The 141348-nt window shown below is 46.0% G+C and overlaps 7 protein-coding genes across 8 annotated transcripts in view; 2 read left to right on the top strand and 5 right to left on the bottom strand.

Moving 5' to 3' along the window:
• Nucleotides 1-13711, top strand: part of RHBDL1 (rhomboid like 1) — an 18636-nt gene extending 4925 nt beyond the window's left edge. The window contains exons 2-8 of one of the 2 annotated variants that reach the window (XM_063314739.1): nucleotides 3115-3273; nucleotides 4999-5223; nucleotides 6137-6285; nucleotides 8352-8464; nucleotides 11737-11837; nucleotides 12285-12345; nucleotides 13288-13711. In XM_063314739.1, coding sequence (XP_063170809.1) covers nucleotides 3115-3273; nucleotides 4999-5223; nucleotides 6137-6285; nucleotides 8352-8464; nucleotides 11737-11837; nucleotides 12285-12345; nucleotides 13288-13559 — 1080 coding nt within the window. In that variant the 3' untranslated portion in view covers nucleotides 13560-13711. Of the gene's footprint in view, nucleotides 1-3114; nucleotides 3283-4998; nucleotides 5224-6136; nucleotides 6286-8351; nucleotides 8465-11736; nucleotides 11838-12284; nucleotides 12346-13287 lie in introns of both variants that reach the window. The other variant, XM_063314738.1, reaches the window with a different exon arrangement.
• Nucleotides 13712-24749: 11038 nt separating this feature from the next.
• Nucleotides 24750-33400, bottom strand: LOC134505510 (uncharacterized). The gene is made up of 6 exons (XM_063315249.1): nucleotides 33379-33400; nucleotides 31794-31934; nucleotides 30923-31016; nucleotides 29338-29497; nucleotides 28355-28507; nucleotides 24750-25330 (listed from the first exon to the last, which is right to left on the bottom strand). Exons 2-6 carry the CDS (start codon nucleotides 31919-31921, stop codon nucleotides 24990-24992), a joined length of 876 nt encoding a protein of 291 aa, XP_063171319.1. The 5' UTR covers nucleotides 31922-31934; nucleotides 33379-33400; the 3' UTR covers nucleotides 24750-24989.
• Nucleotides 33401-35951: 2551 nt separating this feature from the next.
• Nucleotides 35952-51793, top strand: STUB1 (STIP1 homology and U-box containing protein 1). The gene is made up of 7 exons (XM_063315248.1): nucleotides 35952-36235; nucleotides 41582-41780; nucleotides 44624-44789; nucleotides 45809-45899; nucleotides 47509-47565; nucleotides 48744-48860; nucleotides 50873-51793. Exons 1-7 carry the CDS (start codon nucleotides 36053-36055, stop codon nucleotides 50996-50998), a joined length of 939 nt encoding a protein of 312 aa, XP_063171318.1. The 5' UTR covers nucleotides 35952-36052; the 3' UTR covers nucleotides 50999-51793.
• A 2596-nt stretch (nucleotides 51794-54389) lies between these two features.
• On the bottom strand, nucleotides 54390-66647 carry JMJD8 (jumonji domain containing 8). Its single transcript, XM_063314932.1, has 9 exons — nucleotides 66422-66647; nucleotides 65537-65629; nucleotides 63775-63823; nucleotides 62853-62949; nucleotides 62569-62637; nucleotides 61116-61235; nucleotides 59824-59891; nucleotides 58621-58759; nucleotides 54390-54557 (listed from the first exon to the last, which is right to left on the bottom strand). The coding sequence occupies exons 1-9, from the start codon at nucleotides 66514-66516 to the stop codon at nucleotides 54541-54543; spliced, it is 747 nt and encodes a 248-aa protein (XP_063171002.1). The 5' UTR covers nucleotides 66517-66647; the 3' UTR covers nucleotides 54390-54540.
• Nucleotides 66648-69025: 2378 nt separating this feature from the next.
• Nucleotides 69026-79959, bottom strand: KLHL10 (kelch like family member 10). Its single transcript, XM_063315243.1, has 4 exons — nucleotides 79214-79959; nucleotides 75320-75937; nucleotides 71919-72068; nucleotides 69026-69444 (listed from the first exon to the last, which is right to left on the bottom strand). The coding sequence occupies exons 1-4, from the start codon at nucleotides 79631-79633 to the stop codon at nucleotides 69070-69072; spliced, it is 1563 nt and encodes a 520-aa protein (XP_063171313.1). The 5' UTR covers nucleotides 79634-79959; the 3' UTR covers nucleotides 69026-69069.
• A 4080-nt stretch (nucleotides 79960-84039) lies between these two features.
• Nucleotides 84040-94794, bottom strand: WDR24 (WD repeat domain 24). Its single transcript, XM_063314651.1, has 9 exons — nucleotides 94241-94794; nucleotides 92487-92664; nucleotides 90241-90922; nucleotides 88404-88519; nucleotides 87458-87579; nucleotides 86943-87047; nucleotides 86500-86837; nucleotides 85773-85957; nucleotides 84040-84543 (listed from the first exon to the last, which is right to left on the bottom strand). The coding sequence occupies exons 1-9, from the start codon at nucleotides 94719-94721 to the stop codon at nucleotides 84375-84377; spliced, it is 2376 nt and encodes a 791-aa protein (XP_063170721.1). The 5' UTR covers nucleotides 94722-94794; the 3' UTR covers nucleotides 84040-84374.
• A 14396-nt stretch (nucleotides 94795-109190) lies between these two features.
• On the bottom strand, nucleotides 109191-116344 carry FBXL16 (F-box and leucine rich repeat protein 16). Its single transcript, XM_063314955.1, has 5 exons — nucleotides 115646-116344; nucleotides 112095-112603; nucleotides 110801-110885; nucleotides 110574-110637; nucleotides 109191-109339 (listed from the first exon to the last, which is right to left on the bottom strand). The coding sequence occupies exons 1-5, from the start codon at nucleotides 116342-116344 to the stop codon at nucleotides 109191-109193; spliced, it is 1506 nt and encodes a 501-aa protein (XP_063171025.1).
• Nucleotides 116345-141348: the final 25004 nt, after the last annotated feature.

Here is a 141348-nt window from a genome sequence, read left to right as displayed (position 1 = left end):
TTCTGTTGCTTTGTTCTTGTCCTGATTGAGGGATTAATGCTAGACTAGATAAGCTTTTAGCCTGGTCCACCTCTTATGTTCTTAAATACTAGAGTAATACGATTGAAGAAGAACTGCTGCCAATAAGATAATAAGAAAACATTAAAAAAAAAAAAAAGGGTTTCCAGTGATGTCTGTGGTCAGGGTCAGCTTGGCAATGAACTCCCCTTAAGCAACCACTTCTGAGAAGTAGACAATGCATCTTCCTGATTCATACAATTTGCTGATAATGGGAAAATGGTTCCCAACTTGCAGAAAGCGTTGCTGAAGGATTTCACATCCCCCAGCCCTCCACATCTGCAGATACACCCCCTGGAAAATGGTGATCCTTTGAATGAATGGGTTGCCGTAGCCATATGGGCACATTGCTGAATTCTTCAAACACGCAGTGGCTATTTGAGCATCAAGATTTGCACAGGATTGAACTCCAGGACCTGGTGGGTGAGAGGAAGCAAAGAGTTGCCTGCAGCTGGAGATTTCTTTCGGTGTGTGTGTTTCTCTTTCTCCCCAGCCCCGCAAAGCCTTCTCTGTCCTCCCTGTTCTAAACATTGTGATGTTTTCTTCCCTGGGGGTAATAAAAAAAAATGTACTAGTTCTGCCACACTGAGAAATCTTTGGTTATTGGGTGCCACCAACCCGGCGCTGGAACCCTTTTAGGGCATTGCAGCCTTTGCGACACACACACACACACACAGCATGTTTATGAAGGCAAAAGAGCTTTTGGATCTCAGGCAGATTCATTAAAGACCCTTGTCTCCTATTTCACAACCTCTCCGTGGTCCAGCCATTCCCTGTCTTAACCAAGAATGGTCTGAAAAAACATAAAAACTGATTTCTACAACCTTCAAAGTCACTTTATATCTCTGTTTAGCAGATACGTTTTGGGGGCTACAGTGCCCCATAGATTTTGGAGAGCCAAAGGGTTGAAACTTTTCAGTGAAAACTGAGATTCCTGTAAGATACCAAGAGGAGAGAATATCTGTGGCTCAAGGTTTGAGCTGTGGAGTCCTTGGGGCAATCTAAGCTTGGCTGTTGGCTTGCAGATGCTTCATGACCCAACTAGATAACATCATCACTGCGAGGGAGGGTGGGGTTTGCTCCCTGTTTATATACAGTAGCTGCAAACAAACCCCACTCCCTTCTAGCACTGAAGATGTTGCCTAGTCGGGCAATGAAACGTCTGCAAGCCAACAACCAAGCTCAGAGAGCACCCAGGACTCCCCAATTCCTGTAAGATGTTAAGGAAAACATCTGCTTTGGTTCCTGCAAAGGAAAAAGGAAGCATTACTGAGAACAAATATAACAACTTGAGTTGTACTTGATTCACAGTAACTTCATGAACTCATCCATGCTGCTCCCTTAGTACCAATCGAAGCTTCGACCTTTTGAGGACACGAAGACCCCCAAAACACATTACTGAAATGTGTTAATTCAGTGATAAAAGATGTAGATGAACCCAAATTATCAGAAGCTGCGGCAGAAGCAGCTGGAATAAATAGCCATTCTAAAAAAGCAATAAAAGAGCTGCTGCAAGATGTCATGAAGGCCATCGTTTAGCAGGCTTGAAAAAGTTTCAACAAGAAAGTCTCGGTCTGCCTCGCTTGGAAATGATGGAGTATGATGAATGATTATGGAGTTCTGGGTTCGGTTAGGTTTTAATTAGGGCTTCTGAGTGCAGAGAGCATTGATTGAAGTCTGTCTGAGAATGCCCACTCTTTCTGCTTACACTACGAAGAGGACGGGTAACGGCGGATTGCAGCGAAATGCAATCAAGTGCCATGAAGACAACGGAGTGAATGGATGACAAACTGGGGACATTTGCCAGCTGGTAACAATGCAACTGTGAAGGGGGTTGCAGCTGGGTGGTGCAGCTCACACTCTGAATGCAGACAATTCTTGGGTCAGTCCTCACATCTTGATGGGAAAAATGCCACTCGGGAAAGGAAAGATGCTTTTGCCCCTGAGGTCCAAAGGTTGGAAGAGGCCACAGATATTTGGGATCCGTCTGTTAAAAAGGGCGTTCAGGAATGCAACTGTCTGCCAACATGTAGGGTGTGCTCACAAGATTTGTTTTGCTGAGTCAGGGAGAAACACAGCCTTTGCGTTTGTACGGCCTGCTAAGCCTGGTTTGTATCTAGGTTGAGTTTTTGGTAGCTTGCCTGTGGTCTGAACCCAGCGCAAGTGATTTGGCTGTGAATCGGCGTGTTGTGAAAATGAGTGAATTCGGTATCCTGGTTAAAGAGTAAATGCAGCCTTAGGAGCCAAGTGGGAAGAAGGGCAGATTTTGTCCTTGGGGTTCTGTAGTTTTCAGTGGCTGGTTTGAAGGACCAAACAACATTCCCGTATTTTGCAAAGCCGTCGTATCATTTGTTTTTGCTTTATGTGGGTGTGTGAACTTGGCCATCATAGCTTATTCAGCAGGCTGCGGTTAAAGTAAACCATGTGTGATCTGAGGGTATTATGTGGTTTGTCTGACTAAGTCTGATGTGCAAACCCAGACACTGTGGTTTATGAAACCATGAGATGTCTTAATATAATCTGAATCCAGCTTGTTCAACAAACCATGGTTTAGCATGAATTTATGGGAGTAGAAGAACCTATGTTTCATGATGCTCTCCCAGATTCTTCTCTTTCAAGGTTCAGATTGTGCATTTCAATTAAGGTGGCTATACTTGTCCTGAATAATTGCTATATTAGAGTGCCTGAGTTCATTAATGACCCCTGGGTTGTGCTTTTGAAGTTCTCCAGAGAAGAAGTGAATTTTTGAAATGCATTGGGTCAATCAAAAAGTTACTATTTCTCCATGTTGGTGTTTTCCATCTTTGGTCCCCCCCCCCCCACAAATGGAAATGGGTGGAAATGAGATAGTTGAAAGTGCATCTTTCGCCTGATTTACAGAAATCCTGCTCTGTCCTCAACTTTGCTCAAGATCCTGACTTCTCTGTTTGATACGAACATCACATTTGTGCAGAATTAGGGGTGCGCTTCAGAGATGGGTCATAACTCATGATTCAGATGAATTGTTTGTAACAAATGGCATTAGGGCCCAGAGCTGATTTCCCACTTCTTTGACAGCTTGATCCCAAAAACACCGGTTTTGTTGGTGTGGAGACCTTCGCCAGCCTGGTACACAGCCATGAACTGCCTCTGGATCCTGCAAAACTGGAAATGCTGGTGGCCTTGGCACAGAGCAATGATGAGGGTCAGATCTGCTATCAGGAGCTGGTAGATCTGGTCAGTGGCGTGAGTACCAGCCGCTGTGCGGTGGCTGTATCAGCATATGGGCATGGATCCCCTGTGTTTTCCACTTCTGCACGCTTTAGACCAGCCTTTCTCCACCTTCTGACCCTGGAGGAACCCTTGAAATATTTTTCAAGCCTCAGGGAACCCCTGCACATCCAGGCACCAATATAGGACAGAATTTACAGTACAAAATTATTATATTTGTTTCATGTGTAGGCCTGTATATATGCATTCACAGGGTTCTTAAAACTAAAAATAAAGAATGAAACTCACCTCTTTAATGTGAAGTTGCCCGAGTTTGAAATAATTTTTTTAAATAAATTGTGATCTCCCAGGGAACCCTGAGGGACCTCTCGTGGAACCCTGGTTGAGAAAACTGATGATCTCCCATCCAAATCCTAACCAGGGCCACTTCTGCTTATCTAGCTTCCAACATTGGTCAAAGCTGGCTAAGAGCTGCTACTTGTGATGACATTCTGGAGAAGCAGCACCCACTTTTCTGCAACTCGTCAAGAACAGACATTGCGGAATGCAGGAGAGCTCCCACAAACCTTGGGACCTGCTCTCCGCTCATATGCTCTGGAGAACATGTCACCATGAAAGAAAACTGGGACAGGTTGAAATCTGAAGAAGCAGAGTTTTCCATGAAAGAAAACTGGGACAGGTTGAAATCTGAAGAAGCAGAGTTTTCCATGAAAGAAAACTGGGACAGGTTGAAATCTGAAGAAGCAGAGTTTTCCTTTCTTCTCTTCCTGATGATTCAGGCAAAGATGGGCCTTATTTATGGAGAGATGTAGAGGCAGTTTGCGTAGGGGTTAAGGTATTAGCTTAGGATTGTGGAGATCCAGGTTTAGGTCCACCCTCAACCCTAGAAGTTCACTGGGTAAGGTTGGCCCATTGCTCTCTCAGCCCAATCCACTTCACAGGGTTGTTGTTGTGAAAGGAGACCCCCATGCAAGGCACATGAGTGAGAGAAGGTGGGATATAAATCTAACAAATAAGTTGAAATTCTTTTGACGTAGCCCATTTGGCAAGAGAAATGGTAGTCCAGACTGTGGAGTGTGACTGTGCAAACTCCATCCTTTGCTCGTGGGACTGAGTTCCATCTGAGTTCCTTCCAGATGTCACTGGACTTCATTCCTCTTGTGTCCAGCCAGCCCAACAGCTCTGATGCAGGAAACTTAGGCCTATGATCTGCTTTGGTCAATACTGGTGGCTTTTCTACAGCTAAAAAAACACACTTGGTTTCCTACTAGTTTCATGGCCGGGGAGTAAGCAAGGCATTGCTGATAGGACCTCACACGAGTTGAGGCTGGACTGGGTTTTTCCCCTCCCCCTCCCCCTCCTTTCGCACTTTTGAGGGAGTTTTGGGGTGGGGTGGCCATTTCAGCTGCCCTAAGACTATTGGAGAAAGCTCCATGTGTCCTTTTTTTTGCCCATTTAGAACTTCCTGTTGAGGGAGCCTCCATGCAGCCCATGAGTTTACCAACCCTGACTTAGGGAAACCCTGAGCAGTGGGTGGACTGATTCAGTCCTTCTGCTTTAGGTGGTCCTCTCCTCCAGATTCTTGGACTTGGGGATCTCACTTGAGAAGATACCCTGCCAGGGAGATATTCTTGGCTCAAAGGCAGGGGTGGGGGTCTCTAGGAGGCAGTTCATGACTGAGGATCCAGTGGTGAGTTTCCTGCTGTTGGAGGCCCCCTTTTCTCTTTGCAGATCAGCAGCAAGCGTTCCAGCAGCTTCAAGCGGGCCATCGCCAATGGACAAAGAGCCTTGCCTCAGGACGGCCTCCTGGATGAGACTGGGCTGGGCTTCTACAAACGCTTTGTGCGCTACGTGGCATATGAGATCCTACCATGCGAGATGCACCGGCGGTGGTACTTCTACCAGCACCGCACCTGTCCCCCACCGGTCTTCATGGCTGTGGTCACACTGGCCCAGGTGCGCAGAGAAGTGGCTTGCCAAGGGCTGGGGCAGGGGGGAGAGCACCCTCAGGGAAAAGAGAGCCACTTTGGTCTAGCGGTTAAGCCAATGGGCTGGAAACCAGGAGGCTGTGAATTCTAGTCTCACCTTAGGCATGACAGTTGGCTGGGTGACCTTGGGCCAGTCCCGCTTTCTCAGCCCAAGAGCCAATCAGGCGTGGTATGAGAGTTCTAGTCCCGCCTTAGGCATGAAAGCTGGCTGGGTGACCTTGGGCCGGTCACTCTCTCTCAGCCCAACCCACCTCACAGGGCTGTTGTTGTGGGGAAAATAAGAGGAGGAAGGAGTACTAGGTATGTTCGCTGCGTTGAGTTATTTATAGAAATAATAAAGGTGGGATAAAAACAAATTAAAAAATAAAAATAAAAAGGGGGTTGCCTTCAAAGCAGATCTGCGAGCGCTCCAATGCTTCGACTCATTCTTCCTGATTCCTAGGTCAGAGGCAATATAGATGTGAACAATGATCTAACCTGTTGATTACATTTCCAGCGATTTCTAGAGAAACAGTTGCCCATCCTAGCAATCAAAACTGGAGCAATACACCAGTGAAAGGACATCTTATATCAATACCTAATATTGATGAAAGCAGTGTTGCCCTTCCTGCGCATGCACTGCCCTTCATACCTCGATGCAGTGTTAGGATGGGCAAACATAAGAAGTACTGTAGAAAGCCACTTTTTAAAAAACGGGAAATGGAATTCTGGAATGCACTATCCGGTCTCCTGCAGAACTGCATCCTAGCCAGGACCCAGAGATTCTGCAGCAAGCAAAGTTCCTAGTCTTCAGCACTGCTAACAGGGCCTTTGGTCCAACCTGCTTGAAGGACATCAACGTACAGAAGACCATCACGGCAACTTTTTCTCCTTTCTACTAGATCATAGTTTTCCTTTGCTACGGAGCGCGGCTGAACAAGTGGGTGTTACAGACATACCATCCGGAGTACATGAAAAGTCCACTGGTTTACCATCCTGGACATCGCGCCCGGGCCTGGAGGTTTCTCACATACATGTTCATGCATGTAGGGTAAGTGTCTTGAGTGTCTTCTCCTGCCATTTCCCTGTTCGTAGTACAGCAGGAATGGAGGAAGCCGGTCTGCAGGCCACGCTAGTCCATCCCACTGGTCTACCTGGGCCTCACGAGACATCCTCTGTTGATGCACCACCATAACTTCATCTGGAACTGACGAATCAGCTTCTGGCTGGAACCGGATAGAATGCCCGGCAAGCTAAACTGTTACCTGCTTTCCTTCTTTTGAAGCCCAATGTCTGCAAGTACAGACCTTGCTATCTATTGGCCATGCCTCATCATCAGAGTGCAAAGCAAGTGTGTTTGGGATGGGTGTGTGCCTACAAGCTCTCGGATCGTCTGCCCACCAGTGTTGTGGCTCAGTGTCCTGAAAACTCAGCCTTTGCTGGTGGTTGTGTGGGGAGCAGAAGGAGATGAGTCTTCCGCAAGGCTTGGTGGGGCAGATCAGGCCCTCTTGGTAAAGGTCTGGCTGGCATTTAGGATAGGATTGGCAGGAGAAACTTTTCCTGTTATTTTTCACAGCTCTATTTTCTCTTGGCCCCAAGTGGGGAATTAGTTATAATCTTTTTGTATATAATACTGTTGGAGAAATGGATGCATGTAGAGTTTTATGACTTGCTGCTGAGTGACATCTGGCCATGTTGCTAACCAGCTGTTAGTGTGTTTCTTTCGTATCTGTTCTACTGTGCAATGTTTGTTTCCCCTCTTTCTTCATTGTACAAACCTCTTTATGTTCATTTTCCCCCCCAAAAAATAAAACAGGTCTGTTGCTGGAGGTGCTGAAAGTAGCTCACTGGAGCTGAATTGAATCCCCAGGTTTTACTGCCTATCCATGAAAAACAGGAGAAATTTCTGAGCGTACTAGACAGAAACCCAAAGCTGGAAGGCAAATATTTATGGTGGAGGGGAATCCATTTAGAATAATCCTTTCCATGTTTTTAGGCAAAGCTACCTTTTCCAGAGAAAATCAGTTCTGCGACTCTGGAACAAAAGATTAACTTTATTGGCTGTGAATTGCATCTATTTTCCTTTGGTTAAAAAAAATCCTGCAGCAGTTTTAAGCATCGTTCTTCTAAAGGAGGCTAGTAGGAAATGTTGAAAAGAACAGATGTAAAGTTTACAAATTAGGTGGGTGGCAGACCAGAAATACAGTGGGAAGAGGAAGCTTGGCAGACAAGAAGTCTAACTGCCAGGCAAATGGCCAAACTTGCCTCACATAATTAGGAAAAGAGTTGTGCCTCCCCCCACCTTTTTTTTTTCCTGTAACTATTCCCCCCTCCTCCCCAACATGCTGTTGTGTATGAGTATGTGGGGGAAAAGGATTGATAGGCACCAAGAACAGCAGCAAGGATTTTGATCAGAAGGGGCAAAGGGATGCAACGGCAGATTTTGGCAAGTTCTTTTGCGGTGATGAGGACTAGGAACTTGGTTTTTTAAATGTTAAAATGACTCTCAAGGTGGCAGATTCGGAATCTGCTTTTTATTCCTACAGATTGAATGGAAGCAGGATGGGGGGAAGACAGGCACCAAACTGTTACCAAATGATTGCAAATGTGAGATTTTCTTTTCCTGAAAGCAGCAGAGAACCTGGCCATGGGGGCAATTATTTCATGGGGGGGACAGCATTTAAAGTCGAGTTCAGTATTTCAAGTGACTGGATGGAAGGATTCCAGGCAGTCAAACCAGAGGGGTAAAGTATGACCCAGGGATGATGTACAAAGATGTTAATATTTTGAGTTTCGCCCTGCATTTCCATTTAAGGGGTTGTTGACTTCAGTAGACAAAGATTGATGGAGAAGGGAGAAGGGATGGAGGGAGAAGACACTAAGGACTATATGGCCACTAAGCTAAAAACAAATCCTTGCTAAAATGGCTCGTTGTTTTGAGCAGATGCACCAACAGGTTCACGGTGTGCAGGAAAACCAAGATGAAGCTTGTGGCTCTGAGAATGTCAGATGCATCTCAAGCTTCTAGCCCTCATGACAGATAGCCTTTTCTCTAAAGCGCAGATGAAGTAGACCTTATGGAGGGTTTTGCCTGTCTCCTCCCTGGCCTCTTTCCAGGTTAGAACAGCTGGGGTTCAACGCTCTCCTGCAGCTGATGATCGGGGTGCCCCTGGAGATGGTCCATGGTGTCCTTCGCATCAGCTTTCTCTACCTCGCAGGAGTCCTGGCAGGTGAGTCAAGAACCCCAGTTTTTTCTCTTCCTCTTCCAGCTCAGCCGTAGAACTGGATTCCTCCGTTGCAAGAGGAGATCGGCAACACAGGGCCTGGGGGCTCCAGGATGCCCCCAGAACCCTCTTTTACAGCTGTCAGACTCTCTGCCGCACCAGACTTAAATCCAAATGCAACTGGATTCTCTTCATTACAAGAAAAAAAAAAGACTCCATGGGAAGCTGGCATGGTGCATGCTACAAAAACCAATAAAAGTGCATCCTAAAAATCATCATCATCATCATCATCATCATCATCAATCACCAGTTTGGGTTGCTCTAACCCAGTGTTTCTCAACCTTGGCCACTTTAAGGTGTGTGGACTTCAACTCCCAGAATTCCCCAGCCAGCATTGGTGGCTGGGGAATTCTGGGAGTTTTAATCCACACACCTTAAAGTGGCCAAGATTGAGAAACACTGCTCTAACCACTACACTCCATTACACTCTTTATGCCATAGGATGCATTTGAAGAGTTCTGATGTGGATTATGGGCATCATTTCAGCTGCCCCTTTCTACCCTCTTTACGGTGAGTTTCTCAGGATTTCCATATCAATTTTCTGCCACCTGGAACCCGAAGGTGCTTCTGTGCCTCTGACCGCCTGAAAAAGAGAATTTCCTTTCGTTGTCCTGGAGATATTTTCCCAGGTTACGCTCTTCTGCTAAGTCACTGTATGGCCTGACAAGCCTGTAATGAGGCTGTTCAAGCAACAGGCACTTTTGCATCCTGCGTTATTATAATGCAGAGTATTTCCCTCCACCTTCCCCTTTCAGACCCAGCCAGCTGTAACCTTGCATTCCAAGACTGTCATTTTTCCTTTTACTCTCTCTGCCTTCTGGGCCCTTCTCCTTTCAACCCTCAAGTCACCTTTACGAGGTCAATTCTCAAAACCTAGAAAGAGCAGAACACCAAGATTGGGCTTTAGGGACAGGCACCCCTCAGAAGTGTGCAGGAAACCCGCATCCCATCCCAGCAGGATTGCAAGAAAATGCCGAATGACCACCTCGGTGGGGCCTGGGCCTCACCCGCTGTGCCTTTCTCCCTGTCTTCCTCCTTGTTACTCAGCAGAGTAGGAAGTGACCTTTTCCAGTTGCGCCTTTGGTGGCATCTAATGAATCCTCCTTGGCTCGGGAACGTTCCTTTTTCTCTCTGGGGCAAGCTTTGGACCGGCCCCTTGAAATGATGGCCCGTTCTTTAACCATCTGCTGCTTCTCTGCCTCCTGCTGAAGAAACGTGGCTAAGGTCATTTCCTGCTTGCATCCCCGTTGGAGTTCAGGGTCCCATGCACACCCCACCCAGCTTTGCAGAGAAGGAGGCAGCCTCACCACAATAAAGCTTTGGGGAGCGGCTTGCCACAAAGCTCCTTTGGCACTTAGGGCAGTGGTGGGAATGAGTCCCTGTCTCTGTCTTTGGAGAGGCAGAGAGAATAGTAGAGAGAAAGGCTCCTATGCCAGCAAACTGACCCACTGTCAGCCCTCCAAGGTAGACCAGGCTAGGAAACCAAAGTTATGAATGCTGATACTACTTTTATTATAAGGTTATAGCAACAGAATCTTGCAAGGCTGAATGTGCTTCCCCCCTCCCTCACTTTATCTTCATGTGAACTAGGGAGAATCCTGTATGAAACGCTTTTTCAAATTACATTTCTGCCCCAGATTCAGATTTCTTTTATTTTTCCATTGTTTAGCTTGCAGCTCTTCTTCCTGTTCCTCAAGGTTATTCTTTCTTCCCATGACATCCACCCAGCACTGATGCCCCTGAGGAAAAGCATTTGCTGATTTCCTAAAACCAATCTTATGACCTGCTACTAAGCCCAACTTGTGCTTGATAGCTCAACTTGGCTTATTCGAAGCATCATGCTAATATGTTTTGCTTGAGTTTGCTTCTTGGGCTTGGCGTCAAAGTGGTTGGTGAGTCATAGTTTAGGGATTTAGGTCTTCTGCCAGTCCCATCACTGGTGCTTCATTATATAAGCCATAAACAAATCATGGCTTGGTGTGATTTGGGAACCCAGTGTACAGATACCCTCCCATTTTCCCCTTCCTTCCTTTAAAAAATATTTCAAGAGGGGTTGCATTTGGTCAAATAATAATGTAACTGATCAGTTACTTGATTTCCAAAAAAGGTCTTGGATTAATGAACAGGATGCCCCTCTTATGAATTACAGTTTTAGACTTTCCCATTACAAGCATGAATTATTTTATAACAGTGTTTCTCAACCATGGCAACTTTAAGCTGTGTGGACTTGCTGGCTGGGGAATTCTGGGAGTTGAAGTCCACACAGCTTAAAGTTGCCAAGGTTGAGAAACACTGCTTTATAACACCAACATTTCCAGATGTATTGTTGGCCAGTATCTTCTTATCAAAATGATTTTGTCCCTTCTGTTTGTCCCAAAGGAATATTCTGAATTATTCCCTTTCAGAAACGTATTTTGTTCCAGTGCAAATGGGTGTAAATATTAACTGATGAGAATTCCTTGACTAGAAGTGCATGGCTTCTGCGACAGGCCTGTTTCCAGGAGTTACATACATTCTGGCATTTGGGGCTAAACCATGCATGCTGGGTACTTTTTGCAAAAAGCGGACCCTTTTTTAAAAATACATAGTGCTTAGGAATCACTCTCCATCTGATCCTTTAAAAAAAAAAAGCTCTGAAGAACTACTAATGCAGCTTTCCTGAACCTGATGCTTCCAGAGGTGGTGGGATTACAGGACCCATAAGCCACAAGCAGTCGGATCATTGAGAATTGGAATTGCATCATCACCAGACTCGGAGAGGGTGCACTGTGGGGGGTATTTTCCATCCCCAAATTTCCTTTCTCCAAGAGGCCCAAGGAGACTGGATGAAAAATCTGCTTTTTAGCGCTGTTAATTCAACAAAAAAGAAACCACCATCATTTTCAAATACCGGGTGATGCCCAAATAGGAGAAGGCTGCACTTCAAGAAATAAAAGAAGGGTTGTAGCTCAGCAACAGAGAGAATTATTTTTATGCCGAAAGCTACAGTTTAATCCTTGGCGATGATTGACCACAAGGCCGTTTCCTCTGTTTCTAAGAAAAGAAAGGCTTCAAAGAGCCCAGGCAGATAAGGATGCATGCAGAAGATCTGCCAATGGGGAGCAAAGTGGGCTCTGGTTTGTTTGTGAGCATTCTGCATTCCGCCAAGTGAAGTTGCTGAAAATCAGAAGGCGGTTTTCGTCCCTCCCCTTCTCATCTCTCCCCCAATTTTCTTGTAGGTTCACTGACTGTCTCCATCACAGACATGAGAGCACCGCTGGTTGGAGGCTCGGGGGGTGTCTACGCCCTTTGCTCAGCTCACCTGGCCAACGTCGTCATGGTAAGAATTTGGGGAATCACAGCTGTGTTTTTGGAAATCGATACCATGGATGGAGGTTTGAGCTCTTAACTTGCAGAACCTCGCCAATATTTTGATGGAAAGTCAGGGTAGCAGAGATAAAAATGGTCCAAACAGAAGCGCCGTCCAGGGGCCAGAACGAAAGTGGAGAAGCCAAGGTGTCTTCAAAGCCAACTCAGTTACTTTGGCACAAGTGTCCCAGGGCAGAAGCCAAGTTGATTCTGTTGCAGAGACAAGTATATAAAACTCCAAAGCTGTGGCACTTGAGAATGTTGCAGACTTATCTTCACAATTCATGGGGCTTGGGTTGGGGCTCCGGGGGTGTGGCTCCCGGAATAGGCCAACTGACGGGTGCAGAGTCAAGGGCGCAGGGGGAAACCGAGTCACCCCTAGGAGTTAACCACTTTTTTCGTGTCTCGCCCTCCACAGAACTGGGCTGGAATGCGTTGCCCGTATAAATTGCTCCGCATGGTGCTGGCGCTAGTGTGCAGTAAGTCTGTTTGCCTCATTCTTTTTTTTTTAGATTTTTTTATCCTGCTTTATTATTTTTATAAATAATTCAAGGCGGGGAACATCCCTAATACTCCTTCCTCCTCCTATTTTCCCCACAACAACAGCCCTGTGAGGTGGGTTGGGCTGAGAGAGCGACTGGCCCAAGGTCACCCAGCCGGCTTTCATGCCCAAGGCAGGGCTAGAACTCTCAGCCTCCTGGTTTCTAGCCCATTGTCTTAACCACTAGACCAAACTGGCTCTCTAATAGCTTGATTAGTTTCATGCAGCATGATAAACCATGGGTTAACCATAGTTTATTAAAGAAGCTACAATTGGCTGGGATTCCACAGGCTGCCACATCATACATCATGGTTTGCAAACCATGGGGTGGGCTTACAATAAGCATTCATTCGGGGACCAGGGGTCCTCCAGGCACTGTTAAATGACCTCTCTTGGCATCAAGGCCATTCGTAAGGGTTCTGAGAAGTATGGTTTAGCTTCACTGAGGCAATGGCGGTTTACCCATCCTTGTGTAAACTCAGCAACAACAATGACAGTAAGAACAACAAAAAACAGCAACATAGTTTAGCAAAATGGGGGAACCACAAGTACACTTTTCCCCTTAGCTTGACATCAACACTTATCTGTTTGCTGTTGCAGGACATGCAGCTGAATGACCCAGGCCCCGCCCCCTCGCTACATGCATCACATCCACCATCTTGACTGTTTTGACCACCCGCACCCCCATGGATGCCCCTGCCACCCGTTTTCCTCCTGTTTGTTTGTTTTTTTCTGGCTTTCCTCCTTGGCTCACTTATGCAATATTAAAGGGGACCAAGGGCAGAGGTTTTGTGGACAGAGACGCCCTGAGGACTAGAAACTCAACTTTCAAGCCATGTCTCTCTTTCTCTCTGTCTCTCTGTGTTTCCTCCCCCTGCAGTGAGTTCCGAAGTGGGCCGGGCAGTCTGGCTGCGTTTCTCCCCGCCGTTGCCCTCCGCAGGCCCCCAGCCCAGCTTCATGGCCCACTTGGCTGGGGCGATTGTGGGCATCAGCATGGGCCTCACCATCCTCCGCAGCTACGAGGAGAACCTGCAGGATCAGTGCGGGTGGTGGGTGGTCCTCCTCTCCTATGCCACCTTCTTGGTTTTTGCGGTCTTCTGGAACATCTTCGCCTACGACCTGCTGGGGACGCAAATTCCTCCCCCTCCTTAGCCCTCTGCCCAGCCCCGGTTCTCTTGGCATCTGCTGGACCTGGAAACGCCCAAACTGGCAGGGTTCAACATGGGGTGGGGGGAAAGGGGCTGGGCTGGCACCCTCACGCAGGGCAATCCGGAGCGTGCGTCGCCTGTCACGGCAGAGCGGTGATCCCGCCGGATGCCGGAAAGCTGGGCCAGGCTAGAGGCCTGCGGAGACGGGAGAGCGGCGAGAATAGTCGGTGAGCCCGGGGAAAGAGGCCCTTGACCAGACGTTCTCCATGCGCCTGACCGCGCCTGCAGAACGGGGGCTCGCCTCCCTTAGAACACAGAAACAGAAACCCTTAGGAGTGTGCACTCAGTTGCTCTTTTGCATGCCTGAGGACCCAGAGGGCTTGGAGGGGGAGGATGGAGGCTAATCCCCCTTCGTCCTGGCCAGGCCGCTGAAGGACACTTTCCCACCCCAGCCCAGGATCAGCCCAGCTCTGTTGGGGATTTCCTTCTCTCCTTCTCTCTCTCTCTCCCTTCCTCCTTCTCCTTCTCCTTCTCCCCATTGTTTCTTGCTTCCCAGCTTCAGATTGGTCTTTGGGGGCCACTCAGGGGCAAAGGGCAGCTCAGACATGTCATTCTGTACATTTTGATGTGGAAAGCAAGAGGGGCGGGTCTCAAGGGGAATCCCATCTTTTGACTCAGAGGTTCTTTCCTCTGACCCTGGATGCATGTTGAGTTTTCTCTAGGGGAAAGGGAAGAGATAGGTCCTCCCTTGATTCAGAGATACGATGTTCCAAACTCAGTGGCAGAGTAGATGCCTTCAGCTAATTCCCTGTGTTGTTATACAGACTGAATTCTTCTCCTCCTCCTCCTCCTCCTTCTTCTTGATCCTTCTTCTTCTTGATCTTCCTCCTAGATCTTCTAGATCCTTATTCTTCTAGATCCTCCTCTGCCTCCTCCTTCTAGCTCTTCTAGACCCTTCTAGACCCTTCTTCTTACCTTCATCTTTGTTTCTTGCTCCCCAGCATCAGATTTCTCTCTTCCTCCTTTTCCTCTTCTTCCCCTTCTGACAAAGGTCTCAGCTTGGGCCCTCCACATCTCTAGGGAGGGCTGAGGGGACCCCATCTGCAACCCCAGAAGTCATGGCTCATCGCTTGCTGTCCAGTATTTCCAAGCTGGATCCATAGCCTGATTTAGCATGAGGATGCTTCCTGTATTAGCTCATGGTCTCCACAAGTTCTAACTCTAAAGTAGGTTCTCCCATGGAAGTCTCCTAAGTCAAAAGGACTCTGGTTCTGGCGTTTGTCCCTGACGTCATTCTGTCCCTGTCCCCTCCTGCAGATCTCCTCGCTGAACCCACCCAAAGCTACTGTTTGATCCTGACGGAATGGTGACTGAGCAATTGGTCCTGTGCAAGCTAAGGGTTTGGCTGGCATAGGCTGGGTTCACAATCAGGGTTTAGTCTCATCAGGGACAGCCAGTGTCTGGATTTTCCTAGAGGGTGTATACGTGGGGTGGGTGATGTTCTCCAAGTAGTTGGAAAGGAGCGTGTCTAAAGTGTTATTTTTTTTCCCATATGAATTCTCTCCTTATTGACAATCTGGCTTTGAAATAGCACAAGCACTTTGTTGGTGGTGGAAGGAGAGGGAGAAACCACAGCTGAGGAGTTTGGCTGAAACCTAAAGCGCAGCCTCACTCAAGCCCTCCCAATAATTTTAATCTCCTCCTGAACTTTGGGACATAACAGGGTTAGGGCCACTCTCTCTCCCAGTGGCCAATTTCTCCTTGACCTAGATGACCTTCAGATCTCTAGGGAAGGCTTGTAGCAATGCTGCACGCAGGATCAACCCAGCATAAATGACTTCGGCACTTCTAACTTTCTCCCTGGATGGAAACGGAACTTCAACCGTGATAAGTAGGTTTTGTTAATGGGGGCACGATGCCAGCAGCTGCTAGAAACAAAGGAAGCATCTCCATGCCAGCTAGTTAACTCCGTGGCCCTGCTGAGATTTGGAACGATTCCGTGGGCTTTTCGTTTGCAGTCTGGATTCAAAACCAGTTTGGGCACCTCTGCCCCGGAGTCGTTGGGGAAGTGCAAAGCAAGGGGTAAGAGGTTGGTTGCTGAGACTTATTTTAGCAGATGCTCTCTACTGGCTACAGGCAGTCCTCGCTTAACGACCACAATTGAGACCAGAATTTCAGTTGCTAAGCAATGTGGTCATTAAGCAAATCTGACCTGATTTTATGACCTTTTTTGCGACAGTTGTAGAGCGAATCACAGCAGGCATTAAGCTGACTACATGGTCGTTAAGTGAATCATGTGGCTCCCCATTGATTTTGCTTGCCAGAAGCCAGCCAGGAAGGTCAAAAATGGCAGTCACGTGACCATGGGATGCTGCAATGGTCATAAATGCGAACCAGTTGCCAAGCTCCCAAATTGTGATCATGTGACTGCAGGGATGCTGCGTTGGTCATAAGTGTGATAACTGGTTGTCATTTTTTCAACACCGTTGTAAGTCCGAACCATCACTAAATGAATAGTTAAGTGAGGACTACCTGTACCTCCTTGCTCTTCCCACCTCTGGCTCTTGAAACACCCATCTGTCCTTGGAGAGGTGAGTCTTCTGGAGAAGCAGGCAGGGCTGAAGAAATGGGAGAGGTTGGGAAGGGAAGGGCCTGGGGGAAATGGAGACGTTGTTAAAGCAATGCACTAATCCAGATTAGAAATGTGACTGGGGGTGGAAAGATGTATGTATGAATAAATATTTTGCACACCATCTGTCTGTTTTCTTGTCACTCCTAAATTTCCAAAGCTGGCTAAATGGATGGGTTACCCACAGTTAAAAAGCAGCAGATGGTTCTGAAATGCATCCTTCCTCCAAAAAGTGATGGGGAAATCGTAATTAGCTCCACGTCCCAAGAATCAGAGCCAACGGGTGGCTGGCTTTGCACAACCCCACTGAACTTGGTTACCTAATTCATCCATATTCCGCATTTCCAGAATACCTGGGCCAGGGTTTCTCAACCTTGGCCACTTTAAGATGGGTGGACTTCAATTCCCAGAATTCCCTGGCCAGCCATGCTGGGGAATTCCGGGTGTTGAAGTCCACCCATCTTAGTGGCCAAGGTTGGGAAATCCTGGACCATAACTTAGGCAAGCTGGCATCAGGCACCACAATGCAGCCGATGGGGGTTTGAGATGCCTAGTTAAACCTTTCTGCAACTGGAATTGAAAAGTAGGAAAGAGGTTGACAGTGTTTGAAAAAGGTGGGCGTTGGGATCCCCGGAAGGGAGCCTGTGCATTGCAAATTACGAAGTCATCAGATGAACAAGCAAAAATATTGCTTTGTGCCAGAGTGGTTGCACTGATTTGAGTGGGAGGACAGTGGTGCATGCTTGTGCACATTTACACACCCTGCCTGCCTGCCTCTCAATATGTGCAGTTTGAAATTATAGCTTATTTTTGGGTACACGTAGGCAGTTCTAGTAGGATAAGGGGGCAGATGATGGTGATTTCAAGAGATTCTTCCTGAAAGGTAGTAATTGCGCAAAGCTGGAGACCCCCGGACTTCACAAAACACTTACAAAATATCTATCAGTGCAAGCCAAACCTGTTTGGATCCAGCAGCCTGTGCCAAACTGTAACAAGGCCTTTAAAGGGGAAAACAACGAAAGAACAGACCAACCACAGCTATTAAAAAGATTAAAACCAAAATAGCTGGATTGAGATTGGTGATTCCTTGGACATGTGCAGGTTATTTTCTTAGCAACAATACAAAAATGGGTTCTTACTGCCATCTGTTGTTGTTTGGGGGTGGGGTTTTCCCCCAACCCCCTAAAGAGTTCCTGGTGGTCTTCCAAGGACAAATTCCAACCTGGCCTTGGAGAACCAGTGAGACCCCATCACACTTGCCAACGGTTACCTTTATCTTTTATGTTTTTATTGATTTTATTGTTAAGTTCTTTGTCTGACTGTTGTGAGCTGCCCAAAATTGTTGAATCGGGTGGCCTACAAGTTAAACACATCATCATCATCATCTACACATCGTGAAATCACAGCTGCCAGTTCTTGGCTGGCGTTGACCTTCATTCGCAGTGAGTTCTTCCCCAGAACTTAGGATGTCGTAAAGTATTGGTGTCATATTATGTGAGGATCCAAGCCGTGTGGCCTTTTGTAATTGACAGATGGGAATTTGGTCAATGTGCAGATTTTCTAAGTGCCATCCAAAGCTTTTTGGTATGCTATAATCTTTCCACCTCAACTTTTGGATCTTGATACTTTGTGATCTTACTATCATCTGCTGGTGGTGGTGGTGGTGGTGGTGGTGGTGGTGGTTTCAATCCTGGGTACAGAACTTTGGAAAGGCACAGCAAAGGCTGCAAACAAACATCTAGCATCATAAATCTTTCCATGACTCAGCAAGCTACGAAAACTAATTCCTCAAAACATACCAGTCCGTATTTCAACAATCTATCTTTCAACCAAAAACGATGCTTCCCCAGATTCATTGAGAGTTTGAAAGCTTAATCTTTATTACAGAGAACTTTTTGGTCCCTTCCATCTTTTGCTGGATTCCTGCCACTTCCTCACCACGCAATCTTGGCCAACATCAGCTTGTTTATCTTCAGCTGCTTCCCTCCTTTAGAAAAGTATTCAATGATCCTGTTTTGAGGTGCTTAAAATATAGCAGAAGTTCTGTGAGTCCTTTTTAAAATTACAGCTGGGTAGAAATATAATAGACATATTTTTAACTGCTCTGGCTGGTTTTTTTTTATTATACCAAAATAAGAAAAGGCAGAGGTGGCCTTGAAAGACAGATAATGCCAGGCTTTTCTTCCTTTGTGCCCTTATTTCTTCCTGGAGGTCTTCTGCCACCATCACCAGCCAAGGGAAAATTTTGTGTCCTTTATGAACCCCTCCTGAGATGTTCTGCAGGGAGGCAATCTTGCAGAAGCGGTGGATATATTTGGAAGCTGGAGAGCACTTCGTTTTATTTGATTTATTTCATCACAGGTACTTTTAGGATGCTTCAGTCAGGCAAATCTTAAGTGGCTTGAAATTCCAACAGAATGCATGTAACAAATATCAAGGTTTTTCCAAAGCAAATTAACTATAATTCAATCAGGACTGTCATCTCTGTGGGACTGCAATAAACTCTGCCATGCATACTTAAGGTAACTACTTAGCCTGGCTTTCATCCCCATTAAATAGCCAAGTTCTGAACAGATGTTGAAATGTTAATAAAGGAGATGGAGTTCTGATTTTTAAGACCGATTCTGCAAGAAAGGATCTCCAGCAGAGAAAGCTCAATTCTAGGGCCCTTCCCTCTGCCCTTACAGGAGGTGAGGGGGGATTAAGGATGCTTACTAGGGCTGTGGAGGGGAGCAGATTCTATGGGGTGAGCTATGGACCACATTGGATGTGATTCCCAAAAGGCACTTCAGAGTGTGTGATGGAGTGACCTCAATTCGTTCATGCAGCAATTTAAAGCAGCCGCATCCAAGGCCAGGGTCCCCAAACCCTTCAGCTCATTGACCCTTTCATGATGTTTCAGATAGTTTGTCAACCCCCCAACATTTATTATATGAAAATTATTTAATAAATACTACTTTAACTGTGCTATGAATAATACCAATAGTAATAATATTACTTATATTTAATATTATACTTACAGTATATTTATAATATAATAAAGATATTACTAAAAGGTAGTAATACTAATAGTAATAATAAGTGCCAATAGTAACAGGCGCCTTGGGTGCAATTCCAAAATATCTGGAGCACCACTTGAACACCATCGGCATTGACAAAATCACCATCAGTCAGTTGCAAAAGGCAGCTTTACTTGGAACAGCTTACGTCCTGGGATGACACCTTTAATATTATTAAACAACAGCATCTGCCTATCCCAGGTTCTTGGGAAGGACTCCATAGGTGGACAAAATGCACACCAGTCACATCTGGAAGCACATACCTGTAATTGGCCATAAATGAATCAGTGATACCTCTCCCAACAGCGTTGATGCTGTGGGATTGCAAATGCAGTATCCTTTGGGAAAAAGGTGGAAGCAGGGCAGTTGAAACCTATCAATATCCAATCAATGTTTACCTTCTTAACAAGGATTCAATGAAGATGGACAGGAGATGCATTACCCTTTGTGTGAGCATCGCCCATAGCAAGCAAATGGATGGGTGCAATAGCTGACAAATTACACAACATTCTTCTTTCTCCTCTCTCCGCCCCCTCCCCACATAATCTCCCTAGACCAAAATGTCTTTTGTTAATGGGTGGGTGGATCTCTTTTAAAATACAAGTTTTAAACATGTGGGTGGATGGAGGCTTAGAAACTTTTAAACAACAGCAAGGGAAATGAACGGTTTTAAAAGAGCAGAAAGCAGTGAGGCCTAGGGGATACATAGCAGCAGAAATGGAATTTTTGCAAACAAAAATTGTGCACCCCCAATTTCCACAGCATGGTGTCTCCAGCTGGGTTGGACTACAATTGTCATCACCCACAGCCAATGAAATGATGAAGAAACAACTGACAACCCCTTTAAAGAGCAGCTCCTTTAGGCCCCGAGAAATCCCATGATGTTTTATTTCATTTACCCCTTACTGGACTTTTAATGCACTGCCTTTTAATTTGTCTGAAGCCTCAGAATGGTTTGCAAATTATACTATCCTTAAACTCAATATAAATGCATACAAAATCAATGCAGCGTGCATGTGCCCCTCGGTAACCAATAAAACTTTTTAAAAGCCCTTGATTTTAAAAGACTCCCCCCCCCACTTTTTACGTCTCCAAACCTGTCTTTTTCATCTTAGCATAGTCCACATTTTGGACTACACTTCCTATCAGCTGCACCCACTAGGACAAAGCAATAATAATGAACTGAATGGGCTCTTGTAATCCAATGATTCTACTGCACACCAGTCTAGGTTAAAATGAGGTTTGGGTAGCGATTCAGCCTGTTGTGGGAACCCAACCTTATCTTACAGGAACTAGGATGTTGAGCCATCTCATTCCTTGAGCATGGCACATCAGACAGACCCAGCCATTGCTTGCTTAATCTAGGTTGTGTGAATCCACCCATAAACACTGAAGGTGGCGGGGAGAGAATTCTGCAATTTGGCTGTCCTTTGGAGAAGCTCTCGCTTCAAATGGGCCCTGCTGAAATTACTGACATCTTTATTACTTCAGTTTCCACTTCACTTTCACTTCAGTTCGTTTCCCGGTTGAGGGCTTGAACCCCACAGAGTAACATCTGGCTGCCTGCATCTGACAATTCCCAATAAGAAACTGGTCGTGCAGTGCCTCCTGATGGCCAACGTAGCTGAGAAATACTGCACAGGATATACACTGTGAAAAATAGAGAAATCTCCCCACTCTTCTCCAAGAGGGGGAGTGGATGTGAAGTGAAACCTGGTACATGGGGGCATGAGATAATGTAACATCTGTATCTCTCTTCTCTGAGAACTTAGGAGAAGGTGGACTGGATGTGCCATTCTGAGAGATTCTAGATTCCTGTCCTGCAACTGCTGAGCACCAGGACGTAGATAGCTCCTAAAGCTAATGCACTGGAGATAGTCATCTAAAGCGCCAAGGTCTGTGAGTTCAATTCCTAGTAGAGGGTTTGACCCCGTAGAGTCTGGCTACCTACATCTGGCTACCTACATCTGGCTACCTACATCTTCTGAGTCCCAAGAAAGGGTGAATCTGGCCACGTGGTGCCTTCTGGCAGTCAATCTCTTTTGGTCAACTCTTCCATTGCCGCAGCCTTCCAATTTATCTGCCACTCTATGGACATAATTCATCCTTTCTGGTTTCCAGAATCTTGTCTGCGGAGGATCCTATCTGGTTTCAACTTCTTAATTACCTGCATCCAAAGCATGATGATTGTTTACTATCCAGTTGTGGGTGCCTAAATAATAAACTGAAATATGGCTGTAAGTATCCTGCTTTTATAAGTTGAAGTTTCCCCCCCCCCCACAAAGGACATGCAACATTCAACCACTCATAAATGGAAACTCAAGGGGATACCTACAGCTTTTAGAAAATAGGGAGCAGACTTAGTAGAAAAGATCTGGGAGGAGGGTGGGAAAACAGGACAAAAACTCACAATACTCAAGAACAAATGTGCCATAATGACACTAAGATGAAAACTAGGCCAACTCCTCTTCTGCAAGAAAAAAAAAAGTCCAAATCACTGTATGGATAAATTTCACCCAACCAATCTTCCCTGTACTCCTTCTAGATCCAGCTGCAGCTCTCAAAAGCTGATGCTTTTTAATAGAATTTGCTGATCAGGCAAACCAGACTCCTCGGGTTTTTTGGAGAATGGCACGTGGGAATGACCTCGGGAGACAGGGGGAAGCGCCACGGCCAGGGGAATGGTCAGAGAAGAGGCAGCTGAGCCCACAAAAGGAAAGGGGACGTGGCAAACATCTCAGAAGGGACCCTCCCCAGTTTCTTGGGCTGTGAAGGCGACGGGGCAGAAATGTACTTTCAGACTTGCAAGATGCTGTTAATGTAACCTTAAAGACAGAGCTAGTACTCCTTCTGGGCGTGCTTCTGGTCTGGACTGCCTCGCAAGGCTGACATCAACCTTGCAAGTCTGAAAGTACATTTCTGTCTCTAAACTGCCTCTTACCCAACTGTTCCCCTGGCTGCATGCAGCCCATTTCTGTCTCTCAAGGCAGTTCCCATATACCATTACAGGCACAGAGGAGATGATCCTAGGTTACGAGGCCGTAAAATCACTAGAAGCCAAGGAAGAGCTGTCCTCTCCTTGCACATTTCCAAGGGACAACTCCAGATGATTCAGTTGAATGGGGACTGGACTGTTGGACCTAAAGAGGGAATCATTTTCCAGGCATCCTCAACCCAAAGGCTGCATTGCCATCTCACTCGCTTCCTTATAGGAATGCTCTGGTTCCGGATTCCAGTTAGCCAGGCATGTGCTTCTCCCAAAGGCTCAATCCCATTCTGGAAGACGTGCATTCCTTTAATGGGCTGTGAGAATAACCTTGAGGAACAAGGTGAAGAGCCTCATCCAAGGCAACATTCAGAGAAATTTGAGTTGAGGACAGAACTGTAATTTGAGAAAGCATCTCAGACTGGACCCTCCCTAGTTCTTGTGAAGTTAAAGGGAGGGAGGGGGGAAGCACACGCAGACTTGCAAGGTTCTCTTACCATAACCCTATAATAAAAGTAATGTTAGTATTCATGCCTTTGGTGTTCAAGTCTAATCTTCCTCAAAGGGCTGACAGTTCCTTATTTGATGCTCCATGTTTAGTTGTCTTATCAGAATGGGATATACAGTCCACCTTACCTTAAGCTCTCAGAGAGACATGGATGTCAACTCTCTTTATACAAGGGTTTACATGACTTCCACTGTGCCAACAAGGGGGAAATTTCTCTTTTTATAGAATATATCTTGCATGTTTTTACTTACATCGACCACCAGGAGGCAGTACATGATCAGCTTCATCCCATATTGCAGTGTTTCTCAAGGTCAGCAACTTTACGCCTTACCCCGTGTGGACTTCAACTCCAAGAATTCCCCAGCCAGCAACGCGGGGAATTCTGGGAGCTGAAGTCCATACATCTTCAAGTTTGGAAGAGACCAAAACAAACAACCCAACACCCAAGCATTTCTGGCAAGGTTGAAGAGAAATAATAATAATAATAATATAAACTTGTACGCCGCCTGACATTGAGAGTGTCTTTGAGATAATTCTTAGAGATCTCACGTTTCTATCACCAAAGGCTACAACAAGCTTAGGTTGAACAGCCCTTTCCCAAGACATATGCTGGGATTGTGCCCCCTTTCCCCCTTCCCCATGTTAAGATAAATACTGTAACATGCACACAGAATCTCCTTGTTAGCACAGCTTTCTTCTTATTCATAAAAATACAATTTTTCAAACAAACAAGAGTTCAGACTCGGGGAGAAAATGATGATGCCCAGATCAGATCTGCTTCACTAGTGGTGAGAATTAATGGAACAGAGTGCAAAGCTCAGCCCCTCCAAGCCCACTTAGCAGTTTTTCCAAAAATGGATTATGTGCCATCAACCCTTAGTGACCATACAGATAGATTTTCTCCATCATTTTTTCCTAACCTGGTTCTTCAGCTCTTCCAGCAATGCACCCGCTGCCACTGTAACTGACCCCTGCTGCTGGTCATTGTCTTCTTCCCTTCCCTTCCATCTTTCCCAACATCAGAGCCTTTTCCAGAGAGCTGGGTCTTCACATCAGGTGCCCGAAGTAGGACAATTTGAGCCTGGTCATTTGTGCCTCGAATGAGGACTCTGGGCTGATTTGTTCAAGGATCCATCGTTTTGTTTTCTTGGCTAGGCATGGTGCTCTCAGGAGTCTTCTCCAACATCAAAGTCCAAAGGTGTCAATACTTTTCCTATCCTGCTTCTTTAAAGTCCAAATTTCGCTTCCATAGTGTGTCACAGGGAATGCCATGGTTTGCATGATTCTGATCTTTGAAGGTACAGACACATCATGGCATAAGAAAGTAGGCAGGATTTAGGAAGTGTTGGTGCCAAAGGACATGTTTAGACAGGGGCACCCCCTAGCGATAGCCAAGCACCATGTCACTCCAGACCAGAGTTTCTCAACCTTGGCCGTTTTAAGATGTGTGGACTTCAACTCCCAGAATTCCCCAGCCAGCCATGCTGGCTGGGGAATTCTGGGAGTTGAAGTCCACACATCTTGAAGTGGCCATGGTTGAGGAACACTGCTCCAGACGGTTCAAGTCAAGGGAAAATCACAAAGCCCCCTCTTTGCTCACACACCTTTTGAAAACTCAACCCAACTCTTGAATTCTTATCCATGTTTGGATCTTGAGCAAAATCCATTCAAAGCACGAGAAATGTGCTATGAAAGCCCCATCCGCATCTATATCAGCTGGGAGGTTCCATTACACATTTAACTCCTAATATCAACCACCTGGACGCTAGATCTGATGGAGTTCCCCTCCCATAGCCCCCAGCAGGCAGGGGAGGGGGGATCCGACGTATCCACCAGCGGACAGGTAAGCGAAGGCTGTTTCTAAGAGAATACTCCATTTCAACATAATTAGAGAGGAGCGTTTGGACAGATCTCTGTAGATTCTTTGAAAGAAGGCCACCACTTTTAGACTAATTGCTTATGTCAGGAAAAAAGGAAGCTTTAATCTTGGGTTTTGATGATTAAGAGGTCTGATTTTATAGAAATAATGTGGCTAAAGTTTAACTAAGATTATATTGGTAATTGCGTTTATATCTGTATCGGAGGTCGGAAGTCACTTTCCTTTTCTATCCCTTTCTGACTTGGCACTTTTATAGTCTCCCTTCCTTCTTTAGGTCTATACCCTATTTTGTATTTTAACTATGCTTTGAAAAATAATCAAGTTCTTTAAAAAAGAAAAGAAAGAAAGAAAGATCAACAGGGTTTCCAACGCACTATGTCCTACAACCCCCGCATTCTGTTTTCGTGAAAACTGCGCTGTGCTGGTTGCTGTGTGCTGCTGTGGCTGGTCTCAAAGTCAGCAAACTTCCCTCGGGTGCGTTGCTCAGCTCTGGCATCCACGTGCCAAGGAGCAGGTGTTGATCCCGTTGCAGGACCCAGGAAGCCTTCATTTGGTTCTGTTTCTTCCGGGGTCTGTCTCCTTCCTTGCCACCGCCTGCTTGGTTCTCCCCTGGGCCTGCGAGCTGCGAGAATGGCAAATGCAGCTTTTCAGCCCAAGCCCAGGCCCAGAGGCATTTCTCCACAAGGTGAGCCGACCACGTTTCCGTGGTGTTACCTAAACAAAAATACACCATTGCAATAGAAAAGCTTTGTTTCAGCTCAAGGGGATGCCTCGTCAAGTGAAAACCTGATGCGGGGCTCTGTCTTGGCACCGAAGATTAAAAAACACCAAGGACGGTGGGGGCAGAACTATGTGGATTGCAAAACTGAGATGCTGAAAAGGTAGTCTTCGACTTACGACCCCAGTTGGGGCCAGGATTTCCATCGTTAAGTCATTGTGGTCGTAAGTTGAGTCACCACATGACCAGACCCGATTTTATAACCATTTTTATGGCGGCTGTTAAGCGAATCACTGCGGTCATTAAGTGAATCCAGATTCCCCAGTGGGCATTTTTTGCTGGAAAGTGGCAAAAAAGTTGCAAAACGTGATCATGTGATGCTGCAACTGGTTGTAAATGCGAGCCAGTTGCCAAGTGCCTGAAATGCGATCATGCGTCTGTGGGGGAGTGTTGCAATGTTTTGTGACACTCAGAAGTGCTTTACAGGCCATGAAGTACCCATTCCGAGGCCATCATAACTACATAGTCATTAAACGAATGGTCGTAAGTCAAGGACTACCTGTATTGCGCTTCGTATTAATTTCATCCTAGGAGTGGACGTGCTGAGGGTCATAGGTGGCCTTTGAAACCCCGTTTTGTAGTCCTCAGACTGCAGCAGGGCTGAATACAGCTGGCAATTTCTCACTCTTTTGAGATGCAAACTGCAGCCCCGAATTAAACCTATTCCAACTGGAAAACATGGAACACCCAAGGCCCCCTCCCATTTATGTGACATGGCTCTGCCCACCTGGTGGCCTTCGGCTGCCACCCGAAATATCGCAGGTGCTCTTTGGCCATCTTTTCTTTTGAAAAGGGTACAAGCTGTTACATCTTCTTTGCATCACTATAATGGATAAATTACACATAGATAATTTCGATATGTGTAATTTATCCATTTTTGAAAAGATGTTTTTTTCAACCAATAGATAAAGCAATGCAACACTGTCCGTTTGCATCGCCTTATATCGTGCTATTGCAAAAGTTTGGCAAAGGTTTCATGATATTTTGCAAGAATATTATTATTTTCTAATTGGAAAGGTTCATTTATTGTTGAAGACTTGACATATAGGCACAGTCACCATATTTTCTTGGGGAAAAATGAAGGACTTGAACTTGAAAAAGGGGCCAATCTGAAAGTGGCTCATAAGGATTAAACAAAATGGTTCATGTTTGTAACTTTCCTTTACAAAGGAAAATTCAAGAGCAAAACCAAGGAAATAAGTAATTAAATAAATCCACAGGACAGCTTTCTGAAATAAAGGACTGTCCTTTATAATAAAGGATGCACGGTCACTCTGTGTGTGTGTGTGTGTGTGTGTGTGTGTGTGTGTGAGAGAGAGAGAGAGAGAGAGAGAGATGCCTAGATGATTCATAATTTTGTTTTTGTTCTGTTGGTCATTGTTTGTTATTTTTTACACGCTTCCATTTTGTTTGTTTGTGTATAGTTCTTGCATTTTGGTAGCGAATGGTTTTTCTGTATCCCTGTACATTTAAAAAGAAAACGTGCTGTAAAATAAATAAAACACATGAAATCTTTTCTTCTAAAAAATGTACAGGCTGTTCCCTCTGTTTCTACAAAGAGGCCCTGAAAACAATGGAATTCCAATGCCCACAGGAGATAAGCAAATACATTCATAAAATTAGAAGAAGTTGGAGGGCAGGAGGGAGGGAGGGACGTGCATTGCAGGCAATTTACCGCCACGGTACGAAAAGCCACTTAATGCAAAATTGTGGTCTGCAGACCTGAGCAGGGGAAGGCTGTGCTGGGCTGCAGGTGTTGTTCAAGAGAGACACAGCAATAGGAGAAGATGGTCAGTAGCACTGAAATTGCAGGCCACAAGGGAACGGGGCCTTCCCAGAAGAGCAGATCTGATGGAATAGCTGATGGCACAGACAATAGCTCTCTTTATACAGCACTGAGGGCCAGTTTGGTGCAGAGCAGTATTTCTCAACCTTGGCAGCTTGAAGATGCGTGGACTTCAACTCCCAGAATGCCCCAGCCAGCATTCTGGGAGTTGAAGTCCACGCATCTTCAAGCTGCCTTGGTTGAGAAACACTAGTGTAGAGGTTAGGGCACCAGGCTAAAAACCAGGAAACTGTGAGTTCTAGTCCTGCCTTAGGCACAAAGCACCTGGGGGGTTTGGGGGCAGTTATTCTCTCTCTGCCCCAGGAAGAAGAAGGCAAGAGCCAACCACTTCTGAAACCTTGCCAACTGCAGAGATTTGTCCAGGCAGTCACCAGGAGTCAACACTGACTCAAACACACACACATATCCACAAAACCTGGTAGAGAGGCTAGGCTGGAACCAGTTCACATTCTTGCTCAGGGCATCCTGGGGGACCCTGGGCCAAGCCCTCTCTCTCTTTCCCTCTCAGCCCAACCTACCTCGCAGGACTGTTGTGGTAGGGCTAAACCAGCTAGAACTAGGCATGCTGCCTGGAAGCGCAACAGGCTATAAAATCTAAGCAATAAACCACACAAATAAATATCTCCTCTCTGCTTCTAGGCTCTTCCAATCCAGGCAGCCCTTGACTTACGACCATTAGTTTAGCAACTGTTCAAAGTTATGACGATGCTGGAAAAAGTGACTTGCAACCAGTCCTCACATTTATGACTGTCGCAGCATCCCCGTGGTCATGTGATCAAAATTCAGGCAGCTGGCAACCAGCATGTATTTACAACAGCTGCAGCATCCTGGGATCACACGATCGCCTTTTATGACCTTCCCAGCTGGCTTCCGACAAGCAAAATCAATGTGGAACTGCATGATTCATATAACGACTGCTGCAAAAAATGTCGCAAACTTGGATGCGGTCACGTGATGCCTTGCTTAACCATCGCACCACTTAACGATGAATTTTCTGATCCCTATTGTGGCCGTAAGTGGAGGTTTGCTTATCTTTCAGCCTTGGCAGAGCTTTTAGGAGGGAATAGGGAGTTTCTCAAATCAAGAGGGGAGTGCAGAGAAGACTCTGCCTTACCGTTGTTCAGTTTTTTGGCACGGCTCTGAATCCCGTCCAGATAAAGCAGATAATGTTTAAGGGTGTACTGAAGAGGACCGAGGCCTGGGAGAGACTCCACCACTTCGTCTGCCATGAATGCCGCCATTTCAGGTGCTCCAGCAGCGAGAATGGCTAAAACGGAAGCGAGAACACATGAAGGAAACATCCAGGGGACAGCGGGCAAATTTCCACCGCCCTGGAGGAGGCAGGCACATGCTCTGCCAGATGTTTCCGCTCTTTTTACCGATTGGATTTAAAATGCATTTACTTTTGGGATTGCTTCGACTCTGCCTTGCATCAGGGTGAAAATAAAAGGACTCACTTAAAAAAGACCACAAAGAAAACAAATCATAATCGATCGGTATCTATCTATATGTAAACCTTAGAAAACAGCCATCGTATTATATAAAAAACATTTGCGGGCTAAAACTCCCCTATTTTCTGACCTCTCTGCCAGCAGAGGCTGATGGGAAATTTAATTCAAAGCATTGGAGGGTGCTGAGTTGCCTACCACGCTCTGCGCTTGATGACGAGATGTCATCTATACCAGCCTTTCTCAACTTTTTCACCCTGGAGGCACCCTTGAAATATTTTTCAGGCCTGGGGGAAGGAACCCCTGCACATTCAGGCTCCAACAGAAGCCAGAAGTTACAAAATGATATTCGTTTCATGGGTAGGCCTGAATATATACATTTACAGTGTTCTTAACCTAAAAAGAAACAATGAAACTTACCTCTTCAGTGTGAAGTTGCCCAAATTTGAAGTAATTGTTTACATAAATCGTGATCTCCCAGGGAACCCCCAGTGACCTCTCGTGGAACCCGAGGCTGCCAGAGAACCCTGGTTGAGAAACCCTGGTCTACTAGATTGCGCAGTTTGATTCAATTAGCTTGTCCCCTATCCTTCACATCTTGCAACTCCATTCCCATCCTTGCTTCTATTGTTGGATTTTGTTTTTTTACCTGAAGCAGTTGCTGGTCCGACACCCTTCAGTTCATTCAACTCCTTCACGGCAGCCTCTACGTCCGGGAGTCGGTGGAAAGCTTTTCTGGTATGCTTCTCCACCATCTCGCTCGAATTAGTGGCCACCAGCTGCTGCAAGCGAGGCCGAAATTTGCCTCTCTAGAAAGACCAAAACAAGCAGTGATTGGCTTTTGAGTGTTTCCCCATCTCTACATGGCATCTGATTGGCCCTGGCCAAAGATGGGCCTTGTAATGGGATGTGGGAAAGACCTTGGGAGGCTGGGCAAAGAGATGCTGCCTAGGGAACGGTCAGATAAGAGGCGGCTTGGCCCACAGCTGGATAGTGGGCGGGGCAAGAGGCTCAGGAGGGACCCTCCCCAGTTTCTCAGGCTGTGAAGGAGATGGGGGGAGAATTGTCCTTTCAGACTTGTAAGATTCTGTTAATGTAGCTTTATAACAAAGTAGAATTAGCTCATCTGATCATGTTTCCTGTCTGGTCTACCTGGTAAGGCTGGCATCAATCTTGCAAGTCTGAAAGTACAATTCTCCCACCCTCTCTTTTACACCTGGAGAAACTAGGGAGGGTCCCTTCTCAGCCTCTTTCTCCGTCCATTATGCAGTTACAGCTATGCTGTCTCTTATCTGACTGTTCCCATGGCAACATCTCTTGGCCCTGTCTCCCAAGGTCTTTCCCACATACCATTACAGTGCTAGGCTTCGCCGCCTCCCTACTCTTCAAACTTTACGTTACCAGTCTCCATCCAAATCATCCTCCCTGCCCTTCTTGGAATGCAGTCAATTATGTCTGACTCCTCCTTAAAACGAGGTGCCCTGAATGGTGCATAAGACTTGATCTGGGGCCTGCCCAGTCTGAAAAAGATGGTATTCATATGGCACGTTTGCGTGTGATGATCCAATGAATCCAAAATAATCAAATCTTAGACATGCCGAACTGTAAGCCATCTCTGCAGGTTCAAATATGCTAAACTAAAACGTGATTAACTAGTTTGGATTCAGAATGATTGAGGAAAACAGCACCGGAATGGAATGTTTACCTTTCAGGGTTGGTTCTGTTTCCCTTTTCACGCATACATTCTCCAAACCAGATATGCCCCATTCAAACCCTGTGCATGTTGCATTTATCTTCCAGCCAACAGGGTGCCATTATTCTAATTCTAATGTTGAGAAACTGCTCCAGTGTAAATGCATCTCATTTAAATCAAGTTGCCAAGTTTGAGAAACGCTGGTGTAGAGTATGGTTAAGGTGTTGAGAACTGGCATTGCGGAGACCCAGTTCTAGTCCACCTTCAGCCATGGAAAGCTCCTGGGTGACAATGGGCCTGCCATTCCCTTTCAGCCCAACCTACCTCAAGGGGTTGTTGTGGGGAAAAACAGGAAGATGGAACACCACATATGGTCGCTAAGTGGAAGCTTAACCAAACTATTAAGAAGATTGTGCCATGCAGGCCATGCATACCAATCACATCTTCAATATACCCATTTTACAGATGGGTTTTAAGGCCGAGATTTCACCTGCTGCTGAACAGGTGAAATCCCTTTATTGCCTCGGAGAGAAATACCTACAGTTAGCTTCCACTCCATGAGTCTCAGCAATTCCTCTTTCGTCAGGTATTTTTCCTCGCGCTCTGCAAGAACCCCAGGCAACTCCTCTTGGTACCTTGAAAGGACACAGGTAAAGAAAAGAGTAAAAACGTAAGTCCTTGACTTACAACCGTTTGTTTAATGACAGTCTGAAGTTATAACAGCCTCGGAATGGGTGCTTTATGGTCTGTAAAGCACTTTCAAGTGTCGCAAAACATTGCACCCCACCCCACGGTCAGATGATCAGATTTGGGGGCTTGGCAACCGGCTTGCATTTACAACTGGTTGCAGCATCCCGTGGTCATGTGATCATGTTTTGTGATCTTTTTTGCCATTTTCCGGCAAAAAACGCCCATCGGGGAAGCTGGATTTGCTTAATGACCATGGTGATTCACTTAACGACTCATGATTTACTTAAAGACCACCATAAAATGGTCATAAAATTAGGTCTGGTCACATGGTCACTCGACTTATGACTGCAATGACTTATGATGGAAATTCCGGTCCCAATTGTGGTCACAAGTCGAGGACTTCCTGTAGCCTAGAGCCATCACCATCCTACTTTACTACGTCCAAAGGCCAGAAATATAAAATACAGTATTATTAAAGATAATAAAATAAAACACAACTTTGGATAACCTCAAGGTAGATAGGAAGTAAACAGAGCTATAGCATGGGAGACCTTGCATCAGTTGGTGCCTCACTTTCACAACTGCTGAACAATCTTTTGTTACAATCTGACCCGTAGAAGATTTGAAAACTGGAAGTGCTCTGGATATGGGAAATTATCAGCTAGGCCACACCAGGGCTGGCGCCTTCGTTAAACTGTCCTAATTATACGTCAGTCACTTACCACTGATCCAAAGCAATGAGTTTCTTTTTCTTGCTTCCCACAGCTGCAACCACATCCTGGTAAATGTTCAAAATGGCCTTCCAGGAGGCTGGATCCTCACATGTATAAAGTCCCCCTTTCCATGCCATGATTTAAGGCTTCCTGGAACAAAGAAAAATCGAAGTATTAGGTAGTAAAGGGCAGAGGGCCCATCTTTCATTTTATGTTGGGCTGTTTAAAGTGGCGTTTCTCAACCTCAGCAACTTTAAGATGTGTGGACTTAACTCCCAGAATCCCCTAGCCAGCCCCCAGAATTCCCCAGCATACTGGCTAGGGAATTCTGGGAGTTGAGGTCCACACATCTTAAAATTGCTGAGGTTGAGAAACAATTTTAAAGCATTAAAGATTTCTTTGAATCAAGTTGCAAGAGGCGGCTTCACAGACACGCCCATGAGGGGATCTTAGCAGTAATGAATAAATTGTTAAGCTTTTTGCTAGGTTTGCTGATGGTCTCCCATCCAAGAACCAGGATCCCCCTTTGCTCAGATCTTTTGGGAGGAGACAAGGTTGGCTAGCTTTCCATTTTGTACTTTAGAGTGGCTGCAGTGTGGTGTTTTTCAACATTGGCCAGCATGTGCTGGCTGGGGAATTCTGGGAGTTGAAGTCCACCCGTCTTAAAGTGGCCTGTGTTGAAAAAACACTGCTTCAGGGCAATGGCTATAAAGGGAGAATATCTGCATTTGATTACACAGTTTAAAATAACATGGCACCAGAGAAGAGGAAAACACAAATTTTGACTAGTTTTTTAATATTATTCCAACTTTAATCTACATAGCCTGTTGGAATGATAACAGGATGACCTTTGGGGAAAGGACAGGCAAATGGAGCTGGCTTCTCTGGAGGGTGGAGGGTGCCTCTGAGACTATGAGTTACCTTTTTTCAGTCAAAAGCAATTTGGGGCAACCTATTGGTAGCTAAGAGGGCCAGGCCTGGAAACCAGAAAAAGGCCCACTTGAGCTGGTTCACACAGCCCATGAACCACAATTTCTTTAACCATGCTCTATCCAATACACTACCAGTGTTTGGGTTGGCTCAATTTGCGGAAGAAGAAATGACGGCTTGATGACAGTTTCACACCAAACGAAGTACAGCATCCGATGGCCTGGTACAATGTATGCCCTGAGCCACATGCCACCTTTTCTGATCTGCAAGTAAGCCCACGCCCAGGCTGGGTTCACACTACTGGTCAACCCACAAGCCATTGGTGACATAATTGAAGGGGGTTATGTTATGTAATGCGAAGCCAAGTCCATTACATCTGGGCTTGGTATGCATTAAGCCCAACCATTATTTATACATCTTGGTTAATGTTTAAGACACCAACCACAGGCTTTTAAAGAAGCCAGCAGGATTTAGCTCAACATGGGATCCCCACCACTGTGGTCTGCCACCTGTCTGTCATTCAAGGCTAAACCTCTCAATTTTTCAATCTCATTATGGTCAACTATTCCCCAACGGGGGGTGATTGCAAACATGCCAACGCAGCTTTGCCAACTGTGGGTTATTGTTCTGGGAGGGGGTGCCTTCAAGTCAGTGTTGATGTTACCTTAAAAACTCAGGCACCCCAAGAGGCATCGAGCTGAAGATCCGTTCCCTGAATTTGGGAGAAAAAACAATGTTACTTTTGCAAAGGTGGCCCTTTTGCCTACCCGAAAATAGGAATCCCAAAGTAATTCAGGCAAAGCAAAAGCATTTATTAAGGGGGAGGGTCAATTCTTTTTATAGGGTGCAGAAACAAACGATACATACATTCGGTATATGTGATGGTCAGAAAGCAAGAAATCAAACCCTAGTAAGATGGAGTGGCTGTGGATTAATGGCACCTCAGGTTCTGGGAAATTGTCATCTTTAGTTCTGGATGGGGTGGCACTGCCCCAGACAGACTCAGTGCGTAATCTGGGGGTTCTCCTGGACTCACAACTCCTGCTTGAAGAGCAGGTGGCAGTTGTGGCTAAGAGGGCCTTTGTGCAACTCCGTGTTATGCGGCAGTTATGCCCCTTTCTAGAGTGAGAGGCCCTTTGAACGGTCACTCATGCCCTTGTTATCTCCCATATAGACTACTGCAATGCGCTTTACATGGGGCTACCCTTGAAGAGTATCCGGAAGCTACAGCTGGTCCAGAATGCAGCTGCGCAGGTAATCATGGGTGTCCCAAGGTTTGCACACGTAACAGCTTTGTTGCGTGAGCTGCACTGGGTCCCAGTCTGCTTCTGGGTCCAATTCAAGGTGTTGGTAATTACCTTTAAAGCCGTACATGGCATCCTTCCCCCAGAGGTGAGACAGGCCCCCTCGCTGCTGGACTTTCCAAAAAGATTAAAGACCTGGTTTTGTCCGCAGGCTTGGAATGGGAGGGGGAATAGTTATACCTGGGGCTGGCTAGTGCCCTAAGTGATTTTGAGGGGCCTGTTACAGACTGATTAAAACCTTTTAGCCATTTAGATTCTATCCTGTTCTTATTTTTGTTGCATTACCTTATTTGGAATGGTTTTGAATTTTAATCCTGTTTTATTGTAAACCGCCCAGAGTCCCCCCATGAGGGAGAGATGGGCAGGGAATAAATGTATAAATAAAATATAAATTAAAAAAAATCCAACAATAGAAGACTGATTCCATGTGAGAATCAAAACACTGATCCTAGATAACATTCCACAACTGGCAAATGTAAAGGGCACGCAATTTCCCAGCCGGATTTGTATCTTTAAAACTGACAAATGTGTTCAAGGACTTTCAGAATATGCTCTCCATCGTTTAGTTGCTGAAAAGGCCAGTTCTCACATACCAAAAGAAATGGCCTTGGCCCAAAAGAAAAACGTGGTTTCCTAAAGCTAGAAACCAGGCCCAGGCTGCCATGTTAGAAATGTTAATATCACCTTTTAAAAATGCTAATAAATTAAAATTCTAGGCAACATTGAATCCTGGCTCCTGCCTGGACAAGTCCCTGAAGTTTTCTTGGCAAGGTTTTTCAGAGGTGGTTTGCCATTGCCTCCTTCCCAGGGCTGAGAGAAAGTGGCTGGCCCAAGTCACCAAGCTGGCTTTGTGCCCAAGGCGGGACTAGAACTCTCATACCACGCCTGATTGGCTCTTGGGCTGAGAGGGAGGGACTGGCCCAAGTCACCAAGCTGGCTTTGTGCCTAAGGCAGAACTCAAACTCACCGTCTCCGGGTGTCTAGCCTGGTGCCTTAACCACAACACCAAACTGGCTCTTAACTTTGGTTTAACTTTTTGCATCGTATTTGCATTAGATAAATATATGGAGAATTCTAACTGTGTATTGTTGCAATGATATATTCTATTTCACGTTTTTATTTTCCTTTTTCTGTTACACTTCCCTCCTTTCTTGAGTACCTGTTGTTGTTGCTATTTTGGTAATGTATGTATCTATGTGTATTGTTTCTTTTTTCTGTTATCATCTAAAAAAGCAATGAAAAAAGAACAATAAAAACACCTTTGGTTTAACTTGCAGTTTAGTCCATCGACTGGCGTTCAGCGGGCCCTAGCAGAATGGGCAGCCCCTGACTTTGGCGAAAAGATCGGGATTCAAGACCCGTGAACCAGCCCGCCCACCAAGCACGACTCGGCTTGGAGAGAGCCCCCGAGGCCCACCCGCCACGGTTAGGCTCCGCGCCCCGGCGTTGCTCCCTCCGCCGACGCCGCACCCTCGGGCCGCCCGCCCGCCCGCCCGCCCGCCCGCCCGCCTGCCCGCCTGCCCGCCTGCCTGCCTGCCTGCCTCTGCAGGAAACCGGGACTCCCGGGCCAGGCTTACCCGCGGGACCCCCGCCCGGCCCGGCCGTTGAGCCACAGACGGCGCGTGGCCCGCCCGGCGGGGCGCACGGCGAGCGGAGCGGAGCGGACCGGGGGCGGTTGGCGACGCGCCGCGCGTTCCCCGGCTGGGCGCGGCGGGCGGAGTCGCCCATTTACCGGCGGCCGGGAAGCGAGGTCGCCCGCTCGCCGGCCCCGCCCCTTCCTCCTGCCACGGCGGCGCTCCGCCCGTTCCTCCCGGCCGCGCAGGCTCCTCCTCCGGCCGCGCTGCTCCGGGGCCGCCGCTGCGGGCGCTGCTGCTGCTGCTGCTGCTGCTGCTCTCCGGGCGGGCGGGCGAGCGGGGCCCGAGCCGGGCTGTGGCGGCGCGTCGAGGCCGGGGCGAGCGGTGCCCGCCGGGCTCCTCCGGGCGGGCCGGCGGCGGCTGCCTGTGCCTGGGCGGCGGCGGCGGCGGCGGCGGCGGCATGAAGGGGAAGGAGGAGAAGGAGAAGGAGAAGGAGGGCGGCGCGGGGCTGCCCGGCGGCGGGGTGGCGGGCGGCGGCAGCCCGGAGAAGACCCGCAGCGCGCAGGAGTACAAGGAGCAGGGCAACCGGCTCTTCGTCGGCCGCAAGTACCCGGAGGCGGCCGCCTGCTACGGCCGGGCCATCGTGAGTCGGCGGCGGGCCTGGGGCCCGGGCGGGGGGCCTCTGAGCATGGGCAGAGCGCGGCAGAGGGGGACTGGGGTTCGGGCGCGGCTGAGGCTCTGCCGCTTCCCCTCCGGATGGAGGCCCCTGCGGGAAGCAGAGTGCCTCTGAGCACAGGCAGTGGGTAGTTCGGCCACGGATGGGGTTGGGGGGGAGGAGCAAGGGCCGATCTTGTTGGGCTGCGGAGGGGAAGGGTGCCTCTGAGCACAGGCAGAGGGCTGGGTAGTTTGATGGGTGGATGGAGAGAAAGTTGCAGACAGGCTTATCTCATTAGGGCCTCCCTAGTTGGTCCAGGGAAGGAAGGAGCTGCGGAGGGGAAGAGTGCCTCTGAGCACAAGTAGGACCCTGGTATGGAAAGTTTGGGGGGATGCAAAGCTTGGTCAGTGTGTCTGTGTCTATAAGCGAGGGAAGAGGATGCCTCTGAGAACAAGCAGAATGCCACTCCCTCTTATTTGGGGGGCTTCATTGAAGGTCAGTGACCTCTCTGCATTTCTGCTTTCTCTGCAGACAGAATTAAACCTGAAGTGGGGGTTAGTTTTCCTCCCCAGAGCAAAGAGCATGGTCCTCTGAGCACAAGCAGAGTGCATGCCTTCATGAGCTGGATGGACAAAGAACAGGGATTCTCTCTCAGGGCTCAGCCTCTTCCGCAAGGATGTTTGGGCTGTGAGGCAAGAGGGATTCTAAATGCCAGCTGTGGCCCCAGGGGCGAGAAATGAGGTGGCAGCGGGGACAGGATGAGATGATGAATCAGCTGCAGTCACCTGACAGGGCCCCTGCAACTAAGGGGATGCATCTGGGCATGAGCAGAGAGCACAGGCAAGCCGAGCTGGCAGGTGTGGATCGGGGAATGCAAGGGAAGTGCTGGTGTGGGCGAAGGCTGGCTTGAACCTCGGCACCCCTCTCTTCCAAACAAGGACATAGATGGGGTGGGACCGGTTGATGCTGAGCTGGTTCAAGGTGAGAGTTGGGGGTGGGGCGGGTAGGGGGCTTGAGAAGTGGGTGGGGCTGGAGTGACCGGAAGGGTGTGTGAATGGGGTCATCCGCTCTGCGACCGGGAAGGTTGGGGTCAGGGCTGAGCAAACAGCTGGAAGGAAGATGCTGCTGGAATCAGGTGTTTATACTCTGTTCCCTTTAAAAACATGTACCCTGAGAGATGCGCGCCCGCTTTTGTGGCTGAGCTGGGATGACCTGTTGAACCAGGTCGGTCATAAACCCGGTGGCCGCGTGCGAACACACAAAGCGAGTTGATGTCCACCTTGGGTACGTGTTGTGTGAACCCACCCATTGGGCAGTTGAGGGTTCCAAAAATGGGTTGCTGTAATGCAGTAACTAGATTGTCATGTGTGAACAGGGCCGCAACTAGGGTCTGTGTCACCTGTGGGAAACATGGATTCCGTGCCCATTTTGGCGCCCCCCCAGTGCGGCATCCAGGGCACATGCCCCGGTTGCCCCCCACTAATTGCGGCCCTGTGTGTGAATAGAGCCTCTGTGCTGGAAATTTATTTGCGTCCTTAACCCCAAGAAGCTCGGGTTGATAATGGCCACCACGTTATTGCGCTGGCAGAGGTTCACGGAACAGACTTTCTTGACCAAACAGATATAATTCATTAGACTGGCTTAAAATCAGTGACTGGGTGTAATGGTATGTGGGAAAGACCTGGGGCACTGGGCCCAGAGACGCTGCCTAGGGAAGGGTCAGGTAAGACAGCGCAGCCTGGAGCTGCATACTGGGCTGGGCAAGAGGCTCAGGAGGGACCCTCCCGAGTTTCTCAGGCTGTAAAAAGAGAAGGTGGGAGATTAGTACTTTCAGGCTTGCAAGATTCTGTCAATGTGGCCTTACAATAAAGTAGAACTAGCTCATCTGGGTCATGCTTCCTGTCTGGTCAACCTGGAAGGCTGACACCAGGTTCACATTGCAGACAAGCGACACGCACTTTGCTTTAGCCTGTTATGGCAGCCTGGCTGTGACCTGTACAACAACCCTGTGAGGTGGGTCAGTTGGAAGGGGGAAGTGACTCAGCCAGGGCCAAATGGATCCAAACCCCCGGGCTGCTGGTTGAAGGAGGCTGCGTTGCATCATCCCCGTGACAAATGACGGGGCTGAGGTATCCGGGCGGCAAATGGGATGTGACTCATCTTCTGTGGGGCAAGTTGTGCTCCTTCTGATTCTCCAAAACCGTGCGCGCAAGTTCCTCGGGGCAGAATGAACGGAGGTGAAGTTGGCTGCATCCTGCAAGGAGGAAGGCAGCCCCACCACCTACCGGCACATCTGGAATGGGTGGAAAAGGGTACAGCTGGAACATCTTCCAGGGAGTTAATGGGATTGGGTGAATGCTAGATTTGGAAGCTATGTGGAGCCTCCAAATTCAAGAGCATGGTACCTTATTTATTGTTTTATTGAATTTTGAAGCTGCCCAACTCCAAAGAGACTCCGGGCTGCGTTACAAGTTAAAGACACAACATTATATAAAAACAACCATAGTCTAAGAGACACTATCCCACCACATCACACCCTCTTAGGGTGTTTTGTGGGCCCCTTTAGATTGGGAGTGATGGGGTGTGTGCCTGTTTTTGAATTTGTTCCCTCAGTGCGACTGCCCTCTTTTCTTACCTAATGTTGTGATATTCTTGCTTTTAAAATCTGGAGAGCTGCCCGGAGTCATTTTGCAGCTGGGGGGCCTAGGAAGTGGAGAAATAAAGCTGAGACTTTAGCAACAGGGTGAAAAAAATAATGCTGGCCTACATTTGAAGACCATTGTAAGTGTTGACAATGAAAGATGATATACAGGTAGTCCTCACAACAACCATTCATTTAATGATGGTTTGGACTTGCAACAGTGCTGAAAAAAAATGACTTACAACTGGTACTCACACGTATGACTGTTGCAGCGTCCCCATGGTCACATGATCACGGTTTGAGCACTTGGCAACTGGTTTGCATTTATGACCATCGCAGCATCCCGTGGTCATTTTCGACCTTCCTGGCCAGCTTCTGGCAGGCAAAATCAATGGGGATCTGTGTGATTCACTTAACGACCACGTGGTTTGCTTTACTCATGTGATTCGCTCAATGACTGCCACAAAACAGATCATAAAATCAGGTCAGATTCACTTAATGACCGCTTTGATTAGCAACCCAAATTCTGGTCCCAGTTGTGGTCGTTAAGCGAGGACTACCTGTATATATGTGTGTGTTCGTACCTTGAACAGTTGTAAAACATGCTGTGCCTGCTGCTAAGGTATATTTTTGCTGGTTTTATTTTGCTATTTTTATTATTTCTGCTAATAACTGGGATCATGCCTGTCCCAGATACTTTGGGCAATTTTGATTGGTCCTGTTTGCACGGATAGAAACAGCTGGATGGGTTTCCTAGTAAAAAGAATGTGCATCAGTTGAGTGCTGCTGAAAAGCCTGCATTGGTGTACCCTACTCCTGTGTCACTCGCTCTGGCTTTTATTTGCTAAGTGCAACTAAAAACACTTTTAACCAAGTCTGTGAGTCAGGGGTGTATTGCTGGGCTTAACACTGAGCCCAAAGACTTGATTTACTGAACTATAGTTTATTGAAATCCTTAGTGCATCCATAACACAATGCGTCCATAATGCTAAGTTGCCAATCATAGTTTACAAACCAAACCCCATGATGGCATAATGCCAGTCAAGCTTTTGGGTGCCTGGCATTTCTTGCCTGGTTTCTTGGAGGCAGTGTCTCCTCACCATCACCAACTACAAAGCCTGGTCTGGGCTATAGATGTGAGGCTTCTCTACGTAAGTTACTGCAGTTTTTCTCAACCTCAGCAACTTTAAGAGGTATGGACTTCATCTCCCTTGCTGGCTAGGGAATTCTGGGAGTTGAAGTCCACACATCTTCAAGCTGCCAAGGTTGAGAAATACTGATATACAGTACTTAATTAGGTTAACCTTTTTGACTATCTCCGTTGAAAGAAACTCTTTGCAGTTTGCATTGTCAATTCTCTGAGGCAAAGATCGCTCCTTTAAAAAAATCCCATTTTTCTTCAATGCTTTGTGTACTTCAGCGGCCTTGCAGTGATTACAGGAGAGGAGCAAGTTCTTGAAAATCCAGATTTTGTTTCAGAAGGCCCTCTGCCATTCCAAACTGATTGTAGGAGTTGCTCTGACAATCACTCTTAAGGGGCTGGTGGAAAGTCCTGCTAAGCCAGAAACTTATTTTCTTAAATGATCGTCAGATCCTAGAAAAGAATCAGGCTGATATCATCCTGGGTTTTGTTTTGATTTGAAAGTCTTTCCAGTCTCCTCTCTCCTTCCTTGCTCCTGCAAAATACCTTTTAATCTGTCCTCTTTTGAACCCCGCCAAGCTTTTCCATCCCAGCCAATGCGAAATGGATTTGCAAGAAATCCCCAGTTCTTAGAGGCTCCTTATGCTAAACGTTTGCAGGTTTTTTGTTTGTTTGTTTGTTTGTTTTTAACCAGGAATATTTTTGGAAGATTCCAGTTTGGACCTAAGCTAGCTTCTTTGAACTGGCTGCAGCTGTATGACTGACAGTGCATTTACCTAAAAAAATAATGCTGTTTCCATTTTCCTTTCAGCAACAGAGAGAGATTTTTGCTTGGGCTGAGCCAAAAAATAGCATGGCTAACCCTGGCACTTTTAATGGCTTTAATCATGGCGTTGACTGAAATCTCCTTTGGATGAGCTAGGGGCCCTTTCATGATGGGGCCCCTTTATAAGCTGAGGGGCCCCTTGAATTTGGAATAGCTGGGAATGATGCTCCAGAACATGAGTGGGAGTGAAGAGGGGTAAGATGAGGACAGTTTGATTTACTTTTGGAAATGATGTGTCAAGGAATACAGTCACTCCTCATGTATTCTGTGTTGCTCCTATCACAGTTCTAGTGCGGATCAGGTCCAGAGTCTTGCAGTTGATGTTTTGTGGGAGGGGCCAAGGATTGTGGGGTTCTGGGGCTTTACTTGCCCCCACCCCCAATGAACAGGTTAAACCAGTATTTCTCAACCTTGGCAACTTCAAGACGTGTGGACTTCGGCTCCCAGAATTCCCTACCCAGCCATGCTGGCTGGGGAATTCTGGGAGTTGAAGTCCACACATCCCAAAGTTGGCTGGGGAATTCTGGGGGGTTGAAGTCCACACATCCCAAAGTTGCCAAGGTCGAGAAACGCTGGGTTAAAGCAATGTTATCGTTTCTCATCATACTTGGAGACCATCTGGTTTCAGAGGCTGAACTGGGAGGATTTTTGTAGAATAAACGTAGTGTTGCAGCTGACAGTCCTGAATCTGCTGCCATCCAGCCTTACTGCTTTCCCTCCTTACAGTATCGCAATCCCTTGGTCGCCGTCTACTACACCAATCGCGCCTTATGTTACCTGAAAATGCAACAGCATGACAAAGCCCTGGCCGACTGCAAGCACGCCCTGGAGTTGGACGGCCAGTCGGTGAAGGCACATTTCTTCCTGGGACAATGCCAGCTGGAGATGGAGAATTATGACGAGGCCATTGCTAACCTTCAGAGAGGTGAGTCGGAGAGCCGTGCAAGCAAGCCGTGGGCTCTGATGCAGGCAGAGCAGAGAATCCCTTCTTGGCGCCTGGAGGAGAGAGTCAGTGGCCCGTGGGCAGATCAGGGCGACTAAAACTTGCCTCATATGGTACAGTGTGACAGTGGACTGCACTGCACAGTTGATTGCAATATTTAGTTGCATTGTATTGTGGTACAGGCAGTCCTCGCTTAGTGACCGCCTCGTTTAGTGACCGCCTCCGGTTGTGACGGTGATCAGCTTTGTGACCAATCCTCGCATTTACGACCTTTGCAGGTCTGTAAAGCAAAGAAAAGCTGAAGGAAGGTTGTAAGCACGGCTGTGCTTTCAGTTAGCAACCACTTTGCTTAACGACCGAGTTGCTGGTCCCAACTGTGGTCGCTAAACAAGGACCCTCTATATTCTAAGGCATGTCAATTGTAGTATTGTCAATTGCAGAATGCAATCAATTGAATCCAGTCAATTGCGGAGCACTCAGGTTGTCACTCTTGGCCTTGGGCAGCTCTTTGGGGTCAGGCCCTTCCTGCTCAACTACTGTTGAGGATCAGAGGGGGATGAATCTTACTCCTTTCGGCTGACAAGCATGTGGAAACCCACAGAAATTTGGCCACATTTTGCACCCTTGCCAGTGAAAAAATTGCCTCGCAGGCATTTACTTTTGTATTATGTTTTCTAGTTTCTTTTGCTCTGAACTATGTATTCATAAACTCACATGGACAGTTTTTTCATCGTATAATGCTGGTTTCTGACTGTAGTGAACTGTAATGAACTCTGTTCTGCTTTGTAGCATCAGAAGTAAATTGCATTTGTAACATTAAAAAATGATGGGCATCAAGGAACAAATACAATACGATCGTAAACATTATTGTATAAACATCACCCCACAAGTCTGCCTGCTTTCCCTCTTATCCTAAAGCTCCAAGTTCCCTGTTTAACTGCTTTTTCCTCTGTGCTCCTTGGCTGGAAGACTTCTTTGTTAAGAGGGTGTTTTGATCTGGGGGAAGAATTTGCAGATGGGGGTGACCTTCAGACCGAGGCCCCAAGTATCCCTCATGGCCATGGAAATGCACTCTTCATCTTTGTCCCTTGCATCCTGAGATCCAAGGCCAACCATTTTCTCCTGAGCTGAATCATCAGGGGGAGGGTGGGTGGGTGCATGTGGGGGCAGGAGTCCATCCTAGCATCTCTGAGTCGAGCTTTCGGTTCAGAAAAAAAAATGCAAATTTGGGTAGGCCAACTGCTTTTGCAGGATCCAACTTCTGCGGGTTTGCTTTGATTAACGTGGTGTGTTAGAGCCAACCATGGTTACAGATTCTGCCTGATTTGGAACTATGCTTCAAAACGAGTCAGCAACCCACAGCTGAAAAGATTCTGCAAGGGCATTGTTCGTAAGCATTGTTGGAACGCCAGGGGTGGTCCTTGCTGACCGTGAGTTTCTCTGTTTTGTGCGGCTGTTCAAAAGTACTATTCTAATTAAAAACATTAAGTGGAAAGTTGGTCTGCTGCAAAATAAAGCACACACAGACACACACAAATATTTATTTGCAGCAATGCCTTTGTACCCCCCTTGGGGATGGTTGGGTGCCATTGCAATAACCCTTTTGTGAATTGGCAAGTTTTCCTTGGTGGCCAATTTTTTGAAAGTACCTACTGCCCCCTCCCAAATTCCAAACTGACTCTGAGAGCTTACCTTCCCTTAAGCCAGCCTTTCTCAACATTTTGACCCTGGAGGAATCCTTAAAATATTTTTCAGGCCTCAGGGAACCCCTGCACAGTCAGGCTCAAATATAGGCCAGGTTATAATAATAATGTATTTGTTTCATGGGTAGGCCTGTATGTATGCATTAACGGTGTTCTTCAACTAAAAATAAAGAATGAAACGTACCCCTTTAATGCGAGGTTGCCCAAATTTGAAATGATTTTTAAAATAAATCGTGATCTCCCAGGGAACCCCTAGTGACCTCTCACGGAACCTGAGGGTGCCACGGAACCCTGCTGGAGAAACCCTGCTTTAAGCTAAGGCATCGGAGACCTCCCAGAAAACATGCCTTCAGCCCAGATATTATTTATATGTAACAGAAATCTATGTTTGCTTCTTTTTTTTTTTTTTTTAGGGCTAAAATCCCACAAATTTCCTTGTGGCCAGGCAGGAAAGACAGCAAGGAAGTGTGTGGACCTGTGACTTACAAATTAAGTTTATTCATTTTTAATTTACTAAGTTTCTATCAACGTAAGTTTCTGTAAACTCCCTTCATGGGGTATAATTTCACTCGTGTAAACTTGCCCGCCTCAGATGGACGAATTGTCTCCAAATTCCCAACTCTGCTTTTCATTTTAAAAAATATTCTAGCCCTCCAGATTCCCTTCTCTCACGCCCTGATCTTGTTTGCTGAAAACCCTTTTCCTAAGGTAGTTCAGAAGACCTCAGAGAAGGGTAGGCAGAGAGACGTTTGAAGGGTGAAATGTGGAGCTTTGGATGTTGTTCGTGCGTCTATCGCACGTAGCTGCTGCTTCTGTGTTCCCTCCTCTTTCCTTCCCCAGCCTGCTGCCCCAGGATGGGTTGGGTAGTCGTAGCCCAAGCTGGCTGGAGCATATGGGAGCTGTAGTTCACCTCTGGGGGCTGTCAGATTGGGGAGAGCATCTTAAACCAAAAAGAGCCTGCATCTGTTGAGCTGGGCTTTGGGAGCTGTAGCTGAATGTGCATAGAATAGACCGGGCGGGTGGCTATGCGCCAAAAAACAGGGTGAGGAGAACTTGTTTTTCCGCTCCTGTTTTTTGTGTGCCGTTCCCGTTGCAGCTGAGTTTGTTGCGTTACATTTTCAGCCCACAACCTCGCCAAAGAGCAACGGTTGAATTTTGGAGACGACATTCCGAGCGCCCTGCGCATCGCCAAGAAAAAGCGTTGGAACAACATCGAGGAGAAGCGGATCAACCAGGAGAACGAGTTGCATGCTTATCTCACCAAGCTCATCATGGCAGAGAAGGAGAGGTAGGCATGAGGAAGGGTGTTGGGCATGGATGGGAAGACACTCTGAGAAAGCCTGGACCCAACTGTTAGTGGGAAAAGATCTGCTGACAGGTGACCCTTGAGGAAGACTGAGCTCATCCTTTTCTTTCAGCCAGCCCACCTCACAAGGTTGTTGCTGTGAAGAAGGACAGGAAGGAGGAATGCTATGATAGGCCACCGTGGGCTCCTGGGTGAAAAGCAGGATATAAATCCAATAAAGATAACATTGATGTCCTGCTGGGTGGCAGGATCTGTGTGTCCTTGGCTGATCCTGAAAGCTATGTAGGGTCAGAAGTGGTTAGTACTTGGAGGGGAGAGAATTAGGACATCCCAGGCTTGTCACTTGTGAACTTCCCAGCAGAAAGTACCAACAGAACATGTCCACATGATTGCAAAAGAAAATGACCAGAGCCTTTCCTTTATTGTGAGCATTTAGATAGCGTAATGCAATAACTGCAGGTATTTCCATCTGGTTTATCCAGTTGATCAGCAAATTGGTAAGATGGCTAGTTCTCTTTTTCCTGGACCAAGAGGGTGAAGGTGGCCAAGAGAGTGGAGAACTCCCATTTTCCTTGCAGCAGATGTCTCTTCTTCCATCTATCCATCCATCCACCCATCCATCCATCCATCCATCCATTTCATGCATATGGCCACCCCCCTCAAATACATGACTGGGGAGCTAACAGCGAATAAAAGCAAGATAAAAATATCACAATGAAATAATAAGATCTGCAGCCACCAAGATTTTTTTGAAAAAAAACAACCAACACAATTAACTTCATCACAATATCGGCTCGACCAACACCCAAGGCCTCAGGCTCCGTAACAAAATCAGGTCTTTGAGGCCTTATGGGAAGCCAGTAGGGTTGGACCAAGGCTGATCTCCAGGAGAATGATGTTCCAGAGGGCAGGCGCCATGACAGAGGAGGCTCGCTTTTGGGACAGCCACGTGGCCTCCCCTCCCATCCTCACCCCCTCCCCGCCCTTTGTTTCTCTTCCAGGGAACTTGATGAATGTCAACGGGCACAGGAGGAGGAGAACATGGACGAAAACCGGAGCCGGGCACAATTGGCCAACATCCGAGCCAAACACGTGAGGACCCCTTGTTGGGTTTGGCCCTGTGCTGCGGGGCCTCCATGGGACCGAAGGACGCCTTTGGGCTCTTTGGATCAGAAGCAAGCAAAGCCGTGGGGCCTCTCCTCCCGTCCCCTCGGGGGCGGGAGGCGCAGACAGATTTCCCTGCCCTGGAATGGGCAACAGAAGGCACCGCTTGCATGGCAACGCCGCTTGGCCAAAGGTGGATTTTATGAAAGGGCATCGGTGTTGCCAAGCTGGCTGTCTCTTCGTCCGGTGCGGCTTGGTTTGTCAGTTGCATTGGAGGAAGCCACGGGCAACTGGCGAAAGCTGATGCCTTTTAAGAAAAGGCGTTAGTTGGAAAACGTGCTACCGAGCCCCTCCCTTTATCCCAGCACAGGCCAGCACGGCTCTCCTCCTGTGTCGGTCTGAGATGGTCAGATGGTCTGTCCCTTGAGGTGCAGCTTGGGATCTGCTTCGTTCGGGGATGTCCCTGGAGAGAGCCCGGGAGAGGGCCTGGAAGCCAATAAACTCCCTCCTGGACTTTAGGAAACCACTAAAGACCTGGCTCTGTCATCAGGCCTGGGGCGGGGGAGAGAATAGTCATTCCTGGGGATGGCTAGTCTCTTAGAAGGACCCTGCTCTGCTTGCGAATCACAAAGAACTTTTAGCCATCGTGTTCCTATTATATTTATTTTTATTATGTATTATCATTTTATAGTTTTATATTCCTCTTATTTATGTTTTATTGTAAGCTGCCCAGAGCCCCTTTTGTAGGAGATGGGCAGTGATACGTTTGATTAACAAACAAACAAACATATATTCAGCAAGCATTACGTGAACAGAGGGGCGAAGCTTTCCTTAAGTCCTAGGAAGAGACTTGAGCTGACTTCACCCTGTTTCACTGGGGTATAAGAGGGAGAAGAGGAAAACCACAATTAGATTGGCAAGATTCTGTTGTTAATAGCCTACAGTAGTCCTCGACTTACGACCACATTCGGAACTGGAACTCCCGTTGTACGTCGTTGCAGTTGTAAGTCGAGTCACCACGTGACAGGACCCAAATTTACGACTATTCTTATGGTGGTCATTAAGTGAAACTTGGGTCGTTAAGCATATCCAGCTTCCCCAGTGGGCGTTTTCTGCCAGAAAACTGGGGGGGGGGGGAAATCCGCAAAATACGATGGTGTGACCGCGGGACGCTGCAGCGCCAGTCAGAAATGGAGCTGGCTGCCAGGTGCCCAAAATGCGATCGTATGACCGTGGGGGTGGTGGCGCGAGGTTTCGCAACGCTTGGAAGTGCTTTGAATGAAGCACCCATTCTGTGGCCATCGTAACTTCGGGCCGTTGTTAAACGAACGGTCATAAATTGAGGACTACCTGCATCTCACTAAAACTTAGATCCAGTCTTCACGTGGCGTCTGTTTTCTGGCCTGGGCAGCCTCGGCGGGACTGTCGGAACCAGCGGCCCCCAGCCCAGAGGTAACGGGTGGCCTCCAAGGCCGACGGGCCTCCCGGAGTAACCCGTCCACTCCTCTCTGGAAGCCGCCGAAGATTGCCTGGCGTTGGGATGGGTGGCCAGGCAAGGAGCGGTTGGGTCATGCTAACGGGCCCATTCCTCTTTCAGGAAAAGTATCTAGCGGACATGGACGAGCTCTTCTCCCAGGTGGATGAGAAGCGGAAGGTGAGGTCACGGTTGAGCTGGAGCTGGCCCGCCCTGGCCGTTGCTAGTCCAGGCCAAGGAACGCTGAGCCGCCTCGTGGCCACTTCGGCACCTAAGTCCCCAAAGAGGCATCTGGGGGTGGAACGGCACGCGGGAAAGGCCTTGGGAGGCGGGGCAGAGAGGCGCTGCCTAGGGAGCAGTCAGGTAAGAGGTGGCTGGGCCCGCAGCTGGATAGTGGGCGGGGCAAGAGGCTGAGGAGGGACCCTCCCTAGTTTCTCGGGCTGTAAAGGAGATGGGGGGGGGGGAGAATTGCACTTTCAGACTTGCAAGATCGATGCCAGCCTTCCCAGGTAGACCAGACAGGAAACACGACCAGATGAGCTGATTCTGCTTTACTGTAAGGCCACATTGACAGAATCTTGCAAGTCTGAAAGTGCAATTCTCCCCCCTTCTCCTTTACACCCTGAGAAGCTAGGGAGGGTCCCTCCTGAGCCTCTTTCTCCACCCGCTATCCAATTCCAGGCTAAGCCGTCTCTTATCTGACCGTTTCCTAGGCAGCGTCTCTTTGCCCAGCCTCCCAAGTTCTTTCCCGCGTGCCGTTACTTCATGCCAGCGTGTCCAGAATCTTCTTGCTACTTTTTAGACTTAATGCCAACACTGGATTTCCCCTTGAAGGCTTTTGGCTAAGGTGGTATCAGTGATGTAATACATAAATGTTTTGGAAATTAACTGAATTCAGGAAAACAAAATGAAACAGAAAGCAATTGTGCTGCATTGTGCCAGCTCTGTACATTGTTGTTATTTCCATGATGGTTTGGGGGGCTCCATATATACAAAGCCATAAAAGCCGGCTGGGTGACTTTGGGCCAGTCCCTCTGTCTCAGCCCAACCCACCTCACAGGGTGGTTGTTCTGGGGAAAATAAGAGGCAGGAACATTAGGTATGTTCGCCACCTTGAGCTACATAGATGATGGATGATGATAATCATCCTCCCACTGGAGAAGATGATAATCATCTCCTCCAGTGGGAGGAGATGGGTGGTGACAAATTTGATAAATAAATAAAACAAATAATATAATAATAATAATGAAAAATACTCAAGAGATATTCTTAGGAAATGAAAATGGTGGAAAACCTGAAATTTAGAAGCTTGATGCAGAGTTGGAAATGCCAAGTGCTGTTCTCTTCTTCTGGGCCAGAAACGGGACATCCCAGATTACCTCTGTGGGAAAATCAGCTTCGAACTGATGCGCGAGCCTTGCATTACGCCGAGTGGGATCACTTACGACCGGAAGGACATAGAAGAACATCTCCAGGTAAATGAGACATGTTGGCTGCCCCAGAGGTGGAAAGTGGAGTTGGTCCATGCAGTGCAGCCCCAGTCTCTACACAGGAATCCAAGTCATGGAATACCTGTGTGGATGAACTGCATGGCTGGGAGAATCCCAAACTTGGAGCTGGCCGTAGAGCAGACTCCTAGTTCAGAATAAATATGTGTGACCGCAAGATCTTGGAAAGGGATATTCCCTGGCCGCCTTAGCTTTCTTTTAGGGGTAAGAACAAGGTCCTTAAGGATAGACAGCCTTTTGAAGTGGAGTCCTTGGTATTTTGACAAGTCAGTAACACCAGATGTCATTGAACTAGCCTTCGGACAGATGGAATTGAAACCTAAGTCCCTGAGAGATACACGTCTATGTGATATTCATTGTGGCTGATTTAATTCAGACTGGGCTACCCTATCTTGGAGATGCTCAGGTTCTAGATGGGTGGGGACCATGAACCACATATGGCCTCTGGGAGACTGCTCCATAAAGTTCAGGTGGCCCGGACAAAGAAATAGGCAGGGCCAAGAGAATGGCTGTATGTGATTTAGCTTGACGCTTAATGAAAAAACAATTATATGAGTCAATATGATGGTTCCCCCTGTCTTCAAGGAGCCCTTGAGTTGCACCCAACTCCTGGTGACTTCATGGACTCTTCCATGTAGTTTTCTTGGCAGCAGAATAGAAGTGTTTGGACATTACTTTCTTGAAGAGAATGTATGTAGCTCAGGGTTGAATGGTGAAGTCTTTGGTGCTCTCTGAGCTTGGTTGTGGGCTTGCAGACGTTTCATTACCCGACTAGGTAACACCATCAGTGCTGGTGAGTGTGGGGTTTGAACTCCACAGTTCAACCCTGAGCTACATATATTCTCTTCTATTGGAGCCAGACAAACAACCAGGCAGAAAACAATACTCAGGGAACTACCAAGGAGAAAACCACAGTCCCACCAACACTGGCAGGGGAAGCTACTGTATATAAACAGGGAGCAAACCCCACACTCAACAGCACTGATGATGTTACCTTGTTGGGTCATGAAACGTCTGCAAGCAAACAAGCTCAGAGAGCACCAAGGACTCCACAGTTCAACCCTGAGCTACAGGTGTTCTCTTCTGTTGGAAATCTTGATGGTTGAGGGAAGAGGCTGAAGGCTGCAATGGACGGACTGAGTGATACAAATGAAGGATTTGGAGGTTTTCTTTTCCTGAGTAGTTTTTTCTTTTTTCCTTTTCTTAAACTGATTTTCCTAAGCAATCGACTGATCTCATCTGGGCTTAGAAACCAATTAGGACTGCATCTGATTAGTATCTTGGTGGGCTAAGCAGGCAAAGAAAAAAAATCCACACAGAAGGAAATGGCAGCCAAGAATGCATCATGTCACCAGGAGTTGAGCTGGATTCAGGTTGCCTCACCTGCTGCAGCTTTATAAATACATAGGCAGTGGCTGTTGTGTGGAAGCTCAGAAAATGTCTAGGGTTGGGGGAAGAAAGAAGACCAGTGCCTTATTTAGCTGCTGCTCTTCACCCCGCTCCATACTGGTGTCAAGAAGAGCCAGCCTAAAGTACACAAAGCGTGGAGCAGATCTTCAGGCCACCTTCATCCAACGAAGCAAAACTCCAAGGTTGGCCTGGCTTGATACCAGCCATTTTTCTCTTTAGTGCCGGCTGCCGCTCTGCAGTTTATTACGATTCATTCCATGTGTAGGGCTGACCCGGTGGTGTGAAAATTGGAATGGATTCTCTGTTTTGCATGGCAAAACTCAATCATTTTAGGTGTTTTCGTGCTGGCCTTCAACGTTTGGGTAGCTGGCAAGGGCAATCCTCAGAGCCTTAACATGACCACAGAGCAGAAAAAATGAAACAGATGGAAAATAATTAGATCAACCATCATCATCTTTAAGCTTTCATGGAATATTGGTTTTATCCTGGCCTTGCTGGTGTTTGGAAGTTACCTCCTTCCCTGACTCCTGCCCCTCTCCTCACTACTGCCTCTTCTCTGTCTTCCCCAGCGGGTCGGCCACTTTGACCCTGTGACCCGAAGCCCGCTGACCCAGGACCAGCTGATTCCCAACCTGGCCATGAAGGAGGTGATTGACGCATTCATATCCGAAAACGGCTGGGTGGAAGATTACTGACACCCGAAAGATGGGATTGCTCCTAGGGCGCCCCAGCCGTGGCCACGGCAACAAAGAAGGCCCCCTCTGGACCACTGCACCAGACTGCTCGCTGGGCCAGCCCTACGCCTTAGGCCCTCTCCCTTGCCCCTCCTTCGCCTGGCTCGGCTGAGTTGGGCCCAGCTATCCTTCCCCCCTCTGGATCCCGTTTCGGGCAATGGGGAGACCTTGGCCTCAATCTCAAGAGGGTGGAAGATCACTCTTGGCACTGAAGCTCAAACATGAGAGTTGCTCCTTTTCACGGGCTCCGGAAGTCCTTTGGCCAGCCCCGGCCGAGCTTCGGAGCCCCGTCTGACTTTGGTATCAAACCGCCCCCCCTCCGGCTTCCACCCAGATCCCTTCGCCCCCTTGCTCCGCACGCCTTCCTCCCACGCCAGCCAGCCGCTCTCACCAAGGACCCGGCTCCTCTGGGGATCAAAGAATGAATCTGCACCCCCCTCCAAAAGGAGATTCCCCAGCTATCTTCTTTCCCGTTCTCTGTCTGTACAAAGTTCTCGTTCTCGCCGTTTTCCCGCCTGTCCAGAAGAGTTGAAGTTCCGTGCCTGCTTCTCTGTAAATAAACGGCCACTGATTTCAGGGCGGGTCGGGGAGGGTCAAACAGATGGTTATTTACCGAACTTGGCTGGAATTGGCGCTTCAGGGGGGAGGAACCGTCTCCCCAGCTTGCAGGTAGTTGTATCGACGGATGGGGAGAACGCTGAGCCCCCTGGCTCCATTCTGGGTAGTTGTTTTACCTATTAAAATACTCAAAGTTCATGATTTGGGTTGGCTTTTAATTAAACCCCCCCCTCCCCCTCCAGTAATCGCAGCATGGTTTTGCAGCATTTTATTTGGAGCATCCCCTCTCGAGAAGGAAAATGGGGAAATCAACATATGGCCTTTCTGGTTTTTTGGAGTTCTTTGCCATGGGTGATGTTGATCAAGTCAAATATGTGCATGGGAAGGGCCAGGACACTGCAAGGATACAGTGATCAGTTGGAGAAGAACATTCTGCTTGTTTGCACCTGTTTATTTCTATATCTCTCGCTCCTTTCAGCATTAGGCACACTATCCAAAAATTCTGTTATGCCTTTTTTTTTTTTTAAGAAGATGCGCCAAACATTGCAGGGCAAAGGGTCCCATGCAGCGTGCCAGCCACGCCTTTCCTGGGCACTCTGTTCTGTTTTCCTTCCGCATCAGGACCCAAGTCCACACAGGCATACCAAATTCACCTTTGGCAGAGACAGGGTTTTCCCAGCTCCCCTCATATCCTGCTGCTGATTGCTGGATGGCATTCTTTGGCTCACCAATTAGGATACTTGGGGCACACGAGGAAGAAGAAAATCTGGAAATTATCTCTTCTGCAAGGAAACAATTATAAAATGCAATCTTGTTCAACTTGCGGCTGAGTGAGAGCATGGAAGATGCCCAGTGCCTGTTTAAAAAAAAAAAGTTTCTACTGGCACCTGGGCATCTTCCTGTCTTGTTCTCTCTAGATCCTGGTCAACCTGTCTCTGGGCATGTCCAAAGTGCCTTTCCCTCACCAGTAAGGAAATGCAGCCTGGTTAAAGAGAATGTTAACAGTAAAAGATGCTGTGCAGGTACGAGTCTGATGCTTATGTTAAAAAAAAACATTTCTACCCCATTTACCTCTTTTCTCCTTTACCTTCAGAGGTACCTCTTTGCTGGACAAAGAACTAAAATTTCTGACCTGTACTTAGCCCACAAGCAGGCAAAGACTGACGTGAAATAAAGCCAGCTTCAGAGGATACAACTGAAAAAGCAAGCGTGGGGCAGCCCAGCCCCTTGTGTTGAAATCCGCTTCTTTTAGAAACAGATCCTTTATGGTGCCCTAAATGTAGGGAAAACGTTCTAAAATGTTCTTCACGGTGTGATCAGGGCTTCTGTAGATGGTTTGCATCAGTAATGGACATATGGTGGCCTTCCACTCCATTCTGGGTGACACCCACTTTGAGTACAGCTGTTTGGGGAATGGAGGGGCAGAAAGATGGTGCTCCACCTCATCCAGTGACCCAAAACAAGGTCAAGAGCAGATGGTTGGGGATAGTAGTTTAGCAACATCTGGAGGACTACATTTCAGAAGCTGGTTCCTTTGTAGATGGCCATCAAGGTAGGGATAGGGGAGGGAAAAGGATGGTACACTCCAACTTGGAAGGAAATCTGTATGAGCTTTGGAGTCTTCAAGGCCAAAACACAGCCAGCGTTTCCGTGACAACCATCACAGCTTTCCTGCTATGAACTCTTGGGTGTCCAACCTCTGTATGCTTGTTCTGTGAACAGTTCCCCACCCCCCAGTGGTATTTGGGAACAGAACAGCAAGCTGCCCAGACCAAAGCAAGAAATCAGGGAAAAAGGAGAATCAAGTCATTCTGATTAAAGTACAAGTTGCATTTTTTATTTTTATGCTAAGGTCTGCTGTGGTAATCGACATCAGCCAGGGATATACGTGATAAAAATAGGGGATCCGGGTGGGAATCTGCTGGTGAGATTTCTGTATGTCAGGTTGGTGGTAGAATCAATTTGGGGGAGAAAAAAAAAATGTAGCCATGTCCTGACATAAAAACAGGGGAGGATGGATAAACAGGTTCCTTCCACAGAAACGAGTGCTTTCATCTTCCTGTTGATCACCAACATGCTTCCCATTACAAGTCAGGAGATCTCCTTCCTGCCCTGCAAGGCTGTAATTTTGAGCAGCCCAAATCTTCCATTGTTTTTATTCAACTGATGGTGTAAATATCCCCTGGGGAGTTGGAAGGGCTGGATGGGACACAGAGAAGCCCTAAAGTTTACACCTTGCCCCCTCTATCAGGAAACATTTCTGCCGTCCCCACACCACCCATTGATGAACCAAGACCCACCTTCACCTTCTTCCACTGTGTAGTGAATGCACAGCCAGGTAGAAGTGTGCTGGGTAGCAAAACACGCCTTAAAAAGCATCAACCTTACCCTGCACCACTTTTTAAAAGTTGGGTAGAGCAATTGGTCCTGAGAAGCTGGCTCTGCTGCTGAAAAGCTTGCTGGTAGGTTTTAGGGGAAGGGGGCTCTGGAAATCCCTGAGGAAGATGGTCTAAGAATGGTATGCTGGAAGCATGCCACCTTTGTTGAATTGCAACAGCTTACAGTCTCGACCACGGAGGTGGAGCTGCTGCAGGGTGGTGGTCAGCCACAGCTGATGGCCACAAGCTTCATGAAGCCTTGTGTCTGTTGAATTTCATTGACTCCATTGGGGCAAGTCAGCAGGGATATTTCTGGATGATGGGAGTTACAGTCTTAGGTCCCAAACCATGGTACAGAAATGAACAACTGTGTTGTTCATCTACGGGGAGATTGAGAGAATTCTGCTGGTAGACCAGCGATGGAGGTTTGATGTGGCGAAGAAGTCCCGTCTCTGCAGGGAGGGATGGTAAGAGGATGTCACAGGAGATGTCACTTGGAGCTGTTAACCCAGGAATGTTGAGATGAAAACACTGGTGTCCAGATTGAGGGTAGCATGCCACCAGCGATCAGGAAAATACAGAACCTGGAAGGAAGGAGAGAGTGAATCCAGATGCAATGGCTTTGTAGCTGCAAAGGGCAAGAGATCTTTGCCACCTTCTTCTTTTGCATCAGGCTAATCCTCACTCACTTCAGCAAAGGATCGTTACCCTGCCGTGGTGCTGGAGCTTGAGCACCTCAATGATGCCATGAGCTAAACCGTGAAGGGCCACCCAAGACGGGAAGGTCATGACAGAGAGGTCAGACTCAATGCGATCCCTGGGGAAGGTAATGGCAACCCACCCCAGTATTCTTGCCGTGAAAATTAAATGGATCAGTACAACCAGAGATATGTCGGTATACCATCGGAAGATGAGACCCCCAGGTCGGAAGATGGTCAAAATGCTACTGGGGAGGAACAGAGGATGAGCTCAACTAGCCCCAGACGTGATGACGCAGCTAGCTCAAAGCCAAAAGGACGGCTAGCAGCCGATGGTGCTGGTGGTGAACGGCGAATCCGATGTTCTAAGGATCAACACACCATTGGAACCTGGAATGTAAGATCTATGAGCCAGGGCCAATTGGATGTGGTTATTGGTGAGATGTCAAGATTAAAGGTAGACATTTTGGGCGTCAGTGAACTGAAATGGACTGGAATGGACCACTTCACATCAAATGACCACCAGATCTACTACTGTGGACAAGAGGACCACAAAAGAAATGGAGTAGCCTTCATAATTAATAGTAAAGTGGCTAAAGTAGTGCTTGGATACAATCCAAAAAACAATAGAATGATCTCAATTCGAATTCAGGGCAAGCCATCTAACATCACAGTGATCCAAATATATGCCCCAACCACAGAAGCTGAAGAAGCTGAAGTAGTGCAGTTCTATGAGGATCTGCAGCACCTACTGGACAACACGCCTGAAAGAGATGTTATTTTCATCACGGGAGACTGGAATGCTAAGGTGGGCAGTCAAATGACACCTGGAATTACAGGTAAGCATGGCCTGGGAGAACAAAACGAAGCAGGACATAGGCTGATAGAGTTTTGCCAAGACAACTCACTCTGCATAACAAACACTCTCTTCCAACAACCTAAGAGACGGCTTTATACATGGACTTCACCAGATGGACAACACCGAAATCAGATTGACTACATCCTTTGCAGCCAAAGGTGGCGGTCATCTATACAGTCGGTAAAAACAAGACCTGGAGCTGACTGTAGTTCTGATCACGAACTTCTTATTGCACAATTTAGGATCAGACTAAAGAGATCAGGGAAGACCCACAGATCAGCTAGATATGAGCTCACTAATATTCCTAAGGAATATGCAGTGGAGGTGAAGAATAGATTTAAGGGACTGGACTTAGTAGATAGGGTCCTGGAAGAACTCTGGACAGAAGTTCGCAACATTGTTCAGGAGGCGGCAACAAAATACATCCCAAAGAAAGAGAAAACCAAGAAGGCAAAGTGGCTGTCTGCTGAGACACTAGAAGTAGCCCAGGAAAGAAGGAAAGCAAAAGGCAACAGTGATAGGGGGAGATATGCCCAATTAAATGCAAAATTCCAGAGGTTACCCAGAAGAGATAAGGAATTATTTTTAAACAAGCAATGCACGGAAGTGGAAGAAGACAATAGAATAGGAAGGACAAGAGACCTCTTCCAGAAAATTAGAAACATTGGAGATAAATTCCAGGCAAAAATGGGCATGATCAAAAACAAAGATGGCAAGGACCTAACAGAAGAAGAAGAGATCAAGAAAAGGTGGCAAGAATATACGGAAGACCTGTATAGGAAGGATAACAATATCAGGGATAGCTTTGACGTGGTCAGTGAGCTAGAGCCAGACATCCTGAAGAGTGAGGTTGAGTGGGCCTTAAGAAGCATTGCTAATAACAAGGCAGCAGGAGACGACGGCATCCCAGCTGAACTGTTCAAAATCTTGCGAGATGATGCTGTCAAGGTAATGCATGCTATATGCCAGCAAACTTGGAAAACACAGGAATGGCCATCAGATTGGAAAAAATCAACTTACATCCCCATACCAAAAAAGGAAAATACTAAAGAATGTTCAAACTATCGAACAGTGGCACTCATTTCACATGCCAGTAAGGTAATGCTCAAGGTCCTGCAAGGTAGACTTCAGCAATTCATGGAGCGAGAATTGCCAGATGCACAAGCTGGGTTTAGAAAAGGCAGAGGAACTAGGGACCAAATTGCCAATATCCACTGGATAATGGAAAAGGCCAGGGAGTTTCAGAAAAACATCTATTTCTGTTTTATTGACTATTCTAAAGCCTTTGACTGTGTGGACCATAACAAATTGTGGCAAGTTCTTAGCGGTATGGGGATGCCAAGTCATCTTGTCTGCCTCCTGAAGAGTCTGTATAACGACCAAGTAGCAACAGTAAGAACAGACCACAGAACAACGGACTGGTTTAAGATTGGGAAAGGAGTACGGCAGGGCTGTATACTCTCACCCTACCTATTCAACTTGTACGCAGAACACATCATGCGACATGCTGGGCTTGAGGAATCCAAGGCTGGAGTTAAAATTGCTGGAAGAAACATTAACAATCTCAGATATGCAGATGATACCACTTTGATGGCTGAAAGCGAAGAGGAACTGAGGAGCCTTATGATGAAGGTGAAAGAAGAAAGTGCAAAAGCTGGTTTGCAGCTAAACCTCAAAAAAACCAAGATTATGGCAACCAGCTTGATTGATAACTGGCAAATAAATAGAGGGAGAAAATGTAGAAGCAGTGAAAGACTTTGTATTCCTAGGTGCAAAGATTACTGCAGATGCTGACTGCAGTCAGGAAATCAGAAGACGCTTAATCCTGGGGAGAAGAGCAATGACAAATCTCGATAAAATAGTGAAGAGCAGAGACATCACACTGACAACAAAGGCCCGCATAGTTAAAGCAATGGTGTTCCCTGTAGTAACATATGGCTGCGAGAGCTGGACCATAAGGAAGGCTGAGCGAAGGAAGATCGATGCTTTTGAACTGTGGTGTTGGAGGAAAATTCTGAGAGTGCCTTGGACTGCAAGAAGATCAAACCAGTCCATCCTCCAGGAAATAAAGCCAGACTGCTCACTTGAGGGAATGATATTAAAGGCAAAACTGAAATACTTTGGCCACACAATGAGAAGACAGGACACCCAGAGAAGATGCTGATGCTAGGAAGAGTGGAGGGCAAAAGGAAGAGGGGCCGACCAAGGGCAAGGTGGATGGATGATATTCTAGAGGTGACGGACTCGTCCCTGGGGGAGCTGGGGGTGTCGACGACCGACAGGAAGCTCTGGCGTGGGCTGGTCCATGAAGTCACGAAGAGTCGGAAGCGACTGAATGAATAAACAACAACAATCCTCACTCAAGAGCCAGTCTGGTGTAGTGGTTAAGGCACCGGGCTAGAAACTGGGAGACCGTGAGTTCTAGTCCTGCCTTGGGCACAAAGCCAGCTCGGTGACCTTGGGCCAGTCCCTCCCTCTCAGCCCTAGGAAGGAGGCAATGGCAAACCACTTCTGAAAATCTTGCCAAGAAAACTGCAGGGACTTGTCCAGGCAGTCTCCGAGAATTGGACACGATTGAATGGATTTTTAAAAAAATCCCCACTCATGGGGACAAGACTGGCCGTGCCTGCTGGGCTCACATCTCATTCTAAGCCAGTGTTTCTCAAACTTGGCAACTTCAAGGCACATGGACTTCAACTCCCAGAATTCCCCAGCCAGCATGCAGATTATGTCTTAAAGTTGCCAAGTTTGAGAAACACTGTTCTAAGCCAGTAGTGCACAACTAGAGACCGTGCCTTTGAACGCTTGGAATATAATCCCGAAGACCTGCTAAATCATCATTTTCACTGTACAAAAAGGGAAAGCTTTTCCCTACAGGACTGGAGAATCCTCTTCAACACATTTAATTTGAACTGTGTGCTGACGTCACTGAAGCGGAAACTTTGTTTGTGCCTAAGGTGGCTGTGCTATGTTTGATAAACCATGGTCGGACCAATGGAGGCTTGGCGGGGTATGTGAACTCCGCCTGGAAGCCCGATATGTACATGGGGGCAAAGGGAAGCGTGTGCTTGCATGCAGTCCTGCAGCAACCTGCCTCTCCTGGACGGATGGTGCATTCCACCGGCTTCTCCCACGGTGGCAAGAAAGGGTACATATCCAGGAACCAGGACAGCGTTGTCTTATTCGGGTGGAACTCTGGTGTTTTCTCTGGAGGATACAGGAACCAGCGCTGGGGACAGAGACATCAAGCTGTAAGGAACAAGCCTGCCCTTCTTCACCACTGCATGATATTTCAGTAGGTCTCCCATCTCAACGAGGCACTCCTGTTAATAAAACCCTTGAAATATCCATGGGACAAGTCACAGGAGGATCACCGCCCCCACCATCATCTTCCTCCCAAGTTGCTCAGAAATCTCAATCTATCCTCTCCCTGCCCCCCAATTTTTAAGTCATTTTGGCACTTAGTATAGTATGGGATATCCATAGAGGGGAATTCCACCGACCACATTTAAAACAAGCCAGGGTTTAGCTCAGGGTACGTAGGAAATCTCAGATGTCTTCTGCTTTGCACAACTTTGCAGCGTGAGGAGCATTCAGTTGAGAGGAGAACATAATCTGTGTACCCACCTTCATTCACACGTAAGGCAAGACTTATAAAATCATGATTTCTTGAACAGGTGACGCACTGTTGTCCAGCTGTGGGCTCTGCCCTCTCTTATCTGACCGTTCTCTAGCCAGCGTCTCTTGGCTCAGTCTCCCAAGTCTTTCCCACCTACCATTACATGCATATTTTATGGGTGGTGATGGTGGGTTGGCATGCAGCTTGCATGTTGCCAACTCCAAACTTAGCATAAGGGGTGACTTAACCGAGTCCATATTCAATCACCTCAGGCAGCTATGTCACAATGAGTAACTTGGTGGAATGGTGATATCCAGACAGGAAACCAAAACCGTGAGTACTAATTTATTTATATTTATATTTATTTATATTTATATTTCAAATTTCATCACCACCCATCTCGCATGAAGTGGTAATACCACCTTTATTGTAAGGTTACAGTAACAGAATCTTGCAAGTCTGAAAGGGCTTCTCCCCTCCCTTGCCTTCACTTTCCAGAGAAGAGGGGGTCCCTTCTGTGATGCTTCCTCCAACCCCATTCCTTCTGTGGGCTGAGATTTCTCTGATCAGACTGTAGTAGCTGCGGCTCTTCTTCCTGTCTCCCAAGGTTATTCTCACAGGCCATTACAGGTGGGAACCCAGCTGGTAGGGCAATGCCTTGGTGGTGCACTCACCTTCCTCCCAAAGATGACCTCTGAAAAGCCAGGGCCATGCCAATGAAATGGCACTCCCGAACCAGAGCCTGAGAGTGATTGGAACAGAGAGAAAAAGGAGGAGAAATTAAGTCCAGGATCAGCAACCACACTGTTCTTTATCGCAGTGACCTGGAACACAGCCCAGAAGCCTCAAGTAGGATAGAAGGATGCTTGAGAAAGCAAAGCTCTCTGATCCCACAATGGGCATTCTGTACGAATGGCCTTGGGTGCAGACTGGTTCCTGGGCAAAACCCAAAGGTCTACCTTTGGCCTTGACCTCTAGAATTTGCTTCTCTCTAGGAACCTACTCAGATCCAGTATTTCAGAACCTGCTGGACAGAGCCATCCCATTGGCATAATGAACCTGTGAAATTGCCCCATGATGTACAGTACGCTGACATGGGTGGCTTTAAAAAGGGACTGAATTCACGGAAGGCGGATTCTCTTGAGGACTCTTGGCCTTGAGGACTCAATGTTTCCTTTGGACTGGAGACATTCTGCCTCTAAAGAACAGTTGCAAGGGAACAATGGCAAAAGTGGAGGATAGGTCTCCATCTCTAGCTGGCATTTGATTGGCCCTGGACAAAGATGGACCTTGTAATGTGGAAAGACCTTGGGAAACTGGGCCAAGAGGCGCTGCCTAGGGAATGGTCAGATAAGAGACAGCTTAGCCCGCAGCTGGATAGTGGGTGGGGCAAGAGGCTCAGAAGGGACCCTCCATAGTTTCTTGGGCTGTAAAGTAGAAGGTGGGATAATTGTACTTTCAGACTTGCAAGAGTCTGTTAATGTAGCCTTACAATAAAGTAGAATTAGCTCATCTGATCATGTTTCCAGTCTGGTCTACCTGGTAAGGCTGACATCGATCTTGCAAGTCTGAAAATACAATTCTCCTCCATCTCCTTTACAGCCCAAGAAATTAGGGAGGGTTTCTTTTGAGTCTCTTGTTACATCCAGTATCCAGCTGCAGGCTATGCTGTCACTTATCTGACCATTCCCCAGGCAGTCTCTTGGCCCAGTCTACCAAGGTCTTTTCCATAGACCATTACAGGCCTTAACTGATCCAGCAGAGCTGTTTTTATTTTTCTGGCAGAGAATCCATAGGAGACGTTTAGTGGTGGTCTTGTACCTTTGGAATTCCCTCAACCAAAGAGAAATACATGGTCCACCACAGCACATGAAGCTGTGAAACTAATGCTGTTGCCAAGTGCAAACCCTTTCCTGCTAGAGAAGATACTGAAACTGCCCATCTCCTGAAGATATGAGCTACTTACCCCCAATCCCAAAACTGTATGCTCCCTTAGTGCCTGGAATCTGGAAAGGTGGTGGGTTATATTTCTGGAAGAGGGAGCCCCATTCAGTGAAATTATTGTCTCCGAAGAAGTAGAGAGTTTCTGCAGGAAGGAAGGAAAAAGAGAAGTACTTTTTCCCAGAAGATCCCTTGCTTTTCTTGAGTGCTGCAGGCCAAAACCAGGGACTAAACTGGCCTGGCTAATCATTTTGTGATCTCCTCTCCTTCTGAGTGGTTATCCATGGTGTCCCAATTATATCTATTTATTTATTGGATTCCACCTTTCCTCCAGGTGCAAAAGGTGGGGTACATAACATTCCTTCTTTCTTCCAATTTTCCCCCCACAACAAGCATCCCACGAAGCGGAAGATTTCTTAGGATGAAAACTGTGATTGCCACGTTCTTCCAGTGATTAACTAAGTGGAGGGTGGAACCATTCAAGTCTCTGAATGAGAAGCCAACAGACTAAGCATCCATTGTAGTCTATGGGCATCTGCCCTCCTGCTCAATTGCATTTTCAGCTCTAAGAAGAGAGCAACAGGCATCCCTTTGCACCTGGGACACCCAGCACCCTCTCGTCTCAGTACAGGTAGTCCTTGCTTAATAACCATTCATTTAGTGACGGTTTGGACTTATGACAGTGCTGAAAAAAAAACAACCAACTTGCAACTGGTCCTCACACTTACAACCATTGCAGCATCTCCCCAGTTACGTGATCACGATTTGGGCCCTTGGCAACCAGTTCTTATTTATGACCATTGCAGCATCTCGTGGTCATGGATTGCCATTTTTGACCTTCCCAGCCAGCTTCTGGCAAGTTAAATCAGTGGGGAACTACAGGATTTGCTTAACGACCACGTGGTTTGCTTAACACCTGTGTTGATTCACTTAACAACATCTGCAAAAAAAGTTGTAAAAGTGGGCCGGATTTGCTTAATGACCACTTCACTTAGCAGCTGAAATTCCGGTCCCAACTGTCGTCATTAAGAGAGGACTACCTGTATCTTTAAGGAAGAAGAATCCGGGAGAGAAGAGAGTTTGCAAGGGAAACAGTCCATCTGTAATGGGCTGAGAATAACTTTGAGGAAGAGAACTAGCTGCAGCCAAAACAGCAGTCAGGTAAGAGAAATCTGAGTCCGGGGCAGAAATGTAATTTGAGAAAGCGTCTCAGACATGACCCTCCCTAGTTCTCGTGAAGGTAAAGGGAGGGAGGGGGAAAATGCATTCAAACTTGCAAGATTCTGTTACTATAATTCGATAATAACAGTAGTTTTAGTATTCATAACTTCGGTGTTCAGGTCTGGTCTACCTCGAAGGGCTGACGACAGATTCTGGTCTGTGGGATCCAGTCTGAGTTTGGCTCTTGCAGGCAAGGTTGCCATGGTTCAAGGGAGTACTGAGAACCAACAATGCCAGGCGTGGTAAGTCCTACTCACCACTTCCTAGTGAAGCCAGATCTTGCGGTCCTAGCAACTGATCCACATAATCTTGGAAGGGTAGGTCCACTGCAGGCAAGAAACAGAGCCAGTAAGAATTCAGGGCATCTTCTGCAAATGCTGAGCAATCTTTTGACCCAGCGTTCTGAGCAGCTCTCAGCAGGACACGGGCCGTTTTTCAACGAGGGTCTGCGGAATTGCACCTTTGTGTCTCAGCTCACTCTCGCCTCAGCTTGGGGCACAGCTGGGGAAGAAGGACCTCCCCGTGTCTTTCCCATCCTCACCTTTGTGGTAAGAGTAGGTGTTGGCGGTACTGAGACGAACCAGGTGTTCTCCAAACTTGGCCAGCAGCTGGTCTTTGGTGCATTGGGCCTGGAATTCCTGCGGGCACAGCAGGCAATCAGGATGGAGAGACCCCTCCAATTTCACAGCCCTCCCCCCAGACTTTGTCCTGACTACAAAAGAAGATTGCATTGGCCAGAGTCCATGTGCAATACAAGTAGGAGGCAGATCATCCCTGGGGATCACAATCCTGCAAAGCGTGGGAAGATCCCGCCCCTTTGTGGGCCAACTGGGAGCTTCGAGCTTCACAGAGGTCTTGTCATGACCCCGTTGCAAGGCACAAAGAGCCTCACAACGTGGATCATGATCATTAAGAAAGAGAGGAAGCAGATAATCAAATCAACGCTTAAACCAAGCACCCAAAGCACCCACACCCATGGACTCATATGCAGATGAATAGAAGGACTTCAGATAAGCAGCGATAACCCGCACCTGGTGCCCTGGAGGACACACCTGAACCAAGAGGACAAGGACAGCAACCGGGAAAACACCCACACAGCCATCAAGAAACCCATTAAGGGGAATGGGGACAATGGAGGGTGGAGAAGCACGGGACCCCGCAAGAGGGGTATAAACAGGACACCTCACCACCGCACTCCCATTCCCATTTTTCTCTCTTGTCAGTACCGTTTCAATAAACCGGAAATCCTTAATCCCTATTAAGTGAGTCCGTGTCTTATTCGGAATGAGGCTGGCCCTGACAGGTCTCTACTGAGCCATCATCCCAGCCTCTCCATATTTACCGGCCTGCAGATATTGCTGGACTTGAAGGGGCCTCAAAAATACAACTGCCCATAGAGATTAGGATGGCACTGGTTCTTCCTTCCAACATTTCGCCCAAATCTATACTGCAGGGACACTCACGGTATTGTCGGTTAATCCTTGGAGAATTACCGGCCGAGAGAAGGCGTACCTGGAAAAAGGAGGAGGAGGAAAGAGAAGGAGATCGTTGTGATGGTATTCTGGATTATAGAACGACAATACAGGTAGTCCTTGCTTAATGACCATTCATTTAGTGATGGTTTGGACTCACAACAGTGCTCAAAAAACAACTTGCGACCAGTCCTCACACTTATGACCATCCCACAGCCACGTGATCACCATTTTCCACTTTTCCAGCCAGCTTCCGGCAAGCAAAATCAATTGGGAACCACGTGGTTCATTTTACAACCACATGGTTCACTTAACAACCATTGCAAAAAAGGTGGTAAAATCGGGTCATATTCACTTAATGACCACATTGCTTAGTGACTGAAATTCTGGTCCCAATTGGGTTTGTTAAGCAAGGACTACCTGTAAGACAAAGGCTGTGAAGGCTTTTCAGGGTGAGGAAGGCAGGAAGAATGTTTCTGCCCACACTGATCTGCCCCATCTATCTGTCCCACTGCTGTGCTCTTCAACAGAGGTCCTCCTGGTTGGGCTGCATCATGTGGACAATCACTTAGCACCCACCAAGAAGCAGACCTTTCGGTCATGGCACCCACTTTGCAGAATACGCCCCTCCTTCATTGTGCGGCAACCTTATTTCAACCATATTGCATGCTGAAAACCCCCTTTTTGAAAAAAATTCAGCATGCCTTTGCCCTTGAAATCCCTTGACTGTGCTGTTCAACAACCCTGATTTCAAGGCTTGAATATATTTTAATCTTTTCATTGTTCGTTTGCATTTCCAGTTGTATGAGAGGGGAAGTCAAACAGGGAGAGAAATGATCTTGCCTTTGTAGTGCCCATTCCCATCACATCTTATAATAAATCATTGGCTTCGAAAATTCTTTCAAAGGCAAGAGAAGCCCACAGAAGTTTGAAGTCTTGCACTAATTTAAGGATCAGGTAGCCAGGAAGCGTTGTCTTCCATTGTAACTCCTCTGTCCAGCAGTCTGCAGCCTCCTGGGCTTTCCACATTTCCATTAAACCCCAAGGAGAAATTCATCTCCTGGGGCATTTTTCAGTAGAGCTGTTCCTGCCTGTGGCAAGGAGAGTCCTAACCATGAGGGATGGCTAGAGCATTTCTCCCACGCTTGGAGAAGTTTGAAGAGATTGTCCACCCAATTTCTCTTCCCAGACTGTGTAATGGGCAGAAGGAATAACCTTGAGGAACAGGAGTAAGAGCTGCAAGCAAGACAAGAGTCAGATAAGAGAAACCTGAATCCGGGCCAGAACTGTAACCCGAGGAAGCGTCTTAGGCAAGACCCTCCCTAATTCCCACAAAGTTAAAGGAAGGGAAGGGGAAAGCGCCTTCAGACTTGCAAGTTTCTGTTACTATAATCTTATACTGTAATAAAAATAATATTGGCCTGCATGACTTTGGTTTCCAAGTCTGGTCTACCACGAAGAGCTGATGGAAAGGCAGGGGAGAATTTCAAATGGCCTTTGCATCTGACTCTTATTTTAAGGTTCCAGAGTTCCCAGTGATGGAGGATATGACCAGGAGCCCAGAAACAGTTGAAATAACTCAAGAGCTAAATAAACAGGAGATTGTTCATGTCTAGCAAAAGATGGAGCTGTCTAAACATACCACTTTCCATCTCGTCTTTCCTTCTTGCAAAAGTTTACCTGGAATCTGTGCATGCTGCCCCCTCATGGTGGCAAACATTGGCAAGCTGGGTCATCACTGGCCATCACTTACTGTTGAATAAACTGGGCGAAAGTTAGGGTGGCATCTCTTCTCTCCACTGTACAGCTCCCGTCTTCTGACCACGCAGCGTGCCTGCTCGTCAGCCTACAGGGACAAGAGGTGGAAAGGCTGATGTTGCATCAGAGTGATACGACAATTTTTTTTTTAATGTGGGTTTCATAAATAGGAAAAGGCTTACTATCTAGGCTTTGTTCACAGCACATGATGCAGCCAGTTAACTGTACGGCTTCAGGATACAAAGACAAGGAAAAACTCCAATACTGGAACTGCCTTGCGCGTAGAAATCTAGCATCCTATTTGGAAATGCAAACCCTTTGATCGTCACAAGTACCTTTCTGTGAACAGGGCCACATATTAATCATCGCCCTTAAAGCTCTACTGTGTGTGTGTGTGTGTGTGTGTACGTACACACACACACACACACACACACACAGCTTTAAGGGCAGTGATTTTCAGTAGTGGGGAATGATACAGAGAATTTCTTTGTGGAATCTGTCAGCAAAGCCAAAAATCTGTGTGTAAAAAATTCCCCAGAAAACACCACTACATGGGGAGGAGGTTTTTTTGCACAATGGGAGGAACTTATCAAATACATCTCAGACAGACAGGAATTCTGGGTAAGAATTGGCTTTAGCGAGTATTTAAAGGGCCTGTTATGCTGAGGTACCATAATTTATGTTGTGTTAGGTCAGTGTTTTTCAAACTTGGCCGCTTCAAGATGTGTGGACTTCGATTCCCAGAATTCCCTAGCTAGCATACTGGCTGGGGAATTCTGGGAGTTGAAGTCCACACATCTTAAAGTGGCCCAGTTTGAAAAACAGTTTTGGAGGAACCCACACACCTTTCCTGTTTCTTTCTTGCTGGATTCCTACTCACCAGCCTCCGTCTGTTTCTAGCAGCGCGAAGCCCCCCGGGAACCAGAAGAACATTGACAAGGGCAGGAAGAGAAGGACTTGGTGCTTGGCCCCCATCGGTCGCAAGATCCTACAAAGCAGTCCTTCCACTGGGTGTTCTCAGCAAAACAGCCTGGTACCTTTAGAGAGGGAGAGGTTCAGAAGAGGGTCCGGCACAGAAGACCAATTCTTTTGAAGAAAGGTAAAGAAAGGAGGAATATTAGAGGAAGCAGAAGACCAGGGATGAGCATTAGGAAACCTTCTGTTTCCTGCATTTACATGCGCCTGAATTTTATCACGTGACTGCAGGGACGCTGCAACCGTCATTAAGTGGGAGGACTGGTCGTAAGTCACTTTTTCCAGCGCTGTTGTAACTTCGAATGGTCACTAAACAAATGGTCGTAAATCAAGGAGTACCTGCACTCAGGGATTAAGCATGTTGGGTGGATATAGTCAATGTCTTCTCTCAGATTTCCCCAATCTGGTCTTTACTATCAGTTCTTGCCAGGACCAAGGGTAGTTGGCCCAAAACTTTACACGGGCACCAGATTTCCCACCCTGCTTCAGATCGACTGCTGCTGCAGCACACTGTGCATTCTTTTGATGTGAATTCGTAAGAGAGGGGGAAGGGGTCCTGCTTTGCAAAAGAGCGATGCCTTCACCCCTTCAACAAAATAGGGGTTCCCTTTCCTCCCCCTTCTTGGAATCGGAGTATGCGATTCAGGTAGCAAAACCGAAAGAAACTGGTTTGGAACCGGTTTCCCTAAACACCCCTTTGGGCACTTCCTTCTGCACAGACTCAAATTCCTGACGTGGAAAAGGCTCGTTTGTCCTGCAAAAAGGCCAGCTTCTCAACAGGTGAGGTTTTTTTGTTTTTTTGTTTTTTTTTTAAACCGATCGCGATTTCTAATTTGGGTCCTTTCGGTTGCAAGCTGACTAGGAGGGTCAGCAACGGGGCAGGACTGGAAGTCGGTTCTTCCGCGCCTTGAGCAACCCGCCTTGTTCTCCATCGCCCGGACCCCAAAGGTGCAACACGGCTCGACTTCGATACGGATCACAGAATCGTAGGGTTGGAAGGGACCTTGGAGGTCTTCTAGTCCAACCCCCTGCCCAAGGCAGGATCGGAGCGCAGGATCCCGGGAGATGCACAGCCTCGCCCGATCTCCGCGCGGGAGATGCAGCGCCCCCTCCCGCCCGCTCCCCTCCTTGGCACCCCCCTCCTTTACCTCTCCTGCATCAGTCAGTGCCAGGCGCTGGATCTCGGAGACGCCGAAAAATCCCTCGGGCACGAGCCCCCCTCCGCCCTTTGGATTCTGGGCGTTGTAGTCGGGGCGTTGCAAACTGCGCCTCGAGGGAAGCCGAGCCAACTCGCCAGCTCTTCGTTGCGCGTGTCTGGAGGACGTGGCCGCGTTGCCCTTCTCTTCCTTCCTTCCTTCAATTTTTTTAATGCATTTTTTTTTACTGCCAATGCCGGTTTCCCCAGGGGACATGAGGGACTACGACACCCAGCAGGCGGCGAGCACGCAGCATCGCGCCCAGCCGGGTGGGGACAAGGAGGACAAGCGAGAGTCCTCTGTTGCTATTGGATCTCAGGCGCGGAAACTACGTTACCCACAAGGCGTCGCGGCTGAATGGGGGGCCCCCGGGGTTCCTTTCCTCGCTGTCTTGCCTGCGAAGGAAGAGGCATTCCCGCATTCAGACGTGCGCCCGACATTTAGCAATCCCCCCATTCAGACGTGCGCCCCTGCTTATCCGCTCACTGCCGCAGCCCATCACTGTGGTTGGAAAGCCAAAAACCAGGTCGCCCTTACGTGGATCTGCGTTGCCAATGCGTGAATTAATTTCGTCCAGCCGGGTTCCGGCTCCTGTGATTTAAATGCACGCAAGGCAGAGCTGATCTGCAATTGACTTTCCCTTTAACCGAGGTAACATCCTGGGCTTTATATCTAGGCACTTGCCTGGCCTTATTCTATACCCTCCAGTGTAGTTCTGCTCGGATCCTGTCCATCTCTCCAGAGCTTTCTTAACACCCTCCAGAATGAGGATTGCATCTACAGGAAATGAAGGTATTTTAAGTCTCAATAGTTATGATTAAAAAATAACACTTTTGATGCTTGCTGTTCCAGTTCTTTTTTAAAATCTGTTTAACCTCAGAGTCTCAGAGACTACCCAGACAAGTTCCTGCAGTTTTCTTGGCAAGGTTTTTGAGAAGTGGTTTGCCACTGCCTGCTTCCTAGGGCTGAGAGGGAGTGACTGGCCCAAGGTCACCCAGCTGGCTTCATGCCCAAGGCAGGACTAGAACTCCCGGTCTCCCGGTTTCTAGCCCAGTGCCATAACCACGACACCAAACTGGCTCTCATGTTCCAACTTAAGGCCATTCTAATTACCTACTTTTAACTGGAAGCAACTTATTTTTCATTGCTTGCTCTTGGTTTTTATTGCTTCCTTTGACCTGGGGAATTCTGGGAGTTGAAGTCCACCCACCTTAAAGGAGCCGAGGTTGAGAAAGGCTGCTTTAGCACATCTAATACGGACCAGCCTCGTGGTTTATTTTGGAAGGCAGAAAAAAGGCAAATTCACTTGGGCATCTAGGTCTTGCTTAGAGGGCTTTATTAGTCAAGGAGAGATTTTTCACACCGGTAGTGTGCTGGTGGAAGAGGAATATTTGACCTCGTCCCTCTGGGATGACCCCACGTAGTTGTCCCGCCTGGCAGCGTACTCCCCAACGTTGGGCAGCCCCGGTACCACGCAGCAGCTCAGAGCGCTGCGGTAGATGCTCATGTCATGAGCATCATACCACTCGTCTGTCTTCTCGTCGTAACACTCGACGTTGAACGTGGTCGTGAAGCCGTTGAAGCCGCCCACCACGAAGAGCAGGTCGTCTACCACTTCAATGCCAAAGTTGCTTCGAGGGTTGAACATGGTCGGGATCGTGCGCCAGGTGTTGGCTATCGGGTTGTATGCTTCGGCGCTCCGTAGGCGGTTGGCGCCGTCAAAGCCGCCGACCTGCAGGCGGCAAAAATCAAACCAAGGAATGGTTTAGGAGATGCCTGCTTGGCACCAAGGCAGATTCCAGGTTGATGGAGGCAACCCAAAGTCTCCTAGGCCCCTGCTCCTGCTTTTCACCCCTCCAGCCTGTGTGGCTGAGATCGGGCACAGAATTTTCTGTTTTTTTGGCATGATGCATCTGTTTTCCTATTGTTGCTTTTTTTAATCCCATGGAGCTAAAAAAGGTAGAAAATACCCACTCACCTGTCCAGCAACATCAGCACCACATTCTCTGGGAACTTGGGAACCAAAATGCCCTGTTAATTTGTCTGCCCCAGAATTCCAGTTCTTTGCAAAGAATTCTGAGGCGCTCCTTTTACATGGTCAGGTCTGATGGACTTCAACATTCTACGTAAAAAGGGGAGGAGCCTGAAAAATGATGTGGCTGCTTTCATGAATCCAAGTATGAAAGCAGTATCTTTTTTAACTTGATTCTTAAAGCAGCTGCATCATTTTTCAGGCTAATGTGGAAGCCTGCAAAAAACAGGCATGCAAGATTTAATGAACAGCGATGGCATGGTGTGTTTGCACATCTGAGAGAGATGGGCTGGGAATAAATTTGATATACAAATTTGATCGATCAATCAATCAAGGTCCAAATTACTTCTTCCCAATTATTTTCCAAGGGTGTGCCTCCCAAATAAATAGCATTTGCTACCCAGTTTAATTGAGATTAGGACCAGCAGCACCCCACTAAATATATTGCAGCAAAGCTGCTTCTTAGCTAAGAAAGGAAGCTGCTGTTACGCAACAATGATAGGAAGAAGAAATGCCTTCCGACTGAACTTCTACTTTCCTTAAAAGCTTATATCCTGCTACGTCAACTGTTGCAGTGGCATTGCCAATCTGAAGAGCTGCTTTGCGTGCAATGACTAGATGGTCTTCATGCTAGCTACAATCTCAGCCTCCACCATCATCAGTCGGCACCCAGAGATAATGACGACATGGAAATGTAATACTGTATATCATATTGCTGCAAAGCAGGGCTGAGTAATCACAACATACAACATCTAACACATGCTGAGGAAGGGAGGGAGGGAGGGAGGACCTGTGGCTCTCCGCATGTTGAACTACAAATTCAGCTGTAAATAAATTATGAGCAATGCCAAGAACTGGGGTGGGGGCTTTCAGTTCTTAGATGTTTGGGTTGGTGCACGATTCCAATTATTATTTAGGGGATTCATTTCACTGCGCTCAGCTGTGTGTTTCTATGTTGCATTCTCCTCCCAGAGCAGTCTAAGGAGTTAGAATTGGGATCCATAGGAATTAATATTGCCTAGAATACTGTCTGTCCTCTTCCATCATGCTCTAACTGTAAAGACTTGCTGATAATTCACAGTAGGTTTTTAAAAAAAAATTACACAGCCACCAAGCAAAGCCTGTTTTGGACAGAGGTCCTACTCTGAAGACAACTCAAAGTATTCTAAGGCAGAGGGTAATTTCTGTGGATTGGCTGACATTGGTTTGGCAGGCATCATAGACAACATTTAAAACTATAGATGAGCAATATCAGAACTCAGTACCTATGGGAATTCATGGGCACCAAAGATTGAAGCTCTGTCTCCTTAATGCAGAACAACAGAGATTGGCTGAGCCTGGTTAGCGAACAGAAGTCCCTCTAAACACAATCACAATTTGTCTTCTTCCAACCCAACCTGTGGATTCACAGAGAGAGGTGTTTCCCTGCAGTACGTGCTCAAGTTTGGAAGATGTTTTGAGCTTCAGGGAAAAACCATGGGCAACAAAATAAAACTCGAATGCTGAACTGACGAGGAGGAGATCAGTTTACTGATATTCTGCTCTCATGAGATGACAGATCTCACAACTGAGATACATAAGGATGGACAGTGACCATGAATAAGCACAGTTAGGAAGCTATTGAGGGGTATCTGAGCTGCCTCCGATTTACAAGGACGCTCAGCAAAATGCCCTCTTGACTCCTTCCTAGCTGAGGGCTCAGCTAGTGGGAAGCTATTTTGAAATTTCTTGCAATGCTTGGAAACAACCCTGCCCTGGAGGATATCAAAATATTCCCTGTAGTTGGTGTTGCTGTGGTCAAGAAGCCCAGAAAGACACCAGGGCAATCAAGGAGATCTTGCTGGGAGGAGCACACATCCCTCAAAGGACTCATGCAGTGCTGAATTTAGAGGTACGGTATAGATTAGCGAGTCACGGCCAAGAATGTAGCTAGCCTGCATCTATCATAGCAGCCCTTACCACTCTGCTGTCCTCCAGATGTGGTGGAACTGCAACTCTTGAAATGCATGACCACATCCTAGGAGTTGTGTCTCAACTGTTCTGGAGGGCAGAGGATTGGAGGAAGCTGCCCTAGACCAAGCCAACGGGGAAGGAGCATTGTTCCAGCAACTTCACCATGAAAGGATGCTGCTGGCTCGCCTGCCATCATAAGCACCAAAGGACCCCAGCCTTACCGCATAGACGTGTTCTCCGTACGCAATCACACCGATCCCACTGCGCCGGCTTCTCATGGGAGCGATCAAACTCCACTGATCAATCTTGGCATCGTAGACTTCAGCTGTGAAGAGGCACTCATTCCCATTGAAACCACCACAAATATAGACCTTGCATTTGCAAAAGGGAAACAAGGGAGGGGGGAGTTAATCGTAAGCATGATTGCACTGAAAAATTTGGAAGAGTCAGCATGGGGCATAGAACCTGGAAAGAATCAGTGTTCATAATACAGGTCATCTCTACACTGCTGGCTTGTTATACAACATGAATTTGGACCTGTTCTACAACATGATTAACTCTGTCACTCTCTAACCCGGTGTTAGCACCACTAGGTAAACCAGACCAGGAAATCAACTCCACAGGAAAACTAGGACTACTTTACTGAGAATTTCATGACAGGATCTTGCAAGTCTGATTGTGCTGCATCTACTACCACCTTCTGAATATTACCTTGTTTCCCAGGCCTTAAAAAATGTTTCACCCTCCTTTGCCTAGGTAATGGTTCTTACATACAGTATTTCCATCATCTTCCTTCCTGTCTACACTCAGTCAAATCTTACTGGTGGTTCTAGAAGACATTTGCACCCCATGGATCAAAAATTGGGCTATCATATCTGGGCTGCAAAACCTCGATGTCCAGTAGATGGCAGCCAAGACATACTGAAAATTCAAGCCATCTGCTGCCATCCAGTGATCATGCAGGTTTTGGCGGTCCATATATGGTTGTCAAAAGTCATCATTGGGGAAATACAGAGTCTATGCTTGTTTTCTTCCAGAAGTGTCTTGTATCAGATTAAGACTTTGCAGGGGTGTATTAGCAAAGCTTTGTGACAGCTTTTTTTCTAGGAAGTCTAGAGAGGCAAAGCAGGTCAACTGACTGGGTTTAGGCCTTCCCGTGACCTGATTGACTGAGTGGTTAGTTTAACTCTGTCCATGTCTGGGTAAATTTGGGGCTAAATTTTACTCCCTAGAGATTAGCTGACAGGGTCAACTTGATTCCCTTTCAATTTCCCACCATACACCAATGGACTTGCTCTTGATCCAATCGAGTGTGTTGCAAAAACATGGTTCATCCAGGAAGTGCAGTTTCTAAAGATGCTTAGACTTCTTTCAACCTCTCTAACTGCCTATCACAATTACATGACAGGATTCCTTAGGGAGAAGGAACCAATGGGTTAACCCCACAGCATGAATTATTACTGTTGTCATTCCTTTAGGGAACTCGGAACAATAGTCAACCCTAGGACATGGGTCAGCCTAACCCAAGAATAAGCGATATCCCCAACTGGGGATTGAAAACTTGTCGTCCTTTGTCCTTGTTGGGACTCTGCAACACTGGTTCGGATATGCTTGAAAGATTTGAATTAATAAAAAGTAATGGGACTTCCATGATGAAATGAATAACTAGAAAAAGATACAGTCAACAGGCTCCCTACCAGCCAGGAACCTATGCTGGCGTTCCACCTCATTTTGCAAAATCACTTGAGTTCATCAAATATCTGGAAGGCCGTGTAACCAGGCTGGTTCAGCTGTTACCTTGGCTCAGTGTGCCAAAGAATATAGGACTGCTTGCCAGAAATATATTTGGGAGTTGCAAAACAAAACAAAAAGCAAAATGAAAAAAAATATTTAGGGATCAGCCTAAATATTTCCATGGAATTCTTGGTTCTGTTCCATGGGGAGTGCTCAAGTATCAGCTGAAATTGAGAGTCTTCTTGGCTCTTATGAAGGCCTAATGTGAGGATTCAACAGAAGAGCTAGAGAACACACAGGGTCACCCAACAGAAGCTGGGAGCATTAAAAAGAGTGCAGTTCCCACTTGTGTCTCTGTCATTCTAAGGCTGATTTATTTTAGCTGTGACGAAGGGACGGTTGTGCAAGTCAGTTCCAGCAAAATCCCAGAGTCCCATGTCACTCAAGGAAATAGATTCTAGCACATGGAAAATTAGGGCATAATGGATTTGTTAGAGTTTAAAAACGTCTTTATTATTTTTAGGAATGGCGAGCTTCATTTCTTAAACAAAAATACAAAAACAATCAAACAAAAAAAAAACCATAAAAGCAAAAATACAAAAATATACAAATTATAGATCCAAGCAAATCACTGTCCTCCCCTGCCAAAAAAGCAAATAAATCTTGTGAAATGTTTAAAATCTGGTCTAAAACCAAAGGTAACATTTGAAGGCATGCACTAAGAAGACTGTGACATTAGCCAAGCTGAATGGCTGGGCAGGTCGAGGTATGAAAAGCAGTCATTTAAATCCCCTAAATTGTGATGGATCTTAACTGGCCCTAAGCTGGTTTTGATTTGTGAAAAGTTAAGTCTTTTTCCAGTGTGCTCACAAATGGATAGCCAGCTCCTGCTGGGCTCAATGAAGTCCTGATGACTGGTCTCCAATAATAAACACACTCTTCAATTTTTACTAAGTTTTCCAAGCAGATTTCTTCAAGGGCATCCCCCTGGGTACCACTTCATAGTTGCATAAATGCTTATTTTAATGCATAAATAAAATCATGGCGGCCCCTCTTTCTTCATCCAGAGTGGAGCAAGGCTCTCTTAAGGCAATGGAAAGGCCATGATGCCTATCCCTTTCATGGAGGGCTGGGGAACCCATGCTTGGAATTCAGTTCCAAAAAGATGCTTTGGACTTCCCGGGAGTGTGAACGGACACTTGTCTGCAGCATTTTAAAGCAGCAGCATCTTTTCCTGGGACAGCATAGCTGCCTAACGGGGTTTGTGAACAGGATTTCCATCAAATATCCCGACCTGATGAACATCAGATGGTTCAGGTGAACCACTCAGCCAGGCTGACATTATTGGCGTTTTACCTAGACTGAGTTTTGTCCAGTGCATTACTGGCTGTGCGAATGATGTTCCACCTCATTGTTCAGGGTTTCACCTGAATTTGATGTAAAAGAGCAATCGAGCTTCCTGAGGATACCTCGGTCCAATTTTCCCCTCCCTTCTTTTCTCTCTCTTTCAAAATGACGCTGTAATGTTTGCCCTAATAGCAGCTTTGGGAAATGCACGAGGATAAGAACTGGGAGAAAAGAAAGATGAATTTTTCTCAGTCAAGAACCACTGTTGACCTTTAAGCCGCACACCCCAACATTGAAGGTGGTGTGACAAAAATTAATTGCATTTAATTGCATTGACTTTAAAAGTTGAATGAAGGTTAAATGCAATTATGATCTGATCCTCCAGGTTTAGAAAGAAGCCCAGGGTGAGGACTGGTCTTGTGGAAAGGGGATTTTGCATTTTTTTTTTCCAGAGAGGAAGAGATCCAAACCATGAGGTCCAACCCAGCAGGCTTAGGCCCTGGCAATCTCATTCACTGCCCCCAAACTGCATTACAATTACCTTTCCGTACAATGTTGTGGCGCTTGCATCACTCCTCTGCTCATGCATGGGGGCAATCAAGGTCCACTGGTTGGTCTCGGGCTCGTACCTCTCAGCCGTGTTGAGGCGCACGTAGCCGTCAAAGCCACCCATGGCGTAGATGAAGTTATCAAGGACGGTGACACTAACGTAACAGCGTCGGGAGTGCATGGGGGCCACCTGGTGCCACGTCTTTTTGATGGGCTCGAACCGCTTGACGCTGTTGAAATAGTCCACGCTGTCAAACCCCCCGATGATGTAGACGTAGCCCTTCAGGTAGGCAGCCCCATGGTACGCCCGGGGGCTCTCCTGCTGGCAAGTCACGTTCACCCAGCGGTCCGCCCGGGCATCATACGTTTCAATAGCATTGGTAGGGCTCCCACCGCTCCAGCCGCCGATGGCAAATAAAATGGCATACGGGAGCCGGGGTCTCGTCAGCGGGTTGGTGAAGTCAGAACTCGAAGGGCCGTTCATGTTCAGATCGTACATGGCTTTGAGAGCATCGATCACAATGGGCTTGCACTCCTCGCTATCCTTCACGTAATCGTGCATTTTGACATTGTTCATAAAATATTCTGCGTGCATCAAGGCCAGGCGGACCTTCAAAGAGGAGAGGAGGATTGAGAGGGTGGAAGGTGGTGGGTGGGAAGAGTCAAGAGGTCAAGTAAGAGGCGATAGCAGGGCATCTGCAGGAGGAGTCAAACATGCTGAGATGGTGGCCGCAACTGCACAATCAAAGCCCTACCTCTTTTTACATGCACGATAATGCACGTTAAAAGAGAGGTGGAGGTTTGTGATGATCACCATCTTGACTTTTTGACCTCCCTACATGCACCTGGGTAACAGGGCCATCTTAACATGAAGGTGTTGCATACTTTCTTTGTTATGGGGATCCTTTCCTCTAGGTCTTCATTCTGCTGTCACCACTAAACCCTTTTCTGGTTCAGAAATTTGTGACGTCTCTAAGGAAGACTGGTTAGAACATGGGGAAGATATTGGAGAGCCCAGATGTTTATCTCACACAGAAACAATGGAATGGGTTGACTTCCATTAAATAACTTAAAAATACATTCACTTGCTTCCATAAATCATCTCTATCCCATCAGTACCAACCTACGCCAGCACTAAAAATATCCCTATTGTCCTCTGATGGAGGTCCTCCCAGATGACATGGAGCCTTTCTCACACATTTCCTTCTAGCTACCCCTTCAAAATCCTACTAAAACAAAATTTCCCATCCTTGGCAAATCTAAGGTGTGTGCACTTTGACTCCCAGAATTCCCCAGCCAGCATGCATGGACTTCAACTCCCAGAATTCCATGGCCAGCAGGCATGGAGTTGAAGTCCACCCATCTTAAAGTTGCCAAGGTTGGAAAACACCGCTAGGATATAACCTGGGAGGAAATAATCTGCATTGGCATGCTGCGATTGGCAATTCCACTCGCCCATCCTCACACAAGGTTCTCAAGTTTGAGAGACAGACCTAGTGCCTGTCTAGTAATTTTAAAATGAATATTACAATCAGATCTCATTGGTCCGGGCAAAGGAGCATTTTTATGAAACAGCATTTATCTTCACAGATGATAACAAATGAACAAGGGATGGGACAAGGTTGCTGTATTTCGGTTTTGCATATTTGTTTGACACCAGTTGTCTGGATTTATTCTGAGACTAAAACAGAACTATCTCAAGGCTGAACAGGCTGGCTTGAACGTGAAACAGCCTGATTCACACTCCAAATGGCAGTTTTACACTCCAGATGGGATGCGGCATGGAGATTTGCACTCCAACTGGTTCAAAACAAAACGTATCTGGTCCTAGAAACAATCACAAATATTTAAAGTGAAGAAGGAATTACGCCATTCACACTCATGGGCTAAAGACCATCTTCTGATACACACAATGTTCTCTGTTCAGTGAGTAGAAAATATAGAAAAAACATTGAACAGTGGCTGTCACTTTTGGTATTACCTGCTTACTTTCTCTTTTTAGTTGGTGCTATTAAGAGCTGAAGCTAGACTTTTATTTATTCATTTTAAAATTATTATTTAATTTCCGTTTTATAGTCACTCATTCACCATGCAGGTCTGGGCAGTGAAGAGAAAAAGTTTTAAGAAAGAAGCCAACAATAATAACCCAACAGAAATCATTAAACTCTTCCACAAGCTGCTGCTGCAACCATTGAACAAGAGCCATTCCCCAAACTACAGACTCTCCCTCTGCCTATGCTATTCTCAGTAGATTAATTTCTCTCAGCTGGTATAATTGTGCAGGTTATCAGCGAGAACTGCTTCTTTAATTCCTTTATGATGATTCTTGATAACATTAACAGATGGAGACGTAAGCACTGACAGAAAGGAGACATCGTTCCATCTTTCTTTTCATGGATCCTGAATCTTCCTTATTTAGTTGCATTGACCACCAGGAGGTGATGACCGGTTTGACCTTATTGGGACTCTTCAGTTGTGAGCAGCCAGATGTTATTCTACGGCAGGGTTTCTCAACCTTGGCAACTTTAAGATGTGCAGACTTCAACTCCCAGAATTCCCCAGCCAGCCATGTTTTATGGGGTTTAAACCCTCTACTAGGAATTGAACTCACAGACCTTGGCGCTTTAGATGACTATCTCCAGTGCATTAGCTTTAGGAGCTATCTACGTCCTGGTGCTCAGCAGTTGCAGGACAGGAATCTAGAATCTCTCAGAATGGCACATCCAGTCCACCTTCTCCTAAGTTCTCAGAGAAGAGAGATACAGATGTTACATTATCTCATGCCCCCATGTACCAGGCTTCACTTCACATCCACTCCCCCTCTTGGAGAGGGGTGGGGAAATTTCTCTATTTTTCAGTGTACGTTTTGATCTCCCTGCATGTACCTGGGTAACAAAAAGGGCCGTCCTAACATGAAGGTATTCCATACTTCCTTTGTATGCAACACAAAGCGTACCTCCTGTGTGGTACAGTCATGTCTCTGTATCTGTGGCGGTTACATGCCAACATTTCCAGCAAAAATGTGGGATTCCACGAAAATCTGCACTTTCGCCCAAATAGCCCCAGATGTTTTCTACATATGCCTAAATCAGTGTTCGTCAAACTTGGCAACTTCAAGCTGTGTGGACTTCGACTCCCAGAATTCCCTAGCCAGCGGTATTCTGGAAGTTGAAGTCCACACAGCTTGAAGTTGCCAAGGCTGAGAAACACTGGCCTAAACACTCACAAGTCAAAGTAGCCTAATACAGGCATACACAACAGACAAAGGTTACCAGCTGTCCTACTCAGGCGCTGCTCACTGCAAGACTGAAGATGTGTGTGCCCCACAATCACGAAGAGCAAATGCAGGGAGCAGCTGCCAAAATTTCGTGACCACCACTGTGAGAACATGAATCCCCGCAAATATGGAGTTCTGACTGTATTTTCGGTTACGCTGACCATCAGGAGGCTCTGAGTGACCAGTTTGGTCTACTAGCACTCTTCAGACACCCCCAGGATACACTATGTAAAAATAGAGAAATGCCCCCCATAAGGGTGTGTGGAAGTCATGTAAAGCCCCATACATGGGGGCATGACATAGGGGTGTATATAGTCCATAAGGTAGACTACATATACCATTTGGATAACATGGTTTAGATTCAGTGGATGACCCTAAATTCTAACACTGCAAAAAGAAATGGGGTGGGTGTGGGGAAAGCCTTCCTCTTTGTCTTCTGCGTCACACATCATGTTAGATATCTCTATCAGGTCTCCCCACTCCTCCAAGTTAAAGATTCCTGTAGTCTTTTCGGCTGTCTGTTGTGGCCTCTTTTTTTCAGCTCTGGAAATGACTGATAGATAAGGTGGGGAGAAAGTGTGCAGCCCAGAGGATGCTAGCAAGACTAACCTTTGGCAGCAGGACCGCCATGTGCTGTTTTCTGTTAGGGGGGTCGTGGGCAATCCACTTGAGAATGGCCTCAAAGACAGCGTCTTCCTGCTTCACGTTGAGTTCGTCCTTTTCAATGATGTCTTTAAACTCATTGACCGAGAGCTCCAGGAATTCAGTAGACGCTTTCACCATCTCCTCAAAGTTGTGCAGGATGAACATGTAGGCGGCCTGGCGCAGCTCGGGGCAGAAGTAATACTCCGTGAATTTGCAGATGCCGATGCAATTCTCCAGGCAGAGTTGACACTTCATAAAATCGGAGCAAGCCCGGACGATACCCATCACGTTAAACTGGTCAGCAGCCACCAGGAGCCTCTCCACATTGTCCACAGTAATGGGCACTGTCCTTGTGTAGGCATATTCAATAATGAGCTTCATCATATCTGGGGTAATACCAGGAATATTATATATTCTTTTTTCGGAGTTGTTCCAACTACTGGTAAACAGAGCTCTGAAAGAGAAGCACAACTTTTTCTTTGTTACATCCTGGTCCTGGTCCTCAAGAGGATACGGTTGGCTTAATTAAACTGCTCCAGCTAACTTAGCTAGCTTCGGTTACTATCACATCTCCTACACCTTTAGGAAATTGAAAGCTGTTAGTGGCACGTTCGTTCTTAAGGATGTGCAGGCTTCAAAAATGGTACAGAAGATGTGCTTCAGACTTTGGATCTCCTGTTTAAGGAGCCTGACACACAAATATGTTAGCTTTTTGGATCATTTTCCTCAATAAATCAATGAGGAAGTATGATGTTTGTTGAGTCATCTGTTTAATTGGGCTCTCTTTATCTAGTTTTAGGACTTGTGTGGAAAACGGATCAGGTTTTAGGCCATATATATACAGGAGGATTGAACATTCAAAAGGGTTCACAAACTTTGAAGCACCACTGTATCATCTCTCAACGGGGGGTGGACTTTGGGGCTCCCTAGTCCTGCTCTAATGCTTTAATCCAGTGTTTCTCAACCATGGCAACTTTAAGCTGTGTGGACTTCAACTCCCAGAATTCCCCAGCCAGCAGCCAGTTTGGTCTAGCGGTTAAGGTGCTGGGCTAGAAACCAGGAGACTGAGTTCTAGTCCTGCCTTAGGCATGAAAGCTGGCTGGGTGACCTTGGGCCAGTCGCTCTCTCAGCCCAACCCACCTCACAGGGTTGTTGTTGTGGGGAAAACAGGAGGAGGAAGGAGTATTAGGTATGTTCTCCACCTTATTTATAAAGATAATAAAGGCAGGATAGAAAAAATAAAATAAATAAAAATAAAATAAATAAAATCATTTCAATTGCATCCATTTTTTCCTAAAAAAATGCCCGATACTAAGCAAAACTCAAACTCCACCTGTCAAACTCCATCCATCCCCTTCCCCCCACATAGCAGCTTTCCCAAACCTGGCGTTCTCCAAATGTTTTCTAATCGTAATGTACAATCCCATCTGGAGGTTCCCAGAGGCTGCTCTAGATTTTCATTCTTGCTTTTTATGATTCTACCTCTTGCAGTATGTTTTTGCACAGCAATATCGGACATCACCTGGTCCACAAGCCACACAAATTTTTAACGGGAGAGTTAAGGACTCATGGGTTTATCTTGAAGTATTGTTTAGACTGAGAAAGCAAATAATGCTTTTTTTGTTTACTGTTTTGCTATCTGTTTTGTTTTTAAAAGGGGAGCTATTTCAAAGGAAGCTAAAGACTCTTTCATCTGACAAGTGAAGATGAACAATGACCATCCCACAAAGACTGTAATGATTAGGATTTCTCACTCCTGGGGCCAGGGGCAAAACGTAGGGAAAGGGGTGGACCTTCAAGATGACAGAATCCAGCATCTACTGCTGATGAGCCTCGAAGTCTCCCTGGGGAGCCTGGCGAGTCGCGTACACGCCCTTTCAATATAGTGGGAGCACTGACCGAAAATAAGAACTGCAGCTACAGAGAATGTTCTTATGAGCATTGAATTCACACCCATTGACTTTGATGATCACATCACAGAGCTTCCCTTCCAGCCGAAGTTCATTGAAGACTGTACAAGCCATCGCACTCATCTTCCGCTCCATGTGGCGGTAGGAATACCCCGCCGAAGCAGAGGCATCATCCATTTTTTCAAAGTGGGGGAGGCAGCAGAAAGAGCTGCCGGGCCTTCCACTTAACTCTCCTCTTAGAAAAAGGGTGTGATTGGTTCAGGGGTTCCAGAATCCCCTCCCATAATGAGACCCTTGACATGACCAGGTTCTAGAACTTCAGCTGCCCTCTGAAGCTCGGAGGCTTGCTCCCTTCACAGGAGATGGCTGCGCTGGGGGTCTGGAGGGTTCCCCCTTCCCACCCCACTCAAAATCGATCACGTTGGCACGGCCAACCTCGCCTTGGTTGAGGAAGGCAATCTTAAGGCGAAGCACGGCGCACCTTTTCCAGGACTACTGTTTTAAATGGACTGACGCTAGAAAACCAATAGGGTTCAGCCTTGGCATCCAGGAAACCGGGGATCTGTTGAGATGGCTCCACTATTGAGGTGGAGGTACTCATTCTCTCTCTGCCTGGGCTTTGTATATATTTCTGTTCTAATTAATTTTTTTAACATTGATTTTTATACTTTTAATGCTTGTTTTTATGTATGTACTTTTTTAATCTGATAATCATATGCCACTCAGAGTCATTCCCCGTGAGAGGGGCGGCTATATACATTTGATTGATAAGTAAATAAATACAATTTTATATGGAGGGGGTTTGTTGTTGTCTTATTTGGTTTTAAAGCAAATTAAGTTGTAACCTGGTGTTGACCTTTAATCACTCACAGCTTGGAATTGGAATAGCTGTGGCTGAATTACCTATTGTCTTGTGAACTTTTTTCACACACTGAAATCATACAGGGAGTCCTCATTTAGCAACCACAACTGGGACTGGCAATTTGGTTGCAAAGCAGTCGCTAAGTGAAGCCACAACTGAGCTTATGATCTTATTTCAGCTTTCCTTTGCTTTACAAACCTGGGAAGGTTGTAAATGCGAGGACTGGCCGCAAAGTTACATTTTCATCACTATTGTTAACTGTGGACGGTCACTGTCTGAGGCAATCACTAAACGAGGACTATTTGTACTTGTGGCCCTACATCTGGAGATATGGTATGTAACTGAAAGGGAAAGGAGTCCTTTCAGTGATGGAAACAGGGTAAAAGAAAAACTTATTTCTATTTAAATAAAAACATCCCCATTTTGCATTTCCCAAGCTAGTAACAAAACAGCATGTGATTATCCTCCTACCTTTGCAGTTTGCAATACAGTTACCCAAACTTGTATAAAATTACACACATTACAGGAGACAGACTGCAAAACAATTCGTAGAGCGTGTCAAGTGTACATTTTCCTAAGAAATATACAAGAATGGTACAGAACTAGGGACTCATAAAAGGAGAATGTTAAATGATGCAGAAGTCAGGATTTTCCATTCCTAGGCCGAGTCTCACTAATCGAATTCTCCATGTAGGTAGGATTTCATGATGCTACTTCAGTCTCAATGATCAAGCATTTAAATGTACATATATTTTAATGGTTGATATTATTCCATTTTCATCTTCCACTGAATGTTGTTTTGAATTTCAATATTCAGTTGTTGCATTTTATTGTAAGTTCTTTAAAACGAGAGGGATAAAATGGCTAAAAATAAAATCTTCCAGGTAGTTAAGCTCCATAAAACCAGCTAATCAAGTCAGCTGATTCCATAAAAATGCTACTCCATAGCAATGCTACCATTTTAGAAGGGTAAAAAGAGGAATCAGGAAAGAAGTCATATATGGAGGGCTTGATTAAAGATTTCAAAGCACAGTGGTAGAGATCTTATTTTGCAAATAAGTCGCTTTTCCAAAACCTTTCTGGAAGTTTCTTTTGCCCTTCATTACTCATGTACACACTTCACTGCTCTCATGGTATTTCAAATTTGGTAGATGAAAAAATGCATTTATCGCCCGATGATGCTCAAGCTGAGGGCCACACAAAAGCACCAGCACACTTAATATGCAGCTGTCTTTAAATTTCATATTCTGTTATAGCTCAAGCTTTCTGCTGTCAGGGAGCTACCAGGTCTTGTAATCAAAGGAGGAAAAATGTTTTTAAAAGACGAGACACCAGTATGAAGCTGAAGGAGCAAGCTATGTGAAAGCAATTAAGAGAGAGTCCAGTTTTTAAAAGACTGGAAAGCGGATGGAGAACAAAATAAATGTTCCACCTGATTTACCGAGGAGTGAGATTTGATAAAACGATCTCCAAGATGAAACTCAGAGCAGCTTAAAAATGAACAATTCCTATCAATGCCCTTTTGTTGCACTATGAATTCATGCAAGCAGGAAACTTGGAAAAGCGGAGATTCAGATGACGCTCTTTATTTTACCTTAATACTCTAACAAGACTAAGGCTGTAATTCGATGTACCTGAGATTAAATTGTTAAGGTCAAAGATGGACCTGTTTTCAAGACTGATAGGAACACAGTGCATAACCAAGTACTTTTTCCCTTTAGAGGCTTATTAAGAGTGGGAGATCCCTAAATTAGCCTCATCAGATAAAATATTGTTCAGTTATTCTGCATGGAATCCTGAAACTATTTCAATAAAATATAAAACCCTCTTTTGTTCAGCTGTACTGTATGTTCTCCATCTGGGAGCTGGAAATTAACTTTTGGCCCAAGATCAGCAAAATATGGATTTTGATGTCTCCTTTTTGAAGATAGAGCCTCAGTGCTCTGTAGCTGGCCAGTGAATTAGGTATAAACCTTTATACCAAAAGGTTTGTAAATCTAATACAAATGAGCAAGCGATAAATTTCACTTTGTTTAATTCAGTATAAAAAGAACTGAAGCTTTCTGGAGCCATCTTGGCTAGTAAAGAAGCAGGTTTTGTATAGAATCATGGGGACAAGAAACTGCTCACCCAGCAGACAATTAGAAGAAAACGACGAAGGGAAATTTTCCAGCAGAATCCCGAGCATTTGTCTATGCTGCTTTTTCAGGAAGCAGCAAAGTTACGGCCCCTTTCACAATATCCAACCTGCTCAGCTTTCAGGGCAGCTATCCAGACTCCAGCAGTTGTGACCTTCTCAGTTCTAGGCAGCCCCTGGATTTTAGGTCCAGCAGACATAACAATTCTCTTCAATTCAGGTGTATTCACATAGGTGACCGCATCCTGTGGGGCAGTGGGAACTGGTCTCCAGCCATTTCATGATATGTTGCAGATGACCACCATGACTGCAGCCTTGGCACCACACAAAGAGGCCCTTCACCACATGGTGGCACACAGCACACATGCTGGCACACTGCCGACACCTGAAAGGGACCACAGAGACAACCAACTGAAGGACACGGGTGGGGTTGCAGTGGAAGAACACACCCTCAAACACCCGAGAGATTCCAATCTCTGCTCAGCAATGAAGCTCAGCGCATGACTTGAGCCAGTCTCTCTCTCTCTCTCTCCCTCAGCCTGACCTATTTCACAGGGTTTGCGAAGGAACAGGACAAATGCAACCAATGAGGAACAGTCAGTGGCAGTCTTTGTAAGAGGATTCTGCAGTTGGAAGAGAGCATCAAATCCTTTTGCTAAAAATGGGCATTATAGGTGTAATGGTATGTGGCACAGAATGGAAAGACCTTGGGAGACGGGTGAAAAGATGCTGCCTAAGGAAGGGTCAGATAAGAAATGACTTAACCTGCAGCTGGATAGAGGGCGGGGCAAGACACTCAGAAGAGACTCTCCCTAGTTTCTTGGGCTGTGGGGACGGTGGGAGAATTGTACTTTCAGGCTTGCAAGATTGACGTCAGCCTTCTCAGGTAGACCAGACAGGAAGCACAACCAGATGAGCTAATTCTACTTTATTGTAAGGCTACACGAACAGAATCTTGCAGGTCTGAAAGAACAATTCTCCCCTCGTCTCCTTTACAGCCAAGAAACTAGCTGTAGCCTAGTTGTCTGAGCCTCTTGCCCCACCTGCTACTCAGCTGTGGGCTAAGCCGTTTCTTATCTGACTGTTCCCTAGGCAGCGTCTCTTTGCCCTGTCTCCCAAGGTCTTTCCCACAGACCATTACACAGGTGCAACATAATGAACTTCCGCACAGGACTCGATGTGGTGATTACAAGCTAAAAGATACAATCTACATCGTCACTGAAGGGCAGAAACCTCCCTGCTGCCTTCTGGTTACGAGGCAGCTCCCTGGGCTACGTTTGGTAACCCTACACAGAAGCAAAATCATCCCTGCATGGGTATTTTTGGCAACCAAGGTAGAGGGGCTGAACAGGTGTTACTACGCTAGACAACACAAGCTCTTTGGAGCTGGGGTGCTTTCTCCTTTTTTGAGAGGATTATATGATGCAGCACATCACAATCTAGGACCAAGGCATCACAGATGCCTCCGGATGCGAGGATGGTGCCTGATGACTGTGTATGTGTCATCTTAACCATGACCTCTGACTGTGATAACCTGGGCGAAATAATTATTGATCTTGTTCTACTGCCTTCTATAGGGAGAGTACTGCGTGTTAGCAGCCGTAAGCTGCTCACCGGTCACAAATCCAGCCCTTGTTGCTCATTGGCCGCTTGCAGTTGCTACAGTTGATGTGCAGGGTGGTGGAGGCCTGGTTGAAGCAGTTGATGGCCCTGCAGGTGCTCAGTTTGATCACTTCGTTGGAGATGTTCCAAAGCTGGAAGCGCTGCAGCAGGTCAATGTACGAAGTGTACCAATGCTCCTGTGGAAATGGAAGACACGGAGGGCGTTGCATCTCGATTTTCAGAAGCAGTCGCACCCTCTTTCTCCCAAGACCCAGACGCATTTGTGCTGCTTATGGACGCGCTGGCCTTTTCAGCTCAAAAATACAACTAAATGAAACACAGAGGAGCTCAGCGCGATGCGCAACTACAGGGGTGAACGGAGAAAGACCACACTGCTCTAATGGTTCTGGGTTTCACGTTTGGAGAACAATGCTGTCAAAGACTCCATGCTTTTTCCTGCTTCTCTGGCACAACTGCTTACTGCTCTGAGCCCATTCAGCGTCGCCTGCCCAAAAGAGACGGGCAAAGCTTTATGCAAATTAATGCTCCATCCCCATTTCTTTTCCTGACGTGCTCGCTTGAGTAGGGCAAGCAGAAAGGCAGCAACGGTCAGGAAGAGCAGCAGCAGCAGGCAACGAATTTCAGCAGCCCCCGCCCACCCCCGACAGGAGACTTAGCTGGTGCCCGGCTGGCCCCTGATGCTGCCCGGATGCCCAGGCGACAGCACCGCCACAGGTACCTGCGCCTGGTCATCGATCCCCTTCTTGATGCGGTCCCCCAGCACGATCAGGACCGACACGGCCATTTGCACGTCCCCTTGCTCGGCGTAGAAGAGCAGCATGTCGTGGATGATGGGGTTGAAGAAGTCGGCCGGCAGGCGGTTCTCATAGAGGGAGTGTGAAATGGAAATGAGGGAGAAGGATTCCACGGGGGTGAGAGACACGGTCTCTGCCTCGTTGCCGCTAACGTGGGGTGAGTCAGCTTTATCCTGCAGATGGTCCAGGGCGGCGGGGTTGTCCACGATCTCGTGGCGCAACGGAAAGGCTTCCTGGGGAAGGATGTATTCTTGCTCTTCAGCTGCAGGAAGACAGGGACCCATGAGGGGGAAAGAAAATGGGGAAACCCCATTCTCTCCTCCTGTCCCCCAGCTGAGTAAAGCAAAGGAACAGAGAAGGCACTCACGGTGAGGGTTCTCATGGTCCATCATGTACAGATCGTCTTCGTCCGCTTCCACGTCACCCAGGAGATAATCTGCAGGAACGTCACTTCCTTCAGTCTCCTCATTCTCTAGACACCCAAAGGGAAAAAAAAAGGAAAATATGCTTGCAAGGGCTGGATGGGGGTGTTTTGGTCACCAGCTCAGTGCGGGAACTCAAATTAAAGCATCCTTGACAGATGGCAGTCTAGCCTGCACTTGAACAAAACCAGCAAAGAGACACTCCCTCCTGCCTCCAAGGTTCACTGGTGATCTACTTGGCTAGTTTCCTGATGTTTGCTCAGAATCTGCCTTCCTCTAGCGTGGATCCATTTTTCTATACCCTGCACCCTAAAAGAACTTTGCACCTCCTTTTAGGGAACCCCTCTTCAGCTATTGAATGAACGGGGTCATATTCTGCTTCCTCAGCCATCTTTCTGCCGGGAGTGAATACACCCCCTTCCCTTGGCCTCCCCTTCAATCCCCTTCTAGGCCTGCTCACCATCATTATTGATCAGAGTCGAAGATGAATCCATGAGGATGGTTTCGGGACGGTTCTCCCCCTTGGTCCTCTCCAGCCTTGACTCGGTGCCTATTCCAGAGGGAATATCTTTCAAGTTAAAGCTGGGAGAGAAGCAGAAAATGCTGACGGTCCATGGTAAAACTCTCATTCCTGCATCCCCTTCTCCTTCACATTCCCAATGCTTGCAATTTTGGCTAAGCCATACTGTTTTTAATTCAGAGTTTGTCACTAACTGAGCTATCTCGAGCATCACCGGCTTGCCGATTCCTATTTTTCCTATTTACAACCGATTCTGAAAAAATACAGAGGTGCAAAAGATCATTCTGGGGATGGGAGGATTTAAAGTTTACATTTTAAAAGTGACACCAGTTCCTGTAACCTTCTCATTTAGAATCCCTGGGAGCCTGAAACTGCAAGCCAGCTTTCCCCCACCGAGCATCTTTCCGGATGTGTTGAACTACAGCTTCCTTTGTCCCACCCAGCACATCTCCCACCATGACTGGAATATCAAGTACAACCCAGTGCAGAAAGGCTAACCCAATATTTTCAGATAGTTTTGCTGTTCTTTCTCCCACTCAGGAGATACTCAAGTTCTTTCCACACCTGCTTTCCCACCTAGGGAGTCCCTTGGGCATCCACACAATGGCAAACAGCAACAGATGGGAAAGGTGTTTTCAGGGGTCAGAAATCAAAGAGAATCAAGTCTTTTAAAATATTACACAACAGTGGGATTCGTTCAACCGTTACGCAGTTGCTCCCACTCAGACATATGACATCACAGGCTGGTATCAGAACAAACTGTTCCCAAGCTAAATGGGGCTACAAGGTTCCATGTGGCTCACCTGGACTTGCCCCAAGTCACCCTTGACTGCGCATCTCCCCACTATGCAGAGCCCACAGTGCCGACCCCTCCCCTTCTCTTCACCTATTCATGAGTGGAAGGCTGGAACTGCTTTTCCCCAGGCTGTGATTGAGGTTCGTGGTCGGCACGGTGCTGGGGCTTGAATAAATAATCCGGAGCATCGTCCACGTCTGAGCAACCTGGAGAAAAAGAACAGGAAGGGCTAAGAACCCACCGGCTGAGTCTGTCAGTTGAAGGACTGTAATGGCATGTGGGAAAGACCGTGGGAGACAGGGGGAAGAGCTGCAGACTAGGCAACGGCCAGATAAGAGGCAGCTGAGCCCACAGAAGAAAAAGGGGCATGGGAAGCGTCTCAGAGGGACCCTCCCTAGTTTTCTGGAGAGTAAAAATAAGGAAGAAGGCTACAAGATTCTGTTACTGTAACCTTACAATAAAGGTAGTATTAGTATTCATGCTTGGGGCTCCTTGTCTGGACTACCTCGAAGGGCTGACAAGGACACATAACAAATGCACTTATGAAGAGCTGGTGGTGCAGTTAAGAAAACCCATGCAGGTTAGATCTCCCAGGCGATGGATTGGACACAAGCCCGGCTTTCATTTCTCAGGGCAATTTATTGCTCAGGGATTCCAGAGTTAGAACCTAGTTTATGACAGAGTGGGACACCAGAATACCAGCCTCTACAACTAGCAGGAAGGCAGGTATTTCTAGTGGAACTCTTATGGAGTGAAAGAGCCTAAACCTCTGCTTTTACCAGCTCAATAAAAGCTACTCTTTCTGTTTTCAGCACTACAGGCTGTTAACCAATGTGGTGACTGCGGGCACTGATGTACCACCCCCAGGAGCCAATCTTGATGCCCACCAGGCTTTTTAAGAAAGATTCTTGCAAAGAATTAACCCCCTAGCACAGTGTTTCTCACCTCAGTAACTTTAAGACATGTGGACTTCAACTCCCAGAATTCCCCAGCCAGCATGCTGGCTGGGGAATTCTGGGAGTTGAAGTCCACACGTCTTAACAGTTGCTGAGATTGAGAAACATGCCCTACAATTACAATAATCAACAGGAATGCTTTTGGGCTCCACCCAGAGAGGTGGCGACACTGAGCTGACCTTAGCTGATCTCAAAAAAGCCATGTACCTGGTTAGTACTTGGATAGGAGACCTCTCAAAAACTTGGGATTGTAGACTAGACTAGTAAACAGAAAAAAAATCTTGGAAGAAGGCAGTAACAAAGCACCTCTGCACTGATGAGAAGAAAACCTCATGGACTTATTCATGAAGTCTTGGGAGACAAGCTTGATTTAAAGGAGACCTTACCTTTACGTACCTTTGAACTCCATAAAAATCCCACAGAGAAGTTAATATTAGGCAGGGAAGATGGGCTAATTGCCCTCTGGTACATGAATGCTCTGTGATTGGCTATCACTGTGGGCAGGGCAATTTATTTATTTATTAAATTTGTCACCGCCCATCTGCTCCGACCGGAGGGACTCTGGGCAGTTTACAATATAAAACAATAAATTTATAGTAAAATTTCAATATAAAACACACTGTAAAACAATTTCACAGAGCTATCAAATATAATAAAATCCAGATGGCAATTCTATGAATCGGCAGACCTTTCGTGGTGTCCATTTTGTGAGCACACCCTCTGCATGTTCTTAAAATCCCAAATATGTCCCCAGCCCCAAAGGTGGCCTACCTGTTCTAAAGCAAGCCTCGAGCATCAGCAAAACCAGTTTCAGTTTGGACACACCTGTTCCAAATGCAAATCCCAATAGGGCAGGTCACCATCTCGGCCTGGGTGCCTGGCAGCCATCGAGTAAAGGCACGGCCTCCTCTAAATCCCCAGGGGGTCAAGTACTGAAGTGGAACAGCCCCATCACCAGATTAGAACCTCACCTGGTTGCGCTTGAGCTCTTTGGCTACTTTGGCGTTGTGGTCACACAGCTCTGCCAGCGGTCGCCCGGTCAGCACATACTGCTTGGCGGTTCGCACAAACCAGTCCATGCTACTGGCATCGCATTCTGCGTCGGCTTCGAAGATGCTGAGCACGCTGGAGGAGGAGATGAACTCAAACTGCTCGGTAGGGTCTAGCTTCCGCTTGAAGAAGATGGGGTAGCGCCGGTCGCCAAGGTAGGGCTTCCGGTTGGAATCAGAGGAAATGAGGCTCTCCTTGGCAGCAAAAGCGAGGTCTCCAAAGAGGCTGTAGCAGAGACCTTCTGGGTTTGCCCGTTCAATAGGCTGGCTGGCATCCTTGAAGATATGCTGGTAAAGAGTGCTATCCTTGGAACCTGAGAGGAGGAAGTAAGGGTCATGCAGATGGCGCCACACGATCCCAGTGGTGACATCTTTGTGCTCCTCAAACATGGCAGAGGGGATGAACGGGCGTCGGATGTCCCACACGTAGATGTTGTGGTCCACCATCATAGAACAGGTGGCAATGTGGTGCTTGCATTCTGGCCGCCACTTGACCCGGGCTACTGAGGCAATAGTCTGCACGCAGTAGATCTCTTTGGCCCGGTTGGTGTTCATGTCCCAGACCTTCACCATCTTATCTCGGCCCCCAGTTGCCAACCAGCCTCTAAAAACAGAGAGAGTTTATGGGGCTAAAGAACAGTTCAGCAACCATCTCTAACTTAGTACAATCGCACTGGAGAACCTGCAGCCTTCCAGGTGCTACTGAAAACTCCCTGCATCCCTCACCACTGGACAGATTGCTTGGGCCACCTGGAAGCTGTACGTCAGCAACATTAGGCAGGTCGCAGGCTTCAAACCCCAGAGATAAACAGTGATCGTCAATTGCTAGAAACTTGAAACGTTAAGAGGTTTTGTAGGAAACTTCCAGTGATTCTGAATAGGAGGGAATTTGTTCTGCTGTCACATCCATTACTATTGGCCCTACCTGGCAGACCAGACTAAGAAACCAATGCCGTCTAAGTCAGGACCACTTTTATTGTAACAGTTCTAGTAACAAAACCTTGCAAGTTGGGACATGCTCCCCGCTCCCTTTATCTTCATCTGAACTAGGGAGGGGCTCGTCTGAGATGTTTTCTCAAGTTACTTCCTTGGCCCAGGTTCAGGCCCCTCTTATCTGACCGCTGCCTTGGTAGCGGCTCTCTCTCCTGTCCTTCAAGGCCATTCCCTCTGCCCTCTACAATTACTCCTCTTTGTTGCATTAATTCACAGGAAATCCTCATTTCTGTTTTTTCCAGTCCAGAATCTTATTTCCACTCTTCGGAAATTAAACCGCACCCCAGAGACCTAATTCTAAGCCACGATTTCCTTAACCAAAGTTTGCTGAAGAAATCGCAACTGGCTGGCTTTACATGCTGGAGTACGCTACCAACCTAGGTGCAAAAACTAAAAGGCCAGGCTCACATAACATGCCAAGCCACAACCAACAGAAGGAGAGAACGTTACACGTACTTCTTTGCGCTGTACAAAATAAAGGCTGAATATAACTCTGATAAAATAAACGATTTTTTAAAAATCTCAACTTATTGTTTTGAAAGGACAAGACGTTTCTCAAATGCTTAACGGCTACATAGGAATCCTTTGCTCAACGGAACTAAGATAAATGGTCAGAAAGGGCAAAATAATGGAATAATTGGAACATGCTGCCCCCCGAAGTGAGGCGGGCCCCTTCGCTCCCGACCTTCCAGAAGGGTTTGAAGACCTGGGTCTGCCGCCTCGCCTGGGACGGGAAGGGCAATAGCTGGTGTAGAGTTCTCCCTACTAAATGGAAATTTTCCTACTCGGATTTTATATTTACATTTATTATTTTAGTATAATAAATATAAATATAAAATACTATTATTTTAGTATTGTGGACGTTGATTTCGTAATTTTATGTGCTGAGGTTTTTAAAGGATAATTTTATTGTCAACCACCCAGAGTCCCCCTTTTTGCGGGGAGATGGGTGGTAATAGAAATTTGAATAACAAACAAACAAACACATAAAAAATAATAATGCTTAAAATATGAAGTGCAGCAACAAAGTGCTTCAAGAGAGATTGCGCGAGGAGAAGGGAGTCGGAAGAGCTGTTGAGAGAAGAACCCCAAGTAACTCAGTCAGAAGGCGCCAGGAAACAAGGAGGGCAGAGAAAAGCGTCAGAGACCGAAAACACGCCCACACGTGTTCATACCTGTCCTCTGGATGCCAGTCACAACAGAACACGGGCCCGTTGTGGGCTGTGAACATCCTCTCGTACCGGTCAGGCCGGCGGATGTCCCACAGTTGAACGTTGCCGTTTTCAAAGGTGGCGGCAAAGGTGAAGTAGTCCCGGATGCTAAACTGGACATCACGCACGCTTTCTGACTGACCTGAAGGAGGCAGAAACAGTGTATCAGGCTGACTTTCTCCATGGCCAGTCATCCAGGTCAGTCTTGGTCAACCTAGGCAACTTGAAGATGGGTGGACTTCAACTCCCAGAATTCTCCAGCCGGCACGGCTGGCTAGGGAATTCTGGGAATTGAAGTCCACCTATCTCAAAGCGGCCAAGGCTGAGAAACACTGACCCAGGTGAAGCTCCCCATTTGAAAACGGGTTCCATCTCAGCCTTCCCCCAGCCTGGTGCTCCTCCAAGCGTGCTAGGCTTCAGTGCCCATAACCTCCTAGCTACCGTGGGGGCTGGGGATTATGGGAAGTGAAGCCTCCTCACAAGGACAAGGTCAGATCCTCTTGTTTCCACGCATCCTTTTAAAACTTTTCTTCTATTCTAATCATCTCAGCACACTTTGTTTTTGGAAAAGCCCCTGTCCCAAATGTGACCCGGCCAGGTTGTGCACTCATTCTGTTTCCAGGCAGTACAAAACAGGTGACGGTACTATTTCGAGTAATCTTTCCTTAACTAAGAAGAGTAAAAGAAAACAAGCCCCATGGGGGAACTGCAAATGCAGTCATTCTGCTGGAAAGTGGGTCTTCGAAGATTAGTTTTAGCTTGGGAGTGGCCACTGGCTGCTGGGCTAAATTTAACCTCTTTTAAAACAACACACAACAGGGCTTCTCTCTCTTTCCTGTTTATCTATCAGCCTTGCAACTACCAATTAACACGTTAAACCCCAATTTCTTTTTATTAAAGAGAGAGAGAGGTTTTCTATAAACAACGGGTCAACACATCTATAACTAATGTGTCTGAAATCCAATTCTGAGATTTAAAAAAAAAAACTATAGCTATTATGGTTTTCAATACGGCATCTATTTTTATTAATTTCGCATTATGGTAACTTAGCCCCAAGGTGTCATGAAAGACTGGACGAGGTCTGCACCAGAAGAAAAAGATAATCAGGGCAGCAACTTTTTGACAAGAAGCTGGCAAAACAGACTTGGTTAACCATCTTCAAATGTATCCACTTTGCAACGTCTTCAGCCACCTGAACCTCTACAAATGTGCTTTCAAGAGCCCTTCAGAGCACTTCTGTTCTTCTCAGTAGTGTAATATAACTCCACCCATCCTACTCTACAGGTAGTCCTCGCTTAATGACAGTTCAGACCAGCATTTCAGTTGCTAAGTGAAGCAATCATTAAGCGAATCCAACCTGATTTTACAACCTTTTTGTGGTGGCTGTTAAGTGAACCACATGGTCGTTAAGAGAATCACACAGTCCCCCGTTGATTTTGCTTGCCAGCACCAAACCCTATTGGCTTGGAAGGTCGAAAATGGAGACCATGTGACCACAAGTCACTGCGATGGTCATAAATGCAAACCGGTTGCCAAGCACCCAAATCATGATCCCATGACTCAAAGGGACATCATGACAGTCGTAAGTGTGAGGACTGGTCACAGGCTGGTTTTTCCAGCACCATCCTAAGTCCAAACCGTCACTGAACAAATGGTCATTAAGCGAGGACTGCCTGTATTCATGAGGAAGTCAGCAACTCCCAAAAAGGAATCCTTACCTGAGAAAGTGCTGACCGAATCCTTCTTCCGCAGGTCAAAGCACTTCATATAGCCATCCTGAGACCCACTAAGGAGCATATATACCTCCGTAGGGTGGAAGCACACCTTGTTCACTGTTCGCTTGTGCTCCATGAAAAGCTGGTCCTGTTTATTCCGGGAGGGCTTGCCAAGGTTCCACGTCACTACCACGCCATTTGTGGCTGCCGTGGCCAGCAAATTCTCATCCATCTGGTGCCACACCACATCGGCACAGCTGAAGTTCAGAGATGGCTTGCGGCCCACGCGCAAGTTCAGTTTTTCCACAAACTGGTCTTCTTCAATGGAGTAGATCTTAAAAATGTTGCGCCCAGCTACCACCACCTGGGCAGCATCACGGCACACGCTTATGGCATTAGAAGGGGCATCCAGGTGGCAGCACATGGTCCGTCCAGTGATAGTATTGCCACCAAGAGCGGTGGTCACCCTGGCCATTTTCTCCATGGCTCCCCACAAATCCGAAGGTTTGTCCAACAGCCAGGAAGACAAAGCAGCAACAGCTGTACCCTGAAGCAACATGGCAACATTAAAAGCAATCTGCGACAAATTGCACAAGTCAACACTTCATATGCGCTTCCACTCAATTATGGGACTGCATCTTCACGGAAGCAACAGAATCCAACCTTTAAACACACGAAGCAGATGGCGCTCTTGCAACTGAGCTGCCACAGTTTCAAATTTGTTTTTAAATTTTACTTTCTCCGCTTCTCCCTGAAATAGCTCAAAAACTCCAAGACTTTTCCTTCTTGTTTTCCCCCTTTCCTCAGAAACTGACAAATTCTTCTCCTTGCCAAAAACGTCTGAGGGAACCCAGGAAGCTTTTGGGACACAAGAGAGAAGAGGTCCAAGACAGCTATGCAACGCAAAGGAATGGGAAAAATCTCTTAACCACTGATCCTCCCCCCAAAAGTAAATAAAAGTAAGACTTAGAGTAGAAAATTGCTATTTGCTGCTAGGGTTACAACTTCCCTGCACAGAAACCTCTTTTGTATGTTCTTTGTAATGAAGAACACTAAACGTTTGGGCTTCCAATGGCCTTTCCCATCCGGCATTGTCCAAATGTGTTAACTACAATGCCCATCATTCATGGCCTGCTGGAAATGATCCAAATTGCAGTCTACCGTATCTGGGGGATGGTATGTTGGGTAAAGGGTAGGATTTATTCAGGGCTGCAGCCCGGTACACGGCAAAGCATCCATTTTTAAAATTTATTATTCTCCTCGATGTTTTTTCCTAGGAAAATTATAGCATGAATATAACATGCACAGTGGGTGCATACATTCACACATACATGTATATTCTTCATGTATGTATGCCTGTATAAGAGAAATAATAATAAGAGCAAAAATAATAAACATTGTTACTGGTATATACAAGCAAGCACGTGTGAAATACCTGTCTGTGCACATCTGTCTTTCTATAATGTATGTGTGTGCTATGTATGTCAAAAAAGTTAGTGTTATATCCCACGAAAGGACATTAAATGCACATCTGCACGTGTGTATGTCAGTCTTCAGATGTATACATCAGTGTATCTAAAAAGGCAAGAAAAACAGTGAAATTTAACAAATTTACTGCTAAATTTGCGCATGGATGTGCATACAATGCATGCATGCGTTTGCATGTATTGTATACCTAATCTGCTTATAAACATAATAAAATAACAAATTGTTGCTCATTAAAATGCATGTATGCATACATCTTATATACAAAGATGTGTGTCTGCCTAAAAAGTTAATAAAAATTGTTGCTGGTTAAAATGCATGTGTACAAGCATATGTGGACTTTCTATATAAAATAAAAATAATAAATATTGTTGCTGGTTGCAATGCATGCGTGCAAATATGCGTATCTTACATACAAACTCGTTTGTCTAAAAGTAAAATAAAAATAGTAAGTATTGCTGCTGGTTAAAAGGCACGTGTGAAAATGTGTGCCTTGTTCTTATAAACTCATGTGTCTGCCTAAAAAAAAAATAAAAACAAAAATAAAATAAACAAAAATAAAAACAAAACTTGCTGCTGGTTAAAAGGCAAGCGTGGAAATATGGGCGTGTGTGCATTTGACATGCAAATTCGTGGATCTGTCTAATAAACATCATAAAAATTAAGGTTGGTTGCTATGCATGCGTGCCTAGGCGCATGCGCCCCTTCCCACATAAAGGCACGCGCGGGGCCGGTCTACCGAACCGACGGGGTTCCCGAGGGCGGGACGAAAGGGCTGAGAGAGCGAGCGCTTCCGGTCCCGCCCTTTGGGGCACTCCCCCCCGCATCCCCAGCCAGGCTCTCCTCGAGGCGACCTTCTTTCCTCCCGGGAGTCCCCGAGCCACAACTCACCTCACACGACGGCCTCCACCGGTCTTCTGCACCGGAGCAGGGCCGGAGTCGCCGGGCCGTCTCGCCGCAGTGTAGCTGCGGTCCCTCTCGAGCGGCCCGACTCGGGCCTAGCCGCCATCTTAAATTACCCGGCAGGCCTTTCGGGGCTTAAGATGGCGGAGGCCGTCATTCCGCGACTGGTTCTCCTCCCCTTCCCGTCTGGACACGTGATGTGGCCTCGGGAGGCTCTATAACAGGATGGGTCGTACCATTTCAGGCCCGGGGGGGGGGGTCGGCATTGCTCGAGTTTGCTTTGCGTGGGATTGAGCCGTAGAGAGGGAAAGCGAGTTGGAACCCACGGGCGTTGCCTTTCTTCTTGCAAGGCTCCAGTAGAAAGCTAGCAATGCAGCACCGCTCCCCAGAAGCATTGTTTGTTTATTATTTTATTTATTTATTAAATTTATATAGCCGCTCATCTCAAGCTTGTGACTCTGGGCAGCGCCCATGATATAATTATTACCCAACAGTAATTATACAATTTTAAAAATATAATTGTATATTGTACACATTTTATATATGTGTATAGAATTGTGTGTGTGTATGCAATATATAAATAATTATATAAATATACCATTGCTAATTGTATTTGGGGTGTGTTTATCCAATGCACCTGAAGCTGTGGTTTATTGAATCAGTCATAAGTAGTAGTAGTTTACTTCATTGATTAGTCAATTGACGATATCAAAGCATCAGCCATAAGTGATCAACCATAAACCATGATGGCAGGGCTACAATAATCAGTTTTATGCATAAAACACATTTATTTATTTATAAATTTATTCACTGCCCATCTCCGCCTCATGGGGGACTCTTTAAGACACATGTTTTTTTTTCAACCTTGACATTGTATACTAGCATACTGGCTAGGGAATTCTGGGAGTTGTAGGCCACACATCTTAAAAGTCGCCGAGGTTGAGCAACACTGGTTTAGCTTGTTGTCTTGACCCAGCAAGGGTGTTCAGGAGCTGCATTCACACAACAAACAACTCAGTTCTGAGTTAACCCAGTTCATGGATTCAAACAAGCCTTTTGAATCCTAAACCTCGAGGCAGAAAGAAACCCAAAATTCACTGATAATCTGAGGCAGCAGAGAAGCCTACTTAAATAAATAAATAAACAACAAACTGAACGAACCGGATTTGCAGATCAGGTTACACAGTTAAAAAGAAGGGTTAAAATTAATTAAATCTGTCACGCAGTACAAAACAAATGTCTGCTAGGTCTTTCTCTGTTAATAATCCTGTTGCACAAAACCAGTCAGTATGTTAGGTTTCTGCTTGCCCAGAATTTGCAAGCCACTCCCTGCTTTTATGGAGCTCTCCACAATGGCAAGTTATAAATGTATACTTGTATGGACTGTGAAAGAATTTAAGCCATTTGAATATTAATAAATATTTTACCACAGCGGTCCTGAGCATAACAAGAGTTTTTTAAGTACAGTAGATCATCCATTAATCAGCAAGCTTTTAGCATAGCTTTCCCTCTGCATTAGTGGTTAGATTTCAAGAGGAAGTTGGTCAGGCAATTAGAACTAGCGGAAAGTTGTGGTTTGACAATTAACTAGTGTGATGCAACACAGAGAACCTATTTTAAACTTTTTGTAACCAATCACATTACACATTCGTAGTTTCTTGATAATAAATGCACCCTGTTTTCTTTGTACAGTGCAGAGGTCTTGCCCATGGAGTGTTACTGAACATGTCCATGGGTGCTTAATCTGGCTTTGCAAACCCGTAACAAATTTTGGAGGCAGGCCTCCTCTGCATATTGCCCTTTTGAGTAGAGAAAACAAACCTCATCTTGAGAGGGAGAGAAAACTTGTTAAGTCGAAAATGGGATAATTAAATCAGAACTTCCCTCTTACAAGAGGTGGGGACAGCATATTGTATAGGGGGACAGATCAATGTTATCCAGGCCAGCCATGCTCCAGGAGCAGTGAAGGGATGGAAACCTGAATCTGATATGGTGACGTAATTTTTCAATAAATACATACAGTGTTTCTGCAAGGCCTTCGTCTTGCTGATGCTGAGATGAAAATGACACTATTGAGCAAACCGTAGTCTATAGCCAGGGTGCACAACACCCAGTTTTGCATGGCGTGGCCAGAGCTGTACTCTGAAAGGGTGAATGGGTGCCTTAAGTCTTTGAGGGTAGAAATCCCAACACTTCGGGGAACAGAACAAAATAGGCATTCTTCTGAAATTATACACCCAGTTTGTTTCTTAACCCCCCAAACTATAACCTACCCACCAATATATAAAGAGTCAAAACATTACACCGCAGTAACATTTGGGAGGTGGCAGAAATGCACTCCTGGTGTACAAAAGATGCTTTAATATTAGGGATTCCCCCTGAGCGCACTTCATTTCTCGTTCAGAAATGTATTACCGTATTGTGTTAGAGCAGTGTTTCTCAGCCTTGTCAGCTTTGAGACGTGTGGACTTCAACTCCCAGAATGCCCCAGCCAGCATTCTGGCTGGTGAATTCTGGGAGCTGAAGTCCAAACATCTTACAGCTGACAAGGTTGAGAAATACTGTGTTAGGGGAAGTCCAGCATGGTATTCTTTTCTAAGCTGAACAAGAAACTTTGGTTGTAAAATTTTCATATGTATATATTGTGCTATTAACTACACACCTACCAGTGAGGCACAAAAAAACCCTCCAGCCCCAGATCATTAGTGTTTTTAATTTTTTAATATATATTTTTATAAACAGATCACATGATAAAATAACACAAGAAACACTTACCAAATATAAGGTTATATCTTCAGAATATACAGGAGAAGGAGGCTTGTATGTACAATAAGAAAATGGTTTTCAGAATTTTTTTCTCCCCCCCCCCTTTTTTTTTTTTAAATAGCAATCTGAAATATCACAGCTTCTTTCAGTAGCTTTAAATAATACTTTGGACCGGCAGACACTTTAAGCAGGGGTGCTAGGGAAGCTTCTGGAGCACAATTCTCGACAGTCTCTTGTGCAAGACTGGTTGAAATGGAAAGGCAGTTCCTGTTTGGGCCAGGAGGACTTGCACAGAGAAAAATAAAATAAAAATAAAAATTCCTCAATGGATTGTGCCCTATCTTTGGACCAAGATCTTGGTGGAACTCTTGCAGAAAATGGAGTCACCTCTCTGGAATGGGATGAATTCTTTCTTTCAGAAAACCAAGAATATAAGTGCTGACTTAAGTCAATTTCTCATCCTTTCCTACAGCTTCCCCAGGTGATTGTTTTGTTTTGTTTTGTTTTGTTTTATATATATAACTTGAAAAAGTTTGAAAATTCTTGCACAAGTGGACCAGGCATTGTAATATCATTGCTGCTGCAGCTACTTTTTTTGCCGCTGGCTGACCATGTGGGCCACAAATAGGTAACATCCTAAGGTGGGTAAGTGGCAACGCCAGTGTATTATTCCTCCAAGCGTAAGACCACAGTTGTGTATCTCTTTACTTGGGCATCCAATCCATCAAGTAAAATAGGTGTAAATCGGTACAGGAGGTCCTTGCTTAACAACCATTTGTTTAGTGACAGTTCGTGCTTAAAACAGTGCTGAAAAAAACCGACTTACAACTGATCTTCACACTTACGACCACTGCATCGTCCCCATGGTCACATGATCATGATTTGGGAACTTGGCAACCGGTTTGCCTTTATGACCCTTGCAGTGTCCTGCGGTCACATGATTGCCATTTTCAGCCTTCCCAGCCAGCTTCTGGCAAGCAAAATCAATGGGGAACCACATGGTTTGCTTAATGACTGTGGTGATTCACTTAATGATCGTTGCAAAAAAGGTCATAAAATCAGGTTGGATTCGCTTAATGAACGCTTCACTTAGCAACCAAAATTCTGGTCCAGTTGTGGTCATCAAGCAAGGACCACCAGTACAAGAAGGTGGAAGCAAGAAAAGTCAAAACTCTTTGTCTGGCTTTATAAAATACTCCAAGCCTCATCCCCAGGGACCACTCTGCTGCCGGTCTTCAGATAGGATTGATCTTTGAAGTGTGCAAAGCATTTTGGGTTTGAGACGTTATGAATTTGAATGCTTCAAGTGCAAAACAGGCTGTTTCAAGCCTTTTGGGAGCCTGGCAACCTTGAAATGGAGTTGAAACCATGCCAAAATAGTAGAAGCAGCTATGGGGTGCTCAAAATAGGATATTTTGAATTTGGGATGTTTGGTACACCCCTTTCCTGTAACTGCTGCCTGATCTTTTTGCACAGAGCTGCAGAGGACTGAACCCAAGAGATCCAGAATGCAAACAGAGGCTCTGCCATGGACCACAATCCTTTCCCCTTGTAATAGCTTGACAACTCACATCTTTACTTCAGTTGCAGGAATAGCTCAGTGGTTGATTACCATTTTAAGAAGTTTGCTAATTTCGTTGTTGGTAATATTGGGGATGTCTCTATGTCAGTGTTTCTCAAACTTGGCCACTTTAAGAGGGGTGGACTTCAACTCCCAGAATTCCCCAGGTAGCATAGCTTCCTGGGGAATTCTGGGAGTTGAAGTCCACCCCTCTTAAAGAGGCCAAGTTTGAAAAACACTGCTCTATGTGGTTGCTAAGAGTTGAAACCAACTTGATGGCACATAATTAAAAAAAAAATGTTGGGAAATCTTTAAAGGATTGGCTGGTCCAATGGCATATGAGATCAGTATAACAAATTAACTTTGCAGTCTGATCAACTTTAAAATTGATTATTACATAATCACAAATGTGTAAATTATGTCATTATTACCATGCCATTAATATACATGGAGGCTGAGAGGGTGTATCTCTGGCCTGCTGAGTAGTTCATGGCAGAGACAAAGCTTGAACCAAGAACATCTGGAGTCCTCATAACCATCCCGCTTCTGTGCTCGCATTCATCCATTTTAATCACCAAGCTCGAGTGTGCCACATTGTCGGTGATCCAGAAAAAAGTGCCGCTGAACATAACATGCAGCAAACCCACATCTGTCTCATTTGCTGCCAGAATTGATCCTGCTCTGGATTTTACAGACTGTAACTCCTTCCAATAATGTTATTGACTCCAGCAAGAGAGAGTGATTTCCACAAAACTCTGGTCCAAAAAAAAAAGATTTCTTTTTTTGCTAGCACCCCTCTCCTTTAGAAGAAAATAAAAAATATGCACCCTTTCAAAAGGCACTCTGCTCAATGGCTTTTTCTTCTGAATTCTCTCTCAAACATCTTACCCCAAAGCATCCATGGGGGGTCCAAAAAGTCAAGATGGCAGCCACAGCCATCTTGACTTTTTTGACCCTGCTGCAGATGTTCTTGGTCTTGCCCCTCTTACACTGACATTTCAAGGGGGGGCTGTGGAAAATTTTGACCATCGTGAAATCAAGGGCTGTCTCCCACATGATTTTCTTTATTCATATCTGGTGTCCACCTCTCTCTCCCTCTTTCTCTCTTTTCCTATGATACACTCCAAAATGTAAAAAATAAATGTCAACAAGTTGAGATAAAATTGCATTTGCAAATACTCATCTGGGTAAAGACAGCTGTTGGTGGGGAGCCAAGATTAGCTATGGTCTGTGTCAAACATATGTGCAGTGTTAAAACCTGCAGGTGGTATAAGAGCCACAACTCTGAAGCTGGGGCTGGATCTTGCATTTGAAAGCCCCCCCTCAATTAATCAGCCAATCTAAAGTCTACGTTTCCTTTTTATGCATTGAACCAAGCCCCGAGACTGTGTTTCTGTCTGCACTTGTAAACTGCTTAGAAAAGTGTGTCTCCAAGATCAAGCCAATGATGAAGCTTTAGTTTCAGCATTTCTCTGTCCTGAATTCCAGCATACAAGCTTTTGGGGGTCCTTTCTCTACACCAGTATTTTTGAAACTTGGCCACTTTAAGATGTGTGGACTTCAACTTCTGGGAGTTGAAGTCCACACATCTTAAAGTGGCCAAGTTTCAAAAATACTGTTCTACCCCAGTATTTGCAACCTGATCCTCGCATTTCACCCTCACTCCCACTCTGTGTCATACCCTCTGCTAACAACCATGGATTTCCACAGGACATAGGTGGAGGGAACAGGCCAAAAGAGCAGGAAGTTGTACATCATCATCATCAATCATCATCATCATCATCAGTCATCATCATCATCTTTATCACCATCAGATTCTTAAAGCTTTACAGGGATGCCACGGCAGCAAAACCTTTGCATTTCTATGAATTGAGATAGGTTTTTTTTAAAGCAGTTGTTAACCCAAATTTGCTTGTGAGCGTGGTCAAAATGGCAGCGGAGGAGGCAATGTCCAGGAGCATCTGTCAAAATGACATGAGGTTGGTCATCCAGCATCAGGAGGCCCATAAGTGCTGGATTGGGCAAGCAGAGAGACCGCAACATACTCCTGCTGCTAAGGTGGCGGCTTACACAGAGAGACCAGCCCTCGAAAGTGGTGTGTGAATCAACTGGCCCAAGGGAGGATGTGATTGGAAGACAGATAGATGGCCTCTTTGCAGAAGATTCACAAACAAATTGAGTTTTCTTCCCCTACCCCCCATCATCCCATCTCTCTTCATGCATGATACTCTTTGAGAACTCAAAACTCCCCCCCACCCCTTCCTATGATGCTGGACATTTAGTTGGACTTTAGCAAATGATCCATGCAGGATATTTAGCCTGTGATCCCACCCATCCCCATAAGATGATGAGCATGAGATTCCAGTTTTGGGTTCTTAGGAAAAGGATGAAGCATTTGCAAAAACAGTATCTGCACATCCCGGGCGGAAATTCTAGGGGCAGCTGATCTGGAGGAATTGCAGGCTGGAAGGCATCTATCAACGTGCTGCTGGGCACAAGAATCCTGGAGCGGACCGTGAAATTAGGAAAGTTACTTTATTGTGGGCCAGACTACAGGCCTAGCTAAGCCGGTGCAGCCAGGGGTATCTGCAAGATGTGGTCAAAAAGTCAAGATGACACCCGCAATGGTGCAATTGAGGCTCTCCCGTGTTTATGTTTGTGCAACGCGCATCGAAAACAGGGAGAGCATCGATTGCCCCATTGTGGCTGCCATCTTGAATTTTTTGACCATACTGACAGACACCCCTAAGGGTTTTGCTTTAACTTCCCAGCCTAGCCTATCGTTCTGTCACCCATGAACTAAACCGGCCTGATCCTGCTTGTCATTGTCATCTCGCTGGGCATTAACATCATAATATATTAAGAGCAACCTCCTATCTCATCACCAGCTTACAATAATTTCACTCCCTTTTAGATCTTAAGTCTAAAGAATCTTGGGAAGTGTAGTTTGGTAACAGTTTGGTAACTACGGTGAATTTGGGGTAGTGCATGTTTATCCATTTATTATTTGCTATGGCTAACCTGCACTGCTAGAACTGCCTTTCGTATATTTATCTCATTCTTTTCCAAAAGCCAGTGATGCGTCATGTCTCAGTCATTGTTCTGTAGTGAGAAGCATTTTATGCCACCTTCTCTCACCCAGAGTCTTCAGCATCCATCAGATTCCTGATGTGTTGGGTGGGAGTGATTGGCCTTGCAGTGCAGTGTATCTGGAGGACTCCAGGCTGGAGAAGACATTTAATGTGACATAGAAAAATCCAGGGTTGTGATGGTAGCAATTTTAGAAATTGTTGGGAAAACAGACAGGTAAGGGGCCCTGCCATACTTGGAGCGTCCACAGAGTAAGGTCAAAAAACTCAATATGGTGGCCACAATGGAGCAATTGATGCACATAAAAAGTATGTGGAGCCTCAATCATCCCATCTTGACCTTTTTGACCATATCCTGCAGAGACCCCAGGACCGTTCCCTAGAAGTAAACCTGATGGGATTCAATTGGACTAACTTTGGATTAGAGCAGGGTTTCTCAACCCTGGCTGCAAGATGTGTGGACTTCAACTCACAGAATTCTGGGAGTTGAAGTCCACACATCTTCAAGTGGCCAAGGTTGAGAAACACTGGCTTAGAGAGATAAAGGATTGCCCTGAGAGCACATTGTTTAATTGTTTATTTTAATAATGTGCTATTGATACCTTTAAACTATTAAACTATTACATATTAAAATAAATAATTTAATCAATTGCTGCAAAATTAAGTTCTCATTTGATTTGGATAAGGTTTATTGATTTTTTCTGGCTAGGTAACTGGCTCAGAAAATGATGGGATGTGATCAAAATATTACGTGAATATACCATATAGAAGGATAAATAGATAAACCATATAGATCAGAGTCAATCTGATCTTGAAGTATACAGTTTCAAATGGTTTTAGTCTCCTTTTGCTCTCTGCTATTAATCGTGCTCTAAATAGTTACTTCTTCTTAGCCAGTCTATTTCTAAACACTTTTTCTAATAGGAAATCTGAAAGCAATGGGACTTAACTTTGATGTTACAGTTGTTGATACAATCTTGGTTTGCTTAGAGCTTCATTTGAATCATAAATGGGTGGGACAATGGCCTGCCTTGTTTTTTTTTTAACTGTCTCTTTCTCTTTTTAAGGTAAACCAGTGCATACTTTAAAAAAAAAATAGTGTAACCATTTCTCAGCTTAAATCATATAAAATATAAAATCATAACCTTTATTAGGTTGTTAAAAAAAAAGGTAAAGCCTTAAAAGGAAGAGTTGGTCTGGAACAGTGCTTGTCAACCTCGGCAGCTTGAAGATGTGTGGACTTCAACTCCCAGAATTCCCCAGCCAGCACAGTCACATAGAATTCTGGGAGTTGAAGTCCACACATCTTCAAGCTGCCGAGGTAGACAAGCACTGGTCTGGAACCTACTGAGAGTTCTCCAGACTGTTATAATTTCTGGGTGGGAATTTAGCAAAGGTTTTCTACCCATATGCAGCCAAGCCACTTTTCTGCTGAATTTGGACAGCATTCTGCAAAATGAGAGGCAGCTCATTGGCCTGAGCCAAGGAAAGCTGCAGCAGATCCAAATGTGTCTGTTATCTGGCCGCATTGCATTGCTGTCTATGGGATGCAAGGAAAAAACATACGCATCTGTTGCCTGGCTTAGAGTCCTGAAAGTAGGCAGCATACAAATTACTGCCTACGTATCTAAATAAGCAAGCAAGCAAGCAAGCAAGCAAGCAAGCAAGCAAGCAAGCAAGCGTTTGGATGATTTCTCCCAATCTATTGGACTGGGAGAAATAAATATTAGGGAAGGTTTGGAATCAGGCCAAGAGATCAAATGCATGAATTTCCTTAAACCTAATTCGTTAGGGGTGCAAGCTGAGTGTTGGGGAAGATGATGGGTCGCGACAGCGCTTAAGGTGAATGAGATGACCAAATCTCTGTCTTTGTTTTTCTCTCCTAAGCCCCAGCCTTCCAGAAAGAGGAAACTAGCTGTTAACTGAGATCTGGACTGATGCTTTGCAGAGGTCTTTCAACATTAGTTCAAGGCTGTTGGGCCAAGGGCCTCCTGTGGCTTTCAAGCTGCAGGTTGCCCACCCTCTTAAGCAGATTGGGCAGGAGGAAAATGTGTCGGGCTACTTTTTCATTAAGCCACTCCATATAGCTAAGTTCACAAGCATCGCATTCATATACCTCTGATTGGTGTGATTTTTCAGAGCTAATCAAGAACGAGTTTGGCAGTTTGGGGAAAAGGATGGAAACGGTATGAGTGGGTAGCCAGCTGTCTTTTAGCACAGAATTTTGGCATCAGTGCATGGCTGGCACTGAAATTCCAAGCTCGGATGAAGCCCTGGGCAAGATGCGGGTGCTGGGAAGACTCCAAAGCAATCGTGGTGCACAGTGCCTGTGGTCCGCTGGTATACATGGAGGGCATTCACTCAGCTGCTGGAAGAGCTCAAGAGGTGGTAGAATCAGGCCAGGTTTTTTGGCATTGCACCTTCCTCTCCCTCTGAGATCAGAACTGGAGGAACATGCTCGTTTTGGTGGGTGGTGGGTTTTGTTTTTTGTGTTTTTTTGGCTTTATTTAAATCTGTAAGAAAATGAGGTGGCCACTGAAGGCACTCATGAGCTGAAAACTGTCTAATAAGCTATGCCCGTCTTGGCTCAAGCCCAGAAGCCTTGCAAGTCAGCTGCTTCGGGACCTGGGGAGACAACCACTAAGGCCATTTTCCCTAACTGGGCCGCCCCGGACATGCTGGCCTACCCCTTCCATCACCCCCAGCCTGCCTGCATTGATTGCCGCCTCCCCTTTCTCTTCCTCCAGAGAAGGTAGAGTGACATGCAAGGGCTACTCCATATGGAAATATCCCCTTTGCTGCCCTTTTAGTGGGGCCTGGAAGGAAAACAACGAGGAGCGCCTGCCATTCTCCCTGCCCAACAGTGGGGTCAAGAGAACGTTGGGTGCAACATGGTCTGAAGTCTGCCTTCAAGACAATCTCGCCTGGTTTCCCCAGCTCTGTGGGATGCAATTCAACAAAAGTCATGGCTTCCATTGGTTCACCTGTCATCCCTGCTCCTCTCCAGCATATTAGCATGCGTGGGACTGGATCTTGGGGGAAGGAAACACATGAGGTGGGGGGTTGGGAATAAAGAAGACATGGACTTATCCAACCATCTTTGGAGAGCAGAAAGCATCCAGAGCCCGGCCCAACAGCTTCTTGGAGAGAGGGACGGTGAGCACAGTTTCTCTGCTGTGGATGACCACATGCCCACCCATAGAAATGGGCTCTCTCCTCTTTCTCTCCCAAAGAAGCAAAAATGAACAAAAACCACACGGGCACTCTACTGGGGTAGCATGATGGAAGAGCACAGCCACTCTTCCAAAGGAGAGAAGGGGTGGCTTTAACTGCCCAGCCATCCCAGGGAGATCCAGGGCTGGAATCCCACTTGAACCAGTTGCTGAAAGAGCCCGTTGCTCTCCCAGTCTTGCCTGTGCACGGCTCTGCCCTGGAACGGATCTCTGGGTCAGAAGGAGGAATGCCTGAATGCTGGAGTTGCCCTTAGCCCCTTATTGTCCCATGGGGCCTTGGAAATGGCTTCTAAAAGTGATGGGGCACAAAGCAACGTGTCACCAAACAGCTGGTCAGCAGCAATCTTGGCCTGGAAGAGAACCAGCAAGCACAGTTCCCCCTTTGTTTGGCGGAGGGAGGTCAGGAAGGAAAGAAGGGAATGTTGTGATGGAAGATGGAACTGGGGTTGGCGGGATGGAGAAAGGAAAGGAAAGGAGAGATGCCTCCCTCCCCTCTTGGACAGGAGTGGAATGTACAGCTGATGATCTGCAAGTCTGGAGAAATGGAACAAGGATGGCATACAAGCCACATCAGCTTTTTACACCAGAACAGACGAGCCAAGCCAGGATCAAAAAACTGCCACCCACAGCCCAAAGCGAATTCAGACTCTACCTTATCACAAGACGGAAGCAAGCGAGCATGCAAAGGTTGTGGTTTGCTCCAAAGAGAGGGGGAGGGGAAAGTCCCCTTATTCATTCATTAGCAAACTCAAGAGAGTAGAAACAAAATGAAAAAAAGAAAACAAAGAAAAGGAGGCAGATGGGATCCACCAAGGAGCGTGCGTTGTGTGAGCTTCGAGTCAGCTGGGACCGTTTGGGTGGGTTCCTCCAGTCGATCTCCTCACTGTCTAGCTTGGCGTTCCAAACAGCTCCTCTTTCTGGAGCTTCCAAGGACGAGGAGCTCCCCAAAATCCAGAGCTCCAAGAATTTCTGGGACAAGATCCAAGGTTTTCTCTCACAGCATTGGTCAGTTTCCTTCTTCCTCCTCCTCCTCCTCCTCCTCCTCTCCCCCCTGACCCCAACATTTCCTTTTATAAGAGTCATTTCACTGCAGCAGCGTCCCATTCTTGGAATTCAGAGGCGAATCCGTTCCACAACCGTTGATGTTCCACCTGGCCCAGGGAATCTCTGGAGGGCGCTTGACTTCCCTTGTTCAACTTCCCACCTCCAATGTAAACAATGCCAACCACTTCGAGGGCAGGGTCAACCATCCAACATCCGTACCTCGAAGGCCTTCACAAGGACTGGTCCCTGTATCTTTGCGCCCCCCAGACTGGGTAGGCTCATAGGCAAACCTCTCCCTGCCCATACAGCATTAAATGCCCGGACGGACGGAAACCATTTTCATCCAGCACTGAGTGGCGTTGGCTTGCCTGCCAACTGGCTAATCGGCCATTGGGATTTTTGTGCTCATTTCCCCACATCCCTTTCATTTGGTTTTGCTGTTGGGGTTTCTGTGCACATGTGTATGTTTTCCTTATTCTTTTCCCCCACAAGGTAAGGTTTCCAAACAGCTCACTACAAGGAAGATGAGAGATGATGGAGACATCAGGATTTACAAACTTGAGGAACAATTCTTCCACTTTGTAGAGCCACGGCCGATCCACCTAGTGACCAACTCTTTCTCGATTGTTCATTTGCGTTCGTTGCACTGTTTTTCCCTTTGAGTGTACACGTGTGAGTGTGTGATCTTAAGTCACAGCATCTCTTCTGGAAAGAAACCATCCATATATATCTATATATCCATACATCCATACATAGATATATATCAATGATGAATAAATAAATAAAACCTTGGCTCTGGTTGGTTGGTCAGTGCTGGGTTAGGATTGGAGAACATGACTCCAGGGTTTGGGCAGATCCTTCTAGCGAGCTGCTTACTCGATCACCATGCAGCCAGGCAGGTGTTGGGAAAAGTATTTAAAAAGCTCAGGAGTAGCGCCTGGGCAATTGGTCAGCTCCAGTTCTTCCAGGTCATGAAGCTGAGCTAGGCCTGAAAGCCCCGTGGTGGTCAGCAGAGGACAGCCTGGCAAAGTGAAATCAGAGAGTGCCCGGTGAACAAGAAAGAATATCTCAGCTCAAAAGGCTAACATCAGAGGTGACTTGAAAAGAAAACAGGGAGACGTTCTTTCATTCTGAGAATCTTTATTTCGGTATTGGGATACTTGTGTGTGTGTGTGTGTGTGTGCGTGCAGGGGCATCTGTGTGTCTGGGTCAATACTTGTCGGCATCTGCGTGTGCATATCGGGGCACGGGTGTGCCATGTGTGTGTCTGCGCAGACATGCACGCGTCTGTATGCATGCCTGCGCCTGTCTGAGTTGGTGCATCTGAACCTGGGGCACACTACCATCTGCGGCTGGTTTCACACCACAAGCTAGTTTAAGGTCAAAGGAAGCAGGGAGTTTGGGGTTTAGGGTGCGGTGGAAACCCAGCCCTTGTCTGTAAAACCATTAAATCAGTGTTTCTCAACCTTGGGAACTTGAAGATGTGTGGACTTCAACTCCCAGAATTCTCAATTGGCCGGCTGGGGAATTCTGGGAGTTGAATGCACACATCTTCAAGTTCCCAAGGCTGAGCAACACCACATTAGGTGGTTTATTCTTTGACACATCGCATGTTAGATAAATACCACACTTGTGGGATTGCTGATCTCCAGTTTGCTTGTTGTGTGAACTTAGCCCTGTGTAGTTTTACCTGATCCTGGCTATTAGCTCCTTCTCTGCTCAGCTAGGGAGTTTATAGCAGAACGCTCTATGGGACTTCACTTGAGTGCCCTGGGTAGAAATTATGTGATAATAATATGACTGGCTGAATCACCATTTTCTGGGCTATGCAAAGCTCTTTTTCTTTCCCTCTGATCAAACGGACTCAGCAGGTTTCTGGCATAGACCATTGTTTCTCAAACTTGGCAACTTGAAGATGCGTGGATTTCAGCTCCCAGAATTTGTCAAGCGGCCACGTTTGAAAACCCTGGCATAGGACAGACAACTACCAAATTTTTGTGACCCAGTTTGGTAGTGGAAGAAAATTAACCCTTTCCATTCTTTCTATTGCCATCTTTCTTGGGAATAAAAGCAAGCAAACACACAATCTGGCAATACCTCAAAGGTTTTGCCCAGACCCTGAATTTTCCATGAAAAAAATTGCAAGCGCTTTAACCATTACTGAATGAGGGAGGCCCCAGTGGATCCAAAATCTCTCTATCTTCCAACCCCATGTCCCACTGGATCTGAAAGGATCCCCCAAATCCAACTCTCACCAGCAAGAGACAAGAGGCGTATACTTCTCATTCCCAGCAGATGTTTCAGCCCAAAATCTTGCACCTGCAAAGGAGGAGAAGAAAGGATTGTGAGACACCAAGCCCTACAAACAAATGCATACTTTGTTCCTGATGCTCCATTGCAAATTGCAAGCCTTGTTCTGGGTGAAGCTCGCAAGGAGAGAATTTGCAAACAGCTGCTTCTCTGCCAGCTCTCCTTAACCTACCTGACAGCACCAGCGGAGATACAGGTTCCTAAGAGATGACATGGTGGACAAGTAACTGAGCCCAGTGTCTGTTATCCGTACACACCTGCCAGAGAAATGAAGATGGACAACTGTAAAGATAAAAGCAGGAGAACAAAGGGAGTATCTCCCTAGAGGAGTAAGCAAACTATGGTCCTATTGCACAGGCATGCAATTTTCATCAGGACAAGGGCCACCTTGGACTTTGTGCAGCCTGTTGAAGGTCTGACTCATAAAAGAGGGTGGGACGAGGGCCAGTTTTGGGGAAGGCTTAGGAGGATGAAAGGATTCAATAGGTGCTTTAAGCCTCTGCAGACCTCAAGGGGCCATTGTGCCCTTCACCTCCATCAATTCACCAAAGGATGATGATGATGATGATGATGATCATCATCATCATCATCATCCAAGAGCAAATTAAATCTGTTAAAACTGCTCAGGGTTTTGAAGGCCCCTGGAAAGTTGCCTAGCCTTGCAAAAATTCAGTTATCTGGAGAGGGGTAGATACATGGCAGAACCAGTGAAATGTTACTTAGGCTTTCCCAATGTCCCTTGTGTGTGAGCTAGGACAACTCACAAGGGGGCAGCATCAGATCATAGAGGATGGGTGATACCAAGCTGGAGAAGAAGAGGTGGACATTTCTAGATCAGAAGACTTATGATGATTGAGACAAACTGAGCATGGAAGTAGTGACCCTGCTGTCCATCCTAATACTAGGAGAAGGTCCATTCAAACCTGCTAGACAATATCACTTGGCAAGTGAGCTACCAATGGGGATTTGGAAAAAAAGGGAATGGATGGATCAGATGTTGATAGGATGATAGCACCATAACAGATTTTTACTGGATGTGTTGCTATCAGGGTGGCCATCAGTTTCATGGGACCTTGAATCACAGGTCTTTGAGAAAATGTACTTGAGGCCCAGCATCTCATTGGGAGCCCTCTGAGGTTCTGAAGAACATTTCAGAACATTGGAAGCTACCTTGGACCAAGTTAATTCTCTGTTTCTCTAACTTGGGGTCATCTCATGGGTCCTTCCATTGCCTTACCTCATCCTTGTCTGTCCCACTCTCCACCCTGTGCCCCTTCCACTTTGCCTCTTTGGATCATGACCTTTGCAAGTTCTTTTCTCAGCTCAGTTGAAGGTAGTCAATGGCATGACCCCAAGCTGTCCAAACTTTTCTTAGACCCTGTACACCTAATTCCCTGGGATTTCTTGTTTCAGGCCTCAATCTTGGCACTCACGAAAGGAATCTGGAAGATCAGTTCCCTCCTTACCTATCAAGCACCAGCTCTTCCAACTTGTGGAGGTCACAGGCAATGTACTCCAGAGCCATATCCGTGATCCGAGGGCACCACGACAGGTCCAAGCTCCGAAGCTTGCGGAGGTTCTCTGCTACCAACTCCACACCATCATCCGTCACCTTCGAGCAGCCAGAGAGGCTGAGCACACTCAAGTTGGGGAGGCTGTGCACCATGTTGACCACTCCATGGTTTGTGATTTCCCAGCAGGAGTTCAGGCGGAGAGTGTGGGTTGTGTAACCCTGCTTGGCAGTGAAGTAGGCCAGGGCTGTATCCGTCACGTGATAGGCCTGAAGATTTAGCTCGGTCAAGTTGGGCAGCAGCTGCGAGATGGCAGCAATGGCATCGTCGGCCACATTGATGCAGTCGCTGATGCTCAGCGAGCAGATGCGGGCATTCAGACTAGACCAGAGCCCTGCCTCAGTGAAATCATTGCATCCAGACAGCTCCAGATGCATGACACCCTGCATCTGTTCCAGCATTACCTGAAAGGGCAACAGGTAGACTCAGATCACAAAATTCACTCCACGCCCAGGTGAGCAAAACAGCATGGCTGCCTTCATTTAACACACTTCACATGTTTACTGAATTAACCCATTTTCAGCATCTGAAGAACGTAAAGTAACATACCAGGCTGGGTTTGCATAACATTATGTCCTTCCCCCACAAAAGTGTAAATATAGTTGCTTGGTCTTTAAATGACTTGGTTAAATGTGATACCCAAAGAAATAAAACATACTATGACTTAACATGATGGTTTAGTTCACAAAATATACTAAGACAATGGCTAGATTCCGGTGACACAGTCACAAATTACCACCCCGAAATTGTGGGAATTCACCCATTGGCTGAGTTCAGACGACAAGCTCCACTTGGTTACTGAATTAACCCAGTTTCTAGGTTTGCAAAACATATTGAACCTAAGGGTATGGATTTGAAGAACACACTAAGCCTCCAAAACACTAATTAAGGTTAATATTAACCTCAGCATATTGTATAAAAGCTCAGCATATTGTATAAAAGCGCCTACTGGTCTTCACATAGTCATAGAGTCTCATAAGGTGGAGTGAAAGATATTTCTGATGTCAGAAGTAGAGATGTGGCAGTTTTACAACTTCTGGAGGAAAAATCCTGCAAGTTTTCTTTCAGAAGTTTCAGATCACAGCATTCTCAACCAGTCCACTGGGATGCGATCAATATTTGTTTAAATCAAGGGGTGTAAGTGTGTGTGTGCAGCCTGTGGCCCTCCAGACATGGCTAAGCTCCAACTCCCAGAAGCCCCAATCAACATGGCCAATAGTGAGACACACTGGAGGTTGTATCTCAGCAACATCTGGAGGACCACAATTTAAGCCAGTCCTGGCTTAAATAGCATGCGGCTCAATATGAGGCACCTTCTTGTCTTACGGAAGTTCTCTCGTAGTCAGGGAAGGATCATATCCCTGGTTTAAACTACTATAGTTTATATCATAGGAAATACGTAAGAAGCCATAATGACATCATGTGCCTCATCATGCCAATGATACAAATTATGTCACTATGATGCAGCTAACACCAAATCCATAATCTTCATCTTTGGGGCAATGACATCACTCTTCCTCCTCAAGATGCCCATGCGTTGTGTACAGAACGCCTCTGGCCTAGTCTTCTGCACTCCCCTATCAGTTATAGCCAACATCCTTTTTGCCCTTAAGCAGACAGTACTGCTTTAGATGGAATATGGTCTGAGCTGGTGTAAAACCAACACTTTTAATGGATAAAGTCATCAAGAATAATTTGCTTGATTAATCAGTTGGGAACAAAATAATCTGCAATGTGATGATTTAAGACTGAGCTTCTTTTTTTCTCCCTGTTACTCTATTTTAGTTCCGTTACTATAACAGGCAATGGGAAACAAAGACAACTTTTCCAATTTCTGTAATTGCAATTGCTCACTAACAGCAACTTCACCCATCTGCTTAAATATCTCAGAAAGACATCTGCTCCAATAGGGCTTAGGCAGCATACAAAGACGCCACTGGGGTGTGCTGATGGGAAAGGGTGGCTTGTTGGGAAGGACACCACATGTGAGCCAGGGCTGGACCCAATTAGTCAGAAGTTAATTTTGTACAACAAAGCAAGGGCTTTTTCTGTGATGAATGCCTGTACAATCAAGTTGTAAAATCCAGCATAAGTCAGATACTGTTGGAAGCGAGATCTATAGGCTGAGTTCCTGCTTTGTGCTAAGCCATGGTTGGTGTTAACCATGGTTGGTTGAATAAGCCACAATGGCTATGTTCCCACTTGAGGCTAAGCCATGGTTTATAAAGCAGAGTGGCTGGGTTCACGCAACACATGAAGCTGACTTCTAGCAACTCTCAGCATGGGATAGACTTAATATAATTTGCGGATTCAGTCCGGAATCCCTGAATTAAGAGCTGTTAAATGTCCCCTATTTTAATGGCTATTCACATGGGCATTTATGGTGGCGAGGAGAGACACTGGTGCTTCACTGTAGCTTCTAGTGCAGTGTTTCTCAACCATGGCTGGCTGGGGAATTCTGGGAGTTGAAGTCCACATATCTTAAAGTTGCCAAGGTTGAGGAACATTGTTCTAGGGGATGCCTACAGCTGTCCATTTGAGTCTGATTTATGGAAGGAGAACCTGGAGGCTTAAAAGCTTTCCCCCAGCAGCCCTGCACACATATTACAGTGGCATTGGCCCAAAGTGGGGGAGTTTATAATCCTGTCTGACTCTCTTTAGGGTGGGGATTGGTGCAGAACGACCTCCAACAGTCACACATTTCTTGCATGTAGGTCACATAAAAAAATGGGTGGAACTTTCATCATATCCTCCTGGACGCCATCTTGCCTTTTTTGATCATACTTTTCTAGTCGTATATTTCATAGCTTTCTCCAACAGAACAGACTGTCTGTAGCTCAAAGTTGAACTGTGGAGTCCTTGGTGCTCTCTGAGCTTGGTTGTTGGCTTGCAGACGTTTCATTACCAGACTAGGTAACATCATCAGCACTAGTGAGTGTAAATGTCCCTATTTACACCAAGAGACACATAGAGATAAACCACATTTACACACCATTCAAAAGAGACAATAAATAAGTAAATAAGCAAGCAAACAAGCTAAGAAGGAAACAAAAAGACCAGAACACATTGTCTCTAGCAACCAACAACCAGATAAGCAGGGATTAACACAGACAAACAATCAAGCAGAAAACAATACACACCCCCACCAACACTGGCAGGGCAACTACTGTATATAAACAGGGAGCCAACTCCACACTCCCTCGCACTGATGATGTTACCTCATCAGGTAATGAAACGTCTGCAAGCCAACCACCAAGCTCAGAGAGCACCAAGGACTCTACATAACTTTCTCCATTAGTCTCATTTTTTAAAAAATGGCAATTTGGCAACAACGTTTTGGTAGGAAACTCTATTGGCTTTGGGGGAGCTACCTCCAGCCTGGAGAGCCCAGGTTGAACTTTCCTGCAACAGAGGCATGGCCATCAGCCTGGAAGCAGGAGACCTACCTCAAGACCTGCATCTGTGATGGTCGACCTCTTAAGGCTCATAGATTTCACCCCTTTCTTGGAGAGGGGGTAGTTATCAATGAACTCACAGATGTCCAAGTCGGAAACCCCGACAAGGCAGAAACCATCGAACCCCCGGATGGCAAAACCTTGAAGGCTGACAAACTCCTTATCCCCACTGGGCAGGACGTTGTACAGCTCTTTGGTGTCCAGCACCGGCGTCAGACCCACCCAAAATTTGGGTTGATACAAGACCCTCCTCCAGGCTTTGCACACCTGGGCCAGGACACATTTCTCACAGGCTGAAAAGTACATAAATAAGCGGTTCAGGATTTTTTCATCCACGGCCAGATGTCTTTTGGTGGGGGAGCTTGAGAGGTCTTCCAGGGACGGGAAGTCCCCACTGGTTGGGGAAATCTCATCAGAGGGAAGTCCCACCACGGTGGCTCCTGAAGGCCCCCCTGTCAGAGCAGCCAAAGACAATGGTGAAGTTAGACCAGGCATGGACAGGTCACTGTGGTTCATTAAGGCTGGGCTGATGATGGCAGGCACGGAAGACTGGCACAGGCGGTTTTTCATCGCTGGGGTCCCTTTGGTGATGCTTGCAGAGCCAAGTCCATTGGCCTGGGTGGGGAGTTTAACGAGTCCATTCCGGGGTAAACATGGGGGCTTGGTGTCGCTGTTGCCAAGATTCGACATCTTCCAAGGTCACTCTGGAACACAACACAGAAAGGCGTTAGAAGCCTCCTGGACTCAGCAGTTCTCAGAAGAATTCCCCCTGTCCCAGGCCTTTTGCTTCTTTTTTAAACCTGCCCCTGAGAATATGTGACATGAGGTCTCCATAAGTCGCCATGTCTCCAACTCAAGAAATTGCTACCTGTTTTACTCTGTAAAGAACCAAAAGGGGTGACCGGTTGGGGCTTTACAGCCTGAATGAAAAAGAGCCACCCCTGGGGTCCGCAGAGCAAAAATGCAGAGCCAAAACAGCGGAACTGGCTACAGGAGAGGACTTGTCATCACCGGGCGATGAGAACTGCTCTTGAATTATTGATCCCCACCTAGTTAATTCATGAACTGTTTAGCTGGATTCCCTCACCATGCTAAGCCGTAAAGTGCTTGCCTTGCGTTTTAAGCTTAGCAAGCTGTGTGAAACCAGCCACCAGAGTTTCTTCCATACAGTAGATAGTTAAACAAACCATAGATTGCTTTGATTTACACGCACAATCCATGCAAGTCTTGAGCTGCAAGTCAGAAAGGACAAATAAAACTGTTGGCTGTCTGTATTTTATTTGCGTTCCCCAGCCTTGATTTGCATATGTTGGTATAATATATCATCTCCAGTGTTCTGCCTCGCAGCCTTACTTTGTGTGGCTAGCAGAATAAATCATTGGTAATTTCTGACTTAAACAAGAGGGGCATTTTATGGGAAATATATCTCAACTCCCACAGACAGCCTCTACTCAAGGGGTATTGCGGTGGGTGTGTCAAGATAGTGGTGATATCTGGCCCTTCTTTTTAGATGTGTCACAGCCAACGTCTTGACTTTTTTGACCCCCATGGACCTCCCTGTCTATTTTAGCATAGGCTCTCTTGACTTTACAAAGCATTTTTCTCCCAGTCGGTGCCTGAGTTTTTCCTTCTTGCCCTAAAACTGCCCGGTCTCACCTTTCACAGGCATCCTGTAACCTGGTGTTTCTCAATCTCAGCAACTTTAAGATGGGTGGACTTCAACTCCCAGAATTCTCCAGCCAGCATGCTGGGACTGGGGAATTCTGGGAGTTGAAGTCCACTCATCTGAGACTGAGAAACACTTTTGTAACCTAACACTTAATCAGAAGAAAATTTCTACTAGTGATGATTTCATAACAGTTGTTCAAATGATGCTATAACCTTGTTGTTTTGTTCCCCTGCACCCGCCCTCCATTCTGGCTCTTCCCCCAGGGTCTGGGACAGAGTGCCATTGGAGCCTAAAGATGGTGGTGTTTTGGTAGGTCAAGAGAGCCTATGCTAAAATAGACAGGGAGGTCCACGGGGGTCAAAAAAGTCAAGAGGTTGATGGTGGTGGTGCATTGAAAGAGAATGGCTGGTGTGCCAGATTTTTGCTTTTTGCTTTTATTGGTTTTTGGGGTTGTTGTGAGCTGGCCAGAGTTGTGTTTCTTAAGATGGGCAGCCCAACTAACCCACAAACCAACCAACCAACCAACCAACCAGTGTGACTGCAAACATTCTATAAAACAGACCAGTTCCATTGAGTTGCCCCCCTCCCCGTCCCATCTTTTTCCTTGCAACACCCTGGATTATCTCCCCAAAGGATTCTTGATTTTTTTTTTTTGGCAAGTTCACACACTTGCCAAAGGAGCTGAACTTTAAAAAAGTACTGAAGTAGCTTAGTAGTTTAATAATTCCAACTTTAAACATTTGCAAGCTGTGATGGCAACTGGCTTGCAGAAAAGTCCTTCGAGTTTCTGCCTTGTCTGCTGGAGCAGCACCCTGAGGGAAATATTCAGAAACTGCTACCAAAAAGAAAAAAAAAGCCAGAAGCATTTATTGAGCCCTGGAAAAGGAGATAGTATTTGGAAGAGATGTGGGCTGGTTCCTTCCTGACATATGGGATGTAAGAGGGTGGGGAGGAAAAGCACAGTTGAACTTGCATGATTCTATTATTATGGCCTATCTCAATAAAGCTTAGTTCTAGTCTCCTTGTGGAGTCGGTTTCCTGATCTGGACAGCCGTGAAGGGCTAACCTTCTGGGATGAATTTTCCTGGCCTAAGGTAACAATAGGTACATGAAGGTGGATGGAGGCTTGCTTCTCATTAGCAGGTCCAGGGAGTGATAGATAAAGGAAGGACTCTTTGCTGGACTCCTAGACAGGTCCATCTAGTTTTCCAGTTTTCTTGGCCACAGTATGGAAGTTGTTTCCCATTACCTTTTTCTGGAATCCTTTTCCCACTTCCCAGTCTGGGTTACAGCCCTTGGGTTCCTTGAAATCTCCCATTGAGGGTCTAAGTTCTGCTTAGCGTTTTGAAACTGCCAAGGTCCACATGGTTTTCTTGGCAACAGATTGGAAGTGTTTTGCCATGGTCATCTTTTTTGACTTCCCAGTCTAGCCTATCATCCTGGCATTTCTTGGCAGTCTCCCACCCAGGTAAGAAGCCTGACCCTGCTTAGCTTTTTGAAGATTGGCCAAAGTTAGCTAGGAGCCACCGGCTATAACCTGCAAAACTCATATGCAGTATTGAGCGAGTCTCTATGTGTTGCCTGCTTTATGATGAGCTCATGTGCCCTCTCATTTCCAGCTCTGTCACATTTCACAAAGATTAGCCTGCTCTCTGGGGAATCTATTGTTGAGCTAAAGTGTGTATTGGATTTTGCAAGATCATCGATCAATACAACTGAAACCAGGTAACATAAGCCATTCTCAGCTACACGACTACTGTGTTCAATAGAACATCATATTTCTAAAAAGAACAGGAAAAGGATTGAATCAGCCCCTGTCTGCAAAGGAAGAGGAGCCTTCCCCAACCCTGCAGTAAGTTAACAATTTAAAATATATAGAAAGCCAAATTATTATTCTCCAGTAATGAATGACAAACACGGCCAATTCTGGCTAACGTGGCAAGAGAGATGGGATCCCAGGCCTGATGGGTGCTATGTGGGCTCCATGTATGCATGGGTTTAGGACTCTTCTGAAAGAGTGCTGTACTTGTTTTTTAGAACATGGCCTTAGTGTGAGAGTGAGAAAAATGCCCGGGTATACCAGATGCCCCAAAAGAACCCATTGTAATGGTATGTGGGAAAGACCTTGGGAGACGGGGCTAAGAAATGCTGCCTAGGAAATGGTCAGATAACAGGGAGCTGAGCATGCAGCTGCATAGTGGGTGGGGCAAGAGGCTCAGGAGGGACCCTCCCTAGTTTTTTGGGCTGTAAAGGAGACAGTGGGGGTGGGGGGAGAATTGTACTTTCAGTCTTGCAAGATTCTGTCAATGTAGCTTTACAAAAAAGTAGAATTAGCTCAACTGGTCCTGTTTCCTGTCTGGTCTATCTGGGAAGGCTGACACCCATGATGAAATTGACTAGACAGAAGAGTGAAACTGGCCAGACTTGGGTCACTGATACAAAGCTGGCTGGGGTGTCTGTGGCTGAGATCCACTGATCTGATTTCACTTCACTGGCTTTGATTAGAGCCCCTCCCTGTGTGAACCTGCTGCTTGCACCTCCCAATCCCCAGCTGCACCATTGTGTACCAGAATCCCCCAAAATGAAGTGTGAAAAATGGCCTCCACCCTGTACTCCCACAGTGTTTGTTCTGAAGGAGAGCTGGGATGGGAGAGGGCAAAGCAGCTTTCTCCACGCTGGGGGAGGGGGAAAATCACCTGTTTTTATTTACTTGTTTATTTGAGTAATACTTTTTTTGGATCTCCTTCTTCTTCTGCTGTCCAGGTTGGAAGGAATAAGTCCATTGGTGCAGTGGTTTAGAAGCAAAGCCGCCTCTGAAACTTACTTACTTACTTACTTACTTATTTACTTATTTATTTATCAAATTTCTATTACCGCCCATCTCCCCCAAAAAGAGGGACTTAAAAAAATACTAAAAAGAAAGGTAAGTATTGGGAAGGGTTAACGGAAAGGATGCATAAGAGGTTCTGAAACTGTAGGGGGTTTCTCCTTCCTTTCATTTCAACATGTTTACTCGTTACATTTGGAGTAGGGCAGAGTTGCAGAAACCTTCTGAAACTTTGGTGTCTCCCCCTTTTTAAGCTCCTGAGCATCAATAATGCTAGTGCATATTAATGAGGAGGGTGTAGAGACGATGATCACTGTGGGCAGGAGAAGGGTCCTGCCGTCATGGTAATCAGAAGAGCCCACTTTGACCTTCTCCTGGTACTTTTTGATTTACTTCTTGATCTCAGAAGCAGCAGGTGGTATTCTGAAAATACCTAAAAATGCACATGGTCATCCAATGAGGTTTGTTAATGCTGTGCCAATATCTGCCTTGCAATTTCTCAGATGTTCTCCTCCCTGGCTAGAGATGTTTTTGTTTTCAGCTCTATCCACAAGAAGCTTAAGAAATCCTTCCCAATTTTTCTTCTCCATGCTTTTGAGCTTGCTTTGTTGATGGAGCTAGTGGGGTCCTCTTCTGTTCCACATCCTCCCAGCCCTGGGCAGCCTCCCTAGTTGGTCCCACTTCCCCACCTGAAAAAAGCCCCATGGAATGCATTCCCTGGTCATGGGATTGAAGAAGACCACAGAAGGCTGGAGTGCTCCATGGACAGCGAAAAACGGGATTCACACACATCTCTTAGCTGCTGTTTAACTAGAGACATCTAAGAACACTACCTTCCCTCAGGAAAATTTCACCAAGCCTGATTTTTTCTCTGGAAACATTTCCAAAGCAAGGGCTGGTTCACCACATTGAATGTAACCTGGTAGGAAAAAAAGGCAGAATTTCTGGGATAGGCTTGATGCTTGTATACTCTAAATCTGCTGCTGTTAGAGCTCAGCTATAACAGCTGGTTGAACAGCTGGCCACCACATTGCCTTCTTGACCTCATGGGGACCCACTGGCCAGTGTTTGGACTTTCTCCTTCCCTATAAATATGCCAGTTAAGAATGGAAGGCCCCTCTAAGGTCCTTCCTTGTGTCAGGTCAGGCTTTCCAGCCAGCCTGGAAAGGCCTCCCAAATGTTCTACATGCACAAGCTGCGTGTCACATCCAATTTGTCTCGGGCACACCAGCCCAAGCCTTGAGAGCAAACAGAGAGCTTGTCTCTCGAGGGACTCTCTGGCGGAGACATTGAAGCCAGGCTGGGATTCTGCTGTCTGGAAACTTCCCGAGATCACGTGCCAATGCAGATGGCTGGCTGGGAGAAATTCTTCCCAGACACGCACTTAACAGGCATGCTGCTTTCTTGCTGCCAACAAGCAGACATGGACCTTCCTTTAATTCAGAGAACAAGCCAGCAGCTGGTCAGGAAAGGAAAGCTATTCAAAGGCAGGCTATTTTTGGGGGGGGGGGGGGGAAGGGGAGGCAGTTATCCACACTTAAACCTTGTCGCCAGATTTCAAACCACAGTCACAGTATTACTAGAAAAATCTGGACTATGCAGACGTTTTAAATCAAACCAGAACAGCACACATCCTTTTATAGTGCATGATTTAATCTGCATTTTTTTTCTGGACAGCGAGGAAAGCGGTGAATGTAGCTGTGCCCCCACTCTTTCCCAATACTTGAAACAAGCAGGTTCTGCCTGTTGGCCTAACTTAATATAAAAGAGTGTGCCCCTTTTTCGGAATGCTTTACCTGTTCTGGGATCTTTGGGGAAAGAGTGACGGGGTTTATGGCAAGCCTTGACACCCCACTTTGTAATAATGGGGATCTTCTCCAGCATTCAAACCCTCACTCGCTTGCTTGAAGGTAGAGCCGAATGGGAGAAGGGGGTCTTTTGCACCTAGGAGATTGGAGATGATTGCAAGGTTTTTATCCCTGGCGTTTCTACGAAGAGATAATAATCGCTTCACTGCCTGAGAATCTACATACTGCCTATTACAGCCGCCAAGGCTGATCTACAGAGAATTTTTTTCATCCCTACACCTCTGCGAGCAGAGATACGTAATCCATCTATGGCAGAAATATTTGATTGTGTTCTTGTGTTCTCTCCTGGAGATGCATGGTTTATGCTTTGATTGTTGCACCATTTTCAGCTTTTAATCTAAGTCACCCAGAGACCTATGGAGTTGGGTGATCTCTAAGTTGCACAAATAAATGGTGCAAACCAACAAACTCCAGAGGGTCCTGGGTGAAACTCTAGAGGGTTGCAACTCCAGAGGGTCCTGGGTGAAACGTTTTATCTGGACCCCTTTCAGTCAGGTTTCAGGCCAGGATATGGGACAGAAACTGCATTGGTTGCACTTATGGATGATCTCTGGTGGGAGCAGGATGGAGGCAGTGCATCCATCCTTGCTCTCCTTGACGTCTCAGCGGCTTTCGATACCATCGACCGTGGTATCCTTTTGGGTTGGCTCAGGGAGTTGAGGGTGGGTGGGGTAGTTCTGCGCTGGTTCACCTCCTTCCTCCAGGGCCGGTCCCATCGGTGGTGATAGGAGAGGAGAGATCCGACCCTCGACCCCTCCATTGTGGAGTGCCACAGGGTTCGGTTCTCTCTCCTCTTGTTTAACATCTACATGAAACCACTGGGTGAGATCATCCATCACCACGGGTTGAGGTATCATCAGTATGCTGATGATACCCAATTATACATCTCTATCCCGGGTGAGGTAAGTGATGCAGTGACTGCCCTTTCTCAGTGCCTGGGGGCTGTGGGGGTCTGGATGGGGAACAACAGGCTTCAACTGAACCCTGGTAAGATGGAGTGGCTGTGGATTGATGGTGCTTCATCTTCCGGGAAATTGTCATCCTTAGTTCTGGATGGGGTTGCACTGCCCCAGACAGACTCAGTGCATAATCTGGGGGTTCTCCTGGACTCACGACTCCTGCTTGAAGAGCAGGTGGTAGTCGTGGCCAGGAGGGCCTTTGCGCAACTTCAGGTTGTGCGCCAGTTACGCCCCTTCCTGGATCGAGAAGCCCTCTGAACAGTCACTCACGCCCTGGTTATCTCCCATATAGACTACTGCAATGTGCTCTACATGGAGCTACCCTTGAAGAGTATCCAGAAGCTTCAGCTGGTCCAGAATGCAGCCGCGCGGGCCATTTTTGGTGCCCCTAGGTCGGCACATATAACACCGTTGCTGCATGAGCTGCATTGGGTACCAGTTTGCTTCCGGGTCCAACTCAAGGTGTTGGTTATCACCTTTAAAGCCCTACATGGCATGGGACCAGGGTACCTGAGGGACCGTCTCGTCCTCATAACATTGATCTGTCCCACCCGGTCAGGCAGGGAGGGCATGTTGTGGACCCCGTCCATAAGAGAATTTCATCTGGCGGGGTCCAGGAAACGGGCCTTCTCTGTAGTGGCCCCCGCCCTCTGGAACATCTTGCCCCCTGAGGTGAGGCAGGCCCCCTCACTCCTGATCTTCCGGAAGGCCCTGAAGACCTGGTTCTGCCGTCTCGCCTGGGGCGGGAAAGTGAATAACCATTCTTGGGGGTGGCTCACACCCTAGAGTCCCTCCCACCAGCCTGGATTTTATACCTTTCTTGGATTCTATTTATTTATTGTATTTTATAATAACTGTTTTTATGAGATTTTAATGTTTATATTTCGTGCTTGATTTTATTGTAAACCACCCAGAGTCCCTCTTTTGGGGGAGATGGGTGGTGGCTAACTTTGATTAATAAATAAATAAATAAATAAATAAATAAATCAGTTGGCCAACTTTGGACACCAGGATTCTGAATTTTGCTGTGACATTATGGTGCTCTCACCAAATGGCTGCCAAGGTGGATCGCACACTCATCAAGTGGCTGTCCAGATGAACAGGGCCATTTCCCAATCAAAGGCATGGTTGTGGCCACCATCTTGCTTTTTGACTTCTTCTCTGCAGATACCCCTGGCCAAGGGGAAGGGCAGATTGCAAATAAAAATGAATGACTGTGCTTGGGTTGGTTGGTTGGGTGGGTGGGGGCATGTTAATCACCAAGGTCCCCAACCAAGGACTTTGCCTATTTCCTTCCTCTCCCCATTCCTCTAGATAAAAGGGGGAGGAGGGGGGAAGGCCAGACCCAAAGGAAAGCAGGAGAAGCTCCCCTTCTTGATAGGGGTACAGTGAAAGTTGCCGCCCTCTTGCTAATTAGTTCTTGTGCTTTCTGCATGGAACCCCACAACCACCCAGGCCTTTGGCGAGGGACAGGGAGACCCCTTACTTCATTGTGCTTGCCATCTTTTATCTTTATGTTTTATTGATTTGATTGTAATTTCTTGGATTGTTGTGAGCCACCCAGAGTCATTGAGAGTTGGGCACGTTGTTCATAACATGCCTGATATAACAGTCACTGTGAAGAAGAAAGTCTGGTTTATTGATGTTGCTGTACTGGGTGATGGTAAGATGAAGGAAAAGCAATTGAAAAAATTACGAAATACGGGCACTTGCAGATCGAAGTTGAACACTTAAGGAAAAAAGAAATCCGCTGTTAACATCAATTGTGATTGGAGCCCTCAGAGCGATACCTAAAGGACTCCCTCGATATTTGGAAATTTTGAATTTATCGGACCTGAACACCCTAATTTTACAAAACAATACCTTGCTTGGAACTGCCTATAGCCTCAGACGCTACCTTAATAATTCATAGGTCCTTCGTAGGACCTGAATTATTAAGTTCCCACCAGTCCTTGACTGTGAATCTAATTGCAGGTTACTACTACTACTACTAATAAAACATCCGGAACACCGCTTGAACACCATCGGCATTGACAAAACCACCATCAGACAATTGCAAAAGTCAGCTTTACCTGGAACACCTTACATCCTGCAACGATACCTTTAACACCATCAGACAACATCTGCCTACCCCAGGTCCTTGGGAAGGACTCGATAGGCAGATATATGTAGCTCAGGGTTGAACTGTGGAGTTCAGACTCCACACTCCTCAGCACTGATGTTACCTAGTTGGGTATTGAAATGTCTGCAACAAACAACCAAGCTCAGAGAGCACCAAGGACTCCACAGTTCAACCCTCAGCTGCAGATATTCTCTTCTATTGGAACCAGACAAACAAGCAGAAAACAATACCCCAATCAAGGAACTACCCAGGAGAAAACCACACCCCACCAACACTGGCAGGGCAAGCTACTGTATATAAACAGGGAGCCAACCCCACACTCCCTCGCACTGATGATGTTGCCTACTTGGTTAATGAGATGTATGCAAGCTTACAGAGCACCAAGGACTCCACCCAGAACTCTGTTTCCTTCCCACATGAACTGAAAAAAAGGTTCGTGGAAAAATGTGTATTTTAGTACTAACCAAGTTTCTATTTTTGCCAGCTCCCTCTCTCAGATAGGCATTTCTGGTTGGATTTTCCCCCTCGGATGGATGTTTGGCACATAGAAGGCACTACCTGATGGTAGATGCTTTCATGCCACAGATGCGTCCGGAAGGCGTGCATTAGCTTAATCGGAATTGACATTTGCTATGATCCACTGCTTTGAACAGAAGTTTTCTGCTTGCTGTGTTAGTTTACTATGGTATTAGTGACAGGGAAAACATTTACAAATATACTTCCTCACCCACCCCTTTTTTCCCCCCTCCGGCAGTTTGGAAAGGTGTGGCCCAAAGTTTTGCCTAACGTGCACATTGGCTCTCCAGTTTTAAGGTGGGTGGGCGGGCAACAGCAACTCATCACTTGAATGAGGTGGCAGGGCAGGTCCGATGCAATCTACGAGGCTTGCCCGGGCGGTATGCGTTCCAACTGCTGCCTACGTTGTCATCCCGCTGGTAAGTACAGAACCTTGCCCTCCCAAGGAAAAGCTTTGGGCTCTGAATTCAAAGGAAAGGTGCCAATTAGGGGCTCATGTCCTCCCACGCCACTTGTCATGGCGCATTGGCAGCAGATGCATAATGTGCTCTCAGCATGGGGGCTTGTAGCTGGGAGATGGCGTTGCTTCCATTTCCCGTGGTGACAGATGACGGCATTTTGAGACTCAGTTGCTATAGGGTGGGGAGAGGAGAGGAGAGGGCGATCACCTTGGCATATGGCCTTGGGCTTCAGAGCTGCACAATGCCCTCTATGACTAGGCTCAAATTATCACATTTTGGACATATAATGCAAATACCTACAGTAATTCTCTGGAGAAGTCTATCGTGCTGGGAATGTGAAAGGTGAAAGGTCCCCTGTGCAAGCACCGAGTCATGTCTGACCCTTTGGGGGACGCTGCTTTTGCGACATTTTCTGGGCAGACTATAGAGCAGGGTGGTCTGCCATGGCCTTCCCCACATGTTGGGAAAGGCAGAAGGAAAGAGAAGGAGAGGATGACCAGCAGCAAGGTGGATGGACTCAATTATTGCAGGCATGGTTGCACCAATGGACGACATGAACGTTAGGGTCAGATTATCCTGGAGAAAATGTATCTGTGTGATGATCACTGAGATCCAACCCTGCCTTGATGGCACAGAATCCATCAGTCAATCCATCAGTCAATTCAAAGCCCAGCTCCCTTGAGAAGACCATAATGCTGGGAGAGGTGGAAGGAAAGAACAGGACGGGAGGACCAGCAGCAAGAGGGATGGACTCAGAGTGGCAACAGGCGCACTGTTGGAAGACCTGAGGGATCCTGGATTTTTACGCATTCAGAGCAGAGTCCATTGGACCAGGCTTGTGGAACTCGGTTCATCTTTGCAGAAATAATTAGAATGGCCCAGGGAAACTGAGAAATGGTAGCAGAGCAGCTGAAAATGGAGTGATCACACTTTAGCCAATGCGGAAGTCAAAGGATTACTTACTTTTCCAAGTCTGCTATATTTACTCGGAAGCCAACAGAGGAAGATCACTCAGTTGCAGCCACTATTTTTACTCTTTTGACCACTCCATGGACTGATTCTCTCCAATATATATACAGAAACCTCTGCTAAAAAATGTAGAAGAAGTGCAAGGGATTTTTTTCCCCTTATTGCTTGCATTCTTTTTTAAGCTAGCTCTCCACAGTTTGTGGGTAGAGATACAAGGTAACCAGAGTGGGTGAGACCAAAACCTATTGCTCTTTTTTCGCATGGGGGGGGTGCTCTGCACCTACAGGTAGTCCTCGCTTAACAACCACAATTGGGACCAGAATTTCAGTTGCTAAGCAAAGTGGTCATTAAGCAAATCTGACCCAATTTTATGACCTTTTTTGTGGCATTTGTTAAGCAAATCACCAGAGGCATTAAGTGAACCATGTGGCCGTAAGGAGAATCACACAGTTCCTCATTGATTTTGCTCGCCAGAAGCTGGCTGGGAAGGTCAGGAATGGTGATCATGTGACCATGGGATGCTATGATGGTCATAACTGTGAACTGGTTGCCAAGCACCCAAATTGTGATCACATGACTTCAGGGACACTACAATGGTTGTAAATGTGAGAACTGGTCATAAGTCAGTTTTCTTCAGCACCGCTGTAAGTCCAAACCATCATTAAATGAATGGTTGTTAAGTGAGGACTACCTGTATATTGTAGCCTTACCTCCAAGAAATAAACCATGAACACTGATGAAACACTGATGAAAATTGGGCAATGTGTGACTTAATTTTAACACCACAACCTTGGGTGAAAAACAGAAATGGAGCTGTGGGTTGTATGCAACCCATGGATTGCCCCCCCCCCCCAACTCGGAATCATTTCTATATCTTTCTGCAGGTCTGCATCAGCATATTCTAAGGCAGGGTTCCCAGCTGGCTGAGGAATTCTGGGAGTTGAAGTCCGCACAGCTTAGAGTTGCCAAGGTTGAGGAACCCTGTTCTAAGGAATGGAAGGTGGATTCAGTCCACCTTGCACATTTAACTGAGCAGAGAAGAAAAGCAAAAAGCATTTCACAGCAGCCATGAGGCAAACCGGGGCCGCTGTAACTCATTAGGTTCAGCTTGGAAGAGACCTACAATAATGGGTGTTGGTAAATAACATTTCTTCTTTGGAAGAAGAAACAAACATCTAATTACTAGATTTCCTTCAAGTCAAGGTGGAGGCGGCTTTTGGGCAGGGCAAGGAGAATGCATTTTGCATGCCCTTTCTGCAGCCAGAGGATTCTGCAAAAATCTCTGCAGTTTTGTGAACGAATATCAAGACAAGGGTAATGCGGGAGTAAATTATACTGAATTAACCAGACTTCATGTGCATGTGGGGAAACCCACAGCCAGATTCCAGAAGAGAGCCAAGGCTCTTTATCCTATTGTGACGAAGTAGTTTTCATATGTTTTGACCAGGAAAACATAAGCAAACTTCATATTAATAATGTGATATAAAGGTGACTGTTTGTGTGAGAGCTTATAAACAGTATCCTTATTACAGCATCATTTGGACAAATACTTCCCATCAGCCTAACTGGCATGCTAGCTTTTAAAAAGCTTGCTAATAATCACAGTCACCCATGGCCTCCTCACCTCCCATCTTGATTACTGTAACACACTCTACATGGGGCTGCCCTTGAAAAGTATCCGCAAGCTTCAGTTGGTTCAAAATCTGGTGGCCTGCATGGTTTTGTGCAAGTCTAGATTTGCACATGTCACCTCTCTTGCGGGAGCTGAATTGGTTGTCAGTTTGCTTCCAGGTCCAATTCAAGGTGCTAGTTATCATCTTTAGAGCCCTATATGGCTTGGGGCCTGGTTATTTGAAGGACCACCTTTCCCCAGTTACATCTACCTGACCCACCAGATCAGGGAGATGGAGTATGTTACGGGTCCCCCCCATTAAGGAGGTCCATCTAGTGGGACCAAGAAGGGCCTTCTCTGTGGTGGCTCCCTCCAGGAGGAACATCATCCCCACAGAGGTAAGATTGGCCCCCACCTCAATACTCTTCCAAAAGACCTCGAAGACATGGTTTTGCCAGTGGGCCTGGGGATCCCAGGTAGATGCGGAGCCCATCAAATGGTTTGTCTGAATGTGTTGTTGCCACCAGGGGGGTGGGAGTGTAGTGGGTTTTGTATTTGGGGTTTTATTCCTGTAAGCCACCCAGAGTCACTGTGAGTGAGTTGGGCAGCCATATAAATAAATACATAAATGTATTTTGTGTGTGTGTGTGTGTGTGTGTATCTGTACATACATACATACATACATTTCCTTCGAGTCAGTCTTGACTCCTGGTGACTGCCTGGACAAGTCACTGGAATTTTCTTGGCAAGATTTCAGAAGTGGTTTGCCATTGCCTCCTTCTTCCCAGGGCCAAAAGAGAGAAGGGAAGGTCACCCAGCTGGCTTCGTGCCCAAGGCAAGACCAGAACTCACAGTCTCCTGGTTTCTAGCCTGATGCCTTAACCACTACCCCAACTGGTTATTATATTATTACTATTCCTTCCAGTTTTCTTGGCAAGGTTTTTCAGAAGTGGTTTGCCATTGCCTCCTTCCTAGGGCTGAGAGAGAGGGACTGGCTCAAGGTCACCCAGCTGGCTTTGTGCCCAAAACAGGACTTGAACTCATGGTCTCCCGGTTTCTAGCCTGGTGCCTTAACCATGACACCAGACTGGTTCTTTATGTGTTAGATTACTTAAAAAGAAAATACAGTGACACATCTTCTTTTTGTCATGTCCCCTACAAAGCTGCTTGATACCGCTCAGTTGGAGCATGGCCTGCGGAAACTCTGGATTGCTTCAGAAATGAATTTAGCAGCAATTTAGGTGCAAACAATTTTGGATCCTGAAATTTCAGGAACATTCCAACATTCATGCTAAAAATGCAGGACAGCCAGTTTGGCTTAGCAGTTGAAGCACTGGGGCTAAAAACCCCTGTGACTGAAAAGGAAAACTATTCAATGCATGCCTAAGGGTGTCCTTGAATCATGTTTGAATGGTCATGGCTGGAACCGAATTTAGTTTTTGTTGTTGTAATATTTTGGTGGGTTTCAAAATGTCTTTTCCTTCATCGATGCCTGATTTACTGCATTGATGGTCTCTTAAAATAGAAGAGCAGGGATTCAGTGGGTGGGAATAAATAATGGCCACAGCAGTGGGGACTAATACTCTTACTTCATCCGATGTTTCTTAGAGAACAGACTGAGAATACATCAGGAGAATGAATAATGACAGTACAGAATGGAAGTCAGCAGCACATCAGCCACGGTCTACTATCTGGCTCTCCTTTGTAACCAGCCTCATGGTGGAACATCTGGCATGACATCATCATTGTTTAATTCATCTGCTGCTGCTGCAGCCAATGAGGTGAGGTGAGGTCACCAGCTCTGTGCCCACAGCATGCTTAACTGAGCTACTGGGCGGCTAGTAAGTTATGGGAATATCACAAAGGGGTTAGTTTTAGCCCCCAAACAGACCCAGTCATACATGTTGTTAAACTAATTCTCTCCAGTCAATCAAAGGCAACACCAAAATCCAATGAACTGACCCTTTTTCCTATTGAGTCCTCCAATATACATACATACACACATACACACATACATTACTGTACTCTCAACACATTCCCAACCCTGGCAACACAGAACACACATCTCAAATCCTGATTGGCTGCAGTGACCAATGGCAAAGAGGATAGTGAAGTCTTGGCATATATTCTCATGGAAAAGGGGCCCATTCCTAGAGAAAGTAGGTGCAGACCTTGTATTCCTGAATATTGTGCTCTTTAATCTTGTGACTGTGTGTTGTACAACAACCAGTAAGGAGTTCTGACTGGGTGAGTGGCTGTCTGGGTTAGACATGGTGTGGAAACTAGACCACAGGTTCATCAGATCAATAGTGTCAAGGATGCTTGAAGAATCTGATCTTTGAAAATTCCTTAGGGATCAACTTCATCTTCATCTCTTTGAATACAATTAACATTAGTTCTTCTGTATATGCAAAAATGTATTTTCAATTTTTTAAAAAACTCACAGGTTCACACAGAAACAGAAGAGGCTTGTGAGTAAATATACGCAAAAGTGCACAGACTGGAGAGTGACTGCGTCATCCAAAGTATGAATTGCACTGTTGCATGTTGACAAATTGTCTAGCCTGATGTTCAGCTATCCCTAAAAAAGAGGAAAAAATATGAGAGAACATATCTCTCAAGCCATGTATTTAGAGATGACAGAAAGGCATTAAAAATACTAAGAGTCATCCTTGCTTTAACCACTATGTGGTGGGTGCATAATCCCAAGTTTTGCCTACAGCAGAATGAAAATGCACGTATTGTGAATTTCTGCTGTGGCTGAAATTAAACTCTGCATAGAACTTCATATTCTAACTATAATGATCCTAATTAAATTATGCATCTTCCTAAGGCAAAGGTTGGGCAATCTAGAGCAATGAGGGAGGGGCATCCTGCCTATGAATTCACATGTTTGGAACCTGCAACTCCCACTCTCCTCAAAATTCGGCAGCAAATTGCTGGCTTTCAATCGTGCAATTTTGCATAGTGTATGTTTGAAAATATAATCACAAGCCTTGTGAATATACCTACACCTCCATGATTAGAGAATGTCAGTGCATTATGCCTATGCCCCCTTCAGCCCTCGAAGATCTCAATAATAAATAAATAAATATGATATACCACTGTTGCCACCACTATCACCTGCCTGCTGGCAGCCCCTGTTTTAATAGGATGGTAGAGCAGCATTCTTGATACTGGTAACTTTTGAAAACTTTGAAATCCATACATGTAAATGGACTTCACTGGGAGGACTCAGACTCTCACCAGTAGATAGAAAGATAAACATCCTTACCTAAGCAAGAGATACAAACCAGGGACTGAAGCTAAACCCCAACTATTGCTGTTTTAGAAAGAAATAACCATGCAACCGAAGAAACCCATTCAATTCTATTTATCCTACTTTATGAAACAAATACTCATCCTGGCTGACGTGTTTGCCTTCCTTTGCCTTATTTGACCACCATGAACATGGACCTCAGTCATAGCTGCTCTGGGTGCCTGGTTCCCCCTAATTTTCCTGGTCCTTCAGGAACGAATCCCTTTGTCCTAAATTCAGCTTTCTCACCCTTGTCTTGGTTGGCTCCTTGGTAAGACCAGCGTTAATAAATGAGGCATGCTTTTGACCAATGGATATGTTCCTATTCTTTGTTTCTTCCAGGCTCCAAGCATATTGAGAGCTGGAGTCCCCTTTTCAGGAGAGATGGGCGGTGAAAGAAATTTGAAATATAAATAAATAAAATAAACAAATAGTTGCATCTGCATGACACATGGTGACATGATTCAGTCAAGTCAGTTTTACAGCACGCAAAGCATTTGACTCACATCAGAGGTTTCCATTTGATCCTCAGCTTTCACCATTCCCTGCACCAAGAACTGTGGCCTCCCCAAAGAGCTGGGACTGTTCTGAATCTGAGTTCTTTACGTTCAGATTCACAACTTGTAAAACTGCAACTGGGGGAGCTAAATATGCTTATCTCCTGATCTCACTGCTCGTGGCCTTCCTTGGCGGAAAGATCTTAGTTTCCAGCATGATTAACTGAAAGACACAAAGCTGACTCTTTAAGGGCCCATTTCAACCTATTGTTTTTCTTGCACAGAGACATGAACTCATTGGATAATAATATCAGAGAGAAAAATGAAACGTACCTACATGGACACTGAATGAAAGAATGTTCAGGTCATTAGGTGTCAGATAATGTTCTGGGGATTTTTCTTTTCCCCTGGAAATGTCAATTGGACTCTTCACTCCAATTGTCCTTTCCTAAATGTTTTCCTCCATAGACAAGAAGAAGTGGGAAATAATAGGAGACCACAGAGAAGTGCTTAGCACCCAAAAGACCCATTCAGGGGACTCAGGGGACTGTTAACTCGGAATGGAAGCCTGGATTTCTCTTCTAGCATTCAGGGCTGAACTGGTCCGTTACTTCAGGAATCCTGGAGGACAGTTCAGATTGCAGCGCCATGGACAAGATCTGAATCACACCTAGCAGATCAGAGGTTCCTGGTGCTAAACACTGCAAGGAGGAAACCCTGGGAATCTATGATGAAGCAGTCTGCCTCCCCTTTGACTTCCAAGGAAGGGCCCCTTCGTGTCAGAACCCACACTGCCATTTCTAACTAGCACTGTGGGCAATAGAACTGGAAATTCTTTCAGGAAGGAAGTAGTACAGTTAGGCTAAACAACTGAAGGGCTATACACTTCAGACAGTGGTGAGCGTTTTTTCAGGCATGTGTGTAATTTTTTCCTGGCAGTGAAGGATCTTGGACCAAGCAGCCACATGATGATGTCATGAAAGTGGGAAGAACCAAAAAGATCTTTCAGGAGAGAAAATTTTGATTTTGAAAAGATGTTTACCAATGTATGCTTGAATTAAGGCTTGCCCTCCCAATTTTCCTCTCTTTTTTCTCCACTGAAAAGCAATAGAAAATCACACCACTATTTCCTGTAAGTTTCCCATTGAATTTAATGAAAAACTTCCTGCTTTTTCACTCTGACTACGGGCTTTGCCTTGCGCAGCACGCTGCTCATTGGCTTCTTGTTACTGATTTTGGACACATCATGCATCGTGTATCAATGGCTGCAATTTTGAGATGGGGTATGAGAGCATCATGCTTTCTGAAACATAGGCATAATCCTGTGGAGAAACTGGAGCTAGTCTCTCTAAGAAGAATCTACTACAATCTTTCCACCCACTCATTTAAGATCAAGCTGACTTTCAGTGTGGCATAGCTAGATAATTTATTGCTATGGTTAAAAGGGTACAAAAAGAACTGACATAAATAAATGCATAAATAAAATCAACCTGTAGAAACAGACAAAAATGTCCTCAGATCAAGTTCAGCTGCAGGTGACTAAATGGACACATCCATGACTTTTTTTTTGACAGCAATATGAAAATGATTGCCCACTGCCTTCTTCTGGGATATATTTTTAGCTTCTCAAGACACGGGAATCCCATAATTTTTAGCTGTTCTTCATCCAAATGCTAATCATTGATGATCCTGATTAGTGTCCAAAATATTCAACATCAGGTGGGTGCAGAGAAATGGAAATTTACTGAAACTTGGACTCATTAAATCATTCTAATTAGTAGCAATCTGTGAAACAAGCAATGGCACAAATATTTGCTGCATTGCTAGAACTGCCCAGACTTTGGTTTGATAAGACAGTTCAGGCTCCCCATCTAGAAAACTACCTTAACGGGGTACAGTCAATGCCTTTAATACAAGAGACAGCACAGAACAACTTGGATCACCATCCCACCAGCCTCACCAAGGCAGAGATGTTATTCAGAGGGTATATTCTTGTATTTTCCCATCATTAATGATAATCTACAGCTAACATGAAAACCATGGCAAAGGTATTTGGCAGAGGCAAAGTTTGTCATTAATACAGAGCCTTGGGGGGGGGGGGGGGAAGCCAGCACACCAAGTTCAGACACCTTAAAAATCTGCCAAGACTGGTGCAGATACCCATATGAGTCACTGATATGAACTGTACATCTTTCTAATAAGTGAATGATAGAATTTACAATACTTTGAAATTGTAGATTTAAAGAATGCAGATGGGAAGTCCACTCAGAGAATCAAACGACTTAAAAAAAATTTTTTTAATTCCCCTTAATAACCAGCCCCATGCTATATTAAAGGGAGGGGGGGAAATCCACTCAAGTTTCCCACAGGAAGCTGGTATGTAAACATGATGAGGGGACGTTTCAGGACCATGGACAGCGAGAAAACCGTGCTTAGGTGTTTTTTCAGTACTTTGGAGAGCAGCCGAAATTTTAACTTTTTGCTCCAGCCTGTTACTTATCATCCTTCATGATTTTGAAATTTTGTAAGGCTTTCACTTTAGCCAGGCTGGATGCATTGCCCTCAGCAGTCCTTTTTGGACTTTTTAGGTGTACCAGTTATGACCATGTGATGATGGCTCAATAGAAACTCTAAGCCATAAGCTACTATACTGCTCCCTATATAAGGACTCTAGACAGACCTTCATTTATCTGATCTTGAAGAAATTTCCAGGCAGGGAGTGTGATTTCTACTTTCTGTTACTTATTTCAGACCTGAACTCAAAAATATTCTCCCAAGTCACATAGTTTTGTGCTACCATCTGTACAATACATCGCACCATTAACTAAGTTTGGATATTTATTTATTCATCACTTTTTATAATACTATTTTTTAATTATACATGTTCTTATTTATTTTTAGACCTCATTATACTCATTGTTTTTCTGATATATGTATGTATGTACGTATAACAGTTCTACTATTGGATATTTTACTGTATCTAGCCTTATGGCTGTAATAAACTGATTTGAAGACCATTCATTTCTGATCTGAATGGCACTGAATATAAGAACAAGTAAGAGAGGCCCCACCAGCATAAATACAGCCTCTTTTCAGAGCAAAAAAAGCTGCTTGGCTTTTCCAAGACTTGGGAATTGGAACCCAACATTTTCATTTTACACTTCCTGCTCTGCTCTCAGACTGTTGATACCTGGCAGAAAATGTGGCATTTTGTATACTTAAAATATACTCATTCTCCCATGTTGTTATTTTAAAGTCTGGCTCTGTGTCCCTTTTGTCTCTTTGATGAACTTTATCCTGAGGCAGATAGGAATCATATATTTCCATACTCAGACATAAGAATTAAATAGTATTGCAAGAACTAAAGAATGTTGCAGAATTACAAAGTATATTACATAAAGTTGATAAACAAAATCAGGATTCTCTTTTAAAATACACTGAAGCTGTGGACCAATTCTTTTTCCATCTTCCATTTGCATATATTTACAGGGAGAAGCTGCCTTTTGGAACATAGCCCAGATAATAAGTAGGCAAGTATTTGCATTTAATAATTAGGAGTCCAAATTATACTGGTGAAACTATCAGCTTAAGACCTGGGATTCCCCACCTTTAACACTTCTTTTATCCATGATATTCATGTGGCAGCCTTGAGTCAGTCACACCCTCCCAGTGTAAACTACCTCAAAGAATTGATGTGAGGGACTGGGGAATTATACTTCTTTGGAGAAATACAAGATTATTAATATCATATACTCTTAATATATTGCAAAATTTCCTGTTTTCAATGTTTAAGGCAGCATAAGTGCCACCCCCTTTTATCCACAAGACAGTTATTTGAGGAGATATCTTAAGAAAGGAAAAGGTGAATGAATCCAGGTTGCCCCCCTAATTATTTGGCTGAGCAAGATCTCCTTGGTCTATCCAATATACCCAGTTAATGATTTTGGTGGTTGGGAAGCCTGTGAGTTAAAAACCAACAGGTTTGGAAGATGCCAGGCTGGGGAAAGTTGTTCTTAAATTCACTATCTAAATGATGCATGAAATATTCATTTGGCTTTTGAATGTAACTGGTACATTATTAAGAATCAATACATTATAGGGGTTGGAATATCAGGCTAGGATCCAGGTTCAAAAACCCATTCAGTCATGGAGCCCAGTATGTCTCAGCCCAACCATAGGGCACTGCAGAAGTAAATTAGACAGGAAATATAATAAATGCTAATCTAGATGCTAGAGAAAAGGCAGCATATATTGCAACACACACACACACACACACACACACACACACCATAGTTTGTGGGAGGTAATCTATGAACAGTCGAAAGCTATGGCTGAATAAAAACCTAATTTCTGAGCTGCATCACATGTCTTGAACAAAGTTCAGTTTGTTTAATGTTTGGGGTGACTTCTGTGCCCACCTGATGTTTGAATAGTCTCTGCTAGAATAAATTAAGTTCCTTGCCTTCAATTACATTTTTAAAACACCTGCAGATTGCCAGGATCTCTCTCTCTTTCTCATTAAAATTTTTAAAGAGAAGAGAAAAACCAACAAACACTACAGAATAAAGAAATCAGAGAGAGAAAAAGACAAAGTGCAGGAAAAAAAAGGTAAAAAGAAATAGAAAGAAGCTGTCAATTGCTTTGCAGCACATACAGGTATGATTACAAAGACCTCTCTTACTCTATGCTTTCAAAAAAGCTCACTTTTTTCTATGATCTCATTTTTTTTAATCATCAAAACCAAAAATCGTAAGTGCATTTTTTTCCTGTTTCATGCAGAAAGTCTGTAATGGGTTTCCAGTCAGCCATAAATGTAGATGTTGTCTTTTCTCTAATCAAGGAACTAAGTTTAGCCATCTCTGCAAGTTCCATCATCATCATCATCATCATCATCATCATCATCATCAAGTTCCAACTGTTCCTCCATGGTGGGTAGTGTTGAACCTTTCCACTTTTGAGCATGTAATAATCTCGTTGCAGTTGTTACATGTAAGAACAAAGTTCCAGGACCAGATCACCAGTTCTTTTTGAGATGCAGGATGAAGTGTCAAGTGGCTTGCTTACCACCCAGCTTCTGCTAGTCATTAGGAAAAAAGTGGCAATCTCTAATATTATTGTTCTGAACTGTGTATGCTCCCATATCAGAATTTAGCTGAATGACCTCAGCTAAAGTTAGTTCCCTTTGAAAGGATTGAACACTTTAGCCACGGATTCATTGGCTTACAGTGGTTGAATGAGTCAGGATTCAACCCATGACAAAGAGATTTCAGAGGAGGGAGTTACCAAGTCATCAGATTGAAAACACTGATGGACCACCACCTTTTCAAGCTTGTGGCCTTCCAGATGTGGTGGTTATATCAATGCAGGTGATGGAAACTGCACCCCCCAAACAAAGGACTATAGTAGGTGGGAAAGACAGGTCTGGCCAATAAAGCAAGGTCTGGTAGAGATAATATGATGTTTTTGTTGGTGCTATGCTCCTTAGAGTCAGTCTTGATTCCTGGTCACTCCAGGAGCAAGTCCCTGTGGTTTTCTTGGTAACATTTTCTGAAGGGGTTTTCTATTGCCTCCTTCCTAGGGCTGAGAGAGAGTGACTGGCTTGAAGTCACTTAGCTGGCTTTTGTGCCCAAGGTAGGACTAGAACTCATGGTCTCCCAGCTTCTAATTCAACATCTCTAACCACTACACCAAATTAGCTCTCATAATTTATTTTATTTTATTTTACTTAGGGGTTTGCCCAACTCCAATCGACACTGGGCTGGTCTAGCAGACCTCCCCCCCACCCCCAACAATATACAATCAAAGAAGTAACAAGATGTCAACAGTCATGTATATGAGATGGGTGGCCTATATATTTACTAAATATATAAATAAATAAATCTGGTCAACGACACAAATGTGTCAAAACAGGCTCCAAGTGCCTTAGCCCAAGACTTGGGAGAAAAGCCAGGTCTTCAAGCCCTCAAGAATGCCAGAAAATGTCTTTAGCCTCTAAAAACAAAATAACACATTGGAAGTGGGGGATAAGTGGGCCTCATGAGGCAAGAATCTCCCTTCAAAGATGGCTTAAGGAGCAGATGGAATCTTGAGAATAGCTCTCTGCTGAGTCTTGGAGTATGCAGCTTTGCGGGCTCTGGTATGCGAGAGGCCACCCTCCCCGAAAGTTAATGGACCCAAGGCAAGTGTTAAAGTTGATTTTGTTTTCTTTATATGCCACTTCATATGCAATCTCACTAAACTGAAATCACATAAACAAAACAGTAACTAGGATTGATTCCCACACCCCTGGTTGTATTAAAAAATTATAATTTGGGAAACATTTCAGAAGGGCTTTAAGGGCTCCTTTTAGGTTTTCAAAGCACATAGGCCTCTTGGACTTCTGGTTGAGTGTCCCATCATCTTCAAAAATGAACCAACAAAAAGGATGTGGTGGCTAATGCAGTGGAGCAGAACTGGGAGGTCTCGAAAAGACACCAGCCAGACTTTGACCTGTTCTAATTCCAAAGAGCATCAGGCCCAAGTCAGCCTGGAAGTGGCTGAGCTGCCATCTTGGCTGACGAATCGAGGACAGTCCCAGGGTGGAAATATACAAAGGGTTAACTCTAGCTGACTTTGTGGCTTCAGTTCCCTCCCCACCCCTGCAAGCATTCTAAGTGGCCACCCAGAAAGGAAGAAAAAAAGGAAAGAGGAATGTATATGCTCAGCCCAGTGCTGAGAGATAAAGGGTGGCTTCTCTGAATATTTTGGCCGGCAGCCTACAGGCTTAACTGGCCGTGCCATGAAGTACCCACCAAGCTTTGGGTGCTGTACTAATACGGCACCCTCTGATACATAATGCACTTCTCCCCGGGTCCTTTCGCAGATGGTACTTAGCACTCTGCAAGCTGATGTCATCCAGTGGACTCTGCTGGTTGAGTCGTTTGCTTTGGCAGATCGATAGATATTATCTCTTTCCACTGTAAAATCCCTCTCAGGTGCATGGGACTGCTGGAAGTGGGAACGCTCCACATTCCTGGAAAGGCAGCCTGGGAGTTTGTTGGTCTCCATCGATGATCTCATTTTCTCCCCCTCCCTTCTTGGGAGCCTGATGGCCGGCACTGCCATATTTATGCTATTCCTCTAACACAGACTTCCTCTCCTCCTGAAAATCAGCACCGGTTTCGATGGTTATTTTCCAACCATTTGATTGGCTGTCAGATGGTGAAAGTGCTCTGCACCCTGGATCCCTGGCTTGCCAACCAACCCAAAAGAGAAAGACTCAAACCCTGGAATCTAAACTGAGATGAAACTGAGCAATAGGACCAAATCAGAATCACATTGGGCTAAGAGGTAAGAGCTGTGTATTTTTAGCGACACCGTGGCTGAAACAATTTCATGGCTCAGAGATGCAGCACTATCTCAGGCAGACTGCTGGATGCCGTGGCCCAAGGCTGCATGTTGCTTTTCCAGCACCAATAAGCAGGAGCCTCCAAGGGTGAATGTGCATGTCTCAAGGAGAAGCTGAGAACATGCAGGGAAGATGCACAGCCTTCGCAGGCTTTGTCCAACAAGTACCTTCTCTGAGTGGCACATTAAAGGAGCTAGTTTGGCCAGAAGCATGCAGGCATGCTTCTGGAGTGAGGTTGCCCCCAAGATCCAGATGGACCCCACTATGCTGCTGTTTCGAAGAGCCTTGAAGACCTGGCTCTTTTTCCCACGGCTATGTTCCCAGGGCTGAGCATCCATTTCCCCCCTCCCCCCTCCTTCTCAAGGGACAGCTAAATTCCTCTACAATTTTAAATCTTCCAGGTACACCCAAGGAGGATGCGAATGGAGGATTCCACTTTTAAAGTACAGATGGCATGCGGCACTAAAGACTTTGTACAGCATGCCATCTAACAGTTTACCAGCACTCCTCATCTACTTCCTCTCTCTTTGGGGCAGGTAAGCCATGGTTGCACATTGCATTGAACTGCAAGCTAGCTCCCCCACACTTGAGCTTCACAACGCTGCGCAAAGCGCTCCCTGATGTTTTGCTTTTGGTTCGGTGTGCCATGCAAATCCAGAAAACTGGGCCAGCTGAATAAGCCATGGTTCAGTTAACCACAGGTCAACGTTTGAGGCCAACATAGCTTTGCTCCTCCAAACAATTAATTGCTTTCTGTGGTCCCACTAGGTTCATGCTTTTTCCAAACTCAGAGCCCCAGATGTGCGGCCAGACATCCCGCAGGGAAGGGGCTTCAGAGAATCCATTGGGCTTTTCATTAAATCAGGAACTGAAATTAGGGAAAGAGAAAGAGAAAGAGAAAGAGAAAGAAAGAGAAAGAGAAAGAGAAAGAGAAAGAGAAAGAGAAAGAGAAAGAGAAAGAAAGAGAAAGAGAAAGAGAAAGAGAAAGAGAAAGAAAGAGAAAGAGAAAGAGAAAGAGAAAGAAAGAGAAAGAGAAAGAGAAAGAAAGAGAAAGAGAAAGAGAAAGAGAAAGAACCATTTCCAAGCAAATGTCTATTATCCTCCTCACGACCCATCTATTCCTGAAATAGCTTTTGACCCCCTCCAAGTGAGCTGGGCTGTAACAATCAGTTAATGTGTCTCTTCCTTGGCAATGAATCTGGACCTTGAGAGATGACAGAACCAGGAGAAATGGGAACTACCAATGCTAGGAAGGGTTACATGTATTACTCAAAAAAAGCCAAAGTTTCCTTCAAACACAGATTGACTCCTGGTGACATCATGGTCATGTCCCTGTAATGTTCTGGGCTGCTGCAGAAGTGGTGTGCCACTGCCTTCTTTGAGGATGCTTGTTTTTCCCCAGTTTGCAGTCTAAGCTATAACCCTGGGATTTTCTTGAGGTCTCCCATCCAAGGACTAGCCAGGTCAATCCTGCTTACTTTAGCATGCCTAGGGGAACTGAAAAAGTTA

Source organism: Candoia aspera, chromosome 14, assembly GCF_035149785.1.
Source record: "Candoia aspera isolate rCanAsp1 chromosome 14, rCanAsp1.hap2, whole genome shotgun sequence".
NCBI classification, from domain to species: Eukaryota; Metazoa; Chordata; class Lepidosauria; order Squamata; family Boidae; genus Candoia; species Candoia aspera.
This window is presented reverse-complemented; position numbering and strand designations above follow the sequence as displayed.

Bases quoted from the DNA above. Each gene is read 5' to 3' on its own strand.
- LOC134505510 (XM_063315249.1), bottom strand. From the start codon at position 31,921: ATGGCATGGAAAGGGGGACTTTATACATGTGAGGATCCAGCCTCCTGG. The intron at 28,508-29,337 runs GTAAAAAAACAA...CTTCCGTTTTAG, and splicing joins CGGACCAGCAACTGCTTCAG to CCATTCTCGCTGCTGGAGCA. The intron at 25,331-28,354 runs GTAAGGCAGAGT...ATTTTTGTTTAG, and splicing joins TGCCAAAAAACTGAACAACG to GTAACACCACGGAAACGTGG.
- STUB1 (XM_063315248.1), top strand. From the start codon at position 36,053: ATGAAGGGGAAGGAGGAGAAGGAGAAGGAGAAGGAGGGCGGCGCGGGG. The intron at 41,781-44,623 runs GTGAGTCGGAGA...TTACATTTTCAG, and splicing joins CATTGCTAACCTTCAGAGAG to CCCACAACCTCGCCAAAGAG. The intron at 45,900-47,508 runs GTGAGGACCCCT...TTCCTCTTTCAG, and splicing joins CCAACATCCGAGCCAAACAC to GAAAAGTATCTAGCGGACAT.
- JMJD8 (XM_063314932.1), bottom strand. From the start codon at position 66,516: ATGGGGGCCAAGCACCAAGTCCTTCTCTTCCTGCCCTTGTCAATGTTC. The intron at 63,824-65,536 runs GTAAGTGATGGC...TCCTTTTTCCAG, and splicing joins TTCGCCCAGTTTATTCAACA to GTACGCCTTCTCTCGGCCGG. The intron at 59,892-61,115 runs GTAAGTAGCTCA...AATCACTCTCAG, and splicing joins ATACAGTTTTGGGATTGGGG to GCTCTGGTTCGGGAGTGCCA.
- KLHL10 (XM_063315243.1), bottom strand. From the start codon at position 79,633: ATGATGAAGCTCATTATTGAATATGCCTACACAAGGACAGTGCCCATT. The intron at 75,938-79,213 runs GTTAGTCTTGCT...TCCTCTTTGAAG, and splicing joins TGGCGGTCCTGCTGCCAAAG to GTCCGCCTGGCCTTGATGCA. The intron at 69,445-71,918 runs GTAAGGCTGGGG...TGCCGCCTGCAG, and splicing joins ACGGAGAACACGTCTATGCG to GTCGGCGGCTTTGACGGCGC.
- WDR24 (XM_063314651.1), bottom strand. From the start codon at position 94,721: ATGGAGAAAATGGCCAGGGTGACCACCGCTCTTGGTGGCAATACTATC. The intron at 88,520-90,240 runs GTGAGGTTCTAA...CTTTTTCTCCAG, and splicing joins AAGAGCTCAAGCGCAACCAG to GTTGCTCAGACGTGGACGAT. The intron at 87,048-87,457 runs GTGAGCAGGCCT...TTGGGTGTCTAG, and splicing joins GACTCTGATCAATAATGATG to AGAATGAGGAGACTGAAGGA.
- FBXL16 (XM_063314955.1), bottom strand. From the start codon at position 116,344: ATGTCGAATCTTGGCAACAGCGACACCAAGCCCCCATGTTTACCCCGG. The intron at 110,886-112,094 runs GTAAGGAGGGAA...TTTCTCTGGCAG, and splicing joins GAAGAGCTGGTGCTTGATAG to GTGTGTACGGATAACAGACA. The intron at 110,638-110,800 runs GTAGGTTAAGGA...CCTCCTTTGCAG, and splicing joins ATCTCCGCTGGTGCTGTCAG to GTGCAAGATTTTGGGCTGAA.